The 128423-nt window shown below is 41.4% G+C and overlaps 4 protein-coding genes and 1 non-coding gene across 5 annotated transcripts; 1 reads left to right on the plus strand and 4 right to left on the minus strand.

The window, feature by feature from the left end:
- Positions 1–9811: 9811 nt before the first annotated feature.
- MXD1 (MAX dimerization protein 1) lies at positions 9812–36074 on the minus strand. The gene is made up of 6 exons (XM_049785109.1): positions 35824–36074; positions 35051–35150; positions 28911–28940; positions 16647–16761; positions 14812–14971; positions 9812–14591 (listed from the first exon to the last, which is right to left on the minus strand). The coding sequence occupies exons 1-6, from the start codon at positions 35894–35896 to the stop codon at positions 14404–14406; spliced, it is 666 nt and encodes a 221-aa protein (XP_049641066.1). The 5' UTR covers positions 35897–36074; the 3' UTR covers positions 9812–14403.
- Positions 36075–45872: 9798 nt separating this feature from the next.
- On the plus strand, positions 45873–45978 carry LOC126025130 (U6 spliceosomal RNA). The gene has a single exon (XR_007501177.1). It is a non-coding gene; the product is annotated as a U6 spliceosomal RNA (small nuclear RNA).
- A 1342-nt stretch (positions 45979–47320) lies between these two features.
- Positions 47321–59282, minus strand: SNRNP27 (small nuclear ribonucleoprotein U4/U6.U5 subunit 27). Its single transcript, XM_049785122.1, has 6 exons — positions 59193–59282; positions 57214–57334; positions 54470–54582; positions 53831–53910; positions 50068–50132; positions 47321–47710 (listed from the first exon to the last, which is right to left on the minus strand). The coding sequence occupies exons 1-6, from the start codon at positions 59224–59226 to the stop codon at positions 47656–47658; spliced, it is 468 nt and encodes a 155-aa protein (XP_049641079.1). The 5' UTR covers positions 59227–59282; the 3' UTR covers positions 47321–47655.
- A 5446-nt stretch (positions 59283–64728) lies between these two features.
- On the minus strand, positions 64729–113553 carry GMCL1 (germ cell-less 1, spermatogenesis associated). Its single transcript, XM_049784574.1, has 14 exons — positions 113294–113553; positions 105897–106020; positions 102426–102522; positions 101577–101674; positions 93695–93807; positions 91981–92046; positions 88736–88820; positions 84879–84969; positions 80604–80741; positions 80176–80245; positions 74950–75025; positions 73970–74115; positions 69557–69644; positions 64729–66964 (listed from the first exon to the last, which is right to left on the minus strand). The coding sequence occupies exons 1-14, from the start codon at positions 113551–113553 to the stop codon at positions 66836–66838; spliced, it is 1581 nt and encodes a 526-aa protein (XP_049640531.1). The 3' UTR covers positions 64729–66835.
- Positions 95771–97504, minus strand: LOC126024619 (dnaJ homolog subfamily C member 2-like). Its single transcript, XM_049785054.1, has one exon. The coding sequence runs from the start codon at positions 97458–97460 to the stop codon at positions 95820–95822; it is 1641 nt and encodes a 546-aa protein (XP_049641011.1). The 5' UTR covers positions 97461–97504; the 3' UTR covers positions 95771–95819.
- Positions 113554–128423: the final 14870 nt, after the last annotated feature.

The raw sequence follows: 128423 nt of genomic DNA on the forward strand, positions 1-128423 counted from the left end.
CTTACACTTGCTAGCCTAGGATGGACCGCAGTTCAATCCCCCAGTGTCCCATATAGTGTCCCCCAAGCTAGGGCAATTTCTGAGCGCATACCCAGGAGTAATCCCTGAGTGTCACCAGGTGTGACCCAAAAACCAAAAAAAAAATAAAAAAATAAAAATAAATAAAATAACCAGAATTAAAATAGTTGGTGACAATATCATCTAGAAATCTAAAGCAGAGGCAACACTAATATTAGAGCAAAATCTTGAAAAGGCACAAAAGGATGACTATTACCTCCATGTTACTTCAAAATTCTAATTAAAAATTTTAGCATATGCTGCCTAGGCCCAAGCACATGCTGTTCTCATCTCCTCTCTTGAGATGTGAACTTTCCTACTTCCCTATTTTCATGCTGGTTGTGTACCAGGGCTCTCTCCATCTTTGGAGAAGCCCGTGTTCTCTCTCAAGTGCATGACTCTCTCCCTTTCTTATTCTTTTCCTGCCCTTCCTCAGTACCTTCAAATAAACCCTGCTTTTACTTCCAATTTTTTATTTTGTTTTGTTTTTTGGGCCACACCTGGTGACGCTCAGGGGTTACTCCTGGCTATGAGCTCAGAAATCGCTCCTGGCTAGGGGACCATATGGGACGCCGGGAGAATAGAACTGTGGTCCATCCTAGGTCAGAGGCCTGCAAGGTAAATGCTTTACCGCTGAGCCACTGCTCCGGCCCACCCTCAAATATTTTAAGTGGGAGGGTAGACAGATAGTTCAAAGGGCTGCATGCAGGAACCCCAGGTTTGATTCCCAAGTGACATGGTCTTCTGAGTATGAGCACCACACTCAGAGTGGATCCCCCAGACTACTGGGTATAGATCCCCCCTCCCAGTTAAGAAATTTTTTTTGTTTGTTTGTTTTTGTTTGTTTGTTTTTGGGCCACACCCAGCGGTACTCAGGGGTTACTCCTGGCTGCCTGCTCAGAAATAGCTCCTGGCAGGCACAGGGGACCATATGGGACACCGGGATTCGAACCAACCACCTTTGGTCCTGGATCGGCTGCTTTGCAAGGCAAACACCGCTGTGCTAACTCTCTGGGCCCCCAGTTAAGGAATTGAGGCAGGGACCAGAGAGATAGCATTGAAGGTAGGGCATTTGCCTTGCATGCAGAAGGGCGGTGGTTTGAATCCCGGCATTCCACATGGTCCCCCGAGCCTGCTGGGAGCGATTTCTGAGCATAGAGCATGGAGTAATCCCTGAGCGCTGCCGGGTGTGACCCAAAAACAAACAAACAAAAAAATTGAAGCAGAGTGGCTCAGTGGCTTGTCTGGCATATGTCACATGTGAATTTCTTTTTTTTTTTTTTTTTCTTTTTTTGTTTGTTTTTGGGTCACACCCGGCAGAGCTCAGGGGTTACTTCTGGCTCTGCGCTCACAAATCACTCCTGGTAGGCTCAGGGGACCATATGAGATGCCAGGATCCGAACCACTGTCCGTCTGTCCTGGATAGGCTTCGAGCAAGGAAAACGCCCTTCCGCTGTGCTATCTCTCCAGCCCCAACACATTGTGAATTTCAACCCCAGAGCTGACTCATGCTGAGTTGTTTTGGGCATGCTCGGTTATGTTCAGAGATTACTCCTGGTTCTGCACTTGGGTCATTCACTTCAGGCAGGCTCTAGGGACCATATGGGTTGCCGAGGATTGACTGCATGCAAGGGAAGCTCTTGACTTGCTGTACTATGGCTTGGGCCCAGTCTTACTGTCTGCTTCCAGATCAATGGGATCGGAAGAGGGAGAGAGTTCAGTAGGCTGGAATAGTTGCTTTGCATATTCGAGACCTGAGTTCAGTTCCCAGCTTGGAGGCTGGAAAGATATGTATAGCGAATAAAGCACTTGTCTTGAGCCCTGCTGATTGGGACTAAGCCCCAACACCTCCATAAGGTTCCCTGAATACCACCAGGAGTAATCCCTGAGTTCAGAGTCCATGTAATCCCTGAAAACCGCCTGCTGTGGCCCTACACCAAAAGCAATCCATGGGGCCGAAAAGATAGTACAGCAGGTAAGGTCCATGCCTGGCAAGTGGCTTAATTCCGTGCATCCCATATGGTCCCCAAAGGCCACCAGGAGTGATTCTTGAGCACTATTGAGTGGAGCCCCCACTCCAAAATAACAATACACACACACACACACACACACACACACACACACACACACACACACACACACACACACACACACACACACACACACACTCAATCCCCAGAGTGGCTACCAGCATTGCTGGATGTGGCTGAAACCCAAAGCCGGCAAGATGGCGCTTAGCACTTGTCTGGTAAACCCAATTCCCAAACTCCAAGCGCTCCGGTACGCCTGGGAGCACAAAGATGGTTTGTGGAGCACAAACCTGAAAGGCTCCTACAAGGAGCCTACAAGATGTTGCAGTGGCTCAGAGAGCACCTTAGGTTAGGGCAAGAGAGATTTGCGGGCTTAATGGGGCCGCCCAAGAGATCCTAATGTCCCAAAGGGGAAAAAAATTAAAAAAAAAAAGTTTTGTTTTGTTGTTTTCTTGGATCACACCAGTGGTGCTCAGGGAGGGATCGCTCCTGACGGACTTGGAGGCATAAGGGATATTGGAAACCCAACCCGGTTCCGACCGCACTGTGCAAGGCAAAACACCTTACCTAGACTGTACCGTGTCTCCAACCCCAATAAAACAATAAATTCTTATTGAATGCTGGAAGATGCATGGTAGTTGAAGTCTCTGCTCTGCCAGGACGAGGCCACGAGTTCAATCCCTGGTGCCCACCTTAGCCCTGCGGTGTTCTTGCAACACTGTTACCGCGTCCGCTGCCCAAAGCGTCCGCTGCCCAAGCGATCCCCGCTGCACTGCAGCGGTGGGCGCTAGGCCGGGGCTTAAAAGCGTGCGGTCCCCGGCGACACTCCTACCAATGCGATGCGCACATACATGTCCACCCACTTTTCCACGCCCCCCGCGCTCGGCCGTGCAAATGAAGTGTGCGACCCCAGCAGGCGCTCCGACGGGCGCGGGCAACCCCTGGCGGCCGCCCCTGAAGTAACCGGGCCTTGCATGCACCGCTGCAACCAAAGCAGCGCTAGTTTGATCCCTGGACCCCCTCTCCCTGGCCCTGCTGGGGTGACCCAGGTTAATGGCAGGGCCCGAGCAGCATCCCATCAAGCCGTGAAATAGCCGTAAATAAAAATTTTTTTTCTAATTACTGAAAAATAATGTGCTATGATTGTAGTTAGATTGACCGTGAATTGTCTTCAACCTCATTGTTTTTTTTTTATTTACTTATTCTTTATTTATTTATGGGCTGGGGCCACACCTGGCATTGTGCACGGTTTACCTCTGGCTCTGCAGAGATCACTCCTGGTGATTTGGGGGCCACAGGCAGTGTAGGGGATCAGATTCAGGTTCGCTGTAGGCAAGGCAAACGCCCTTACCTGCTATACCAGATCTCCAGCCCAAATATTGTTTTAAACTATGTATGTTTATGGGCATATATGTGTGTATGTATTTACACATATAGTATACAGTGTATGATATAATATAATAAATATAATATAATACATAGCCATAGGAGACCATATGGGATGCTGGGATTTGAACCACTACCCATCCTGGATTGGCTGCATGCAAAGCAAAGGCCCTGCCATGTGCTATCTCTCCAGCCCTGTAATATTATATATTAATGTATTAATAAATATTAGTGTATTTCCCATGTTTTCTTCTTTTGTGTTATGGCAATGACAAATGTTCATGATGATTTTGTAGCTGTGTGCTTTGTTAACAAAATACTAAAATCTCTACTTTATTTAAAAAAATACACCACAGGGGTTGAGAGATAGACAGTTGCAGTGGACTGGAGCACATGTTTTTCATGTGGTAACCCAGAGCTCCGTCCCCAAAACACATGGCCTCTGAGCACCAGCTGAGACAAAAGTAGCTCCTGAGCACTGGTGTGGCCTCCAAACAAAACAGAACTAACAATAGAGGAGATGGCAAGCTAGTTCTGTGAGCCAATGCAGATTCTTGAATTGGGGAACAAGGTGGTGTGTCAGCTTCTAAGAGGTGACTCAGATCCAAGTCAGTTGGTGCCCTGGCTTCTATTGAAAGCCCAGGAGAAGTGTGACTCCTCTGATAGTCAGACAGACAGATAGACAGACAGACAGACAGTCAGGAGTACCCTCAGCCCTGACTACAGCAGCCTCTGTTCTTCAGCAAAAGTCTTTCCATGTCTTAAATAAGTCACCTTCCCTCTGTACTTTCACTGGCCCAGTGACCCCACCTCACTTAGTCAACTCTACTTCCTTTTGCTTGTAGAAGAATAAATCAGAGCATGTTTTTATTGTCCTGGGTCATCTAGTGACTATTGGACGTCTAGAGACTGCATCCTTGTTCTCTACAAGAGAGATGAAATGGCTTCCAAAATCACCTTTACTATAGTCATTATTTGCTCTTGAGCCACACCCAATGATGCTCAGGGGCTAATTCAAGTTTTGAGTTTGGGGCTCTCTCCCTATGAGTCTTGGGGGACCATGGAATAGAGCTCAGTCCCCTGCTTGCAAAATACAAGCTCAGCTCAGCCTGTTGAGTTATCTCTGGCCTCCAAATACATTTTAAAAGGATTTCTTTTTTTTTTTAACCTCTTCCTTTTGCCTTTCCCTTCCCTTCCTTCCCCTTTCCTTCCCCTTTCTCCCCTCCCCTCCCTTTTTAGTAGTTGCAGGGATTAAACCCAAGGCTTCATGCATGCAATACAGGTGTTTAGCTGAGCTACATCCATGATGACAAAAAAAAAAAAAAAAAGAAGTAAATAAAAGTCAAGCTTTGCTCAGCCTTTGTCTGTTTGAACAGTTTGACTCAAAACATGGATATCAGACCAAAGGATACAAGTTATACCAACAATATGAACAACAAAATTAAAATATATGTTTTGGTACATGGTACTAAGTCTTTAAAGACCATGGAGATGAGGCACTGTCCTTGATTATATTTAAGGAACTTGACTCATCCACTAATGCTTTAAGGCAGATACAAGGATTTCCATTATGGCAAATGGGTGGAATCCAGCATGTAAAAGTGGATACTGATACAATATCAAAGATGTGTGGCACTTTTCCTTACAAAAGTAAAAAAACCCAAAAGTAAAAGTCCAAACCTGTGAAACAAGCTAAGACAACTGCAAACAAAAAGCCTGATTAGGGGCCAGAGCAGTGGTGCAAGCAGTAGGGTGTTTGCCTTGCATGTGCTAATCTAGGACGAACCTCAGTTCGGTCCCCTGGCATCCCATATGCTCCCCCAAGCAAGGAGCAATTTCTGAGTGCATAGCCAGGAGTAACCCCTGAGTGTCACCGGTGTGGCCCAAAACAAAACAAAACAAACAAACAAAAAAAGACTTATCAGGGACATCAAATTCACCAAATCTTTAGATCCCCACCATCTTCAAAACTATATTTTATTCCTTAATAATTTACCAGAAGAGACCAATGAGATGCTGTTTAGGAAGGTGGTTTGCTACCTGGGTGATATTACACTGCTTTTGCTGAATTTGAAAATCATCATTTTCTGGGACTGGCGATGTGGCGCTAGAGGTAAGGTAGACGTCTGCCTTGCAAGCGCTAGCCAAGGAAAGGACTACAGTTCGATCCCCCGGCGTCCCATATGGTCCCCCCAAGCCAGGGGCAATTTTTGTGCGCTTAGCCAGGAGTAACCCCTGAGCATCAAATGGGTGTGGCCCGAAAAAACAAAAACAAAAACAAAATCATCATTTTCAGGCTCAAACTACAGGATATGCCATCTAGGCATTTAGAATTATATTACCCCCTGCCATGAAGAGCACCTGTACCCAGAAATAACATTTGAGAGACTTCTCTTTAAAGGAATTGGTATTATTTAGATTGTTTGGATAACATTTGGTCTGTCTATTGTACAAGTTGTGCCCAGGATTCAGTCTAAGCGGTCTTGAGATCATATTGGGTGCAGGGGTTTGAATCTGTGTCAGCAGTGGGTAAAGCAAGAATTTATGCACATTCTACTATCAATCCAGTCCTGGAGGGTAAAGGAAAGAAAAATTTTGTGAAGAGTTAAAATGACCTAGTTATTTGAGCTTGAAAATGTAAGGTTTGAGTCTTATACAATAAGCCTTTATTTGTATTCTCTGCAGACTGTTTGCAATCCTTCTATCATGAGACACTTAGGCTACTTTAGAGTACATTGTAAGCTATGTGAAACTTTTAAAATAGTATTTGGGGGATGCTTTTCTAATAGCATTTTTGAGGGGCTGGAAAGATAGCATGGAGGCAAGGCAAATTTCTAATAGCATTTTTGAGTAGTTACTGAAATAGCTGTGGGCTATAATAGTGGGGGCTTCTGACTGCCCTCTGAGTGGTCTTGCATGCTTAGAGAAGTTTGAGGTTTGTTTTGACAACCTGAAGGACTCCTAGGTGAGGTACTCCTCCCCCACTATTGGTCACAATTTTGTCCCTGAGTCACCCTCTCTTCTACTCCCCCCTGGAAGTTTAACCACTTCCTGCCCACTATTTGTTGTCTAAATAGCACTGTCAGAATGACATGTTAGAACACTTCCCCACCCTCGAGTGTAATTTTCCCTTCTAGGCTGCTTTCAATTCTGTGTGTCATAATTGTGTCTTATGAAAAAATCTCAGGTATCTTTCCTGGTGGTATGTGAGTTTTTCTTCCTGGTGGGAAAACCCACTTGTTGCTTTGTATCTAGTGAAGCTTCCTGAAAGCCAGTCAGTGAGCCACACTCTCTCTGTGTCTTCCACTCAGCCCCACAGCTCTGAGAAGATTTTGCCATTGTCCTCAGTTTAAGGATCAGGAACTTAGAGTCTAGGACAGCGGCCCTCAGAGAACCATGGGTTGAGTGCCCAGAGTCAAATCACTGGACCCCCTCCAGGAACCCTCTCAGGGTCTGGGAAAGACTCTCCTCATGGATCTCACCTTCGACCAACTCAGTCCACTTGTGATAACGGCAACTTTTGGATAGGAAGAATGTCAACAGATGAATTTGTCAGGTTTGTTTGTAACTAAACCAATGTTCCCACAGTTGGTTGTGGGTCTCTCACCTCGAAGGGCACCTCTGTGGGGATTGAGGTTGCTTCTTGGGATTCCTAACCTGGCCATTTGAGTGGCCCTGAGGGATGGTTAGGTTGGAATGTCTCTCCCCTTATTCTGTCCACCAGACCTTTTGGGAGTTTCTCTCTCAGGCCCAAGGTGGGTTCTTGGAGATAGACACATTTCTGGCACAGTGCTGCCTTCTCTGTCATTGGTCCCTCCTCTTCAGGTGTGGCCATGATATAGGAGGTTTCACCCCACCCCCAGTCCTAGAGAACCTCCCAGGCAGTATCTCTAGTCCACCACCTTGTCTGGGCCTCAAGGACATGCTCTTTGCATCTGGTCTGCTCTGGCCTCAGTTATTCCTAAGAGACACTGGCTTCCTTCACTGGGCAGTTGCTTCCTGGGACTTCTCACACGGCCAAGTGTCTCTCTATCTCCTGAAAAGGGTCAGTCACTCTTTCCCAGTAGGCTCCTTTACCTCTGGGTGGGAAGCATATACAATCCCAGTTAGCAGTCAGCAACCCTATCTACCTTTTCCATTCTCCACCAGAACACCCCAGAATTGTGCTTGCAAGAAAGTGGGTTTGTTAGCTGATCCATACTGGGTGCACAGAAATTTTTGAGCAAAGTCTCTGTTGGATAGATCCTCAATCACTGAAAGCCATGGGCACCTAATTGTGTGATCCTAATGAGCAGTGCATACAAAGGGACCCTAGAGTATCTTGGCAGAGAACTTTGCTAGGTCTTTGCATCTAGGCGACAGAAACTTTCAGAGGTGAACCAAACTTTAGATTCTACTTCAAGGCCTAAGTGTGTTAAGTCAGCGGAGTGATAGAGTGGAGTGAGTTTACAGCCAGAGAGAGTTGGTAGAGACAGACTTCACCTTCCATGTAGGAGAGCAAGCTGGGCTAGAATCACAAATCTTCCCAGGAGTTGGGCTCCTTCACAATAGGTACATAGGAAGGGCAGTGACTTGGCAATGAATGGTAGCCACAGCTGTCTCATGAATTCCTGGTTTCTGCCCCAATGTAACCCAAGGCTCTGCATTCAAAGGTCGACCCACACAGACTTGGATTGAAGTGGCATGTAGCTCCTACAAAAACCAAAACCTGGGGAGCTCTGGCCTTGAGCTGACAGCTCTGTAGACCTGTGGGGAAATACTTCCCTTCTCTCCTTTCTTGTGGGAGGCCACAACTAGAGGTGCTGTGGAGGGTTGGCTGCTTCATTCCCGGTTAGTATGGGGGATCCTGCCATGTCAAGGATCCAGCTTGGAGTTCCTGCCTGCAAAATATGTGCTCCGGTGTTTTGTACCATACCCCCAACCCTGAAATACTTGGTGTCTTCCTTTTCACTGAAATGAGGAGGATAGTAGCTGGTGGGAGCTGAATTGGGCACTGCAGAGGTGTGTGTAGTATGTTGGAGTTGACCATGACACTGACGTGGGTCCTTACAGTTATAACAAAGGACCGTGTTCATGTGGACTACTGAGAGATGAGTCAGGGAACCTTGGAATTGAGGTTTGTCATCCTTTGGGGAAGCTATCTTTATGCGAGCACTATCTTTGTCATTCTCCATGCTTCAAAGCTTCTCTCCTTAGCCACAGTAAATAGAGATCCTGCTGCTGTGGTGAACGAGCTTTCTTTGAAGTTGCTAACAATTTGCTCTTTGGTGGGTTCTGTGTGGAGTTAGTTCACAGAGATGGAGCCTAGAATCACTTAGCCTATGAGGGCTTGCAGGCTGTTCCTTGCTTTCTGGAGAAAGCAGAGCTGGTTTCCCCTTCCCCATGTCTGGCAGGCTGTGAGCCATCATCATTAACTTCTAGGCTGCCACACACACCTTTCTAACTGCTCAGAGAGTTTTTTAGAACAGGAGATCACTAGTGATGAAGGACAAAGACATCCTTTCCTTCCTTGTGACTTTATATTGGTGTTTTCCTTGGGGCTGGAGTGGCTGGAATAGACAGGTCAGACTGTACTTTGGTTCAGCACATGCCATCCTGTAGGTCCATCACAAAAGAATGAAAATGGCAGCTCAGGGAGGACAGGATTTGGTTTGGTTCATGGGTGTATTTGTGGCTCTACAAAGCCTGGCCTGCAGCAGGTGCCCAATCTTGGTTAAGTGAATGAACAAAGGTAAATTAGCCAAGGGAGTTAATCATGCACTTCTCTCAGTAATTGTCTGATAGTTGCAAGAGGTACTTCTGCCAAGGGTCTATCCCAAGTGCCCCCAAGACCACACCCTAACCCTACTGAGCAATTTCCTGTCCTGAATGCTGTCTCATTGCCCTATCTGTCCTCTTTCCCCAGGCTCTAACCATCACCCTCTTTCTCCAGGGCCTGGCTCCATTTCTCATGTTTTCCTTATCCTCCTAACTCTCATTAAATCCTATAAGCATCTTTATTTTTCTCAATACACTCTGGACTGCTGGAAAGACAAGGAAGTCTCATGGGTTGTGCATTCCTAGTGGGCTGTCTGCATATCAGGGATATTGTAGGAAAGAGTGACCCCCAAGAGTAAGCAAGTGAGCAGGCAGGCAAACTGGGTAAGCAGACCAGCTTAGTTACTTCTTCTGATCAACAAATAGACTCAGCTGAAGCCATACAATTTACACTCTTATCACAGAATGCAAGGGAATTTGTTATAAATGGAAAAGAAACTTGATTAAGCTCTGTTCTGTAAGTGAATACCAGGAGAGACTGGGGGGGGGAGGGGTGGTACCAGGCAACAGGAAGACCAAAGTTTCTTTAATAATGAAATAATTTATTTATTTTTGTTAACGGTTGAACAATACAGAAGTTTACATATACACAGCAAAGATTCTCTAAAACATGTAGTAGTTCTAAAAATGCATGTGCTAACTGTAGTAAAAAGCACCATTCTCTATGTCTTGACACAAGATTTACATTGGCATTGTATTTACATAAAGAAATAAAGATCTGGAAACAATTTCATATGCTCTCACCTGCTGCTTCCTGTCTAGACTGTCTTTGTCATTAAGATTTTCCCAACATTGGTGGTTAACAGTAGCCCCCAGCACCAATTCTAGGGATGGGGTAAAAGGCAAGTTTGGTTCTCAGATAAAAGCTAAAATGAAGAATGCCCCCTCAACCTCCCACTCCATCCTAGAGAAAAGAAATAACTATTTTAAATCCTATTAAATCTAAAAATTGGGTCCCTTCCTAATTCTCATTTTATGATTTGAGAGAACACAAAGATACTCCATTTCTTTAGCTGTTCAATAGCTGAATCTAGCAGTGCCAGGAAATTATTTCTTCTTTCAGAAGACTAATACCTAAGAAAATCACCCTAAATATTAATGGAAAAATCATGATAATTCCTACCACAACCCTCTACCACCAGACATCTCTGGAAACAAAATATCCCACAGTCTGACCTTATAGAAAGAGAAAAACCACCTCATTAAAAGGGTTTTTTGGTCATCTTCTCCCAGGAAGGATTATTTAATCTGGAATAGACAACTATCTAAACATCCAAGAATTAATTATAGAAAAATAAGAGATTGACATGTAGGAAATTGCCTTGCAGTCTTTGATTTCCTGTTCAACATACAGAACAGGTAACATGGGGGAAAGCAGAGAAACTTGGGGGGAAATAGGAATGATCAAGATTTGGAGGACTAGAGAGATTATAAACACAATAAAAGTGGTATTCTGGCCAATACAGTAAGGTATAAAAACCTAAATAATGTGTGCATATATCTCATTACTTTTCAAAAATAAGATTCCTCTTTAAAGGCTGGTAGGGAGAGGCCAGAGGAGAAAAAGCCCATAAACCCATTAGTAAGCCCCAAGATATTGCTGGAGTTATTCTAAGCATTACTATTCTACCTAGTATACCTGCTACCCCATAACCCTAGAATTTTCTCTAAGTCACTTAGGGGGCAGAGAGGAGAGGCTCAAAGGAAACCCTTTCAGAACATCTATTTCTTGTGGAAAAAGTAAAAGTTAATTTAAAAAAATGCCCATCTCAAAAAACAAAAACAATAAAAACCTGCAGACCAGGCTAGTAGCCCACTTCCTGGTCAGGGCTTCCTTAGTACTCAATTCTGAATCAACACTGATTATTTTTAGCCTGGGATGAATAGGGAGCAGAATCAAAGTCCTGGTCCAAAAAGTGATGCTCTCTGAATCCCTAATTAGCATTAGATCTGTGACTAGATAAAGGAGCTGCAGTCTCTTATCAGCACCTTGAACTCAAGATCTTGAATTAGTCAAAGAAGCTCCAAACCAAGATACCTTGGGTGTTCAGCCTGCCATTCCAGGCCAACAAGGCTGGGAAAGCTGTTTTTGGGATGTTAACAGAAGCACACACATCTCTTCTCACAATATGAAACTGGGTTAGACTACACTCTCTCCTCCTTCCATATGCATCTCAATGTTACCAATAAGAGGGCAGTTTAGATTTCTTTTTAGTTTTTTAAAATCGACTTTCACATAAAAATATGCATGTGCCTATATTTATACACATCTATATTTACGTACAAATGTCAAAGTCTTAAAGGCTGGGGTTTATATCTTTGCCCATCCCCTCCCCCCAAACAACCCTAATAGAAAGGTTTTTCATTCTGCTTCAAAAATAAAAAAAAAACAAAACAAATAAACCAAACCAAAACAAAACAAAAAAACAACAACAAAACAACAACCCAAAAGACTGTACAGTTCTGGACAGTCAGGCTGGTGGCTCAGTGAATGAGAGAACTAACTGGCAAGTCGGGGCTGCTGAGATCAGCCACATGGGGGAAGGAGGTTAGCTGCCTTGGGCTGAGTTTGCTGGTCCTGAAGTTACAGTTTTGGTTCGAGGCCTGTCGAGCATGCTGATTCAGTCCACCTTGAGCTTTGAAAGAAAGATCTGATCCTGATGTCAGTTTATCACAAGTGCATTAAAAAATAGCTCTATCAAATCCCACATTTATATGCAATCAAATTGAAAAGGACCAGACAAACAGTGCAAAGGTCAAATAATTACTATTTTATATTGGGACAATACAGTTCATATTTCAACCAAAGACAAAAAAAAAAAAGCCATTTAACTCAAAGGCACAACAATTAAAACTAGAAAATAATGGCATCTCCCAGATACCTTGTTTCTAAATAAAAGGAAGCAAATACACAGATTTTGTCCCCCTCCCTCCCCCAATGCAAGCCCACAAGCTTTTCCCAAAGTCTTGAGTTCGTGATGCTATCCAGCATCCAGCATTGTGGACCCGTGAGGCGCTTGAGCGTAGCAATGAAACAAAATGCTTGTGAGGTCTAGAGAATGGCATACCAAGGGACCTCAAAGTGCAGATCCATCTTTGCAAACATGTTACAGGATGAGCTGGCTCTCGGAACACTATCATTCTGCTAAAATTCGGGAAGCAGGCTTTAAAAATGCAAAAGGCATCCTAGTTGTATTTCAGTGCAAATCTTCAGCTGGTAATTGGAAAAGATTCCAACAATAAAAAATCCTTTGTGTTGCCTGCTCTTCCCCACACCCAAAGTTGAAATGGAAAAAAAAAGTAAAAGAAAAAGAAAAAGAACTAAACAAAACCAGGGTTTACAGATGATTTTGGAATCATTTAGGAATCCACTAGTTCTGGTGAAAAATTGTAATTTGCTGAGAATTATTACATAGAAAAATCAGACTCAAAATAAATCTTGCTTTGTTTAGACTGCTCTTCAGGTAGAGAATGAGCTTCCAGTTAGAGGGTGTTTTGACTTTTACTCGGTTGTGTGGAAGAGAGAGGTGTTGGGGACGGTGGGCCGTGGGCGCACAGGCAGCTGCCTGCCATGGTTGAGCAGTCGAGCCCTTAGGTTAGTTACGGTGCATCTGTGGATTTAGGAATGCTCTCATCATTCTGTGACACACACTTTGATTCAGCGTCACTGATTTTTACAAATGGTTTGAATTCAATGAAAAAGATTCGCCTGAGGCCGAAAATATCAAGACCTCAGAACTAGGAATGCAAAAATATTAAGGGAAATGAACCAATTTTGTAGATTCCTACATACAAAGTTTCCAGAACATCTATAAAAGCACAAAGTCATAAGAATTAATTTTTTTCCATTACATTAGTTTATATAAAATGAATAAATAGTATTTATAGATTTAATGTGTCTTCTGTACATATGCATGTGCTCTGTTTGATAGCTTAAATAAAAATGCTACAAAGTGGGAAACCACTTAAAGGGGAAATCAAAAAGAAAAAAAGAAAAAAAATCAGCTTTTAAACTATCTATCCAAAGACTCCATTAAGAAGTTTTGGGGTTTGTCCAAAAATAAGAAGAGGAATTCTAGCAACACCGCACTAGCCTCTCCTGGTCACCTGCAACACAGAGAGTAGAAATGTGGACTTTTCCTTTCACTGATGGACACTAGCTCAGCTAGCTCCAAAGCTCAGTTATTGCTGAAAGTTAAATAGGAAAATAGATTAGCATTGGACCAAATGTCACTTATTTATGGGTGAGGGGAGAGAAGAAGAGGCATAATCACTTTGTGTTAAGTGGGAAATGGAGATCTCATTTATCTCTGAGGTAGGAAAAAAAATATTCCAGAGACAAGTAGCATCACAAACTGTGAGGGGGGAAATGGGTCCTGGGAGAGCGGAGGTAGCGCAGTCCCAGGACCATCGCACAGAAGAGAGATTGTACCGTTTGTTTGCGAAGACAAACAAGGCTGGAACTTTGATAAGCTGTGCAACCCCAAAGACATGCTATCGAGGTGTCCATTATCAAGTGAGAAACACTGCGCCCATCCCCACACAGGCCGGGGAGTTAGCACGGAAGTGTGCGAAGGGGTGTTTTCTGGAGGTATTCCTGACTCCTCACGGGGGTAAGGTCCATGGTTAAGTGCTCTTAAAAGCTGCTTTCAAAGCTGACTTTGGAGTTCTGAGAACAGGATCTCAGCTTGAAAAGTTTGTTTCCTTCCGTTTCCTAAGCACAAGACACATTCGGATATTTCTTCTAGGTCAGTCACAGAGGAAGCCAGAAAACTTTGAGAAGGGTCTCGTAGGCTAGACGGGGACAATAAAGGAGAAGGGGAGCTGCTGAGATGTGAAAGTTGCTTTTTCGGTCTAAGAATTCTTGGGTGCTTCAAATTGATTGGAATGTATGGTCTCTCGGAGACGAATTTCTATGCAAAGAGAGAAGCTAGCGGGTGCGGTCAGAGGCCCACCATCCTAAGCACTTCCTCACACTTTTACAAAGCTGATTTTGGTGAAGGTGGCACACTGACATCTACGTGCAAGGGAATTGTGGCAGGTCCAATACACTACCTAATCAGATCCAACAGGGAGAGCCAATCCAGGAGGCAGCGGAGACGACCATCTTCTCTTATAGGCCAAGACACTTCTGATGACTGTCTTGGAGCTTTATTCTCTTGATGCTGGAGCTGGAGTAGCCCTCGTCACTGCCCAGGCTCTGCATGCTTCCCCGCTCGTCAGAATCACTCACGCTGCTGCTGCTCCAGTCCAGATCCCCCGTGAGAGAGTCTGTGCTTTCAACATCCACATCGATTTCTTCTGTGGGGAGGACAAAAGACAGACAGACGTTGGAACAGATTCCATAGAACTCAGGCAAAACAAGGCAGCCCTGCCAAGGAGACTGATCTAAAGAAAGAGGGACTGGTGATTGAGGGTCTGCACAAAACCTGTCTCAGGTGAAACAGGTTCCAGAGCATTCTCATCTTCCCGGGAAGGCAGGCAGGGAAGGGGCCCAGCCGTGGATTGCAAGGGGCCTCACCCCTGTCGGAGTCGGAGCGCTCGGAAGAGACAGTGGAGCCAATGCTGTCCATCCGTATTCTCTCAATGCCCAGCTTCTCCAGCTGCCTCTTCAGGTGTCGCTGCTCTCGCTGAAGCTGGTCTATTTGGTGAATGGCTTTTCTGTCACAATCTTCAAGTTTCTGCAAATCAAAGGGGTAGTTGTTGGAGCCCACAGGCTGATTTCCAAATGGGCAGTGACCCTGCACCTTCCTCCCTGGCAATAAAATGTGCCAGTTCCCTGAAGAAGTCACCAAGTGTTACTTGACAAAGGACCTCAGAGACACAGGCAGAGGATAGATCAGTGGCTCCTGTCTTCATCTGTGACTGTTCACGATGGTTCAAGGGGTTCCAGATTGCAGTATCCCTCCACTCCCCCCCCACACCCACTTATTTAGCTTTCGGGTCACCTCCAGCTCTGCTCATCAATTACATCTGCCCAGAGGTTCTCAGGGCTTATTTCTGACTCTGCACTCAGGAACCACTCCTGGTGGGCTCAGGGATCATATCGGATGCCAGGGATTGAACCAAGGTGAGCCATATGCAAGGCAAACGTTTTACCCACTGTGTCTCTTTGACCTCAGAATATCCCTGTTTTAATCTTAAAAAGACTACAGGCAAGAACTCCCTGTAAGGAACTTCAACCTGACCTTCCTTGTCTGCAGCTCCACCCTAGACATGCATGTGCCCAGGGAACATGCCTGTGTCAGAAGCTGACACTTAAGTACATGAACATGTACACACATATCTACACACACACCTCCCAATCCACATCCTGACATGGTGACACTTTTTGGCCTTATACTAACTCAATAATTAACTCCTGTTTCTTGGCAAGAAATATCAGTCCCTTTTAAGTCCTAATTCCAAATTGTCCAACAAGAACACTTTGGAAACAAATTGCCATAGAACACTTGTTTTTTAAACTTTTAGCTATGTTCGTTAGCTCTTCATATCCAAATAGTTAAAGAAAAATGTATAATGTTTAATCCTGGTCATTTCTGTGATACAACAGAGGTTCCTCCCCCCCCACACACACCTAGAATTGTCATGCATTCAGAGTGCTATTCATAATTTAAGTGACACTTGTCCAGTCATGACTATGACTGGCAAAACAATGTAATAGTGATTCTGGTGGTAGCACCAGGGAGTTTGAATACTACTTCCTCATCCTTTGCTATTTAACCAACATACAGAGATCTGAGAATACCAGAAGCTCTGGGAAGACAAGGTGAGTTGTGAAGTCTAACCATGGAGAAGGGAGTTAACCAAACACACAAATAATCACTGATGTTAGCTGTGAAAAGGGGAGAGAGAAAGGAGAGAGAAAGCAAGAGCATGAGAGTGAGCGCATGCGAGAGAGAGCATATCTGTGACTGTGGCTTATCAGCAAAAGTAAAAACTTCAAACAGGGTGATGTGTTGAATTTGGGAGTATTATTCTTGGGAAGCATGAAGAAAAAGGTGTGTGTGTGTGTGTGTGTGTGTGTGTGTGTGTGTGTGTGTAACATAGAGAGTATTCTGAGGAGTTTATTGCAGTCATGACAGAGGTTCATGACAGAGGAAGTAGCCCAGGTTGCGAAATGTTTAGATCTTGGAGATGACGTGGATGTGTGTGTCTCAGGAGTAATAGCTATCAAGGATGACTCTGGATGCAGAAGGTGGACGTGCTGAGTTTGGGGTGCTATGACTCATCCACAAGGCAGGGTGGAGTTCAGAAGACGGCACGTCCAGATAAACATTGATTGTCCCACAACAGCAGACAAACAAGTCCACACGAAGAGGTGGAGCTAAGAGGAGTCCCACAGAATACACATACCTTTATGTGCAATTTGGCTTTTGTGAGCAAACTCAGCGTAGTGTGCCGACTGGACTCAGGTCCAAGCGGCACTAACCCCTTCAGTTTCTCTAGGCACAAGCGAAGATGGGCCCGTCTGCAAAAACAAAATGGCAGTGGCATTTGAGAATGTCAAAATCACTGGCCCAGTGATGGCAAATACTCCAAAGACCTTTTGCTGAACAAATATCTTTTGAAACCAGAGAACTCTGGTAAAAACTAAGGGGAAACAAAATCCAGGGTTTTCTAAAACTAAGTTACTTTTAAATAAGGAGTTGGGGAAGAGACTAGTATCTGCTATTAACACACTTATCAGTATTCTCCAGGTTTCTAGGTTCTGATATCACCAAAAGAGCATCATGTTCAGAAAATAATGACATCCGTGGGCTAGAATCCTTTTATTATCTTTTTGTTTTAGGACCACAGTCGGTACTGCTCAGTAGACCATATAAGGGACCAGGAGTCAACCCTGGGTCAGTCATGTGTAAGGAAAGTATTTTATCCACTGTATTCTCTCTATAGATAAAGGATTATTTTAAATCATACTTTTTCTCCTCTCAGAACACTAAGATCACTATAACTATGTCATATCCAGTATCTACACATGTAAATGGCACATGTATGTGCTTAGTCTCTATAGTTTTCTTGTAATAGCAAAGACTGAAATAACTCAATTGATTATCAGCAGAGAACTGTCAAAATAAATTACAGTATGTCCATGCAGTGCAGTACTATACAGCTAATAAATGCCTATTAGAAAAGAACTCAGATATATTAATTGAAGAAGAGTAAGATCAAGCATTACATATAACATAATGCTTTGGGTAAAAGTAGAGGAAGGGAAATATTTAATTCATCATTTTTATAATATAGATTATAAAGTCTGGTATCATAAAAACTAGTGGCAATAAGAAATATGGGAATAATCAAACATGAAAAAAGAAATATAAGAAATCCTTATTCAAGTTTTTATAATATTTTGTCTTTAGCTATGAACTATTATCATTTATAAAGTTATTCAGAAGACAATATATATTTATTTGGGGGGAAGAGTAGAGGTGGAGGGAGGACAACCCAGAGCTGCTCAGGGGTTATTCCTGGCTCTTCTGGCAATGCTCAGGGGACTGGCCGGATGCTGGGGATTGAAGCCAGATTGACTGTTTTTAAGGCAAGCATCATACCTATTTCTCTCTCTCTCTCTCTCTCTCTCTCTCTCTCTCTCTCTCTCTCTCTCAACCTTTGTTTTTAATAAGAATAAAGTACATTACTAGCATTTCTATATAGATAAACATGTTGAATAGCTGAAGGTAACTCTGAAGCCTGTAGGATGACACCATGGGACAGAGCAGAAGAGGAAGAAAGGGTGAATGAGATGGGAGCTGCAGTAACCCATGGAAAAGACAGCCAGTAGTCAAGGACTGGCCAGAAGCACATGAGTTCCTCCAATTTGGGAAACTGATCAACCCTTTATTAACACCTTGGTTTGGACTTTATTCTAGAATAGTGTTTTTTTTTAAACACCTTTACACCATGGGCTGATTATATGTGGGCAATATCAATATATAATATATGTTATATTTAAATATATATATATATATTTATGTATGACTGGCACCAGAAAATGAAAACCAATTTTTGGAATTTATCATATTCCAGGAATATGAAAAACAGCCAAGATTTGGACATTTTGTTTTATGGGGGAGGTGGAACCATATCTGGCAGTGCTCAGGTATGGTTGATGGTAACTCCAAGTGGTCCTGGGATTGAACCTGGGGCTCTCATATACAAAGAATGTGCACCAGCCCTTTGAATCATCTCTCCATCCCAAGATTCAGAATTTTAATTTCACTTCACAGGTCATTCCATCCCCCAAGAGATCCCTCCATATTTTCAATACTTACTTGTTTATACTATCTATTGACTAAAACACTGCCTGAACTGTTTGATTTTGTTACTTAACCATTTGTGGCCAACTCCTTAGAAAGTTGGAGCTACAGTTTAATTATTACTGTCTGGCCACAATTCTCCACATGCTTAATGTTTGCTGAATGGACTGTCATCTATTCAAGTAGACTTTCAGGTTCTTGAGGACAGAGTCCATCTAATGACATTTTTGCATGCTCAGCAGTGCTTGGGGACTTGGAGTTTTAGACACAGTCTACATATAGCCTTGGAGGCTATGCTCCAGTTGAATAGAGAGATAACCTAAATCTTGACCTGTCCCCTTTTCCTCCTGAAAATATTTTGCTATAGTAGCAAAAGGTGGGGATACAAAAGAAGAAAAGTGCTTCAGAAAACTTCCAGGCAGGTAAAATTGCATGAGGAGAGACACTGAGAAGTCAAGTCACATCCTAATCAAAAGAAAAGAAAAAGAAAAGAGAAAGGTCAGATCTAGGGGCCAGAGAGATAGCATGGAGGTAAGGTGTTTGCCGTGCATGCAGAAGGTTGGTGGTTCAAATCCTGGCATCCCATATGATCTCCCGAGCCTGCCAGGAGCGATTACTGAGCATAGAGCCAGAAGTAACCCCTGAGTATTGCTGGGTGTGATCAAAAACCAAAAAAAAAAAAAAAAAAGTCAAATCTAAATACTCAAGCCAAAGCCAACAACAATAGAATCAAGAGACTCAACCTACAACAAGCTAAACACAAAATGGACCTGTTTTACTGATAGTCCTGGTGGATAGGAATGGAGATATGTGGTAAACTATGGTGGAGGGAGGTCAACACTGGTGGTGAGAATGGCCCTAATTCACTGTCACTAAATACCTGAAATACAACAGTGAAAGACATGTAATTCACAATGATCTCAATAAAAAATTAAAACACACACACACACACACACACTTCGGTTGTTCCCACAAAGCAGATCTCGCAAATGGTGCACTGCACACCCTTCTGAGATGACTTAAGTCTGGCTTATGAAGGGAATGTTCCTAAACTCGCACAGGATCAGCCAGGCATGCAGGAAGTACCACATTCACTTCTGACCTAGGAGATTTGATGGCACCACTTGCTCCCAAAAATCTGTCCATGTGAAATGGCCCATAAGCAATGAGTACTATTAGAGATTTGCTCTCTATACTACTACATGGGGAAAGAAACAGAACTGAATGTAAAACATACTTGTTTACCCTGGACAATAATGTTGTTAAAAAAAAGAATGAAGTAAACAGATTATTTGAAAAACCCTGAGAAAGCATAATTAGTCACGCTTACAGTTTCCAACTTATTTCTCACTATCAAGCTAATCGTCTGATTGCCAAACCAGGAGAAGTTCAAAAGTTAAAATTAGCTTCAGACATTTTTCATCTTACTTGCTATTTGCAATGGCTGCATGATTCAGAACAATATCATATTGGTCCTTTCATAATGGGGGTTTATCGCATACAGATATGAGTATGTAAATTTTTAAGAAGTTTGTCTACTGATAAAAAATGTAATAAAGTCATCTTTCCATGCAGTGTCATGTCAAGTTAACATGGGAAGCTAAGGCCAGAAAGTACAAATTTCATTACATAAATGGGGGTGTCCAAGGAACATGTTTCGGATTCTGAGCTAGAAATAAAATCATTTGCCTAGCTGGAGCTATGGATAATACATGTTCATTAGATATTTTTTATGGCTTTGTTCTATGAAAATACAACCACAGCACACTTTGGATTTGTGGAAATGCAAAGCCAACTTCTCTCTCTCTCTGGCATTGCCCACTGAGGCTCTCCTCCAAGGTTTCACTGCTCCAGTTTGCCAATTGTCCTGCCCACTACCATTAACCTGTACATATGTCCCCAAGACCCGGCTGACCACAGCAGAGGGAAAAGCTAGAATAAGCTGGTTCAGTCCTATCATATAGTAGTGAAATTCATTCCAGAGCTAGATTAAAAAAAAAAAGACCAACAGATTCCTTTCATAGTTCCCAGTGAGGCCCCTCAATCCTGAGACATGTGAACCCCACCCTGGAACAAGAAGAAAACTTTCCAGCCAGCTCCAAGCACTTTTGGGGGACTAGACACACGTTTCTCAACACTCAACACCTGGATCTGACAAGGGATATGGTCTCCTAGCACACCACCTTCCAGTCCGGTTGCTGCTGCTGAGAACTACCACTTCACATTCCAGCAAAAAAGGATTGTACCAAGGCTGGGTTCCTTCTTGGCCCTATTGCCTTTTATTTTCCCAACTGCTTTGCATCAATGCTGTGAACTCTGACCAACTTCAAACCGCTGACTTTTCAGAAATATCACATTAATTATTCTGAATGGCTCCATACACCTTTGGTCTAACATAAGGAAACCAATCTTTGATCTGAGCTATAACTAGTAATGCTCAGAATGCTATGTGGCCTGTAGGGAGTGATCACTATGTCAAGCACCAACTATAACTTCTCTTCAGCATGTGTTTTTCTTCCCCCAAATAATCTCAATTTTTATTTATTTTAAATTATTTTTGTATTTGCTATTTGTTAGTCACCTTAAGACCAAAAGTTGGGATTAAGAGTAAAGATTAAGGAGCTTGTACATGCCACTTTTTTTCCTGTGTGACCTTCACCAAATGAATGAAATTCATGGAGCATCATAAAACTTATCATTAGAACTTAAAAGGTGAGCTCCAAAATGGTAGCAAGTTTGTTTTTTTTTCTTGTCCTAGTTTTCTCTGTTGACAGTGATTACCAGGAGGAGCAAGCAAAGATCACAATAGCACTATAATATTCTTTTAAAAATCAACAGGGCTTAGATGGGGCATAAAATTCAGTGGTAAAATTCATGCTTTGCATGTATGCAGCCCTGCATTCAATCCCCACACCAAAACAAATAAAATAAAATCAATATGGAATTCAAAGTGTTTCACTAGGGAGACAGAAGCTCTCTAGCAAAACCCCATTTTCTGACTTCTTCCCTTAAAAAATGGACATATTTTTGTGATTAGAAGATTTAATGGAAAATCTAGTCTAGTTTCTATGGAAACACAGATCTTGCATATATTAAAGATATTATTTTTCATATTAAAAAACAAGTGAGGGTTTTACACAAAAGGAAAGACTCCTTTCTGGCCACCCACAGCCCACAGAAGACCGAACAGAAACGACTCTGCCAATGGGCACCAAGCACCTGCCTGATTTCCACTTGCTCCAGGAGCCAGTGCACCTGGTCTCCCTCCCACACCTCCCCTGCAATGGCCAAAAGAAAATACAAACAAGGGTGGATACGAATTGACCTCAGAAACACAATCACATCTTTAATTGTGACATCCAAATGCAGAAGACCTAAAATATCTCATGTACTTAGGAAAAGGAAATACAGTATATTTGGGAACAAACTAGAAAGAATGTTTAGGAAAACCATACAATTTTGCTGTGAGATATTAGGAAAATCTTCCTGGAGAAATATAACACATTCTTATATCTGAATCCTCAGAATAAAAATGTCACTGCTACCTATAACTGTCTACAAATTTACATTATTTCAAGAAAAGAAATCTGAATAAAATTCTCTTAATGTTGGGAAATCAATCTTAACTTCACCGAGAAGAATAAAAATGTGAGAAACAACCAATAGTTTTGAAAAAGAAGACTAAGGAGGAATATGAGATACTTAATATTATGTATATTATGAAGCCCCAATAATTAAAAACAGTAAATACTAATATAGGAATAGACATACAAATCAAGTAGAGAATTTAAAAATTCCCTGATATAGGGACCGGAGAGATAGCATGGAGGGTAAGTCGTTTGCCTTTCATGCAGAAGGTCATCGGTTTGAATCCCGGTGTCACATATGGTCCCCCGAACCTGCCAGGAGCGATTTCTGAGCATAGAGCCAGGAGTAACCCCTGAGCGATGCTGGGTGTGACCCAAAAACCAAAACCAAAACCAAAACCAAAAAAAAAAAATCCCGGATATAGACCTAAGAGTAGGTGAGAACTTAAAATGAAGATAATATTCTAGTTTCTTGAGAGGTTTATCTCAAGCATTGATTACTCTGAAACTGAGAGGGAACTGGGGAGGGCAAGCTCAAAATAAAGCCAAATATATTAAATATTTAAATTTGGAAACCCTATTTGCATAAGACATAGTTCTATTGTTTTTTGTTCTTAAATCTTGTCCATCAAAAGTTAAGGAAAACTTGGGGTTGGAGAGAGAATACTAGTGGGGGAGATTCTACCTTGCAAGTGGCACTATCTACAGTCCTCTAAGTCCTACCTGGAGTGATCCCTAATCATAGAGCCAGGTATAAAGAACTGAGCACTGTGGGGTGTGGCCCAAGATCTCCTCCCTACCCTTCAAAGAAAGAATGAAGGAAAATTAATAATGCAAGTTGAGAAAAATCATTGAGAGGACTCTGGCTATCTGGGTCATGACCTCCTCTCAGAGCCTTGGCATAAACAGAAAGCACCTGGACTATGTGGTGTGCTATTAGACAATCCTGAATGCTGCTCTTTCTAGTTCTTCCTCTAGACTCAGATTTCTTTGATTTTGATCCATGTATGCCTCTCAGGCTGGCAGATTTTTAAGCTGGGAAGAGATACGACCAGAAGAGTAAGGTAGAGTATGCCTTCGGCAGTGCTAAATTTACATGCTCTTTGAAAAATGCTCCTCACTTGGATATAATCAGACCAGAAATGGTATTAAATCAGGTGAGCATTGTGCCTGTGTGTTTCTCTGTATGCCTGCATTTTGAGGGAGGAATTGTTAACTTTCCTTTTTTTAAAAAAAAAATAGTTTATTTTGGGACTACACCCGACTGGTTTCTGAAGGTATTCATGGCTTTGTACTCAGAGAGCACTCTTGATGGTGCTTGAGATTCCATATGTGATGGTGGTCATTAAACCTGGATTGTTATGTGTAAGGAAAGTGCCAAACTGTCTCTCCAGCATCCCGATTAAATTTTTCCCATTAAATTTTTAACCTATGTTTCTTCTTCACATTTTCTTCTAGATAACCACAAGAGATACCACAAGAAGTTCAGTTCAGAAAAGCTAGATTTTAGGGGTACAAAAATGAGGGCTTTCTATACCATCAACACTGATAATACGTGTGTGTATGTGAGTATTGTCCCTTTATAATAGCAACCAGGCTGTGGCTTAAGCCCTGTGTGGCAACAAAGCACAGTTACAACATCCTAGAGTGAAATCTGAATGTGGCCAAGGGACTTCAGAAGAAGTCAAAGTGGTGCAATGCACGACAAAAGTTAGGCCCCCTGACTTCTGATAAAAGGAGTTTGGCCATTTGAAAAGCCAAAAGTCAAATCTATAGAGCCCTCCATCTGTGAGTAGACTCTCCCTGAAGAGACAGACTTTGCTGGAAGGGTTTATCAGGCCAGGGCAGAGAATGACAGAGGGTTTGACCAAATGCAAACGATCAGGCTGCTGAGTTCTCCCCACAGAGCACACACAAAAATCTTTTGTCATTGGGTCAGAAGATTCTGGCAGAGATAATTGCTCTAGACCAGCTGCCTAATTCCAGCAAGCCCTGCATGTGACCATTCCAGAAAAATGAGTGCCTGCTATTAAAGGCGATGCCAGAGCCTTCTTTAGGGGAGCAGGGTGGGGGAGAGTGTTCTAGCACCTGACTCTGGCCCTACTAGCTGCGGTTATGCAATTATTCACTGAAAAACATTAAGATCAGAGGATTTCCCAGCTAGGAGATGGGAACAGTCATATTATCATCAACATAGTGTATATAACAAGAAAAAGATAAAAAATATTTTCTATATTCACTATAGTTGTAGTGACAATAGGAAACCACGAATACTTAAAATACATATAAAGTCAAGAATATATTTTACGATAACTGTATACTATAATCCTTTAGAAAGACGAAAAGACTTTTGAATACATGAAAGAACACCCCAAATAAGAGATAGAAAGATCAAATATGTCCCCTAAGCTTTCAAATGTATATTATAATTATTTGATTTCAATTTAAAAAATTTCCAACAAAGTTAGATGATGGTGAATTGCCACCCAAACTGTAACAGGATTGATATAAATTTTATTAAGAAAAGTAAGTGAAAATAGCTGAGAATGTGGTAAATCAAGGAGCAGAGCATGGAGAGTTGCTTTCCTAGATCCTGAAATACAAAAAAATCACCTCCAACATGAAAACAATGCATATGGCCTAGAAGAGCAGATGGATTGCTAAAATACTCTAGAACAGATTTTACCACAGATAAGCGCTTAGTATGTGACAGATTAGCAACTTCAAATAGCAAGAATCTATGAAGTGAGTTTGTAAAGGTGAATGATAAACTGGACAATTGTGTAATACACAAAAGGGTAATCTCATACTCAGAACCTTCATATTACTGAGTTTTTTCAAAATAAAATAAAATTAGGGTGAGAGATAGTACAATAAGTAGGGCACTTGCCTTGAACATGACTGACCTGGGTTCAGTCCCTGGCAACTCAAATGGTTCCCTGGGCCCACTAGGAGTGATTCCTGAATGCGGAAGCAGGAGTAAGCCTTAAGCACTATCAGGTGTGGCCCAAAAACCAATAAATAAATTAACAAATAAAACAAGTTTTCTGGTGTTTTTATTTTAAACTTATCAGATTCATAAAGGTCTTTATATATATCATCTTGGGAAGGCATATGGAGAATAATGATTATAATCTACCTGATGGCAATATAGTCAACATTAAAAACTGTAAGGGCACAGATACACCTTTAATTCCACAACTATAAATTTATTCTAAGGAAATAATTATGATGCTAGGCAGAGATGTAGCTACAAAAAAGTTTAAGGAGGCATTCACTGTTTCCATTAGCAAAACACTGGCAAGAACATAAAAAAGAAACCTGATCATGAATCAAGGCAGATCCACATGATGCGTTGTCAACTTGACAACTTGGCTGTAGTAACCAAGGCTTGATTGGGGCTGGAGTGAAAGAACAGTGGTAGGGTTTTTGCCTTGCATTCGGCCAACCCAGGAACAACCTGGGTTCGATCCCTGGCACTCCAAGGTGCCAGGAGTGATTTCTGAGCAGAGCCAGGAGTAACCCCTGAATGCTGCGGTGTGTGGCCGAAAACCAACCAACCAACCAACCAAAACTTGATTACATTTTTTTCATCCCCCCTATCATTTATAATGAGATGCTGTGATTTACTATTAATGATATTTTTCATGCATTGATTGTTCTAACACTTTACCACCAGGAGTGCCCTCTTCCCACCACCAAGACCCCAGGGCCTCCTCCCTCCCACACCCATTCCCATGCAGAAAAGCTCTGTTCTGTAGACAAAAGTCTCCAGTTCTGATACCTTTGGCTGTCTGCTGTTCCCTATGATGCTTTTTATATTCCACATATGAGAACAAGTTTGTGGAGGAGGTGATACCAGCACACACACAGATGAGTAAAGCTAAACTACTAAAATTCCACAAACTTGGGGCCAGAGCAGTGGCGCAAGTGGTAGGGTATTTGCCTTGTACGCACTAACCTAGGACACACCTTGGTTTGATCCCCACATCCCATATGGTCCCCCAAGCCAGGAGCAATTTCTGAGCACATAGCCAGGAATAACCCCAGAGTGTCACGGGGTGTGGCCCCTCCCTCCAAACTTGTAAATCAAGGATACATTTATTTTAAAAATTTTTAAATGGTATATCTTTTTAAAACAGGCATATAAATAAAAAATTAATAGTATAAATAATTATAAGCTAATATATTTTAAGATCTCCATGAAGTAAAGAAATCCTACAAATACATAATTTAGTAAGAACGAAGAAATTTCCAGCCTCCAAAATTCTCTTTCATGGTAAGGATCTCCATTTTCAAAGGGGGTTTGCATGAAAGAACTCCATATATTTATGGAACCATTTTATATAGCACCATCTTGGCTATGCAGGATACTGAGAAAAACTCAATCTGGATGGGTAGCCTCAATTTGGAACTGATAGGAACTGAGACCAGAGTAAGCTATTCAATGGTTCTTTCTCAGTTTGGCTTGCCCATGAGCATCACTTCAGAACATTAAAACAAAACAAAAAAAATTCCAGTGCAGAGGCTGGAGAAATAGTACAAGGAGTTAAAACATTTACCCGCATAACACTGCTGGGTGTGGTCATGGAGGCCCCTGACCACCTCTGGGTGGCCCAGTAATCCCTGGCATTATAGGACAGAGTAAGTAGTATTCCCACTCTCTGCAGGAAAGAGAGAGAGAGAGAGAAAAGGGAACAGAGGAGAGAGGAGGGGAGAGGGAGAGGGAGAGATTGAGATTATTCTGAATCTCAATCCAAATGAACTAAATAAGAATTGCAAGGAGTGAGGTTCAGGTGTTCAGTGCTCAGGGATCACTCCTGGCTTTGTGTTGTACAGAATCACTCCTGGCCTAGTGCTCAGAGATTTCTCCTGGAACTGTTCAAGGAAAGTGCTTTTAACTCTTGTACTAGTACTCTGGCCTTGTCTTTAAATACTTTATTAAGCCTTACAATGAATTACATTGGGGCCGGAGAGATAGCATGGAGGTAAGGCGTTTGCCTTTCATGCAGAAGGTCCGTGGTTCGAATCCCGGCGTCCCATATGGTCCCCCGTGCCTGCCAGGAGCGATTTCTGAGCATAAAGCCAGGAGTAACCCCTGAGCACTGCCGGGTGTGACCCAAAAACCAAAAAAAAACAAAAAACAAAAAACAAAAAAAAACCCAAAACAATGAATTACATTATGTTCCAGCATGATAAAAACAAGTGATTTTTCAAAAAGTCTTTATTAGAGATTGATTTTCCTAAAAAAACTTCATTGACAAAATATTGATAATTGTTGAATTTGGATAATGACTATGGGAGAGCCTAAATTGGTTTATTATTTATACCATTTCTGCATATTTGAAATATAATAATAATTATTATTAATTTTTGATTTTGGGGCCACACCCGGTGACAATCAGAGGTTACTCTTGGCTATGTTCTCAGAAATCACTCCTGGCTTGGGGGATCATTTGGGACGCCGTCCAGGGGATCGAACCGTCATCCGCCCTAGGTTAGTGCATGCAAGGCAAACATTCTACTGCTTGCGTCATTGCTCAAGCCCCAAAATATAATTATTTTATAAAAATCACCAGAAAAAATTATATTTTTTTCCCACAAAATATTTGTGTATAAGGTATTTTTTAAATTTAATTTTCAGGCTAGAGCAATGGCACAGTGGTAAGGTATTTGCCTTGCACGAAGCCAACACAGGACAGGACAGACCATGGTTCGAATCCCGGCATTCCATATGGTCCCCAGAGCCTGCCAGGAGTGATTTCTGAGCATAGAGTCAAGAGTAACCCCTGAGCGCCGCTGGGTGTGACCCAAAAACAAAAAAAAATTAATTTCCACTTAACTATGAAGGTCACACCTTGTGGTGTTCAGTGATCACTCCTGGCAGAGTTCTAGTAATCCTATGGGGTGCTAGGGATTGAACCTGGGTCAACCACATGCAAGAAAAGCACCCCTACCTGACATACTATCACTCTAGCCCTTAATGCAGAAATATTTTGGGGGGCAATATTTTAAAATATTTTTATGATAAACAAATAGCATTTCCTCAAAGAATATTTATATGAGGATAAATATGAGAAGCAAAGCCTGCTTACCTCCACCCACCTAAGAAATAAACTATTATAAAGCTTTGAAGGTTCTTGGTAGGGCAACTAGCCTTGTGAGGCCAGCTGGGCACTGCACAAAAGTGCCTGCCAAGGGGTAGGAGAAACCCTGGAGGAAGGGACTTTTTCTTTGGGCATAAAAGGATGATCTGTTATATGGACTAACGGGGCTGGTATTTCTTTTCTTTTTCTTCCTTTTTTAATAAAAACTTTTAAAGATTTTGCAAGTGACTCTAATGCAACCCAAATTGAGAATCACTAGGCTACATCACTAAAAGAGGATCAAAGTTGCTTTGAAAAAGCAAATTTATACACTTACTTCACTCCTGTGGGTATAGACAAGAGAGTACGGCCAAATATAGTTAATAATGTGCAATTAAAAAAAAAAACCCACTATTTGTGAAAACACTGCTCCTGGACTTAAATGATTTGGATTATGGGACAGTCATACAAGAGGAGAAGGCTGCAGGGGGTGAGGTCTTTGGAACTGGAGAGCTCTTCATCTGAGTGACTGCTGGGCAGTGCTGCTGAGAAAACCCTGAGAGAACTCTTAAATCATTTGGCACTATGTGTGGAAAGAGTCAAGAAAAGCAACCAACCCTCAATGCAATAAACATATTAAAGCATCAGAAACCTCCCCAGCCCGCCCTTCCAAACACGACAACTCACCGATTCTTTTCCATTTCATTATGAGTTGATCTGAAAGAGGGAATAAGAAAGAATAAGATTATTTTTGTCTTAGCTATTTTAATGCTAACAATTATTTTTAACTTCCTTTTCTCTAATGTTGGTAGGAGACAGAGAGAAAGGCACAACATATCAGTGAGTTCTATTGTATAAATTAGTCTATTTGGGAATTAGAGAAGTGTAAATATCTAAAGGTGTTCAAGGAAAGGTAATGCATTTTTAGAAAGAAAATAAAAAGAGAAAGTATAAAGAAAGTAAAACAGTCACACAATAGGATGTAAATTGGGTCCTATCATATCATAAAGCTCCCATGAAACCAAGAATAGAACATTTGAGTAGTGGTATCACCATAGCAGCCCGCTAGACTTTCAGTTTTGATATATACCAAAATGATATGCTAAATTGTTGACTCTAGGATATGGTGAGCTTTTTTGTTTGCTTTGGGGCCACACCCAACATCGGCACTCAGGGGTTACTCCTGGCTCTGCACTCAGAAATCACTCCTCGAAGGTTCAGGGGACCATATGGGATGCTAGGAATCGAATCCAGGTCCGTCCTGGATTGGCTGCATGCAAGGCAAATGCCCTACTGCTGTGCTATCTCTTCGGCCTGTAGGATATGGTGTTAAATGGTTAAAATAACTTCTTGTTTCCCTCAGTCTGCCTACTTCTTGAACTAAGCATTTAAAAAGTTTTATAATGAGGTAGTAATTTTATCATGCTAGTAATTAGATCCTGATAAATTTATTTCATTTACTCTTAAAAATGCAACTGTTGGGGCTGGAGATAGCCCAGAGGTGGGGCTCAGAATCCTGACATCTCATATGATCCCCCAGTCTGCCAGGAGCGATTTCTGAGCATAGAGCCAGGAGTCACCCCTGAGCACTGCTGGGTGCGACCCAAAAAAACAAACAAACAAAAAAATGCAACTGTTGGAAATTTACTAAATAAGTTTAGAAAGGACCATCCAAAACCTCAGTTTACCTTAAAGAAAGTACACTGGTAAAGAAGCAGGGTTAAATCTGAAGTTTAGCTTTGTCACTGACTGACTGGTACTCTAAAAAAAAAGTTCTTTTTTAACTATCCTGTCCTTGGCTAACTCCTCTGTAAAATGGGAATAAAATCACTGCTAATTACGTATGGAACAAGCATGATCAATGAGGAAGCATTGTGATTAGAGAGCTTTGGATGAAAGTTGTGGTAGATATGAAATCATATTATTAGTGTGTTTATAGTTGCCTTGAGTATAAGGTCTGGTTTAGGAATTTATGACCGGATTCTACAAAAGCCAGTTCATGTGGCCATATACTCCTTCCCAACAATTAAAAACTAAATTTGAGGAATCTTCGAACATAATAAAGAAGTTGACTCTTGACTTTTCCAGTGAAAATTCTCTAGAATCTAACCACTTCAGGGAATTATGCCCTAACTGAGACCATGACAGTGGGGCCAAAATCAAAACCTTACAGGGTCTAAGAAACAAATTTGCACAGTAATCATGAGGAACACGTGTGAATATACAATCATTCATTTACATTAGGGGCATCACTACTAAGTTCAATTGCACCAGAGACTGTGTGTGTTAGTGAGAGGAAGGGTGGAATTAAGGAGAAAAAGGAGAGGGAGAAGGGGAGAGGGAGAGAAGGGCAAGAAAGAATGAAAAGAAAGAAAGAAAAAAGAGAAAGAAAGGAATGAAGGAAGGAAGGAAAATAGGAAGGGAGAGAAAGAAAAAGAAAGGGGGAGAGAGAGAAAGGGAGAAAAAGAGAACAAATTGACAGTATTCTAAGTTTTAGAATATTTGTTTTCTATATATTAAAGATACATGGACTTTAAAGTTAGTTAACTTAAAGGCTTTAAAGGTGAATCATCCCTTGGTTGTCCTTCAGCATTTTTCAGTTACATTTTCTAGAGGTTTACTTCCTGCATTTGCCAGCAGGATATCACAGTTAACAAGAATTTTGTCTGTACTGCAAACCTTTGGCTTTAAAGCACGTGGCATTTTGGTTTTAACAGGGAATAACAAGTTCAAAGTCTGACAGATTTTTTAAATGGATGAAAGTATATGACAACAGCTGGTCAAGACTTTCCTATTTAATTGTAAATAAGAATGGCCCTCAGTAGGAGGTGGTGAAGAAAGTGGGCATTGGAAAAAAACATGGTCTCCAAATATGGAAAATATAGTAACATTCTGGATACTCTTAAAAGTTTCTGGATTCTTTAATGATACACATGAAGAATTTCTGAATACCCATGATAAAAATTGTTAATAAATTCCATAATAAGCATAGCTACTTTCAAATTTTGAACAAGCTTGAAAACAACTATTTTTTTTCTCTTTTTTTTTTTGGGGGGGGGGGTCACACCCGGCGGTGCTCAGGGTTACTCCTGGATCTGCGCTCAGAAATTGCTCCTGGCAGGCACGGGAACCATATGGGATGCTGGGATTCAAACCACCATTTGGCCGCTTGCGAGGCAAACGCCCTACTGCTGTGCTATCTCTCCAGCCCCCAAAACAACAAGTTTTATTTGATTGAATTAGGGAAAGGCACTAGGTTTACTGAAACACTTTATCTTTAATAAAAATTAAGCTTTAAAAGTGATCTGTTCAACAACTGCCTGCCAACTTTTGTATTTTAATTAAAGATTTATAATCATACATAGATATCTTATGATAAAATTACTTTCCATGTGATCGCTGAAATGAGTTGCAAACTCTGAAACTACTGATAAAAGTCAAATGCCACCACTTAAAAATATATATTCTAACAAAAAAATAATTAAGCCACACAACAGAGTGTTGAGAATGGGAAAAGTCCTTCAGTTCAAAGACTCCCAGTGTAAGATTGTTCTAGAACTTCTGTCCCATAAAAGTCCTGAACTTCCTTTTTCACACAAGGGCCAAGGCCTGTCCTACCAATTTAATATCATGTACTTTCAAAAGTTCTGGATTTCAATTCTGAATGTTTACTAAGTTATTTTAAAAATTAGAAGGGTAAGAGAAAATAAAATAAAAATGGAAAAAAAAAAAGAGAAAACAATTAGTAGGAAAGGAAGAGACCAACTCCCTGTACTGTAGACAATTCCACAACAATCTATATGCACAATTTCCTTTGTTTCTGTTGGTGTTATTTTTTTTTTACAAGTAACTAGAAAAAGTTAATCAATTCTACATTTTTAGTACTAAATTAGTTTGATGTTGGCTAAATGGGTTTTTTTCCTTTTTTCATTTAAATAGTCGAAGGAAAAGTAATTCCCAAGGCTCCACAAGCAAAGAACATACAGCATTTCAACCGGAATGAACAAGAATAAGTTGTTATCCAGTGATTACATAAACCAGCAGTAATCTCTCCCTAGACCTTAACTCAGTTCAAAATCCTGAGCAGACATGGCCTTGGATGAATGTCTAATTCAAATAAAGGGGTCAAACTGCATTCCCTAAGGAGATGTCTCCCTGTTCAGGTAAGGATTACTCTTAACAGGTTATGAGTAAGGTGATCACACTTAAACAATACAACCTACTCTTGCTTCATATGTTTTCTTGGTAAGGTTTAATCATGGTCTCTCTCAAAGATGCTTGCACCACTGATGATATTACACTCATTTCCTATTAGTCAAGGATATGGACAACTGACATGGCCTCCTTGACTCTCATCATGGAAAGCAAACCGAAAGCATTAACAGAGTTTTTCTGAATATCCAGAGTTGCAGTCATTTTTCAGGAATAATAATGGATATTAAAGAGAAGAGAAATAATCTGTTTGGCTTAAAATTCTCAACCATCATTATTTTTCTTTCCTAATCACCCCAGGGGTAGTGGCCATTTTGGAACTCAACCGTTTCTCTTTAACCTTTTTTGCTTTTCCTCTCCCCACCAATGAACATTTACACTCCAAACCCCAACACTCATGCAACTTTTTCCTGTGAAAGCTAAAATATTTAAAAAACAAAATGCTGAAGTATTAATGTGGTTAACTCCTTTCAAATAAGGATTGGGCAAGATTAAAAGCAGCAATTGGACAACACTTTAGGGGAAAAAAAAAAAAAGACAAAGTCCTCAGTGTTCTTTCAGACCAAATTTTAAAATATTAGCACTGTAACAAAATGCAGCACAGTTTAATTGTTTTATATTATTGCACAATACAAGGGAGTATTAACATCCTTCTTAAAAGGCACAAAACAATTGGCTACTACCTTCAGGTAATGGTAAAGCTAGGAGGGAAAGGAAAAATCATCGTAATTAAGGATCGGGTTCCTTCTTCACAAGCCTTCCAATTGAGAGACTCAGCACATGTGTATGGCTGCTCACCCATGGTTCTACTAAGCTTTTTTTTGTTTTTGTTTTTCGGGCCACACCTGTTTGATGCTCAGGGGTTACTCCTGGCTAAGCGCTCAGAAATTGCTCCCTGGCTTGGGGGGACCATATGGGATGCCGGGGGATCGAACCGTGGTCCTTCCTTGGCTAGCACTTGCAAGGCAGACACCTTACCTCTAGCGCCACGGTTCTACTAATCTCAAGGACAATGGGATGAATCAAATCCAAAGAAGACAGCAAGTACAAGAGTTTTGGTTTAAATGGGAACTTTTGGGCTTCCAGAAACTGCATTACTAATTGCAGGAAGTTCTTCATGACATTGGGCTGGAATAAGGATTCTAAATTAGTGAGGAAGATGTCAATAATTTTACTTTATTGCAGTGAAAGGTATAACTGAATGATATTAAGAAATATACTTCGGGGCTGAAGAGATAGCATAGAGGTAAGGCATTTGCCTTGCATGCAGAAGGATGGTGGTTTGAATCCCAGCATCCCACATGGTCCCCCGAGTCTGCCGGGAGTGATTTCTGAGCATAGGGCCAGGAGTAACCCCTGAGTGCTTCCGAGTGTGACCCAAAAACCAAAAAAAAAAAAAAAAAACCAAAAAACTTCGTAGCATTTTTTTTGAACCATATACAATGTTGTTCAGGGATTACTACCAGTTTAGTGTTTGGGGAAGGGACATGCTGTGGCAGGATTGAACCCAGGTCTCTCACATACAAAGCATGTGCTCAGACCTTTGAGTTTTCTGTCTGACACATTCTAGCTAACGTGTTCTTTTTTTTTTTTTTTTAATTGTTGCTTGCTTTTTGGACCACACCTGGCAGAGCTCAGGGGTTACTCCTGGCTCTGTGCTCAAAAATCGCTTCTGGCAGTCTCGGGACCATGTGGGATGCCGGGATTGAAGCCGAGCGTCTGTCCTGGGTCGGCCACGTGCGAGGCAAACGCCCTACTGCTGTGCTATCTCTCCGGCCCCTCGCTAACGTGTTTTAAGGGCAAAATTGGGGGAATAAACTACATTTACAGCATATTAATTTGTTTCAGGAACTATGTTCATAGGTTTAATATGTGATTTCACTGGCTTTTAAGCAAAACCTTCACAGTAGGAAAAAGACTTTAAGAGGCATAAGATTCCTCATTGTTAATATTATATATTTCTTCACCAAAAAGGTAGTTTTAAGCCACAGCACTCCTCTTTCGTATTATAAACAGATTATGACTAAATTAAATGATCAGAGAAGCCAGTGTATTTATTTTACATGTCAAATATTAAATCTTAGCACCAATGCCAAGTCACTACTTTAACAGGCCTATCAACTCTTCACCATGAAAAGTAAAAAAATATAGAACATGTTTTCAGTTTTTCATGGAAATATTTATAATAATATTGAGTTTTTGGAGACTAGCTTCACACCTCTAAATTTGTACATTTGTTCCATCTGACCATCAAGGTTCCAGTACATTCAATCTAAGGGCAATATATTTTCAGGGTTGCCAATTTTTACTGAGAGTTTCTATAGATCTTTTTTGTTCCAACGGGAAGAAAAGCAAAATGAAGATAAATTATGTTCATAAAGAAATGTGAGCCATTTCTAATTCTCTTTTCTAGTTACTCCCTCATCCCCTGGCAGAGTTCTCTCATGGCTTAGATGGAATAAATCTGTTCTTCTGAAGCAAAGACCACGAGGGCTTCCCGGATTGCGGCTTCATGTGGCCAGGGGAGGGTTCGAATCAAACCGGGCAACTTCCATTCTACAGTTTCAGTCAACGGCAGACTCATCTATCAGAAAGAGAAATAGTCACCCGATTACCTGCTATTGCTGTTAGTCTTCTTGGACTTGTTCCTCCTTTTTAAGGCATCTCTTTCCTTGTTATTGTACGGTAACATGGAGGCATAACCATGCTCAGCTTCTAAGAAAACCGGAGGATCCAGTTAATGAATGAGCCCAGAACATTCAATGCGCTTCTCCCCAACCCAACCCAACCCTTTGGACATCTTATATTTATTTATTTTTTTTCCTGAAAAAGGGGGCTGTGTTCATCCTGCAAGGAAGCAAGGTGGAAGCATTCTTAGAACTGTTTGCTTTCTTTTTAAAAAATTGTGTGGCTGCCTCCAGTTGGGAGCGGGTGTCGGGGAGCATGCCAGCTGCTCACTGTAGAGACAGCTCAAGTCGTGAGGCTCCTGGATGCTGGGGCCACCAGGAAGGTTCAAGCGGGTGGGCAAGTGGGGGTGCGTGGAAAAGGGGGCGAAGGTGAGGGGCAAACACCCGAGGGTATGTATATGTGTGTTTGGGGTGAGCCCCGAGCTGGGCTGACCCAGCGAGGGGCCAACCCAGGAGCATCATCATGATCGAGGGGGGCGCAGGGTACCCCTTGGCAACGGGGCAGCGGACGAGACCCCTTCGCACCCGATGCATGATGATGCATCGCCTTCGGGGAGCTGCGGACCTCCGCGCGTGGGGAAGGAGCGCTTGGAGGGGTTGGGGGGTGCTCGCGATCGCGCTCCCTGCGCCCCCCAACAACCGCTGGGCTGGGCAAGCCTGGGACCCCCCCTTTCATCTCGCAGCTCCCGGGCCCCGTGCACCTCTCTCCCGCCGCTCCAGGTAGTCGGCCGCCTCCAGCAGCATCTGGATGTTCATCCGAACCGCCGTCGCCATTCTGCACCGGGGGCCGGAGACGCGGGATCAACCCCCACCAGCACACGCACTCGCCGCCTCCGGTCGGTCGAGGACACCCGCGGCCCCGCGCTGGGCTCCGGGCTGTCAGAGCTGGGCTGGAGGGCAGCTACTCCGGCTCTCTCGCTCTCGTCTCTCTCGAGCGATCGCGCTCCCCAGCACCGTGGCCGAACCCGGAGAAGAGCAGCAGCCCCGCCGCCGCCGCCGAGTGTTTATCCCCGACTCACCCTCCCCCCGCCCCCAGCCCCTGCGCTTGACAGGCCCCGGCTCCGGCGCCGCTTCTCATTGGGCGGCCCCGCTAGGGCCCCGCCCCCGGACTCCTCCCATTGGAGGGCGCCCTCGAGGCCACGCCCCCTAGGGTCCGCTCCTCCCGCTGACTGGCCGCGCTTGACAAGGCCCGGGCTCCACCCCTTCCTCTCGATTGGCCGCAGGATTTGCAGCTCCGCCCCGCGCGCCCTCCCTGCTTCCTATTGGCTCAGAGAGGCGACCGAGCCCCCCTCTGGCTGCGCGGCTATTGGCCGATGGCTACAAAAGCGGCCCCCCCGCCGGCGCTCATTGGCTAACGGGCTCAAGGACCGCCTCCTCCGATGACGTCACCCGCTCCAGCCGGGCGGCTGAGCCCCGAGCGAGCGGCTGCTGGCTGGCTGGGTGGTCAGTGGCTAAAGTCCTCCCGCTCCTCCTCCGCCGCCTCCGCCGCACATCTGGCGCTGGCTGGCCCTGCGCAGGGCCCGGACCCGGCGCCCTGATTCACCCGGGCCGTCTCGAGACTGAGCTGGGCTCCACCCGGCCCCTCCCGGCGCCGCGTCACTCGGACCTGTTGCCGGGACCGGCCCGGCCCCGTGGGGAAAGTTCCGGGCACCTGTCACCCGTCTCCGCAGCGGGACGAGGGCACGGCTGGCTCGGCGTGGCACCCGATCGGATCGGGTCGGTCGCGTCTCGCCCGCCCGGGCCCGGCTCTCGGATCCGCGCCTCGCAAGCAAGCGCACCGCGCGGGGAGCCCCGGCTGCCAGAGCCCGGCACGGAGAGCCAGCGAAGGGGTGGCCCTGGGCCGTGGCTCCGCGCTCCCGACTTCGGGCGCCACGTGGCTGCGGTCCACGCTCAGCGTCCGCCGCACGATGCATGGATGACTGCTCCCCTTCCAGCTGCTCTCCCACAGCTCGCCCCAAGGCTCCCTTAAATGCTCAGAAACTTCCCGAACCTGCAGCATGACCTCGAATTTGAGATCCTTTGACCCAAGAACCTGTCACACACACACACGCAACCCCCGCCCCCACCAAGTTTTGCTCAGGGGTCTCAGGGCCACTCCCAGGGAAACTGCCCAGTGCTGCTCCAGCGTTTAACAGTCTCCCCAGTGGTGCTGGGAGGGATGGGGGAACCAAAGTTCTCTGTATGCCTGCCATACAAATGCTCCAGGCCCTTGAGCCATTTCTCCCTTTCTCGTATTTCCCATTGTAGAACAAACTTTAAAAAAAAAAAAAAAGAAAATAACATCCACCTTTTCTCCAAGACAGTGTGTATGAAGCCATATAAATGAATAGAGATTTAAAGTTTATTTGGGGATTATATTGAGCTTTCAGAGATAGAAACTTATTTTGAACCGTTACATTGTTAATAGGCTGACAGCTCCCATTTTGCGAAGTAGAAACGAAAATCTTGGTGATTTGAGTTTTGTACATAGAACTATGCAAAGCACGGACATATTCAATTGCAAGCTTTGGGAAAGTGTCTTTTAGAAGTTGGAGAGATGTACTGCAGGCATCTGACTTGCACAAAACCAATGAAATTTGTATTTTGTTTGTGAGAAAATTGGGGCCCTGGGAAGTGAAATGACTTCCTGCCCAGCTCCTTAGTCAGGGAAGGGAACAGGAGGAGGATCTGGTTGTAGATTTATAAATTGTGGATGTTATCATCACTGCTGTCCTTGCTCTGGATAACTTGTCTTAAGACAAGTTAAAGAATAAATTTACAAGCTAAAGACACAAAACACGGGGGGGGGGGGCAGGGGAAGATATATGAATACAATTATAACAAGAGCATTTAAACATCCTTTTTAGGGCCCGGAGAGATAGCACAGCGGCATTTGCCTTGCCAGCAGCTGATCCAGGACCAAAGGTGGTTGGTTCGAATCCCGGTGTCCCATATGGTCCCCCGTGGTCCCCCGTGCCTGCCAGGAGCTATTTCTGAGCACACAGCCAGGAGTAACCCCTGAGCACCGCCGGGTGTGGCCCCAAAACCAAAACCAACATTCTTTTTACTGAGTGAAAAAAACAGTAAATAGATTCAAGTACTGGCTCCCCTTCTTTCCACCACTAGAATTCCAGCCTCTCAGTGCTCTGGTATCTGTGATCCCAGGACTATAAGAAATTTCAGAGCCAGGAATGTGTGAGCAGACCACTGAAGAGGAGCAAACTGTGCTCCAAAACCATTAAGTGTGACTCCAGACAGAACCTTGTATGGTCAATGCAGTGACTTCTGGAGATTTACAACTAGAACATATCTGAGTGCTAAAAAATAGGACGCACTGTGCAAATAATTAAAGGAGTGCAGGCTTTGGCCTGCGAAAAGTGAAGCCTGAGCAATATGTGACACCCCACTCATCACAAACAATATAGGGAAGGAAAATATTTCAAAAATACTCAAGTTCCTAAGTAGAATAACATAATAAACAAGGCCTGACCAAACAGAGCCATTTTCTTGTTCTAATAGTGAATTACTGAATTTAAATCTATGCTTAAAAATTATTTTGGTTTTGCAGTGGCGCAGGGCGTAAGGTGTCTGCCTTGCGGGAGATAGCCTAGGAGAGATTTCTGAACGCTTAACCAAGAGTAACCCCTAAGTGTCACTGGGTGTGGCCAAAAAACAAAAATAAACAAAAAATTATTTTGGTTTTGAGATTTTGGGGCCATACCTGATGATATCCAGGGCTTGCTTACTTAGTCCTGGCTGTGCTCAGGAGTACTGACTCTTCATAAAATATTTATTATGCAAAGGTAAAGACTTTTAAGAACACAAAAAGTTAGAAATAAAGAATGTGATAAAACAAAAGTTTTTTTGTGTAAGTTTATTTTGATTCTGGGAAACATCAAACAGTGCTTCTAAGCTACACTGCTCTGTGCTGGGGGTTACTATGAAGTGTTCGAGGGAACATTCATTCAGTGGTGGGAAGGAATCTGGGCTCCAAAAAACAAAGTACGTGAGTAGTCTACCAAGCACCTTTTTGGCCCCACACAAGTATTTTAAAATTTCTATGTTTGGGATCCAGAGAGATAGCATGAAGGTAGGGTGTTTGCCTTGCATGCAGAAGAACGGTGGTTTGAATCCTGGCACCCCATATGGTCCCCCAAGCCTGCCAGGAGCGATTTTTGAGCGTAAGCCAGTAGGAACCCCTGAGCGCTGCCGAGTGTGACCCAACAACCAAAAAAACAAAACAAAACAAAACAAAAACAACAACAACAACAACAAAACCTATTTCTATGTCTGGCCATACCCAGTTGTGCTCAGGACTTACTCCTAGCTCTAAGCTTAGAGATCACTCCTGTCAGGGTTCAGGAACCATTCGGTCCTGCAGTCAATCTATGTTAGCTGAGAGCAAGGCAAGCTCCCTACCAGCCATACAAGTACTCCAGCTCCTTAAAGAGTATTTTAATTAGAATTTATTTGTAAAAACAAACCAAAAAACCCCCCTTAAAAATCATAAAGAAATGAATTCTGCTGAAGTACCAAATTATCTTAATTTTAGGTTTCTATGCTTTCCTATTTTTAATATTTCCCTTTCTCTTTTTTTTTGGGGGGGGGGGTTGGAAAGTCTATATCCATGGTGCTCAGGACTTACTCCTGGCAGAGCTCTTGGGATCATATGGTATGCTGGAGATCAAACCAAGTTTGGCTACATGCAAGGTAAGTGGTCTATTCACTGTACTATCTCTCCTGCCCTCTTTATTTTTAAACCCAGTCTTATAAAAGCATTTTGACTGAAAGTAAACCACCCTGATTTATTTTGTAGAAAATAAAAATATTATAAACAAAAGAAAAAATTGAACCCTGAATCAGAAGTATACGAACAATTACATATAAACAGGTCTACTCTAAAATTCAAATAAAACCACTAAGTTATATAACACTCAAAAAATTAGATAAAAGAATGGATTCTTTCTGTTTCCTGGCAGTGGCAGAAATGATCAACTAGCCAAGAGATTAGAAATTTAGTACCATAGTCAAAGAGTATTTGCTGCCACCTGCTGGATATCAAAGCAATAAGTTTAAGACAAGGTTTTGTTTTGTTTTACCTGAAATTATTTTTAAGTAACTTCATATAATGATGAGTTAAATAATCTAAAAGTACATTTTTGGGGGTTCATTCCATTTTGTAATTGCCAGCATCCCTCTTTCTTATGCTTTATTTCGTGAGGCTCTTTCCTCCCTCTGGAAGTCTGCATTCACTCTTTTTTTTTTTTGGTTTTGATGCTCAGGGGTTACTCCTGGCTAAGGGCTCAGAAATCGCCCCTGGCTTGGGGGAACCATATAGGACGCCGGGGTATCGAACCGTGACCGCGATCTTCCCTTGGCTAGCGCTTGCAAGGCAGACACCTTACCTCTGGCGCCACCTTGCCGGCCCCTGCATTCACTCTTTCCCTTTTAAATTTCATTACTTCAAAAAAGTAAGTAAAGCACAAGTTCTGAAGAGAACTAAAATTCTAAAACAAAGTGGAACCTTTGATTCCAGCAACAAGTGCCTCAAAGACATTAAGCACTAGTAGACAAATCCCCAAATTAGAAAATCTACAATGTTTGAACATGGATTTTATGACCAGAATTTAAAATTTAAAAATATGTAGATAGCATGAAAATGGACTGACAACATTCATATATTTGAGCAGAACATGAATTTTTTGTTTTCTGTTTCTTAGGGTCACACCCGGCAGCGCTCAGGGGTTACTTCTGGCTCTATGCTCAGAAATGGCTCCTGGCAAGCTTTGGGGACCATATGGGATGCTGGGATTCAAACCACTGTCCTTCTGCATGCAAAGTGCCTTACCTCCATGCTATCTCTATGGCCCCAGAATGAATTTTTATGATCAGAATTTTAAATGTTATATATGCATGAACAGCATGAAAATGGTTAACAATGATTCATATATTTAAGCACATTAAGACAAACTAACAGAACTGGAGGTTAAAAATGTTTAAAAATTAGAAAGGACCCAAAAGAGAGTGGTTACCTTTACTAGCCTTAATTGCAGCTGACTCTGGATTGGTCCCTGTCACTAAATAATGTCCCTTGTGCCCTGCCAGGAGTGATCCATGAGTGCAGTGCTAGGAGTAAGCACTAGGAGCACTAGTAAGCTAGGAGCACTGCCAAGTGAAGACCCAAAAGTTAAAAAAAAAAACAAAAAAACAAAACTAGAGGGGCCGGAGAGAAAGCACAGGGGTATTTGCCTTGCAAGCAACCGATCCAGGACCTGAGGGTGGTTGATTTGAATCCCGACATCCCATATGGTCCCCCGTGCCTGCCAGGAGCTATTTCTGAGCAGATAGCCAGGAGCAACACCTGAGCACCACCGGGTGTGGCCCCAAAACCAAAACCAAGCAAAACAAAAAAACCTAGAAAAAAAGCACAAAGGCCTAAGATATCAGATCATCTGTATTTCATCTTTTAGAAAGCTAAGACCCAATCCCCAGTCTCTTTTGAGAGCTCTGGGCTGGAGTGATAGCACAGTGGGTAGCACAATTGTCTTGCACGTGGACAACCTGGATTTGATCCCTGGCATTCTCCATATGGTATGCCAAGCCTACCAGGAGTAATTTCTGAGCACAGAGTGAGGAGTATTGGTGATTGTGTGGCTTGAAAAAAAACAAACACCAAACACTAGGTAAGCACTGAGCAGCATGTAATTTAATTTCTACTTCACTGAATACTATGTGTTCTGATATATCAGATATGCTTCTTTAGGAGTATCTAAAAATGGCTGGGAAGAAAATTTCTATAATCTTCACATGTTCAAATCTTAAAAATTTCAAAATTCAAATTAAAACAGTACTTGTAAATGAAGCCTGATACTTCCTAACTACAGATATTATAATGAATTAATTATCTTAAGGACTAGTTATAGCTCAGTGGTAGATCACTTGCCTTCCACATGTCCGTCCCTGGGTTAGATTACTGGTACCATATAAACAGGAAATAAAAAAACAACAAAAACCATGTAATTGTATGCTTTCACTTTTGATTTTGTTCTTTTTAATGTAAAATTCAGCATAAGAGGGGCCGGAGAGATAGCATGGAGGTAGGGTGTTTGCCTTGCATGCAGAAGGACAGTGGTTCAAATCCCTGAATCCCATATGGTCCCTCAAGCCTGCCATACATATATATATATATTCAGCATAGGAAGCTTTACTTCAATAGTATCAATCCCTTCTTGATGGCTATTATGGAGATTCTAACATGGTGATCATGGAAGTTTTTAAAAAACCTTTGTAGCTACTCCACGGTATTTTCCGGCGTATAAGACGACTTTTGAAACAAAAAAAAGTCAACCGAAAATCTGGGGTCGTCTTATACGCCGAGTATATCCCGAAAAATGTTTCAATATGCTGCTAAATGAAAATTGTCTGAATATTGCCACAAAACGAATTTTCCAGCTGGATCCTGCACCAATCACTGCAAGGCTGCTCTGACCGCCTCTCTAACTCAGCCAATCCAAGCAGGCTTTTGATGCATGCAAATTAGACAATGTTCTGGACCCGAATCTACACTATAAAAAGCCTGCTCAGATTGGCCAGAGTCAGAGAGAAAGTCCATTACAATAGAACCTTTGAACCTTTGCTTGTTGTGATTGGCTTACTGTGGTACATGAGCACAGGAACACATGCAGCACAGGAACGTTCTATCTGATACAACAAATATAGGCCTAAACTTATGTTTTAACTGCAAAATTAGGGGGTCGTCTTATACGCCGGAAAATACGGTAATTTAATTTGAAAACTCATGGTAGTTACAAATATTGGTATAGAAATATCTCCAAGACAATAGGGAGTAAGTAAAGTCAAAAAAATTATCTGTGTTAAAAAAAAAAAAAAGGAAAGCACAAACGATTTCCCATATTTCAAACACTAAATCTACTAGATAAGCAGCGGACAAATGCTTGCAAGAATGTACTGCATATACTGCTAAGAGCTGAGTAAACAGGCTAGATATAGCACAGCATGTAGAACTTTTATTTGAATAACAAGATGTATACATACATGTGTGTATTTCATGTGGAATATATCTGAAAAATATACAGTACATTATTGATTATTCTTGGTGTTGAACTTATTCTAGGTATTTTTTTTTGTTTTGTTTTTGGTGTGGGATTAAACCCTGTTGGTCATAATCAAGACAAACACTCTATTTGTTATGCTGTCTCTCCAGCTGCAATAACTGCTTTTAAAATATATTTTATTTCTTAGGAAAGATTAACTTTGTTTTTTGGGCCTACACCTGGTGGCGCTCAGGGGTTACTCCTGGCTCCATGCTCAGAAATCGCTCCTGGCAGGCATGGGGGGCCTTAGGGGACGCCGGGATTCAAACCACTGTCAGTCCTGAATCTGCTGCATGCAAGGCAAATATCCTAATGCCGCACTATCTCTCCAGTCCCTTTTCTAGGTATTTGTATCCAAAAAATAATTAAAAAAAAAATACATGTCACCCAGCTACAAATACAAAATGGAATAGTAAATTTAATAAGAAATAGGACAAGAACTGCTTATAACTTTCACTATAAAAGCCATTTTTGGGACTGGATAATAGTACAGTGGGTAGGGTGCTTGCTTTACACATGTTTGATCCCCAACATTCCATATGGATCCCAAGTCCTCTTAGAGTTATCCTTGAGCAGAGCCAGGAGTAATCTCTGAACATCACTGGTGTGGCCCCCGCAAAAACAAGAACAACGAAAACAAAAACCTGCCTTCAGTAAGATAAAGCTTACAAAAAGACAAATGCACCAAAGATTTAGAATTAATATTTCGCAACAGACAAATGTTTAACATCCCTTTAAAATGTTAATTTGGGGTCCAGAGGTAGCACAGTGGTAGGGCATTTGCCTTGCAATCAGCTAACCCCGGATGAACCCGGGTTTGATTCCCAGCATCCCATATGATCCCCTGAACCTGCCAGGAATGATTTCTGAACAGAGCCAGGAGTAACCCCTGAGCACCACTGGGTGTGGCCCTAAAACCAAGACCAAAAAAAAAAAAAAGACCAAAACACCACACTTAATCTTTCCTTAGAAATAAAAAATATTGGGGCTGAAGAGATAGCTCAGCAGTAGGACGTTTGCCTTACAAGCAGCTGATTTGAACAGTTTGAATCCCGACATCCCACGCCTGCCAAGGGCAACTTGAGTGTAGAGCCAAGAGTAACCCCTGAGTGCCACCGGGTGTGACCCAAAAACCAAAGGAAAAAAAAAAGAAATAAAAAATATTTTAGATGCATTTATTGCAGCTAGAGATATACCATAACAGGTAGAGTGCTTGGTTTGTTTATGGCCAACCAGGGTTCAATCTGGTTGATCTATGTATGTTTTCTGAGCCCCACGAGAGCAGAATCAGGAGTAAGCCCTGAGCACAGGAGGTATGAACACAAAACAAACAAAAGGCCATTACTTTGGGGCTGCAGGAATGGCACAAGCGGTAAGGTATTTGTCTTGCAAGTGCTAGCCTAGGATGGACCGCAGTTTGATCCCCTGGTGTCCCATATGCTTCCCCCAAGCCAGGGGCGATTTCTGAGTGCATAGCCAGGAGAAACCCCTGAGCATCAAATGAGTGTGGCCCAAAAAACCAAATCAAAAAAAAAAAAGACCATTATTTTAAGTACAATAGATACTTAAAAAAAATTACCAGACTCAGTCAGTACTAGTATACAGTATAAAATAGTATTGCTCATACCATATTTGCCGGCATATAAGACAATCCCCTAATTTTGCAGTTAAAACAGGTTTAGGCCTATATTCGCTGTATCAGACAGACCGTTCCTGTGCTGCATGTGCTGCATGTGTTCCTGTGCTCATGTACCACTGTGAGCCAATCACATCAAGCAAAGGTTCAAAGGTTCTACTGTAATAGACTTCCTCTCTGACTCTGGCCAATCTGAGCAGGCTTTTTACAGCGTAGGTTCGGTACAGAACATTGTCTAATTTGTATGCATCAAAAGCCTGCTTGGATTGACTGAGTTAGAGAGGAGGTCCGAACAGCCTTGCAGTGATTGGTGCAGGATTGAGTTGGAAAATTCGTTTTGTGGCAATATTCAGACAATTTTCCTTTAGCGGCATATTGAAACATTTTTCGGGATATACTCGGTGTGTAAGACAACCCCCGATTTTCGGTTGACTTTTCTTTGTTTCAAAAGTCGTCTTATACGCTGGAAAATACGGTACTTTACTGCTAAGAGAGCTGGTTGTGATATTTCTAACTATATAAGTATATAAGCCTTAAGACCTGCACATACTTGTTTTTTTGGTTTTTGGATCACACCTGGCAGTGCTCGGGGGTTACTCCTGGCTCTAGGCTCAGAAATCAATTCTGGCAGGCTTGGGGCACCAGATGGGACACTGGGATTCTAACCACCGTCCTTCTGCATGAAAGGCAAACACCTTACCTCCATGCTATCTTTCCGGCCCAGCACATACATTTCTTTATCTCACCCAAACAAGGTACCTCTAAGAACCAAAACGAAGAAATAATGAAACAAGGACAAAAATATATATGCATGTACCAGGTACTACTGTATTATAATAGCAAGTTATGGGAGAGGTCAAAGTTCACCAATAAAGGATAGTTAATAAATTACAGTACAAACAAAAACCTTAATTTCTAAAATATATTTAAGGATATTAAAAACAATTTCATAGTAAAAGAAAAATAATTACAAGAGAGAACAGCATTCTGATTTCGTGAGTGGGATAAGAACTGTATGCCAGTGCTCGCTTCGGCAGCACATATACTAAAATTGGAATGATACAGAGAAGATTAGCATGCCCCTGTGCAAGGATGACACGCAAATTTGTGAAATGTTCCATATTAAAAAAAAAAAGAGTATTAAAAAAAAAAAGGGAGAGAGAACTGTATGCCAAAGGGGAAAAAAAAAACAAGTAAAAAAATAAAAGAAAAAAAAGAACTCTATGCCAGTAATAGCCTGAAAAAGACACCAAATATTCAAATATTAACATTGTTTCTGGCTGTAGTCAGGAAGTTTTCTTTTGCCTTTTATTTTCTTGATTTTGGTCCACACCCAGCATTGTTCAGGCATTACTCTTGGCTATGCATTCAGAAACCACTGATGGCAGGCTCAGGGAATATATGGGATGCTGGGGATTAAACCTGAGTCAGCAGCATGCAAGGCAAATGCCTACTTCCTGGGCTATCGCTCTGGCCTTTACTTTTCATTTTATTCTTTTGTTTCTCTCAAAAAAATTTTTTCCCTAGTAATTATGTATTACTTTTAAATTGAGGGGGAATCAATAGTACTAGCAGGGGAAAAAAATCACAAATGCTATAAAAATTCAGTTATTCCACCATCCTGACTTCAATGTAGGATATACAGATTCCAGGACCTTCGATACAGAAACGTGAGATCAACAACAGAGACTGTGAAAAATATAACTGTATGGGCACTACAGACAATGACCGGGATTGGACAAACTAGTTTGCCTGGAGCCTAGAAATGGTCTTATGTCAGGAAACTTCAGGGGTAGGGTCTCCTTGTACTTAGGTCAAAGTTTTTCCTTTCCATGACCCCCATACTTTGGTGGGCCCATGCAAACAATAATTGCCACACTAACATTGTTTTTACAGTGCTCCTTTGACTCCAAACCTTTAAGAAACCACTAGTAAAAATATCTGGAACTGCAAAAAAAAAAAAAAGGTTAACATATATGCTTTTTTTTTTTTTTTTGGTTTTTGGGCCACACCCGGCAGTGCTCAGGGGTTACTCCTGGCTGTCTGCTCAGAAATAGCTCCTCGCAGGCACGAGGGACCATATGGGATGCCGGGATTCGAACCAACCACCTTTGGTCCTGGATCGGCTGCTTGCAAGGCAAATGCCGCTGTGCTATCTCTCCGGGCCCAACATATATGCTTTTAGTTACACTAGCATTCTGGGGGATAAAGGAGGGAGATAAGGGATATATGCTTAGGAACAGGCATAAAGGGAGGACAACACTGCTGGTGGAAAGGCCCTCATTTATTGTTACTGTGTACCTTAAATATCACTGTGCAAGATTTGTAATTCACTTTGGCCACAATAAAAAAAAATCCAGTTATTCTTCCCGTTTTCAAACTATTAAGAATAATGATATCTAAACCTGATTCGATAAATGCAGGGAGATTCTTTTATTCAGTAATAAAAATATTCATCAAATACAAAAGGGTAGAAATATTGTTTTATTTGAGAAACTTACATCCAAATCACTTTTGTTTTAAAAAGTCCTAATGAGCATCCATTAAGAAAAACATGTATAGCTTCCACAGGAATAAGGACAAAACAAGGGGGCTGAGACTACCCCAATGGTATTTCCTAAAAGAAAAAATGATTATTTAACCTTTCTTCTCTTGAGGCGAGTAAAGTGAACTACACACTTCATAAATAAAGTTTTCTTACTTTACAAGGCAGAAGGACTGGGATCCTGCTTTGATGTCTATCAAATATAAATACAAAATCCACTCTTCTGAGGAAGGTGAGGGGGAGAAATCTTTAATAATTCTCATGCAATGAAATCCAAAGGTCTGTTGAATCCGCCTTTTCGATTCATGTACTGCCTGTGGGAAAAGGGAAAATTTATTATTTTACAAGTTTCAATCAGCAAAACTCAAGTTTCTAGTCCTGTCGTGAAGTATACGCACTGGCAGCCTACCTTCAACTTTCCACTAGCAAAGTCCAGAGGATCTGGCATGTTCTTCAAGCACATGTTCTCTCTTGAACACGTGTCTCACTTGCTTATCTCTGTTTCTTTCTTTGCCTATTTCCATTCTGGAGAAGCCTGTGTTCTCTCTAAAACATTTATTTCTCTCTCCCCTCACATCTTTCTGAGTAGGTTTCAACAAGAACGTTCTTGGTTCACAGCAATAAAAAGCTTAGAGTATTTAAGAAGCATTTGAATTTATTCAGGGCACAGTAAGAGTCTTTCACTTTCATTGTGAGGAGCCAGGGCCTCTTATGTGGGAAGTGCAGATTCTATTAGACTACATCCCAGTCACTTTAAACAATAAACTGAGAACTGTTATTTATTTTATGAAATACCAAACACCTATTTTAAGGAAATATTTTCAAAATAATCAAATAGCAAGTATATCCCCTAGGGTGAGGTGGCAGGACTCAAACCAGGGTTGCAGTGGCCCTGGTCAAAGCCACAAGCAAAGTAATTGCCTTAACCTTCATACTATCTTTGTTTCTTTGTACTTTTTCTTTTCTTTTCTTTTTTTTTTTTTGGTTTTTGGGCCACACCCAGCGGTGCTCAGGGGTTACTCCTGGCTGTCTGCTCAGAAATAGCTCCTGGCAGGCACAGGGGACCATATGGGACACCGGGATTCGAACCAACCACCTTTGGTCCTGGATCGGCTGCTTGCAAGGCAAACACCACTGTGCTATCTCTCCGGGCCCTTCTTTGTACTTCTTAATGCTTTGTATTATCTCTGTACTCTATCTCTGTACTATGTATCTGTACCTATCTATCTATCTCTTTGTAATATTTTTCTGTTCTCCATCTTTACATCTGTCTCTTTATTAGATTTCTAGGGCCCAATTCACAGCATTTCCAACATTTCCAAATAAAGATACTAACTAAAATAAAGAGAAAGACATGCTTAAAGATTAAGACTGTGCTTAGGGGCCAGAGAGATAGCATGGAGGTAGGGCATTTGCCTTGAATGCAAAAGGACAGTGGTTTGAATTGTTGCATCCCATATGGTCCCCCGAGCCTGCCAGGAGCGATTTCTGAGTATAGAGCCAGGAGTAACCTTTGAATACTGCCAGGTGTGACCCCTCAAATGAAACCAAACAAAAATGACTGTGCTTAATGCTTGACCAATTTTTTATTTATTAGGAATTCAATACATTTTTTTTTTTCATTTTCTGAGGGGTGTCCAGTGAGCTGAAAACCCAGGGAACATTCCTGGCAATATGTTGCTAAGCAATGTGGCCCTGGGTTCCTCCAGACCCTCTAAAATACATTTTAAGCCTCTAGTTATAAATACATCTAAGCTGCTAATTATAATGACACCAAATCCTAAAGACTAGAAAGTCTGCTGTTTTGTGGAGTAAAAGTAGCAACACCAAGGTCTCAACTATCACAGAATGTGCTCTATTAGAATTACATCCCCTGCTACCATTGATTCACCCTTCTCACAAGCTCACGTTAATGGGAAATTATTTTAACACACTAGAATATAAAAAAAGAAAGATTAAAATAAGGAATAAAGTCTGAAGATATGTGATTCAATGGTAGTATGAATGCCTTGGTAGTATGAATGGATCTCTGGAACTGCATTAACAAAAAAAAAAAAAAAACTACATTCTTGGGGCTGGAGAGATAGCACAGCAATGGGAGATTTGTCTTGCACATGGCCAAACCAGGAGACGGTGGTTCAATTTCCGGCATCCCATATGGTCCCCTGAGCCTGCCAGGGGTGATTTCTGTGCGCAGAGCCAAGAGTAACCTCTGAGTGCTGCCCCATATGACCAAAACCAAACCAAACAAAAGCTACAGTCTTTTTTGTTTGTTTGTTTTGGGCCACACCTGTTTGATACTCAGGGGTTACTCCTGGCTATGTACTCAGAAATCGATCCTGCTATGCGCTCAGAAATCACTCCTGGCTTGGGAGGACCATATGGGATGCCAGGAGATCGAACTGCTGTCTGTCCTAGGCTAGCGCTTGCTACATTCTTAAACATACAATTATCTCAAAAATAATTTCTTTCTTTTGCCAGGTTTCTCCTGGCAGGTTTGAGAGACTATATAAGATGCCGGCGACTGAACTCGGGTTGGTCCTGGGTTGGCCATGTGCAAAGCAAACGCCCTACCATTGGGCTATCACTCTGGCTTCAACTAAAATAATTTCTTTCCCAACCATATGATAATTAGAATCAGTTCCAATCTCTCAGTGTGGGTCATGCATACCTGTACTTCCTCTTCTGGGACACATTGATGGCATAGGCATTTACAGATCCATCTACCTTTTTTCCCTGTGGAAAAGCAGTAAACACATTTAAAAACCAAGAATAAAATACTAAATGCATCAACATATTGGTTTTTTTTTTTTTGTTTTTTTTTTTTTTTTTTGGTTTTTGGGCCACACCTGGCATTGCTCAGGGGTTACTCCTGGCTGTCTGCTCAGAAATAGCTCCTGGCAGGCACGGGGTACCATATGGGACGCCAGGATTCGAACCAACCACCTTAGGTCCTGGATAGGCTGCGTGCAAGGCAAATGCCCTAACCTACCTATCTCTCCGGCCCCCAAGAAATTATTATTTTTTATAAAAGAAATAAAGGCAATGTTTTTATATGATAATAAACAAAGTTATAAATATTTCTTAATGAGATGTACTATTTAATAAAAAGCTAATTCAGATTAAAAATATTTAATTAAGGGCCCGGACAGATAGCACAGTGGTGTTTGCCTTGCAAGCAGCTGATCCAGGACCTAAGGTGGTTGGTTAGAATCCCTGTGTCATATGGTCCTCCGTGCCTGCCAGGAGCTATTTCTGAGCAGACAGCCAGGAGTAACCCCTGAGCACCGCCGGGTGTGGCCCAAAAACAAAACAAAACAAAAAAAGAAAACAATTCTATTAAGAACCCTGCTTTTTTAAAAAAAACTTTTACACATTTTACTTTATTGTATACAAATTAAGTACACAGTTCAAAAGAATAAAAACTCATGTTCTACAATGAGACATCAATAAATGAGACTGTTAGTGCCATTATACAAAAAAGAATGAACATGGCTTTGTGATTTTTGTTTTGTTTTGTTTTTGGGTCACACCCAGTGGTGCTCAGGGGTTACTTTTGGCTTTGCACTCAGAAATCACTCCTGGTAGACTCGAGGGACCATATGGAATGCTGGAAATCAAACCATAGTCTGTCCCTGGATCAGCCTTATGCAAGGCAAATGCCCTACCACTGTGCTATCTCTCCAGCCCCATGGTTTTGTGATTGTTAAAAGCATCTTACATGGTAAAGTCTCATTATTGAGTTGCTTTACTTTTGCTTTGTTTTTGACACACCTAGTGGTGCTCAGGTATTATGCGCATAGGTCCCATATATGACTCTAGAAATCAAAAGAGGGTCAGGAGCATGCAAGGCAAACTCTGTACTATCTCTTCAGTTCAACTGTTACTTTAGTTTGAAGTTAATTTTATTTATACACACACACACACATATTTTTTGTTTTTGTTTTTGGGCCATACCTGGCAGTACTCAGAGGTACACCTGGTAGTGCTCAGAAGGCCTTATGGAGTACTGAAAAACTGAACCCAGGTCAGCCGCATGCAAGGCAAACACCCTACATGCTATAATATTGCTCTACCCTCCCCAGTACATATATTAATAATTCCATTTAAAAAATAATCTTTTCTTTGGGGGGGACACACCCAGTTTCGTTCAGGGGTTACTCCTGGCTCAGAAATCGCTCCTGGCTTGGGGGACCATATGGGACGCCAGGGGATGGAACCCCAGTCCATTCTAGGTTAGTGTGCACAAGGCAGATGCCCTACCACTTGCACCACTGCAGAAAATGTTCTTTGAAAAAGCAAGAATTATGTTCAAGACAGAAAACTGATAGAAATTGCATAAATTGGGGCCCGGGCGGTGGCGCTAGAGGTAAGGTGCCTGCCTTGCCTGCGCTAGCCTTGGACGGACCGCGGTTCGATCCCCTGGCGTCCCATATGGTCCCCCAAGCCAGGAGCGACTTCTGAGCGCATAGCCAGGAGTAACCCCTGAACGTCACTGGGTGTGGCCCAAAAACCAAAAAAAAAAAAAAAAAAAAAAAAAAAAGAAATTGCATAAATTACAAAATGATGCTTACACATTTGTGAGAATAAGCATTCTTAATTTTCTCAACTCAAATCATTTAAAAGAGCAGTAACCCATGAAAAAGACATCTTATTGAAAATTTTCTTTGGGGCTAGAGAGATAGCACAGCAGTAGGGCATTTGCCTTGCCCTACCCAGGAGGGACCTGGTTCGATTCCTGACATCCTATATGGCCCCCCAGCATGCCAGGGGTAATTTCTGAGTACAGAGCCAAGAGTAACCCCTGAGCACCACTGGGTGTGGCCAAAAAACCAATCAATCAAACAATTAAAATAAAAGAAAAATTTCTTCATAGAGTACTAAAGTGGTCCAATTCACTGTGTATAGCTAGAAGGGGATTCCAGATTCTCTGAGCACCTTTAGAGAGACTCCCCCACACCAAAGAAAAGAAAACTTCATAACAAGAGTACTGAATTAAATCATAATATAAACAATAAATAGATTAAAAAAAAAACACCTCAGGGCCAGAAAGATAGCATGGAGGTAAGGTGTTTGCCTTGCACGCAGGATGGTGGTTCGAATCCCGGCATTCCATATGGTCCCCAGAGCGTGCCAGGAGCAATTTCTGAGCGTAACACCAGGAGGAACCCCTGAGCGCTGCCGGGTGTGACCCAAAAACAAAAAACAAACAAACAAAAAAACTAAAAACAAAACAAAACAAAAAAAAAACAAACCTCAAAGCCCCTCAAAACAAACATGAGTCCCTACACAATCTCATAGTAAATCTTTATTTTAATTTATTCCAATTCCCATGAATTCAATGGGCTAAAAAAATTAGAACCAAGTTTTTCTCTTTCAATGATTTTTCTCAAAAATTTTAATCCCCACTTACAAAAATAAGTGGATTTATTAAATTCAACAAAAAAAAGTTTTGGAATTTTTGTTTTCTTTGTTTGTTTGCTTTTTTGGTTTTTGGGTCTCCGGCCCATGTTGTTATTTTTGGGCCATTCGTAGTGGTGTTCTGGGCTTACTACAGGCTCTGCACTCAGGAATCACTTCTGGTGATTCCTGGGGAACCATAGGGGGATGATTCCAGGTCAGCCAGCTGCAAGACAAGCCTTCTCCACATTGTACTAATTTCTTTAGCCCAAACAAAACAAAGCTAAAAACTTTTTCCTGTGGAGTCAAAGATATTGCTGTAGGTTCAGTCCCCTGGGAGCCTGCCAGAAGTGATTCCTGAGTACAAAACCAGGAGTAATCCCATAGCACCAGTGGGTGTGACATACACCTGCCCAAAAAACCCATTAGTTCCTCTCTTTGTACATAATGAATTGATTATGTATTAATCAAAAGATCTCTCTGGGACTAGGCAGATAAATCAAAAAACTGGAGTGCATGCTTCATATGCCTAACACCCAATCCCTAACACCACGTGGTCTCCTAAAGAACACTGAAAGAGTGAAGTATACTCCAAACACTTATAACAGGTATGGCTCAAAGAACATCTAATTCTGCTTCTAGCTTCATAGTTACTACTATTTCATAAGCTTTTTGTCAATCATTAAATTTAAAGTGCCCCCCATTGTTCTATGATGCCTACATGGCATTTTCATGGCCTCTTCCTTTTCAATCAAGACCATACTCCTTGTACTGTTCTGATTATCTTTACTGACCTTTTAAGAGTTCCCAAACATCACCCAGGCAAATAGTTTCTGAATTACAATAGTAGTTCACTGCTTCCTTTTCTGTGCTCTTGAAGCCCTTCACACAAATATGTGTGCCATTATCTTTTAAACAAATAAATCAGTATTAAAAGGAATCACTGGTGGAAGTAATAAACTATACCAAAATGGGACAGTTGTAATGGAGTTATTCAAATCCTAACCTTAACTGGCTATGTGTGTTTTACTTACTTTTGTGGAATCAAAGGAGGCAAATCCCATCAACTTCATCATTTCTATTTCTTCTTCAGTTTTACCCTCTAAGTCTTCCTCTGTAAAATTAAGTGATAATTTAAAAAATTCCTGTAATTTCAAACACACACACACACACACACACACACACACACACACACACACACACACACACACACACACACACACACGTGACTAGAGATGTTATTCCATTTCATCAACAGAAACTACACAAGATAATTAGCTAAGGCCTCAAAATTAATAAAAATATCCTTCAATTTGGACATTAAAACTAAAGTACACAAAATATAATCTACAACCTCCTTCCCAACAAAGGATTGCCTGAAACATTGTGCTTGGTGAGCCTTTAAGAAGCATCTTTATTTGTTATCATGACACTAGTTTTAAAGATAATTCCCAAATATTTTCCAGTTTTCAAATGTTCCTGCTATTATCAAGAACACTGTTGATAAATATACAACTCACCACGGTACAGTTAAAATGAAATTTCAACCATACACAATCCATACACAATGAAACAGTGAAAAACAATATTAACGTATCTAAAATTTAAAAAATTTTAACCTGACTGAACTTATCTAAACACCTTTCCTTCAGCTGTTTGTCAAATGACATTACCAGTAATCTGCCGTTCTTTGTTCTTTGCTTCTTTTGTTTCTTTCTTTTCCTCATCTCTTCTTTCTTTCAGTCGGGAAGGGGAAGGAGATGTAGATCTATGTCGTCTTGGGGATCTAATATTTAAAAAGCAAAGATGTTAGAAAGGAACATTCTTGGCATTGTGTCAATTAACAGACACATGTTAGTACCTGACATTGTTAACCTTGACCCTTAGCTAAGATCCTGGTTGTGTTCAGATCTTGGTGGTGCTCAGGGGATCATAGCAGTGCTCGGGATTGAGCCTGGATCACATGCAAGGCAAGTGCCTTACCCTCTATACCCCGATTGATACTAGAGTGGGCTAGAGAAATAATCAAAGGCTAGAACACATGACAAACGTGAGGTGGCCCATGGTTTAATTCTTGGCACTAAATAGTCCCCCAAGGGTCACATGGATGGTCTTGGGACCTCTAGCATCACTGGGCAAAAAGTATCACCAAGCATGTTTCCTTGGGCCCCTGCTTAAGAACCCCCAGAAGAAAAAAAAGCAATTTTATTTCTAATGTTCTTTCAAAAGCTTACATTCTTGGGCTAAAGAGAGATTCTATGGTTCATGTGAATGATCTATAACTATATTCAGGAGACCATGATTCAGTCCTGGGCACTACAGAGTCCCAGGAGCACAAAGTCAGAAATAGTTCCTGAGTGCCACTCAAGAACTTCAAAAGCCAAACATTGGGGTGGGAGAGATCGTCCAGCAGGTAGGACACTTGCCTTGCACTTAGTGTAACCTAGGTTCAATCCCCAACATCCCATATGGTCCCAAGTCTGGCATGAGTAACTCATGAGTGCAGAGCCAGGAGTAACCAATTGTGATCCAGAAACTAAAAACACACACTCAAACCCAAAACTCAAAGCAAAACACAGGACCTTGATTATATATTTGAACAGTTTTCACTGGTAAACAGTACAGTAGTTTTGAGCAGAGCATGTTAAACTTTTTTCCACTCAAGACCTTTTTTTCACAGAAGAATCGCAACACAGGTCAGCATTGCCAGAAATGCCTTGGATATAGCTATAGATGATTCTAAATCAATTTCTGATGGCTGAAAATCCCAAAACCGAATTTTTCTAGTATCAGTTATGCATTGGGTTGTATTCCAGAGACCTGAGGGCTTAGTGCATCCACCCTGTATGAGTATTGCCATAAGTTCAAATTCCCTGTGTCCCTATAAGAATCATCAAGCATGATTCTGCCCACCCTGATAGATGTTTGAGCCTCTTAGTCCTGCTATGTGCCACTCCTGGGCACAGCAGGCAATTTCCAGCTGCACCACCACCAAGAATGTATAAACACCACAAAAAAGGAGTCTGAACATTGACATAAAGACCTGGCACAGGCCTCAGAAGAATGGGCATTCTCCATTCACCCCTGATCTAGGGAAGACATCTACGAAACATCCAAGGTTGTCTATAACATCACCTGGAGGTAATCCTCTACCAGGGAAGACCCTACCGCTGCTCTGACACCAACCTACAAAGGAGACTTCCCTTAACACTGAGAGATTTAACAACAATGACCTGCTTACTGGACAGGGCTTTCTGTATTGCCCCTTAATTGTGAGGTGAAACTAGAGGATACTCCACACCAGCCTGACTTCAATGTAGGATGTGCAGATTCCAGGATCTTTAATACAGAAACCTGATGCCAACAATAGAGACTGCGTGAAAAATAAAACTGTATTGGCACTACAGACAATGACTTGGATTGAATAAACTAGTTTGCCTGGAGCCTAGAGTTGGTCTTATGCCAGAAAACTTCAGGGGTAGGGTCTCCTTGTATTTAGACCAAGGCTTTTCCTTTCCATGTCCCCCATAATTTGGTGGGCCTATGCAAACAATATTTGTCACTTTAACACCATTTTTACTGTGCTCTTTTGACTAACCCTTAAAAAAAAACCTCTTAAACTTTTGATGTTAACTTAAACTAATATGCATGTGCCTGAAAATATAAAAAAAATACTATGCCTTCAATGTTTAAGAAGTCACATAAATCTCATGGCTTTAGATTGCTTTGTGTACTGCTAAGAAATGTTATAATGTACTACAATCTGGGGACTTGTGAACAAAGTAATTGTACATGGGTTCTGCCTTATTTTTCTTAATGTTCTTTGACTGTAAGTTCAATATTTAGGCGTCAGCAAGGGGATTGCTTCTGAGAACTCTGTTTATGGGCGATTGTCCTTTCACTGTAACTTTACCTTGTCCTCTTTGCATCATTGTTCTCATAATTAAAAATAAAAAATCAATTAAAAAAAAAAAAAAAAAGGAGTCTGATTTCTTAGAAGTACCACAGTGAAAAGAAGTGTGAGAGGTTGGAGAGGTAATATAGTGGACAAGGCACTTGCTCTGCATGCTCACCCAAGTAGAATCCCTAGCACTCAACATAGTTCCCTGAACCTAATTAGAACAAAATTGTGTGAGTTCTTTGGCCAGGATATGTGATCAGTCCACATGTAAATACTGGAGCAATCATCAGCAAGCACCCCGAATTGTAACTGGTGAGTCTCAACAGAGTTGTTAGTACTGGAGAGCATGTGTGCACAGCCACAACCCAAGGAGTGCAAACGTGTGTATGTTGATCAAAACCAAAGCAAAATACAACACACTTTTTCTTACTGTTGTTAAGCCCCACACATTTTTCATGGGCAACCCAATAGTTTCTCCGGGTTATACAATCAAACCCGCTCATTTTCAGTATTTACCTGGAGCGTCTTCTGTGTGGAGATCGAGAGCGGCTCCTTCTCCGGTCCCTCTCCCTGGACCGGGACCTATCTCGGCGTCGGCGGTCTCTCTCCCTGGAAGTGGACCGGGACCGCCTACGCTCTAAAAAGCCAAGGCACAAAATTGCAGAGCTGAAAATTACCTTAAACAAGTACAGCAGTGCTGCCCACTAGGAGGAAAACCATGTTAGAGGCACTTTTGTTGTTGTTGCAGTTGTTGGTTTATGGGTCACACCCTGTGGCACTCAGGGATTACTCCTGGCTCTGCGCTCAGAAATCGCTTCTGGCAGGCTCGGGGGACCATATGGGATGCCGGGATTCCTCCGCCCTGGATTGGCTACATGCAAAGCAAACGCCCTATCGCTGTGCTATCTCTCCGGCCCCAAAGCCATATTTTTAAAAAGTTAAAACAAACGGAAAAAACCCCAAGAACAATTAATTACGAACATATACTTGACCCAATATATTCAAACTACTCTAGCTCAACAAAGTACTCCATTAAAAAAAAAAAGAAAAAAAAAAAAAACCTCCTTCATTCTAATTCAGCAAAACCCAGTGTTCATTATACATTAAAACAGTACTTCACAATTCAACCAAGACTATATTATCTGCTCAATAGCTCTATGTGGCTCGTATAGACCTCCCTCTCGATTTTTATTCTGGTGATGGGCTGTCTTTGGGTCACAGCCCGCAGAGCTTGGCGGACTTCAGCGGTGCCCGGGGATATATGGAACTCAGGTTGGTCACAAGCAAAAAAAATCAAGCCCTGCCGGTTATGCTTTATCGCACCTGTTAACTTGTAAGAAGAAATGAAATCTTAACTTGTAGGTGACTATACAAACCAAAAAATACCCACTTAAGGAGATCTAGAGGGCTGATACCTTTTTTTTTTTTTTTTTTTTTTGGTTTTTCGGGCCACACCTGTTAGATGCTCAGGGGCTACTCCTGGCTACGCGCTCAGAAATTGCCCCTGGCTTGGGGGGACCATATGGGACGCCGGGGGATCGAACCGTGGTCCTTTCCTTGGCTAGCGCTTGCAAGGCAGACACCTTACCTCTAGCGCCACCTCGCCGGCCCCTGATACCTTTTTTTTTTTTTTTTTTTTTTTTTGTTACAAAAACGATCTTCCCCCTGATGGAAAATCCGAGATCTTTCCGGTCTCCTTTGATTATAGGAAGATCTCCTCCCCAAGAACCAAACTGGAAACTTCGAGCCTCTGGTCCAGACAGAGCTGACCACGAGGCTGCATTCCAAGCCAAGGGACGTGCCAAGATGCCCACCTACATCCCCATAGGTAGGAGAGAAGATCCTAAAACGTCTCTTAACGGGAATAGAGACTCAGAAAGGAGGGGACTGGCGGAGAGCTAGCATGGAGGTAGAGCGTTTGCCTTGCATGCAGAAGGACGGTGGTTCGAATCCCGGCATCCCATATGGTCCCCCGAGAGTGCCAGGAGCGATTTCTGAGCATAGAGCCAGGCAGGAGTAACCCCTGAGCGCTGCCGGGTGTGACCCCCTCAAAAAAAAAAAACTCAAGAAAGGGGCAACCCTACAAGGGGTAGGATGCTTGCCTTGCACACAGCTAACAATTGCTTGATCCTAGGCAACCCGTAATGATGGTCCCAGGAGCCCCATCTCCCAGGAGTGATTTCTGAGCACAGACGAACCCCTGAGCACCGCCGGGTGTGACCCAAAACAAAGCAAACAAAAAAGGGCGGGGTGCACAAGCTTGCACCAGGCTACTGAAGGGCGGAGATCGCACAATCCCTGCAGGACCAAGCCACGAAGCCTTGCTTTGGCGCCAAGCTGCAGCTCTGCAAGCGAGCGGGGACCAGGTTCGGCACCCCACTCTCTCCCAGGTTCCCGCCCTGCTCTTTTCCCTTCCGGCGACTCTCGGCGTCCGTGAGGAAGCAAAGTGAAATGCTCGCGACCCACAAAGAGCCCCCTCGGGCTTCTGGACTCACCCCTCCGCGGGGAGCGGCTGCGGCTGCGACCCATCCGCTCCCTTCCAGCTCCAAGCCCCGGCCTGAAAGTTGCTTGCGATCACTTCCGGGTTACTTGCGATTACTTCCGGGGCACAAGCCCGTTGCTCCCGCTTCCGAACAGAAACCGTGAGCCAATTCTTCAGGGTTCCGGCCTCTGAGGTTGCCCTCCCAGAAGTCCTCCCACCCACCCCTCCAGCCCTGTTTTGTTGGTGACTTCATCTTCCTTGCCTACGTGGGCTGGTTCAAAGGCGCTACTGGATGGAGGAATGGCTGAAAGCCATTTGCCCATCACCCTGGCACAGTGCGCATCCTCCCCGCCCAATTGCCGCGCATGCGTAAAAAGGCGTCTCGGTGCAACTAGGCCACACACGGGGTCCGTAGCATCGTCGGGTACCAGGAGCAGTGGGCAAGCCAAAGCTTGGGTGGGTTTCACTGGCTTTAGAGAAGTGAACTAGAGACAAGGTTTAAAAGGCAGGTTTAAAATTGGCCACTTGAGATGAGTGCACGGGCCGTGGGCCTGGAAGTTTAGGGTTTTGGGGGTACCAGGCAGTGGAGGATGGGGATGACAGGGATTTTTCCCCCTAGTTTGTTGCAAGTTTGGTGAGAGGTATTTATTGACTTCCATTGGCTGGTTTGCATAGGAAAAGCACATTCCGAACGAATGGGAGTCGTTAGGAATCAAGGTGGATCAGTCAGCTAGATGCCAGATATCAAAATATTAAGGGGATTGGGGTTGGAGATATTGTTATCATTAGGAGAGGAGAGAGAGGGGAGAGGGAGAAAAATCATTTGTGCTCATGGCTTACTCCAGATTCTGAGGTCATTGCCAAAGCTCCAAGACCCTAGAGATCAGAGATCACTCCCACTTGTGGACCATACCTGGTGCCCATATCCAAATGAATTGAATACACTCGTTATTGGATGTATTTCACATTTCTGTGACTTGTCAGGATTAATCAGGAATAAAAAAGATGGGTCAGTTGAATAGCTGCAGTGCAATGAGAGATGCAAATAAGGAAACTGTGAAAGTACATTGATAGGAAAATAAGATATGAAGCCACCCAGCCAGTTTTGTGAAAAATGTACTTACAAGTTACCTATGTATGTATAAATAGGGCCTCAATGATGAGTAGAAATTAGAAATTAAAATGTGGTCGTTTGTGGTGGGAAATGGTAGAAGGTAGTAGCCGGGTAGGAGACTCAATGTAGGCAAGGGAGTAGATGAGGTTTTTTTTTTTTTAAAGGGGTGGGGGGGGCCTGGAGAAATCTCAGTAGGTAGTGTGATTGCCTTGCATACAACCTCTCGGGGCTCAAATCCCAGCACCCTCTATGGTCCCCCAAGCTCGCCAGGAGTGATCCTTGAGCACAGAGCCAAGAGTAAGTCTCATGTCCCAACACATACACGATTTGGACCTGCTTATCTGAGATGCCACTTTGAACCCCTCAGAGAAGAATCTAACTAGTGTTGGAGCCTAAACCCCTAAGCTCTAACTTGTCTGAAGTTGTTGAAAGTTTCCCAGACCTTGAAGCTATAATAAGCATCAAGCCTGAAGCAGCTTATTCACCCCTTTCCCCTCTCTTCTCAGATATTGCTCCCTTTTGTATTCCCATGCCAGCCAAGGCCTCCTGTTATGAAGGCTACTCTGTTTTTCAGCTCAAACGGTATCACACCAGATAAAGAGGGGAGGGCAGGAGTTAGGTCATCTGTGAGACTTGAGACACCTGTGTAAGGGATGGATGCAGGGAATGAAAATGAAAATTGAATCCATCATGTATACTGTGGAAGTTAAATCGTAATAACCAATGAAATACTTAGCTTGCTGAATAACCTGCATGTTCATTTCATACAGGGCCTTTGTTTCATGACAGTGCCCCGGGTAGCTGGAATAAACTCCTTTTTGCATTTTACATTATCAGAAGTGGTCTTTGACTCTAAGCGCTGGTTAGATTATCTGCTCGGACCCTAACACTAGAGAAATATTTGAATCTCAGGAGAGGAAATAATCAGTACAGATTTTACTTTAAGGACGAGTACATGGAATTACCTGGTACAGGAAATAAAAGGGCTTGTAAACAGTGAGAGGGAAGAAGTCTAAAAGGAATGACTACTGATAAGAAAAACTAGGTGTTATGTCAAATATGCTTTTTCGGAAATTAAGCTCCTTCTAAAGATTAATTTTAAATGTCATAAAAATGAAAAAAATTTTTTTCTCCTGACAAAGAACAACTTTTGCAATGTCACTGCAACTTTATAATTTAAGGAAATATCTAATTCCTATTAAGTCCTTTGAAGGAAATTTATTTTATTTTTTAAATAATATCTTTATTTAAACACCTTGATTACAAACATAATTGTGATTAGGTTTCAGTCATGTAAAGAACACCCCCCTTCACCAGTGCAACATTCCCACCACCAATGTCCCAAATCTCCCTCCACCTCACCCCACCTCCACCTGTACTCTAGACAGGCTTTCCACTTCCCTCATTCATTCATACGGTTATGATAGTTCTCAGTGTAGTTATGTTGATTCAGGAAATTCTAGTAGTTATTGGCATTTGAAGTGGAAAATATTGGAAAATCCTTTTGAGAAATTTGACTTGATATGGAACAACATGGCAGTGGGTAGAGATAAATGTGGACCTGAAGGTTTTTCAAAGATGGCAGAAACCTCAACACATTTAATCCTACAGGGCATTTTGATTAAACAGAAGTGGAATACCATAAACATTTGTGATCATACGACACAGAAGTCCTCTTCCCTCAAAAAAAATGAATGAGTGAATGCTAGTACTATTTCATATAAAAATCACCAGTCTCGGGGCAGGAGTGATGGCGCAAGCAGTAGTGCACGTGCTAATCTAGGATGGATGGACCACGGTTCGATCTCCTGGTGTCCCATATGGTCCCCCTAGCCAGGAGCGATTTCTGAGCACATAGTCAGGAGTAACCCCTGAGCGTCACTGGATGTGGCCAAAACACCAAAAACAAACAAACAAACAAACAAACAAACCACACCATACTTGAGGGGACAGAGGTAGCATAGCAGTAGGGTGTTTGCCTTGCAAACACACCCAGGTTTGATTCCAGGCATCCCATCTGGTCCCCTGAGCCTGCCAGGAGCAATTTCTGAGCGCAAAGCCAGGAGTAACCCCTGAGCACCGACAGGTGTGGCTCATAAACCAAAGAAAAAGGGGCCGAAGAGATAGCATGGAGGTAATGCATTTGCCTTTCATGCAGGACGGTGGTTCGAATCCCGGCATCCCATATGGTCCCCCGTGCCTGGCAGGGGCGATTTCTGAGCATAGAGCCAGGAGTAACCCCTGAGCACTGCTGGGTGTAACCCCAACCCCCCCCCAAATACCAGACTTGGAAAACTCTGGAATCTTCTTGGAGGGGGGGGGTGGGCAGCTTTCCTCCATCTTCATACTTCCAAGAAGCCCCAGCAGCCACACCCACATCCCATGCTTTGTAAACTAATCACATAAACTCCTGTAGTGACATTCCTCAAAATGGGCAATTCATTTTAGGCACAAAATGGCCACACCAAATTGGACAAAGAAGAAGCATAGAAGCTAACCAATCTCACTAAACAAAAACAACATAGAAAGCTCTAGCAAACAGGTTAGAATCCTATATGGTCCCCTGAGCAATGCCAGGAGTGATTCCTGAGAGCAATTACAAGTAATCCCTAAGCATCTCCAGGTGTGGTCCAAAACAACAGAAAAATGGAGGAACTAGAGCAATGGTACAGTCAATAAGGCATTTGTCTTTCATGCAGTCAATCCATTGTATAACGATTTTCACAAATTTTCTTTTACTGAAGTGTTTTTTGATAATGACATTAGCCTTTTAGTTCTAACAAGCAGTATAAATTACTTTGTGCCTGCCAAGGGGCACAACTTTTGGGAGAGGCTTGTGGGAAACTGGGGGACAGTGTTGGAGGGAAGGTCATGCTGGTAGTGGGATTGGTATTGAAACATCGCATGCCAGAAACAACTATGATAAACAACTATGTAAACCATGTGTTTGAATAAATTTAAAAATTCCTAGCCTGGGGCTGGAGTGATAGTGCAGTAGGTAGCGTGCTTGTCTTACATATGGTTTATCTGGACACAATTCCAGGCCCCTCATAGGACCCTGGATTTCTGGCAAGAGTAACCCTTGAATACAGAGCCAGTTGTAGGTCCCAAGTACTATGTAGTATGACCCTACTCCCATCCCCAAAGACATCCACCAATCTTTAAGAAAGTATCCTATTTCATTGTTAGATATAGACAAATTGTTGAGCCAATAATTTGTCCTCTATCAAGATGTGTTCAGACCAAGTAATTGGGGTATTTGCAGTTCTGTTTTTATGTTCCTTTATCTTGAATTTGGAAACATTTACACTTCCTGGATGGAAAAAAATTGTACTATATTTTGTTGTTCAATGAAGTCAAGTGCTTGAAATTATAAACATCATTTCAGGTGTTTAATAAGGTATCATTTTGCATCCATGGTTGTATTATCTTTTCTATTCTTTACACAAATTCATATTTAAGGGAATTTGATTGGATGGAGTAGAGTTGGTTTATGGTTCAATTTTAACATTCTATACCAATTTGGTGGTACAATTATTGAGATACTCTATTTGCATGGTATCAGTATGGTGGCCACTCATAACATGTGGTTATAGACCTGGTAAAAGAATTAAATTCAAGGGCTGCAGCAATAACACAGTGGTTAGGGAGTTTTCCTTGCATGAGGCTGATCTAAGTTCAATACCTGGCATTTTAAATGGTTGCCCAAGCACAAGAGTGAGTCCTAAATGCAGAGCCAGGAGTAAATCCTGAGTACTGCAAAGTGTGGCCCCCCAAAACTGTGAAAAGGTAATTAAATTCAATTTAAAAATTAACTCAATTTTTTGCCCTATTTTAGTTATTTTTTGCAGGGGCATACCCAGCAGTGTTCAACAGTGACCCCTGATACATGTTGCTTTGACAATTATATGTGATGTCAGATTTGAACCAGGGTTGACAGGATGCAATACAAGCACTTTAACTCATTTTCAATTTGGTATTGAAAATAATTCATACAGGATATAACCCTATTGAAGGATATGAAATGTGATCAAATGTTGAGTGTTAAACACAGGGCTTTTTTTGTTTTTGGTGGTGGTCGTGGTCGTGGTAGGGTTTGAGCCATACCCCAGTGGTGATTAGTGTTTATTCTTGGCTTTGTACTTAGAAATTACTCCAGGTGGAGGACTTGGGGGATCATATGGGATTCTGTACTATCTCTCTCTGGTCCTGCTTGTGTATTTTAAGGTGAAGATACAAATATATATATACATATACATATAAATATATATCCATATAAACATATATCCCTCTTTAATCACAGCATGATAAAATACAAAGGGCCTCTATTGACAGCCAACCAAAAAATAACTGAATATTAAAAGCTTAAAAAAAGTACTTGGCAACTGTAAGGCAAATGCTGACAAAAATGTTCATAAAAACAGTTTATAGATAGTCCAGGTGAAACCTTTTAATCCTTTATTGAAATCATTTCTATTGAAAAGAACAAAACTTAAAGTATTTGGTTAGAAAAAAAGCAGATCTTCACTACTAATTGAAGAATTACCAATTTGTCAAGAACATGGAAGACATATTATTTGTAGATAACATGCAATTTGGTCAAGAAAGAATCAATAAATAGGAACCATATGTAATTCCAATTTGGTTCATTTATATAAAGTAAAATGAAATATCTTTTTACTCACAAATATATTCAAACCTTAATAATTACTCCCAATGTTTGTAAAAATTGAAGAAATTCATCATTTCTAATTACATATGCCTCTGTGTATATATATATATATATATACATACATATACATATACCTAACTACAGTTTTCCACATATAAAGGGTAAAGAACCTTTGATACTATAAGTATCTGTTTAAAGTCTTACAATCAGGGATCTGGAGCAATAATGCACTTGCCTTATTCAATTTCTGACATCACATACAGTCCTCCAAGTCCCAAGAATGATCCCTGAGGGTAGAGCCAGAAGTAAGCCCTGAGCATGGTTGGGTGTGGCCCTCCATATAAACAAATAAAAAAGGAGACAATTACAGCCAATTATAAAAAGAAATGAAATCTCTTGATACAGTTAAATTATTATATTCAGAACATCGAAACTATAGTTTAGGGACTAGAAGAGGGAGATGCAACTAAAAGTTTGCCCAGAGGATAAATTTTGAAAGGACAACTGATGACCTTCTGGACATATTCCAGAGAAGAAAAAGCACTAATAAATTCCAAGAGTTAAATGTCACTAGAAAAAAGTAACTAGATAGAAAAAAATCTGCTATCAACTGAGATTCTTTTTCACTTTATATAAGAATTTATTATTTTCCAAATGGGTATTTGTACAGACACACAAAAATGATTCCCATCTTTAAAAAACATACTAAAAAATGTACATTAACCACACAGAACTTACTATGACTGAAAATAATGATGAGCACTACTATTTTCATAGTAGCAATAAACATAAGCAGTCAACATATATAAATCATGACAAACGTACACCTCAATTTTGAAAAAAATAAGTTCTATTTTTACCGTAATGCTTATTGTCAGCTTTTAAATGAGCTCCTTCAACCTTATTTACATTGACTATGAAATTTTTATTATGTGTAACTCAAAGGCACTCAATTCAGAGGTTATAAAGTCCTGAGTTTAAGTAGGGGTTAAGATTGCTAATTAAAATCTGAACATAAATAATTCTAAAGATCCTAGAATATGAAAGTTTTTAAAGTATAATATTTGGTACAAAAATAAACCAATATAAGGAAGTTTCACAGAATGTCAAAGAAAAGATCAAGTAAGGCAAAGGAATATCCTCAGAATTAAACCTTTTTTCTCCCACATTCAAGTTCACTTGAAATTCTGAAGCCGATTTTTTTTTGTTGTTAAATTCTTTAGAAAGTTAAACTAAAATCAAAATTAAAAAGAAAAATTGAATTAAAGTTTCTCATCGAATTCTCCAAAACAATGTAGAAATTAGCAACTTTTTAAAGTAAAACTATTATTTTTAAATATTAGAATAGAGGATATTAGATAGTAGAATAGAGGAAGAATCAAAGAAAAGCTAAAAAAAAGTTAAAGGATAGTTTTTAACTGCACCAACTGAAAGAAGATTTATAATTGGTCACTTGAATTATTCCTTCAGCTTCTTACAGCTAAAACAAATTCACAGATATGTATCTGAGGTTTACTAATACTAGGTAGAATGATCGAAGTTTGAGCTAAAAAGTAAATCTATATTTGGTTCCATAGAAATAAGAAATTTATCTACGGCAATTTTTCTACTGACACTAAATTAAAAAACACAAGTTGACATCGTTATAAAGAAAAATGATTTCACCAATATTTTCTTGGCTTTAAAATGTTTTTTTTCCATATATGCATAGAAATATAATGAGAATAACAATAGTCTCTGTATTATCTGTAGAGTTCATAAGGCCTTTGTCATCGTTAGTCACCTTGAATGTGAACATCAGTAGGGTCATTAAATGGAAGCTGCAACCAAAATCATTTCAAAGTGCTACTATTTCCCATGGATGAGAACCTCAATTTTCTGGATTTTCAGGATGTTGGTTATTTTCAGTTCTTTTCTCTGGTGATATATATAAGAAGTTACAGCAGATATATAAAGGGAAGATCAGAAGCCTGCTGTCCACGTTCATCACTACTTGTTCCTATAAAAGAAAGGTACAGCTTTAATAATAAGCAGAGAGTAGTCCTAAACACATCACAGGAAATCCAGACTACTGAATATACACTGAATAGGAGACAGTATGGTGGCACTTGAGTTCTGAGTGACCACTCAAATCTTAAAACTACCAATGACCAGGGCCCGGAGAGATAGCACAGCGGTGTTTGCCTTGCAAGCAGCCGATCCAAGACCAAAGGTGGTTGGTTCGAATCCCGGTGTCCCATATGGTCCCCCGTGCCTGCCAGGAGCTATTTCTGAGCAGACAGCCAGGAGTAACCCCTGAGCACCGCTGGGTGTGGCCCAAAAACCAAAAAAAAAAAAAAAAAAAAAAAAAACTACCAATGACCAGCAAGTGAGACCCTGAACAATTTACTGATCTTGTTGACTACAGCTTCCCCACTGTGGAATGGGAGACAGTAAGAGTATTCCATCTCACTGTATTTCACTGAGAATTAAACAAGACATGAAAATAAAGGGCTCAAGAAGCTAGCCATATATGAAGTATACAGCAATAATGTAGTTTTTGATTATAGAAAAAGTTTTACTCAAGTTTTCTACTTTTGTTTTTGGGCCACATCTGTTGATGCTCAGGGGTTACTCCTGGCTATGAGCTCAGAAATCACTCCTGGCTTGGGGGGACCATATGGGACGCTGGGAAAACGAACCACGTTCGTCCTTGGCTCGTGCTTGCAAGGCAGTCACCTTACCTCTAGCACCACCACTCCAGCCCCAAGTTTTCTACTTATTTTTGCAACAATTTAGTACTGAAATATAAAGGCTTCTCAATTGGCTTCAATTTCTCAGCTTTTGTGTTGGGGAAATATCAAGTCCCCTAAATGTATCCAACAATTATCCAAATGTACAAAACAGGCTAAGAATTTGGATAAAGGTAGAAATTTGAATTTGGTGGGGGTTTTTTTGTTTGTTTGCTTGTTTTTGTGGTTTTTGGGTCACACCCGGCGGTGCTCAGGGGTTATTCCTGGCTCCGTGCTCAGAAATTGCTCCTGGCAGGCAAGGGGGACCATATGGGACGCTGGGATTCATACCGATGACCTTCTGCATGAAAGGCAAACACCTTACCTCAATAGTATCTCTCCGGCCCCAAATTTGGTGTTTTGTATTGGGGGGGAAAAGTCGTTAGTGAGCAAGATGGTGACCAGAAGGCTGATGGTGCTCAGGTTAACAGAGAGAAATGATCTCAAAGCATGTTTGGTCTTTAGATAATAATGCAACTGTCACCTAGTCTAAAGTTTTTAGTCAAGGCACATTTACTAAGCTTGTTGAGAACATAGCTTTGATAGTGTATGTGTGTGTTTGTGTATCTGATGATAAAACCAAAATTGAGTATTATAATAAAACAGACTCAGAGGAAGATTACTACTGTTTTTTGAAAATACTTAAAGTTGGCAAGGTCTATTAGTTGAACTAATTCTTGATTATTAAATTGTATTAACTCCCACTCCCAAAGTATACAGATACAACTCTAATTCATTATTATTTTTTTAAGATTTTGGGTCACACTCAATTGTGTTCAGGACTTACTCTTGGCGCTGAGCTCAGGAATGACTCATGGCAGATTGGGTGAGCATATGTGAGTCAGCCACATGCAAAAGTAAGTGCCCTCCTGCTATACTATAGCTCCGGCTCTTCATCAAACTTTTAAACTCTATAGGGCAATTTACATCTTATTTACATGAAAGAACCAAGTTTCATTTCCCTTTTCCCACAAATGACTTGAAAGCTAAAAATCCCACACACATCAGAGCAGTGGCATGACCCAAGGTTTCAACCCTACTTTTTTGGGCCATACCCCACAATGTTCATGACTTATTCCTGACTCTGCATTCAGACATACACTTCAGGAGGGGCTTGAAGGTTCATATATATGATGCCAGAAGGGTCATATGGGATTCCAGGGATCAAACCCAGGTCAGCCACATGCAAGGCAAGCACTCCATCAGCTGAAATATCTCTATGGTTCATCAACCCTACTTTCAACTATTATTCTCCTAACTTATTCCCCTAAGTCACTGCTGCCTCTTCAAGGCTCATGTCACTTATCCTGTACTATACCTTTTTAATTCCTCAAAGTCTATCATATAGCATTTTAAGATCCATAAAAATCAACTGCCTACTGGAATTTTTTATTAATAAAAATTAATATTTTATTAAAATAACAACAACAACAAAAATAACAACAAAAGGTGGGCCAGAGCAATAATACAACTACAGTAGGTAATGAGTTTGCTTTCAATGCTGCTGACCTAGGTTCTTTCCTTAGTACTACATATGGTCCTGCCAGAAATGATTCCTGAATGCAGAACCAGGAGTAAACTCAAAGCATCATTGAATGGGTATGTTCCCTCCACCGCCCTAGAAAAACAACTCAAACCCAAATCTGCAATGGGTTACTCTCCTTTCTAAGTCATCTTACATTTCCATTCTAGTAAAACAGTTTCATCTTTACTTTGTGAATCTTTCAAACCAATCTATAAATCAAACACTGGTACTAATTCCATTAAAGAGTATTCAAGATTATTCAAATTACATACATGAAACAGAAAAATAAACATACCTGATCCTTTTCAAGTGTAAGTATTTGATAGCCAGTTGTTCTACTACATATTAGTTTTCCACAACTATCAAAAGAGGCCAACCGTAATCTAAAAGTAAGAAGATAATAAACATTTATTTTGTTTGCTTTTGGGCCACACCCAGTGGCACTCATAAGTTACTGCTGGCTCTGTGCTCAGAAATCATTCCTGGCAGGCTTGGGGAACCATATGGGATCCAGGGGATCAAACCTGGGTCCATTCTGGGTTGGCTGTGTGCAAGGCAAACACCCTAACTCTGTGCTATCACTTGAGCCCCCTTATTTATTTTTGGATAAACATTTTTTAAACCACAAAATAAGTAACTCCTCTTATTTCAATGCCTTTTTTCTTCAATATTGTTTTTTAGTCTCCTTACACAACATAAAGCAATTCCCTTCAGATTTATAAATCAAGGTATATATACTTAAGTTTAAAAAAGTTTATAGGGGTTGGAGCGATAGCACAGCAGTAGAGTGTTTGCCTTGCACGCGGCAGATCCAGGATGGACCTGGTTTGATCTCCAGCACCTCATATGGTCCCCGAGCCAGGAGGGATTTCTGAGCGCATAGCCAAGAATAAACCCTGAGCATCACTGGGTTTGGCCCAATAAACAAACAAAAAGTTCATAAATAAGACTTATTAGAAAATATACATCAAATTTACCATTTTAATAATTTAAAAATATGTAACTATGGAAATTAGATAATTTCCCGTATCAACACCATCCACCTCCAAATCTTCCTTTTCTTCAACTACGTTCTATATTAACTAAACCCCTATTTGCCCTGACCCCTGTCCCTGACAACCACCACTTACTTTTTTCTTGAGGAACCTCAAATTAGGATTTAGTATGTCCTTCATGGTTTATGTCACTTAAAATAGTATCTTCAAGGGGCAACGCTCATGTTACAGTATGTATCAAGATTTCTTTTAAGATTGAGTAATATCCTATTGTAGGTATATACCATATTTTACCATGTTTGTTTTGAGTTTGGTATGTGGGTCAGACATGGCAGTACTCAGGGATCACTGCTGGCAGAATTTGGGGGACAAATGGGTACTGGAGGTCAGGCAAGAATAGCAGTTCTTCTCACCAGTTTCACAATTCATCTATTGATAGACACTTGAGGAAATTCCACTTTTTGCCTATTGTGAATAATGCAGATGTGAAAATGAATGTATACATATCTTTTTGAATTCCTGCTTACAACTCTTCTAAATATTTTCCTGCTTTCAATATTTTTTTTTGGGTGACTACCCAGAAGAATGATTAGATCCTATGGTAATTCTATGTTTAAATTTGTTCCTTAATTGTAGCTTACCACTATTTGCATCTTTGGCTTTATCCAATGCATCTGTAACTTTTTCCTTAAACAGAATTATTCCTGCTTTTGCTCTTCTGGCAATGTTTCCATTTTATTTCACCATGATTTGGCAAGAGGATATACAAATTTTCTCTATAGGTCTGGTCATCTAAATCTCCTAAAAAGTTCAATTAGTATCCAATCTTTTCTTCTAGAGATTTCATCTCAGTATTTTCTGCTAACTTATGTTTTTCTTCTTGCTCAGAATTTGGCTTCTGTTGGCTTCTACTTTATTTTTCTTTCTCTGCATTTTTTTTGGGGGGCACAAAATCATCTTCCTTGAAAAGTATTAGTAGGTCTGTATCTTTGTACTTCTGAAGGCCAGGCATCTCAACAAACTTCTCGGCAGATTCAATGGTATCAAACACAGTGAATACTGATCCCATTAATGCTTTGTGCAATGTTCTTCTCATTTGAATATTTAGTACTTGGCCTTTTTTTTTAAGTTAAAGTTATTTTATTTTTTTTGTTTGTTTGTTTTTTGGGTCACATCCGGCAGTACTTAGGGATTACTCCTGGCTCTACACTCAGTAATCGCTACTGGCAGACTCGGGGGATGACATGGGATGCTGAGATTTGAACCACCGTCCTTCTGCATGCAAGGCAAATGTCCTACCTCCATGCTATCTCTCCGGCCCCCGCCTTTATTTTCTAACCATGTTTTTATGTCTTCATGGGTTGCATCAGTTGAAAAATCTTTAATGTAAACAGGCCTGTGTTTTACATCTATTCATCAGTTACTTCAGGAAAGGGTTTGTTTGGAGATCTTCAGATTTTAGTTTTGTCTTCACTTACATCGATGAGTTCTTAGATTTGATCAATGCTTTAATTATTACATTAAAATCTGTTGTTAAATGATTTAACTGGTTGAATTTTATTATCTCCAAAGTCACTCAGCCTTTGTCTAATTTGATTTGTTCCTTTAAATATTTGTACCAAATCAAACTGAAGTCACCAAAATCCAAAATAGTCAATCTGATAAAAGATTTTGGCTTCCAGGTCAGCAATTTTTTCATTATCAGCATTTTCAACCATTACAGCTATCTTCAGGGTCCCAGTTCCATGGGAAAGTCAAGTGACAGCCTCTATATCGTGTTAACTCCTTATCAGATTCATAGCTACAGATGTTTGCTCATATTCCATGGTGTATCTTTTCAATCTATTGAAAAAGTATCTTTTGATAAAAGACTTAATTTTTGGTTAAACATAATCTATTAGTTTTCTTTTGCCGCGTATACTTTGATGTCACATTGGAGAAATCAGAGTCAAATCCATTTCATATTGGGGTTTTTTGTTTTGTTTTTTGGGTCACACCCAGCAGTGCTCAGGGGTTACTCCTGGCTCTACGCTCAGAAATTGCTCCTGGCGGGCTCAGGGACCATATAGGATGCCGGGATTCGAATCGAACCACATCCTTCTGCATGCAAGGCAAACGCCCTACTTTCATGCTATCTCTCCGGCCCCTGTCAAAAGTGTTTTTATTATTTGTTTTTCTGGGGAAAGGATTGGGAAGGGCCCACCCCCAGCAGTTCTCAAGAATTACTTCTAGGGGCCAAAGAGATAGCACAACAGTAGGGCATTTGCCTTGCATTCATTCAGCTGACCTAGGACTGATGGTGGTTCAACTCCCGGCATCCCATATTGTCCCCCTAAGCCTGCCAGGAGCGATTTCTGAGTGCAGAGCCAGGAGAAATCCGAATGCTGCCAGGTGTGACCCAAAAACCAAAAAATAAAGAGTTACTTCTGGCCATCCTTGGCGGAACCATATATGGTACCGGGGAATCAAAATGAGGCTGGTCACATGCAAGGCACTGACTTAATGTCTGCAGTTTTTCTCAAAATGGTAAAAAAAAAAAAAAAGATTTTTTTTCCCTTTGGTAAAAAAGTTTTTACCCTCTGTTTTATTCCAAGATTATTTCATAATTTTGGCTTTATTCTTGGGTTTTGGTAAACTGAGTTTAATTTTTATATATGGTTATTTGTATAAATTTTAATAGAAATCTTTCTAACTTATTGGGGTGTTAAGGTCATATTCAGCAGTACTCATAGTTTATTTTCTGCTTTTGTTTTGGGGCCAGGCCTGAATGTGCTCAGGGGTTGCTCCTAGCTTAGCAAGTTCAGGGGACCATATAGGATGCCAGGGATTGAATCTGGACTGACTGCTTGAAAGCCAAACTCTTTACCTACTGTATTATTGCTACCTCAGGGTTTACTCTCAGCTCTGTACTGGAATCTGTCCTGGTGGATCTTGGAGAACCATTTCCAGAACTAGGGATCAAACTGGAGTCAGCCACATGCTGGGCAAACACCCTGAACTTTTTCTCCACCCTATAAATTTACTTTTAAACAATCTGTTCATTTTAAACTGTTTTTTCTTTTGTTTTGTTTTGTTTTGTTTTGGTTTTGGTTTTTTGGTTTTTTGGGCCAGACCTGGAGGCGCTCAGGGGTTACTCCTGGCTATCTGCTCAGAAATAGCTCCTGGCAGGCACGGGGGACCATATGGGACTCCAGGATTCGAACCACCCACCTTAGGTCCTGAGTCGGCTGCTTGCAAGGCAAACACCACTGTGCTATCTCTCCAGCCCCTTAAACTATTTTTCAATTTGTTAAAATTATCTCCAGAAAAAAAGACTATCAGCTTAACGACCAGTCACAATTGAAATATCAAATCCTATAGGAAGTTAAGGATAACACTAAACTTTTTCCTGGAAAATGTATCTTGCTTTAGATAGACCTTAGACATTTTATTTACTCGACACAACAATAAAGACAACTGCTTCAAGAGCGGTATCAATTCTATACCATTACCAGTCCAAGTAGTTTTCTAATATTTAATTTTTTAAATTTCTAAATGTCTAATATACTAGTTCTTATGATTTTGATTTTTAATACATTACATGAATAGAGCCTTATTAGTTCTGTTTACTTTCATATAAATCATATCTGACCGAAGCACTACCATTGCTAGAATAAATGATCAAGGTTTCATTTCATTTACTTTTCTTCTGCAGTGGGGAAATCCCCTCCTACCTAAATGCTATGCTCCTTCGAGGTTGTAAACTGACAGATCCACTACAAGGCTGATTCAGTGTGTTGCGTTTGAAAATGATGTACCGATTGGTGTAAGTGACAAGCAGGTCAAAGCCGAAGTTAAAACCTGTCCACCGCCAACAGTACTGAGAAATACAAAAAAGAGACTTATTTCAGTTTATCATATTAGTATATCAAAAAATAAAAGTCCCAAATATCTTTCCTTACTGCAAATATTTTTTCTTTAATGGGTGCCAATTTTCTGCAAGTGCCTTTCACTTAAGGCTTATCATACAAAATAAATGTATGAATATATATGAATTTATATGATATAAATGTATGAATACTCATCTATCTTACAAAATAATAAATACCAAAGCCAGATTATATCAGGTCCCAATTGCTTCTTGATCAGCTACCTTTTCTCTCCAACTACATAAGTAACATGACTTTTCTCTGCAACTTTAGGTATAAATTTTAGGGAACAAGGAGTCTAGATATAGGCACTAAGAACCCATTCATTATCTACTCATGCTTAACAATATTCTACCTTAACTAACCAACTTATGAACAGCTGAGTTATTTTCAATACCATCACAAGGGCTATGTAATTTGTTTATTATAGCATCTAACAGTCAATGAGAGACAGATCATGATATATGGTAAGGTGGTATGGTATAGTAAAATAAAGTGGGATTCAAGTTTGGATAATGCCCTGATTATAACATTAGTTCAATATTTGTCACAGTCATGGCCTAGAATTGGCATTTCTGACGTAAGACAAAGAGAAGAGTGAGTACAAAGCTATGGAGGTATAAACAACACAAGCAGGTAATGGGATCCTTCTCCAAGGAGAATATAGTCCAGAAATTATATGAAGGAAAGCTTTTCTGAGGCATCATATTTGCTGCTGTATATTGCCCTAATAGAACAACAACTTGTTTGAAAATATTGAGTCACAACCCACAGCCTGTACTTACTTCACCATCTTTGGCAAGCTTTCTACCACACCGCATGCTGTTTCCCTCTAGTTCTTCTTTATTGATTTCTTGAGGCCTAGAAAGAAAAATAAGAAATGAAATTTCACATAAAATAGGCAGTTAGTAGTAAAAAAAAACTGAGTTAAGCAGAAACAAAACCAACTGTTATTAGAGTTAAAAATGAAATTTTGAGATAGCATGGAGGTAGAGCATTTGCCTTGCATGCAGGATGGTGGTTCGAATCCTGATATCCCATATGGTTCCCCTGAACCTGCCAGGAGCGATTTCTGAGTGTAGAACCAGGAGTAACCCCTGAGCGCTGCTGAGTGTGACCCCCCCCCAAAAAAAAGAAATTTTGTGATAAAGATCCCCAGCACTCTGTGATCTCTGAGCACCAAGCAAGAAGTAGTCTTTGCACACTACTGGGTGTGGCCCCCAAACTAAAGATGTATGTGCTAATTCATTCCAGTCCATTGCCTCTGCTAAATAAAAGTGATTCTTGTGTGCATGATGATAGTTTTTTTTTTTTTTTACTGAAATTTATTTAGCAAGAGGTGAGGGAAGTAAAAAGAGAAGTGCATGTTTGAGAGCGAATACAGGTTTCTCCAGTGTGGAAATAAGCAAGTGAAGAAACAGATACAAGAAAGATCCATGTTCAAGAGAGAACATGGGTTTGAAGAGCAAACCTAAAGAGATATGATTTAAAATTATTCAAGTTTCACTTATTGGCCTGACTTTTAGACTACTTTTACTATGATTCAGCCAAACCTGAAGGGAGAGGAAGAAATCTGAAAAATTTTGCCCACACACAAAAAAAATTTTTTTAAATAAATTAAGGGATAGGGCCAGAGAGATAGCACAATGGGTAGTGTGCTTGCCTAGTGTACTGGGTTTGATGCCTGAGTACAGTGTCAGGAGTAAGCCCTACTCACTGCTGGGAGTGCCCCCCCCAAAAAAAAAACAAAATACAAACACATACTAAATAAATTAAGATCTGTTAGTTGATATGTTGCTATTGTAACAAGGAATTGGTAAATTGTATCAAAGAATACCATTTGATATTCCTATTTCACATGCAAGCCATTTATTTTTATAGTATAATCATACTAATTCAATTGTGTAGTTGAAAACATATAACTTATTTTATAGACTCTTATTTACTTTGTATCCTACTTTAGAAACCTAAGTTAAGAGAAAAATTTACTTCAACTGGTAATTGCAAATGCCTCCATCCTTTTTTTTGGGGGGGTGGGCGGCACACCTGGTGATGCTCAGGGGCTACTACTGGCTTTGCACACAAGAATTACTCCTAGCAGTGCTCAGGTATATGGGATGCTGGGGATTGACCCCAGGCCAGCACCCTATCCATTGTACTACTGCTCTAGCCCCATATACAGTATTTTTTAAGTATTGAGATACTAAGCATATCAATGTTATCATATAATAAAGACACTAAAACAATAATATATAGTTTTTTTTGTTTGTTTTTGTTTTGGGGTCACACCTGGCGGTGCTCAGGGGTTACTCCTGGCAGGCATGGGGGACCATATGGGACACTGGGATTCGAACCAACCACCTTTGGTCCTGGATCGGCTGCTTGCAAGGCAAACACCGCTGTGCTATCTCTCCAGGCCCCAATAATATACAGTTTTTAAGAAAGCGTAAACAGGGACCAGAGAGATAGCACAGCGGTGTTTGCCTTGCAAACACCTGTTTATGTTTATGCTTTCTTAAAAACTGTATATTATTGGGGCTCAGAGAGATAGCACAGCAGCGTTTGCCTTGCAAGCAGCCTATCCAGGACCTAAGGTGGTTGGTTCGAATCCCAGGAGTCCCATATGGTCCCCAGTGCCTACCAGGAGCTATTTCTGAGCAGATAACCAGGAGTAATCCCTGAGCACTGCCGGGTGTGACCCAAAAACAAAAAGCAAACAAACAAACGAAAAAAAGAAAGTATAAACAGAATAAAACATGTCCTCAATATTCAAGAGTTCAGTTTATTTATAAAACAAGTAATATTAATAAAATGTATAAATAAAAATAGGAACACAGATGATAATGGCACAGATTTTCTCTTCAGGACAAATGGAGGATCATCACAGGGTTAGTATTATTTGAATCTAAGTGGGAACATATTGAAGTGGAGGTTAGGGAGTGAATGAAAGTTCGGGGGACCATATGGGATGCTGAGTATCGAACCCGGGTCAGCTGCACGCAAGGTAAATGTCCTACCTGCTGTGCTATTTCTCCAGACTCCCACTTGGACATTTTTGATATCATAATTGGATGTCATACAATCTATGTAGACAGATGACAACCACTTGAAGCATGTTTGCTGATTTTGTGGCTGCAACACAGCGTGCAGACTATTCCCAAACCCTGATCTAAAGTGATCTTAGCATACTTAAGGCTCAAAGTTTGGTCCCTGAAGCAGTTGGAGTGGTCCCAGGCTTTCTAATATAAATAGGTTCTGTTGTTTGCTCATTTTTGTGCCAGACCTGGCAACAATACTCAAGGATCACTCTTAGTGGTACTGGGGAGAGAACCAGTGTGCAAGGCAAGCACCTACCTGCTGTACTATTGCTCCAGCCCTAAGCAGTTTTTCCCCCATTTTTTGTAGAGGTGCAAGAAAACCCAGATCTCATAGATGCAAGGCATGGACTTGACTGCAGTGCCACATCCTAGGCCCTAGAGTCTAGGCATTTGTTATTAGACAATTTTTATCATAAAAATTTTCAAACTAAAGTGTAAGAAATTAGGAGTCAGGAATGTGGTTCAGTAGTAAAGTGCATGTTTCACAGGCAGGAGACCTAGATCCCTGCTACTGCAAACAGAAAAAGAAAGTAATAAAAAACTAAACTGTTCTCGTCTAGCTTCAATAACTTAGCTTAAAATCTACTTTCCACACATCCCTCCTGAATGACTATTTTGAAGCAAATTCTCCTCTATATAGTTTATCTTCCCATACAATTTTTTAGGGCCATACCCTGATGGACGTAGAATAAAACCTGCCCGATTTTATTATTGGCAACAAAATGGGGAAGTGAAATAATTGCCTCAGTTGGTGTTAACATAGAATTGCTTCCAGACTAACCCTAACAGATGCCAAGTGAAAGCGTTGTGTACACATTACTATATGTCATGACTGAAAAATGCAACACATTTGGCACTTTCCAGAAACCAAACAGGTAATTTACTTTCTTTTAAAAATCAAGTGCCAAACATATTTTCTTAGGTGTGCTGTAACTCCATGATGGTAATTTCATTTTAGACTCAATGATCTCTAAAGAAACCTACTAATCAGAATTTGATAATGCTACAATATAAAAGTCAGCTTTAATGACACAAGGCATTCTTTATAAAAGCAGTATTTCAGATAATATTTAAATAAAAAGGTGAGAGGTGAATGAAAGCACACCAGCAGAGTGTTTGCCTTGCACTTGGCCACCCAGGACAAACTTGGGTTTGATTCCCAGCATCCCATATGGTCCCCCAAATCTGCTAGGAGCAATTTCTGAGTGCAGAGCCAGGAATAACCTGAGCATAGCTGGGTATGCCCCCAAAACAAACAAAATAAACAAAAGGGACAAAGAAACACAGCAGAGTAACAGTAGTTTCCTTTGGACAAAGGATTTGCCTTGCATGTGGCTGATCCTAGTTTGATCCTGGACACTGCATATGATCCCATGTCCTTGTCAGGAGTGATCCTTGAGCATAGAACCAAGAGTAAACTTTGAGAACTGCCAGGCAGTACCCCCAAAAACAAAACAAATACATACAAAAATAATATACATATTGTGTATGTACAGATATGTATACATAGGTAGTCATAACTAAGTGATAAAAAGTGAAACTACCCACTTTACCAATATAGCAGTAAATAACAATTCAAACATTGCTATATAATAGGTTGACCAGAAAAAAAATTATAAAACTGGTAACATAATAGAGATGTAAGATATTGTAGGAGTATTAACAGTGGTAGGGCATTTGCCTTACAAGCAGCCGACCCAGGACGAACCTGGGTTCAATTCCTGGCATTCCACATGGTCCCCTGAGCCTGCTAGAAGTGATTTCTGAGAACAGAGGCAGGAGTAACCCCTGAGCACTGCTAGGTGTGGCCCAAAAACCAAAAAAAAAAAAAAAAAAAAAAAAACCCAAAAACCTCAGATATAGTAAACTCAATCTTTTTTCTATTTCAATAGCTATTTGCACACATGTGTGTGTGTGTGTGTGTGTGTGTGTGTGTGTGTACACTGTTTTTTCACTATCATAAATACACTAAAATCGTTTATGGCAGGTTCTGAAGGAACAGCTCGGGAGCTCTGAATATCTCCCTTCCAGATTTTTTGAGTTTCATTCTGAGAACTGTCACAGGTGCCAAACAAGATCCTGGCAGCTCTATTCCATGTCTGCAGCTCCTCTAGTAACTGCTGGCTGCACATGAAGGCAAGTGTGTGCTAAGTACTACAATGAAGTGGCGTGAACCCTGGTGAGCAGAGTCAAAAACCACAAGCAAATACATGGCCAGGATGTGGAACTACAGACACACACACACACACACACACACACACACACACACACACACACAGTAATAACTCTCAGAACACAATCAAAACGTGCACAAGCACCACAAAAAGCACCACTAAAGAGTACAGCCCCTTATGAGGACGTGTGCAAGCAGTGCAGCCTCAGTGAGCCCTGTGGCTGTGCAAATGAGCCAGAGAACTAAATGTGCAAGCACCACCACAAGTCATGTGTGAAACCCCAGGTCACTGAGACAACAAATAAGGAAAAGGGGTAAATAAAAATACAAACAAATAATTCACCATATAATCTGGAGAGAGGAGGGAGAGTCAGGAGTTGGTAGTGCCGGGTAAGGGGGGGGGGGGGGAGTTCAATGTTTGGGGATTATCCTGGTGGCGTACAGGAGGCCAATGTGCTATCTGGGATCAAACCTGGGTCTTTGGCATGCAAAGCCAAAGTTTAATCCACTGAGCCATGGTTTAATCCACTGAGTAATCTCTCTTTTGTTTTTGATTTTGGGCCACACCCGGCAACAGGAAGCTCAGGGGTTATTCCTGGCTATGCACTCAGGAAATCACTCCTGAACTGTGGTCTGTCCTAGGCTAGTGTGGGTAAGGCAAATGCCTTACCACTTGCGCCACTGCTCCAGCCCCTATAGTAGAACTTTTAATAAATAACGGTATGATATGATATACTTACCCCACCTCACTGTCTTGTTCTGCCCGGAGCATAGCAAGCCACTGCTGTTTATACACAGAAGACAGCCATTCTAAAAGCAAAAACAGAAAAAAGAGAAGAAATATGGAAGAACTGGGGCCAGAGTGATAGCACAGCAGTAGGGCGTTAGCCTTGCACATGACCGACTCAGAACAGACCAAGGTTCAATTCTCAGCATCCTATATTTCTCCAAGCCTGCCAGGAGTGACTTCTGAGCACAGAGCCAGGAGTAACCCGAGTGCTGCCAGGAGTGGCCCAAAACAAACAAAAAAGAAATATGGAAGAATAAAAAAAAAAAAGATTTCCATGTGACATAGACAGATCATAAAAATACTGCTAAACAAACAAGCAAAAAAAGATACTGCTAAACACAAAGGCATTGTTTTTATCACTTAATCATGTTCTCTTACCTGAAGGTACCAGAGAATCCTGCTCAATAATTTTTGCAGAAGCCAAATCACTGATGATGTACTGTAACCTTAAATGTTTGAATACTGACACAAATGGTTTTCCTTGCTCAGTTTCAAGAAAGGTCAGACCTTCAAGATCTATTAAAAGAAAAGATTAGGATTAGTTATTTTTTTTCAAATTTACTAATCTCTAGACATTATGTGCAAGAATACGCATGACATATATGCCCTCTATCTAAATACAGGATGAAGCTTTAAAGTTCTCGAGGATTTCACATTCCTCACATGTGCAGATAATTGAGCTAGAAATTCAGTTTCAAACCTTTCTTGAATGGTGAATGGTGCAGCAAGATAGAAATGGCAGGCTCAAGAATGGGAGTCTGGGTTATGAGACCTCTCCAGAATTCTCCCAGGGACGAAACATTCCAGTGAAACTTTGGGAACCCAAATGTCTGCCTTTCTCAGGGATCTTTGTAAGTTCATTATAAGATACATGACCATCAGAATGATTCTAACTTATGTGTCTACTACGATGAACTACACTAGTCAATATATTCTCCTTTAAGATGTAAAATAAGATAGAGGCACATGTGTTACATTATAGTCATGGATATGTAACACATAGATAGTATGCACAAAAATAACTGAAGTCTTAGGAATTCCCTTTTAGGAAGATGTTAAAGTTATTTTCCTGAAAACAATTACTTTCCATTGCATCCCAATGTATTTTCCTGAGAGGGAAGGCAAGGTCTTGCTAGAAAACAGGGTCCTGTGCATAAGCCCTAGACTATGTCCTATTAAACAAAATACACCAATAGAATTGTACTCATTCCTATACCTTGTAAAGATAGCAGGAAAAGTGCTAAGAGATGCTACTGAAAAATAGTCCCAAACTCTACTTTACATGGAAAACAGTTTGCTGTAGACCAGAAAGAAAACTGTTGTCAACTCAATTATTTTTCCTGGAAATTGCAAAACAGACAAAACTCACAATTTTCAAATTTTTATCCTATACATTATGGTATTCCTTTGGTGCCTGTGTAGAGTCAAGCAAAACACAAGAAAGCAGTAAACTCAATTAAAAATAGTACTTTGGGAGCCGGAGAGATAGTACAGCAGTAAGGCATTTGCCTTGCATGCAGAAGGACGGTGGTTTGAATCTTGGTGTCCCATGTGGTCCCCGAGTCAGCCGGGGACAATTTCTGAGCACAGAGCCAGGAGTAGCCCCTGAGCGCTGCCAGGTGTGACCCAAAAACCAGAAACCAAAAAAAAAATTAAAAAAAAATATAGTACTTTGCTTGTTTATAAGCAAAAGGCAGGTTAACTATGATTTATATCTTCTTTTTCTTTAATAACATTAGTTCTGGTAGGTCATAGGTTGTACTAGTGTGTTAATTTTACTAAGTATACTGAGAATACTATTATGTTCTTACAAGCACTCCATGACATAAATTATAGGAATCTAATTCTGGGGCTGGAGAGATAACACAGCTGTAAGGCTTTTGCCTTAGATGCAGAAGGACGGTGGTTCAAACCCCAGCATCCCATATGGTCCCCCGAGCCTGCCAGGAGCAATTTCTGAGCATAGAGCTAGGAATAACCCCCTGAGCGCTGCTGGGTGTGACCCACCCCCAAAAAAAGATCTAATTCTATAGTGTCTCAGAAACTTGAACATTATCCCATGAAGCCTTTCATCAAGGAAATTAAAGAGATTGGATCATTTACTTTTTTAAGGATTCACAGAATAGGGGCCGGAGAGAAAGCATGGAGGTAAGACATTTGCCTTGCATGCAGAAGGACAGTGGTTCAAATCCCAGCATCCCATATGGCCCCCGAGCCTGCCAGGAGCGATTTCTGAGCATAGAGCCAGGAGTAACCCGAGCGCTGCCAGGTGTGACCCAAAAATCAAAAAAATAAAATAAAATAAAAAAGAATTCACAGAATAGGGGCCCAAACAGTGGCGCAGCCGTAAGACATTTGCCTTGCAAGGCACCTGACCTAGGACAGACCACGGTTCTATCCCCCAGCATTCCATATGGTCCCCCTAGCCAGGAGCAATTTCTGAGTGCAAAGCCAGGAACAATCCCTGAGCTGGTCACCAGGTGTGACCCAAAAACAAAACAAAACAAAAAAGAAAATCAAGTTATAGTTTATTGCTATGGTCCTTTACATATTTTTGGTCTAAGAGTTTGCTAGAGAAATAATTTATCTGAATCTTGAGCTAGGAAATCACCTAACAAGTCCTTAAAACTTATTGAGAACAACACAACACTTTTTTTTTGTTTGCCAGGATTCGAACCACCATCCTTCTGCATGCAAGGCAAATGCCCTACCTCTGTGCCATCTCTCTGGCCCCCCAACACAATACTTTTTATAATCAGGAAAGTAAAACCATTTATAGAAGAGAAAAATATGTGGAAAGTACACAGATTATGAGCAGTTTAAATTGCTGTCATTTTTAAGGAAATAAAATCAAGATCACAGTATGAAAATTCAGTAACTAATAAAATACTATTTTGTTAATTTTGCTAATTCATGCAATCTCACAGGAATGTATGGTAGATATTTCTCCCCAACTCTTCATTCAATGGTGAGGTTGGCAGCCTGAAATCAGTCATACTGGATTAAAGACTTGGATATCAGACCCGAAATCATAAGGTATGCTGAACAACACGTAGGTAAAACACTCCAGGACATTAAGACTAAAGGCATCTTCAAGGCAGAAACTGCACTCTCCAAACAAGTGGAAACAGATAAACAGATGGGACTATATTAAGCTGAGAAGCTTCTTCACTTCAAAAGAAATAGTGCCTAGGATACAAAAGCCACCCACAGACTAGGAGGAACTATTCACCCAGTACCTGTCAGAAAAGGGGCTAATATCTAAGATATACAAGTTAGTGATAGAACTTAACAAGAAAAAAATATAACCCCATCAAAAAATGGGGGGAGAAGACATGAACAGGCAATTTCTCAAAGAAGATACCAATGGCCAAAAGGCACATGAAAAATATGCTCCACATCACTAATCATCGGGGAGATGCAAATCAAAACAACAATGAGATACCATCTCACCCCAGAGACTGGAACACATCACAAAGACCAAGAACAATCAGTGCTGGAAGGGATGTGGGGAGAAAGGAACTCTCATTCCCTGCTGGTGGGAAAACTACCTAGTCCAGCCCTTATAGAAAACAATATGAAGATATCTCAAAAAACTCGAAATTGAGCTCCCATATGATCCAGCTATTCCATTCCTAGGGATGTACCCTAGGAACACAAAAACGAAATACAAAAATCCCTTCCTCACACCTATATTCATCGCAGCACTAATTACAATAGCCAGACTCTGGAAACAACCAAATGCCTTTCAAGAGATGAATGGCTAAAGAAACTGTGGTACATATACACAATGGAATATTATGCAGCCATCAGGAGAGATGAAGGCATGAAATTTTCTTATACATGGATGGGCACTGAAACTATTATGCTGAGTAAAATAAGTCAGAGGGAGAGAGACACACACACACACAGAATAGTCTCACTTATCTATGGGTTTTAAGAAAAATAAAGACATTATTGTTATAATGCCTACAGATGAGGGCCAGAAGTACTGGCTCACGATATGAAGCTCACCTCAAGGAGGGGTGAGTGCAGTTACAACACTAACAACTACCATGACAATGTTAATGAGTGAGAGAAGTAGAATGCCTGTTTCGAATACAGGCAGGGGTGTGGGTGGAGGGATATGGAGTGAATTGGTGATGGGAATGTTGCAATGGTGAAGGGGGTTATTTTTTTTGTGACTAAAACCCAACTACAGTCAGGTCTGTAATAATTTTTTTTTTTGGTCACCTGGTGACGCTCAGAGGCCACTCCCAGTTATGTGCTCAGAAATTGCTCCTGGCTTGGGGGACTATATGGGACGCCAGGGGATCAAACTGTGGTTGGTTCTAGGCTAGCACTCGCAAGGCAACTAGCTGCCTTACACCCTGCGCCACTGCTCTGGCCCCACAATGAACATTTTAAACATAGAATATGCTGGTTCTTGTACAAGATAAGCTTATGGTCCCTCCACCAAATCTCAAGGACCAGACTGTTCAAATACAGAACACGATCTGCATGCAGGAGGTCCGATTCAGTCCTGAGCACCCTATGGTTTCTCAAATACTGCAGGAGCAACCCCTGCCCTAGACCAAAAAAGCCCCTCATTATCACTGGGTGTGATTTCAACATATATTTTTATAAGCATATATATTTAAATGTTAGGCATACCTTTTCTCCTCTTAGAAAACCAAACATCTGTTTCAGTTAAAAGCTGTTTTAAAGATCCATTCCAAGAAGGCACAAGTTGAAGGAACATCCACTGAAGTTTAAAGAAATGGTAGATTTCATTATTTTCTAATTATTTTCCAAAATCTTCCACCTTAAATATAGATTCTAAAACTTTAATTTTTTTCATATGCAGCTGCAAGAACTATTCCATAATGTTTATAAAGGTCCAATAATAAAAACTACATGTGTGTGATAAGGAATGAGTCAAACCTTGAGGAATAGATTGTTCAATAGGCTGGTGCATGTCCCTTGCATGCACCTCAAGAACCACCTGGATTTGTTGAGCATACCAGAAGCACCCCCAGGCACTGGAGTTAGGAGCAGCCCCTGAGTAACACAAGGCATAGACAATAAATAAATAAATAAATAAATAAATAAATAAATAAATAAATAAATAAATAAATAAATAAATAAATAAATAAATATGGGACCGGAGAGATAGCATGGAGGTAAAGTGTTTGCCTTGCATGCAGAAGGTCGGTGGTTCGAATCCAGCCCGGCATCCCATATGGTCCCGAGCCTGCCAGGAGCAACTTCTGACCATAGAGCTAGGAGTAACCCCTGAGCGCTGCCAGGTGTGACCCAAAAAACAAAAACAAAAAAATATTGGGAATTATCTATGGTCTCAAATACTGTAGATGCAGGATAAATCATTTTCCCTTAGTAAAGTTAATATACCATATATACTCGAGTGTAAGCTGAATTTTTTGGCACCAAATTTGTGCCGGGAAACCCAAGCTTGGCTTATACTCGGGTCATACAGGTTATTTCATTCTGTGCACTAGAACCGAATCAAATGTACGTAGTCTCTAGGTCTCAGTTGTCTTCTGCCATCTGTTGGAGGGGGCAGTGCTTCAGCTCAGTCCACAAGTGGCGGCTGAGCTGAAGAGGTAGGCGGCTGAACTGAAGTGGATTCCACTGAACAATTTTTCTTTTTTTTTTTGGTTTTTGGGTCACACCCGGCAGCGCTCAGGGGTTACTCCTGGCTCTATGCTCAGAAATTGCTCCTGGCAGGGTCGGGGGACCATATGGGATGCCGGGATTCAAACCACCAACTTTCTGCATGCAAGGCAAGCGCCTTACCTCCATGCTATCTCTCCAGCCCCAAGCCACTGAACAATTTAACCCACAATATTTCTTGCTTTGTATCAGACTGACAGCAGTGATGATGATATCTGCAAACTCAGTGATGATGACAATGTCTATGCTGATAACTTCACATCAGATATAGCTGGAGCTCTGGACATACAGATGAGGAGGAGGAATTCAGTTTTGAAGGATTTTAACCTTTGTGATTTAGCTTGATTACCTGTTAAACTACGGTTTTCTGAACTTTAAAGTTTTAAAGTATTGTTGCTAGTTTACAGGTTTTTTTTTTTAATTTTTTTGTTTTGTTTTGGTTTTGGGGCCACATCCAGTAACGCTCAGGGGTTACTCCTGGCTAAGCGCTCAGAAATCGCTCCTGACTCGGGAGGACCAATGGGACACTGGGGGATCGAAGGGCACATGCAAGGCCACCGCTCTAACCCCTAGTTTACATTTTTCTTTAGCAATATATATTGAAAAACATTTAATCTACTGATTCCTCAATTATTGTAATTGTTTTGGGCATATATTTTTACTTTGAAAATTTACCAGTGGCTGCTGCATCTTCCACCTTGGCTTATACTCGAGTCACTACGTTTTCCCAGTTTTTAGGGTAAAATGGGGGGGGGGGGTCAGCTTATACTTGAGTATATAGGGACTACTTTTTTAAGTTTATATACTTATTTTTTTAAGTTTATAAAAGTAAAGTAAGTTCAGTTTAAATACTTTTTTTGGGGGGGGGGACCACACCTGGTGATGCTCAGTGGTTACTCCTGGCTATGCGCTCAGAAATCGCTCCTGGCTTGGGGGAACTGTATGGAGTGCTAGGGAATCAAACCGCGGTAACCCCTGAGTACAGGCTCAGACATTGCTCCTGGGAAACACAGGGGACCATATGGGATGCTGGGATTTGAACTACCATTGGTCCTAGATCGGCCGCATGCAAGGCAAATGCCCTACCACTGTGCAATCTCTCTGGCCCCTGACTAGAACTCTTTTTTTTTGGGGGGGGGGGTCACACCCAGCGGTGCTCAGGGGTTACTCCTGGCTGTCTGCTCAGAAATAGTTCCTGGCAGGCACGGGGGACCATATGGGACACCGGGATTCGAACCAACCACCTTTGGTCCTGGATTGGCTGCTTGCAAGGCAAACGCCGCTGTGCTATCTCTCCAGGCCCCTGACTAGAACTCTTAAGAGTAGGATTTTGCCTCAAGTTTGTCACAGTAACCTCAGAAAATTACTTACATCCTTGGAACAAGAATAATAGTCTTTTCAGAAAGTTATAAAGTAGAATTACATTTAAAATGTTGAAATTTGGCCAGAGAAAGAGAATAAAGATAGTACTGAGGTTATTAAAGTGCCTCCTTTGCATGTGGCTGAATCTAATCCTGGAATGATATATCCAGAGGATTGCCAGGAGTGACCCTTGAGCACAGACCATAGAGTAAGCCCTGAGCACGGAGAGATGTGGCCTCAAAACAAAACAAAAAACCCAAAAAAACCCCAAAAAGTTAAAACCTTACTAAAGGATGAAGCAGAACATATGCCAAGTACAAATAAGGCACTTTAAAAGAATCTCAACAATTTCTAGAAAATCTGTGTAAAAATATCATGAGACATCAATTCAACCAAATCTAAAGTCTGAAAAGGATCTCTGTTTTAGAGCTATTTCTAGCCTGGTATTCAGAAGGTCACTCTGGCAGTGCCTAGGAGACTAGTGGTTCTAGAGATTGAACTTGGGCCTCCTTCCTTCAAAGCCTATATTCCAGTCCACTGATCTACCTCTCTAAAAACCATTAAAAGGGGTGTAAATAATGCACTAAGGTAAGTTTTGCCTTACATGTGCCAACCTGGATTAGATTCCTGGCATTCCATATGGTTCCACAAGCCCACCAGGAGTGATCCTGAGTATCGAACCAGGAATTACCCCTGTGCATAGCCAGGTATGACCAAGAACCAAAAATAAAATAAAATAAAACCCATTAAAAACCGCAATAACATTTCAATTATTTAAATAACATCTTTGCTTTTGAAGAAAGAAATATAAATTCCTAAAACAAAAAATATAAAGGGCAAAATGAAAATCATTCATGATACCAAACCTGTACACATAGCAACTTTTAATATGTTATATTAAAATTATTAAATTATTAAAATATATTAAAATATATTTAATGTTATATTAATATTATATGTTAATATTTTCCCTATTTTTCTTATATTCATAGCTGTACCTTTATTACTAAGAAATTAGCCTGGGCCAGATGACAGCAAAGCAGGTAAGGCAGACCCTGATTTAATCCCCAACACCACATATGGTACCCCAAGTTCTATCAGGAATGACCCTTGAGCCCAGAGCCAACCAGGAGTTAGCCCTGAGGACCACCAGATATGGCCCCAAAAAAGCAAAAACAACCATCAAAAAAACAGCTGTTCATGGGGGCTGGAGAGATAGCATAGAGGTAGGGTGTTTGCCTTGCATGCAAAAGAAAGGTAGTTGGAATCCCAGCATCCCATATGGTCCCCCGAGTCTGCCAGGAGCGATTCTGAGCGTAGAGCCAGGAGTGGCCCCTGAGCACTACCAGTGTGACCCAAAAACCAAAAAGACAAAAAAATAAAACAAAAAACAAAAAAACAACTAAAACAGCTGTTCAACTTTTTCACTATTAAAAACAGTGAAGTGAAAGCCTCACAGCATACAGCGCTCATACCTTTTTAAGAACTGTATATACATCCATCTCCACTTGCATCACAAATAAGTTAGAAGATCCAATGAGCTGCTTCATGACATTTATACTAGAAAGGATGAAACACAAGCAGCTTATTTTCATGTACATGTTAATTTGGAAAAGCAGAAAACTTGTATCTTTTTTCTATTCAAAAGAAAAGGTGAAATAAAAAATTACATTACTCTTTTAATCCAAGACAAAGAATCTTAGACAAAATATATATTGAACTCAAAGACACTTCTTAATTCAGAGAACACATATTTGAAGTATTTATGAAATGCATAAAACATAGTGTAAAGCAGAATCACTTCAGTAAAAAACTAAAATTAGAAAGCCAGAGAGACAGCACAGTGGTAGGGCATTTGCCTTGCACTAAGATGATTTGAAACAAACAGTGGTTCGATTCCCAGCATCCCATATGGTCCCCTGAACCTGCCTGCCAGAGCCAGAAGTAACCCCTGAGCGCTGCTGTGACCCAAAAACAAACAAACAAATAGAAGTAAAATTAAATGTATTCAGGCTGGAGAGAGTTCAGTGGGTAGGGTACGAGTGGGGCATGTGGCTGACCTGGGTTTGATCTCTGGTAATCCATGGTTCCCTGAGCCCTGCCAGAAATGATCCCTGGGTGCAGATCTAGGAGTAAGCCCTATGCACTGCCAGGAGGGGCTCAAAACCCAAAATAAATAAATGTTAGCTTTAAATTAGAGTAGAAATATCACTACCAGTTTTTTTCTTTTCCTTTATATTTCTTTAAAGTCATAAAAAAAAAAAAAAGCCAGAAAAGCATCTGTGAGTATTTATTCCGGATGGGGATTCCAAGCAGTGTTCAGAAATGGTCTCTTTTGGCTTGGCCAACTGGGTAGGTGGTTCAATGCTAAGGCTCTAGTCTAGGATGTGCCACTGCCTAGGCTCTGTGGTCCCAGGGATGGAATCAGGGTCAGGTACTTCTAGGCATGCCACCTAACTGCTATACTTTCTCCTTCCCTCTAATGACTTTCATAAACCAAAAACATTGCAGCAAACACTGCTTATGCTATGACACCATTAAGTGATGGTATTATGTACAATAACCTAACCACTGTAGTACCTCTGACCCTCTAATGATTTTTAAAACCAAACAAACTGCAGAGAGCTCTGTTCCTGCTTTAACATCTATAAATAATGATTTTATGAAGAAAATGCTTCAGTTTTTTAAGAGGAAATAAAGAATTTAGGAATCTAGGAGTTGGGTTAGTTATAAAATCAAAGTTTTTATTAATTCCTGTGTTTCAACTTGAAACTTTGGTGTTATTGCTGCTATTACTTGTTTTTTTCTTCTTTTGTTTTTGGACCATACCTGGTGATTCTACAGGGTACTCCTCCTGGCTCTATCAGGAATTACTCCTAAGGGCTGGTGCAATAGCACATTGGCGAGGGCATTTGCCTTGCACGCGGTCAACCTGGGTTTGATGCCTGGCATCCCATATAGCCCACCAAGCCTCCAAGAAGTGATTTTTGAACACAGAAACAAGAGTAGCCCTGAGCGTCACAGGTGTGGCAAAAAAACAAAGGAATTACTCCTGGTATGCTCAGGAAATGATATGGGATGCTAGGGATCAAACTCGGTCGGCTGCGTGCAAGGCAAATGCCCTAATCACTGCACTACCACTCAGGCCCCTCTAAAGGTTTTAAGAAATGAGATTTTTCTCAAGTGCATAGTGTGTTTAAGCATAAAAAGTGTTGACTTTTACCTCTTCCCCACTTCCACCCCTCACCAAATCAGCAAAACCAACATTCTAGAAAGCCAACAAAGTGCTTTGGTCTTAGCTTTCTGCTAGAAAGCACACAGGACACTCAGATCCCTGCCCCAGAAGTGACCACCATCGAGGAAGGGAAAGTCCCAAAAATAATCATAACACCTACTCACTGGCTTCTCAAAGTTCACTGTTACTCTGGATGTTTTACCCAACACAGATATCTTGACTCTGTTATAACAAATAAGCTCCTTGAACTAAAATCATCTCCTATCAAAAGATCTTCCACAAAATGAACATTTAACAGTATTAGCTGCAGAATGAATGATGATCAACAAAATTAAATGATCAACTAAATATAATTTATGTTCATGGAGCTGGAGAAAATAACAATTTTAAAATTATATTTTTAGAATCTGTGAGCTCTTTTCCCTGACTATATAGCAACTATTCTACTGAAATGTATATGAACAGAAAGCATCATTAAATGACTCATAAAAAAATGAAATTTGTGTAACATTTCTTCTGTTCATAAATGTAATTAAGATACCTTGTGGTTTGGACAACCTAGTATGCTTGGAGCCCAGAGTCGGTCTTACGCCAGAGCTTCAGGAATAAGATCTCTTTGTATTTAGGACAAGGCTTTTTTTCCATTTTATTCATGTTTTGCTGGGCCTATGCAAACAACAATTGCCACTCTCACACCATTATTGCTGTACTTTTTTTTAACTCATCCTTTTTTTTGTTTTTTTGGGTCACACCAGCCGCACTCAAGGGTTACTCCTGGCTCTACGCTCAGAAATTACTCCTGGCAGGCTCAAGGGACCATCTGGGATGCTGGGATTTGAGCCACAGTCCTTCTGCGTCTAATTTGGCAAATGCCTTACGCTGTGCTATCTCTCCAGCCCCTAACTCTTATCCTTTAAAAAAAAAAAAGTTTACTAAACTTTCTGCTGGTGCTTCAATGAATTCATTGTGAGTCAATGGTTTTCAAAAATATTCTTTCTTTTCTGTTCCATCTCTTTAGTTTTTCTTTCAATTTTCTTTTTTTTTTTTTAAAAAAAATGTTGCTTTTGGTCTTCCTAAAAAAATGTATTATCATCAGTTATGTCAACTATGTAATGCTTTTTCTTTTAATAAATTAATTTTAAAAAAAATACCTTGTGTTAAATAGTTTACTTTTTTGGAACTGGTATATTTTAATACAAAACAACCTAGATCGATGGATTTGATAGTACAGTGGGTAAGTAGAGTGCTTGCCATGCATGCAGCTAAGCTGTGTTCAACCCCCAGCACCCCCATTATGCTCAGGGGTATGAGCACAAGCACTCTATAGGTGTATATCTGTGTGCAGTCAGGAGTAACTACTAAGGATCATTGGGTGTGGCCCAAAACACCAAAATCACAACAAAAACATCCCCAAACCTAGCCTACTTTAATAAATTAAAAACAGTATTTTATGATTAGTTATAAAGTTACCTAAAATTCAAATACCTGAGTTCTTTAAAAAGTTCAACATTTTGGTGTGTCATCAAATTGTTTAATAGCCATTCAAGACACCTAAAAGCAAACCATAACAATGATTAATTTATGGCTTTCTGAGTAGGACTTACATTTAAAATAAAAATAGATGGGGCCAGAAAATAGCACAGTGGTGGGGTGTTTTTGCCTTGGATGCGGCTGACCCGAGATGAACCCAGGTTCAATTACTGGCATCCTATATGGTCCCCGAGCCTGCCAGCAGCAATTTCTGAGCACAGAGCCAGAAGTAAGCCCTGAGCACCACCAGATGTGGCCCCAAAGGCTAAAAATAAAATAAAAATAGATCAATAGCCTTGCTAGGGCATGCTTAAAAATTTTAACAATGAAACAATGCTGACTTCTAGCAGTTATTAAGCAAATATTTCCTTTTTATTAATAAGAGTGTTTTTTTGGTTTTTTTTGGGTCACACCCAGCAGTGCTCAGGGGTTACTCCTGGCTCTAAGCTCAGAAATTGCTCCTGGCAGACTCAGGGAACCATATGGGATACTGGGATTCGAACCACCATCCTTCTAGATGCAAAGCAAACACCCTACCTCCATGTTATCTCTCCAGTCCCTAATAAGAGTGTTTATGGGGCCCAGAGAGATAGCACAGCGGTGTTTGCCTTGCAAGCAGCCGATCCAGGACCAAAGGTGGTTGGTTCGAATCCCGGTGTCCCATATGGTCCCTTGTGCCTGCCAGGAGCTATTTCTGAGCAGACAGCCAGGAGTAACCCCTGAACACTGCCGGGTGTGGCCCAAAAACAAAAGCAAAACAAAAAAAAAAAAGAGTGTTCTATAAGAAAACCTCATTTTAAGCTTCTTTAAAATCTGAAAATGGGGCAGGACAATAACACAGTGCATTTGCCTTGCATGCAGCTGACCCAGATTCAATCCCCAATATCCCATATCATTCCCCAAGCCTGCCAGGAGTGATTTCTGAGCTCAGTCAGGAGTAACCCAAGTGCTGCTGGGTATGGACCCAAAACCAAAATAAATAAATAAATAAATAAATAAATAAAGCCTGAAAATGATTACTACAAGTCTTAAAAGAATGCTGCCAGTAATTGTTCAAATACTATGATCACTCCTTAAAATTTCATAGAAAAGAGTATAGAAAATGATCCCATTTTTTATAGGCATGTATATAATGCAACCTGAGTCACTTACAATGACAATTTTTTGAGGAATTTTATAATTAATCCAACATAAAAGCAAGTTGTTGTTGTTGTTGTTTTGAGCCACACCTGGCCATACTCAGGGATTACTCTTTTTTTGGGGAGGGGGGTGGTCACACCTGGCAGCGCCCAGGGACTACTCTTGGCTCTATGCTCAGAAATCTCTCCTGGCAGGCTCGGGGAACCATATGGGATGTCGAGATTCGAACCACTGTCCTTCTGCATGTATAGCAAATGCCCTACCACTATGCTATCTCTCCGGCCCCTATTCTTGGCTCTGCGCTCAGAAACTGCTGCTGGCAGGCTCAGGGGATCATATGGATTCTGGGAATCAAATCCAGGTCAGCCACATGCAAGACAAATGCCCTACCTGAAAAACAACTTTTTAACAAAATTTAACTCTTTTCTCCCCTTTCACTCCCTTTATATAACTATACATTCTCTTACAAAACCAAAGCAGCCCAATTCCCAAAAGTGGAATACGAGGAGAAACAAGAAGGGTGACTCACTTTTTCTTTACAGATTCTAATCCATAGGTCCCTGCTGACGTGTAATAGCTACATACAGTCTTCACACTGATGGTTTCCTTCATCGTCTCGCCACACTGCTGAATTAGACCATCCTACAAATACAAATTAGCACTGGAAAGGTCCATTGCATGTGGGAAAACTGTGCGCTGAGCATGTGTTTTTACAAGTGGAACCAAAAAACGGGAAGACAGAAAGCAAGTCTAACATGGTCAAGGTAGCAAGTCTAAGCCGTTAGTGAGTCCATTAAAAATACCAACCCCCCTCAGCTGGAGAGATAGCATGGAGGTAAGGTGTTTGCCTTTCATGCAGGAGGTCATTGGTTCGAATCCCGGCATCCCATATGGTTCCCGTGCCTGCCAGGAGCAATTTCTGAGCATGGAGCCAGGAGTAATCCCTGAGCACTGCCGGGTGTGACCCAAAAACCAAAAAAAAAAAAAAAAAAAAAAAAAAAAACCAACCCCCCCAAAACAAACTCTCCAGTAAATATTAAACCAAATTCTTGGAGGAGGTAAAAGCAGTTGGACATGATGAATACTGTTAAGTTTTTTTTCTTTTGTATTATGCAGCATACTGTCTGTTTTGCCTTTTCTTTTCTAATTAAAATTCCTTTATATGGGGCAAAAGAGGTTAAGAGGTAAGCTACTGGCCCTACCCAGTGCTGCCAGTCTTGATCCCCAGCACCACAGGAGACAACCCACATCCCTTAGCACAGAACTGGGTGGGGGTTTTTGGTCACAAAGTGATGGGACTCTTAGCACCACGGGTGTAGTCCAATCTGCTCCCTCCACCCCAAACGCAAAAAACCTTTAGAGTCAGTTTGGGGGTCAGAGAGATAGTATAGAGGTGGGGCTTTTGCTTTAAACAGGGTCGACCAGGGACAAACCCAGATTCGATTTCCAGGATCTCATATGGTCCCCGAGCCTGCAAGGAGTGATTTCTGAGCACAGAGCCAGAAATAACCCCTAAACGCCACTAAGTGTGGCCCAAAAACCAACCAATCAATCAATCAAGTCAAGACCTAGGAAAATAAATAATATGAATCATCATATCTAAGATGTGTACCTAAAGCATAGTTTTTAATTCACAATTAAAAAGTAAATGTTCATATAGAATATTTTAAAACAATTTTAACTTCTTACTGAAAATTTTAAACCAGAAGAAAAATTGTGGGGCTGGAGAGACAGTACAGGGGGGTAGGAAAACTGCCTTGCATGCAGTGGATCTGTGTTCAATTTCTGGTACTACAAATGGACCCGAGTCCTTCCACCCCACCCCACTCCACGTAAGCCTGAACACCGCCAGATATGTTCCCAGAACAAACACAGTATGATCAAATACATGGAATACATTAGTGTTCAAATGCTACATAAAAGAAAATTTTCTATTATAATGCTGAATGAATTAAGAAGTCATTCTACTGGAAAGCCTGTCTGGAGTACAGGTGGGGGTGGGGTGGGATGGAGGGAGATTGGGGATATTGGTGGTGGGAATGTTGCACTGGTGAAGGGGGTGTTCTTTACATGACTGAAACCTAATCACAATCATTTATGTAATCAAGATGTTCAAATAAAGAAGAAAAAAAAAAGAAGTCATTCTAGACCCCTCCCCCTTTCCTCTTACATACCCCACTCACCATCAAATTATCCATATACATCTACATCTATACACTAAGCCCCTCTCTTTCATTTCTTCCTTCAAAGCCAGTATATGCTTGTTGAGTTTTAGCCTGGATGAACTAGCAAGAGGTGACAGAGAGGTGCTGAAGTTGCTAACTATTGTTAGGTTGCTACTGATGTCTTTCTTCAAGTCTGAGTTGTTTTTTGTTTTGTTTTCAGTTTTTGGGTCACACCCTGCGGTGCTCAGGGGTTACTCCTGGCTCTACACTCAGAATTCGCCCCTGGCAGGCTTGAGGGACCATATGGAATGCTGGGATTCAAATCACCATCCAACCTGTATTGGCTACATGCAAATGTCCTACCACTGTGCTATTTCTTCAGTCCCTGCTTTAAATCTTTTTTTTTTTTTTTTTTTTTTTGTTGAAGAATGAAACTTGCATGGTATTTTCAGTTTTATTATAAAAATGTACACACAAAGATTGTCATAGTCATTTCTTGGCTCTACTTGCATTCAGTACTTGCTCTTGAGCAGCCTTCTTTGCTTTTACCATCTCAACAAGTTCCTTGTATCGTTTCATGCAGTCCTTCTTTGTTCGGCCAGGCACTGCTTCTGCTATTTTTTCCCATCTTTCAGGTGTATTTACTGGGTATGTTTTCAAAGCTTGTTCCAAAAGTTTCTGTTCTTCTGTTGTCCAAGGGGTGAAATCTGTGCAAGGGCCTTCAAATCTTTCTGAAGGTGCTGCATTGTCTGCTTGAGGCACCACTCCATGTTCTTTCTTAAATTTATCAAACGCCTTTTTGTTTATGTCATCTTTTTGATGAGGGTCAAGTTTTTGAAGACTCTTTGCTTTGCTAATAACATCTTTGGCAGTTCTTTTGACTCCAGAAGAAGAATGTATGTTCATGTAATTAGCGATTACTTCCCATCTTGAATTTGTTCCAGCAGGGAAGAGATTCACAGCTTTAATTAGTAATTGCAGATCATCCTCTGACCAGTTTTTATTGCCAATTCCACCACCACCAGTTGATTTCTCTGCATTTTTAGATGCTTGACGCATACGAGCCTCAGCTTCCTCTTTTTCTTTTCTAATTTCCTCATTGATTTCTTCTATCTGTTTTTCCAAAGCAGCCTTTCCTACTTCTTTTGTACAGGATGTGAGTGTTTCATTCAAGCACTGTAAACTTGCTAATTCTAGTCGATCACATAGTTTTTCCACTTCTTCCATCATTTTAACCCGTTCTGCTTCATTGTCAGAAAAGTGATTCCAAGTCTTACATGAGTTCCGAAGTTTTTGTCTTTCCTTTTTAATGGCTTTTTTCTGAATATCTTTTTCTTTTTTTGCCAGTAAGGCTTGTTGTCTAACTTCCTCTTCTTCTTTTTCCTTAGCTAATCGAGCCGCTTCTAATTCAGCTTGTCTTTGTTTTTCTTTAGCTTCCTGCTCCTTCCGTTTTGCATCTGCTTTTGCTTTCTTTTCTGCCTCCTTCTTGGCTTTTTCTTCTTTAAATTTCTTTATCCTTGGATCACAGCTATATGCATTATCAACTAATGTTCTTATTCTGTTCATTTCGTCTTTCTTTCTTTGTGCCCTTGTTGCTCTGTTCTGTTTTTCAATCCATCTCCGCTCATCACGACATTCTGCTTTTTCTTTTTCTTCTTCATCTAAATAAGAAAATTCTCTCCAAGAATCAAAATTATACCAGAAAGAATAAAATGCATCTACATCTTCAAATGATGAATTCATATCACCAAGTTTAGGCACATTTTTTTTATTTGACCATCTGGAATTTCTTTCAAACACCGAGGAAAACACTTCAAAGAAATTGTCCTTCGCTTCACTTTTAGATGGAACGGAGTTATCAAAGGTAGGGTCTACACTATTGAATGCGCGTCTTTTCACTGGATCTGATAACATTTCATAAGCTTTTGTTATGCAAGTAAAATAGTCATTATCACCTTCTTTAATTGGTTCACCAGCTGCTTTCCTTTTGTCTGGATGATGTTTTAAAACCATTGCTTTATGGGCAGCTTTGATTTGTCTCTGTGTAGCTTTGTATCGTACGTGGCCAAGTCCAAGTACTGCATAATGATCCTGATTCTTCCAGTCTTTGGGATCAAGTGTTTTCAGCATGGGAAATTCTTCTAACTGCAATTCTTCATCTTCTGATTCCTCTGACAACTCTTAATGATGTATCTTTATGTATAATTTCCCTTTTTAGTCTTGCTACTTTCAGTATTCTATCTCTGGTTTTCATCATTGTGAGAGGAATTTCATCATTGTTTCTTGGAATGCAAGAAACTATTCATTCAATATCCATCTGACATGGGCTACTATATAAGATATATATTGCACTGGTAGAACTCAACAAGGAACCATCTAACCCCATCAGAAAATGGGTGGAAGAGATGAACAAACACTTCCTCAAAAGAGAAATAGAGATGGTCAAAAGGCACATGAAAAGTGTCCACATTATTATCAGGAAGATGCAAATCAAAACAATGTGATATTATCTCACACCAGAGACTGTACACATCGAAAATAACAAGAATAATTAGTGCTGGCATGGATGTGGGGAGAAAGAAACTTTCATTCACTGTTGGTAGGAATGTCAACTGGGTCAGACTTTTGGGAAAACAGTATGGATATTCCTCAAAAAGAACTAGAAATTGAGTTCTCTTATGACCCAGCTATATGGCTTCTAGGAATACCGTGTTTTCCGGTGTATAAGACGACTTTAGAAACAAAAAAGTCAACCGAAAATCGGGGGTCGTCTTATACGCCGAGTATATCCCAAAAAATGTTTCAAGATGCCGCTAAATAAAAATTGTCTGAATATTGCCACAAAACGAATTTTCCAACTCAATCCTGCACCAATCACTGCAAGGCTGATCGAACCGCCTCTCTAACTCAGCCAATCCAAGCAGGCTTTTGATGCATGCAAATTAGACAATGTTCTGGACCCGAATCTACACTGTCAAAAGCCTGCTCAGATTGGCCAGAGTCAGAAAGGAAGTCTATTACAGTAGAATCTTTGAACCTTTGCTTGTTGTGATTGGCTCACTGTGGTACATACAGTTGCATACATACAGGAATGTTCTGTTTGATACAGTGAATATAGGCCTAAACCTATGTTTTAACTGCAAGATTCGGGGGTCGTCTTATACGCCAGCAAATACAGTATATAGTAGGGATCCAAAAACACAATGCAGAAAAGGTATCTGCACTCCTATGTTCACAGTAGCAGTATTCACAGTAGCCAGAATCTGTAAACAACCTAAGTGTCCAAGAACAGATGACCAGCACAGTGGAATACTATACAAATGTTAAGAAGAAAAAAGACATGAAATTTATTTATATATAAATAAATATGGAGAGTATTATGCTGAGTGAAATATGTCAGAGGAAGAGGGATATAAAATAAAGCAAGACAGTATGGGAATTATATCATAATATCTAAAGACAATAGAAACAAGGGTCAAGAGGACCAGTCCATGGCAGCAAGCTTGCCACAAAGAGTCGAGTAGTACAGTTGGGGCAGAGAAGGGACCAATGCCAAAGGTGGTTGGAAATGATCATTCTGGATAAGAACTTGTGTTGAAAGGTAAAGTGATACGCATGATACTCCTTCTACTACATTATTAAAAACCACAGGGTCTAAAAGGAAAAAAGGGAGAGAAGAAAAATGTCTGCCAAACAGTCATGCTGTTTTTGTTTTTGGTACAGGAGAGGGCAATGGAGAAGACAGGAGGAAAGCAAGACTTTGGTGGTGGGAAATGTGCATTGGTGAAATCAGGATCAACTTTGTTAACTGTGTATCTCAGTGATTCAATTTAAAAAAAAGATTAAAAACCACACAAGATAGTTAAATAGTAATTGTGTAAATCTTTTTGTTGTTGTTGTTTTGTTTTGGGTCATACCTAGCAGTGCTCAGAGGTTACTTACTCCTGGCTCTGCACTCAGATATCGCTCCTGGTAGGCTCAGGGTCCATATGGGATGCTGAGAAATGAACCAGGGTCCTTCCTGTGTTGGCTGCATACAAGGAAAATGCTCTCCTGCTGTGCTATCACTCTGGCCCCTAATTGTGTAAATCTTTTTCTTTTTTTAGTTTTTTGGGTCATACCCGGCAGCACTCAGGGGTTACTCCTGGCTCTATGCACAGAAATTGCTCCTGGCAGGCTCGGGGGACCATATGGGATGCTGAGATTTGAACCACCGTCCTTCTGTGTCTAAGGCAAATGCCCTAAAACTGTGCTATCTCTCCGGCCCCATAAATCTTAAAAAAATTATCAAAATTCAAAAAATTGTGTTTCCTCAGGAAGGCACGTTGCAAGAGGGCATCATTGTTTTTTTCCCCTTTTCTCATGACTTTGATGCCTATGAAAAGCATAAAAATTACAACTAGAGAGTAAAAGTTTAATAAAGATACTACTCAGGGGCCAGAGCAGTAACTCAGCAGGTAGGATGTTTGCCTTGCATGTGGCCAACAAGGGTTCTATCCCCGACAAACCATATGGACCCCAAGTCTGCTAGAAGTAATTTCTGAGTGCAGAAGCAGGAGTAGCCCAAGTACTGCCGGGTGTGGCCCCCAAAACAAATCATAATAATTCAAAATAGTACTCAGTACTTTCTACTTCTTCATTAAAAGTACACTAACTTTAATACTTCTAAAAATTTTATATATTTACTCTTTGAATGAATGGATCATGGGCCAGAGTGATAGCACACGGCCAACACAGGACGGAACCCGGTTCGAATCCCAGCATCTCATGTGGTCCCCTGAGCCTCCTAGGAGCGACTTCTGAGCACAGAGCCACGAGTAACTCCTGAGCATTGCCAGGTGTAAACCCCCCCCCCCAAAAAAAAAGAAAAAAAAAGAATGGATCATAAATTAATAAATATCAAGCAAAATTTCATCTTCAATATCATTAAAGCACTTTATTGTAGTAATATAAGACAATGTTCTACTAAAGAATGCATCAGATTGTGTTTTGGTTTTGTCTAATTAATTATAGAAATAGAAGGGCAAACAAAAACTTGGTTTGGTTCTGAGTTTTTGGTATGTATCTCAGTAGTTTATCTGTCTTATTTGTACAAATACCCATTTTATTTTCCCATAAAGCTGGCATCTTAAAAAAAATAGGGTATTATATCTTAATTTACCTATAGATCTACATTAGTCTGACGTACTACTGAAAAGGTTTCAACTGAGAAGGAAAATTTGTCATTCTACCAAAACTTAAAATACTTTTATGTGGTTTACACATTAGAGGAAAATTTGCAGAGTAAGTCCTCAAACTGTTTTAGACCCCCAAAACTAAATGAGTTACTGATAAACTCCCTGCTTGATAAGTACAGACATTATGTGATTCTGTAAATATACTTAGACAGGTTTTATTTATAATCCTACTAAAATATATGGAAAGAAGTAACTTCCAATTACACAGCTAATTACATGAGCCTTTCAGTCATAGATGCAGTTTTGAACTAAATATTTTATTTATTTATTTATTTATTTTTTTTGGTTTTTGGGCCACACCCGGTAACGCTCAGGGGTTACTCCTGGCTATGCGCTCAGAAGTCACTCCTGGCTTGGGGGACCATATGGGACGCCGGGGATCGAACCGCGGTCCGTCTCCTAGGCTAGCGCAGGTAAGGCAGGCACCTTACCTCCAGCGCCACCGCCCGGCCCCAATATTTTATTTTTTTAAACTTTATTGATTGATTGATTGGTTTTTGGGCCACACCCAGCAGTGCTCAGAGATTACTCCTGGCTCTGCACTCAGAAATCACCCCTAGCAGGCTGGGGGACTATATGGAATACCGGGAATCATACTGGGTCCCTCCCAGGTCGCTGCATGCAAGGTAAACACCCTACTGCTGTGCTATCTTTCTCTGGCCCCAGTATTTTTTTGTTTGTTTGTTTTGTTTTGTTTTTGGGCCACACCCAGCGGTGCTCAGGGGTTACTCCTGGCTATCTGCTCAGAAATAGCTCCTGGCAGGCACAGGGGACCATATGGGACACCCGGATTCGAACCAACCACCTTAGGTCCTGGATAGGCTGCTTGCAAGGCAAACGCTGCTGTGCTCTCTCTTCGACCCCTGGCCCAGTATTTTAAATGACAATTTACATGTTTGGTTTTTATTTTAAAGATTTAAAGAGCTAAGCTCTATTTCTCTTTGTGGAATAGACTCTCTGAGACAAAGATACAACTATGATTCTTTCTGTAATTAAGATGAATACTTACCAACTGCAGCATAGAAGCTGCTGCCAAAATGGCAACAACACGACTGGGCTTTATTAAGACATCATCTCGATACAATGAACCAAATGCAACCTGCAAGGCTGAAAGAGAAATAGATTTACAGATATGTAGTAACAGTTATACTACAGAAACATTTTGAGAAATCAAATGACAATCTTCACACATTTTTCTAAATTTAGTTGTGTACATAAAAGACAAAAATATGGGTAACAGTACTGGTTGGTGATATTTAATAACAATGTGATAGATTTCTATTCAGTCTACCAAACAGAGCTAGGCTGACTACATCCAATCTTTTTGTTTTGTTTTGTTTTGGCTCACACCCAGCGGTGCTCAGGGGTTACTCCTGGTTCTGTGCTCAGATTGGTCCTGGCAGGCACAGGAGACCCATATGGGATGCCGGGATTCAAACCACAGTCATCTTGGAATGGTTGTGTGCAAGACAAAAGTCCCACAGCTGTGCTATCTCTCTGGCCCCCTCTACATCCAATCTTGACATAAATGATCAGAATTATGATACATTTGGGAAAGGTTTCTTTTTCATTTTTGTTTTTGGGTCACACCGGCAGCGCTCAGGGGTTACTTCTAGCTCTATGCTCAGAAACTGCTCTTAAAAGGCTTGGGGACCATATGAGATGCTGGGAACTGAATCTGGGTCCGTCCCGGGTCAGCCATGTGCAAGAAGGCACACATCCTACAGCAGTGCTATTACTCTGGCCTGGGAAAAGTTTCTAAAGATCTCCCCAAATAATCATTAAATACAAATACAATGACATCTTAGTGCTTTCAATAATTTATTAGTGTGGAGTAGATAACAATTATGTTAGTTACCTTCTATATCTATATTCTGGTCAGGAATCTCCAGTTCAATAATATTCATGCTAGATTCTTTCCATGAACCACTGAACATACTAGAAAAGTAGCCAGACTTAAAAAAAAGAGAGAGAAAACGGTTACTGAATACTTTGTTTTCTAAATTATTTTCCAATTTCTAGCTTTCAGTAACTTAATAAAGTAATCATTATTTCACATGATAAAAAATAAAGGTAAAATACATCTAATAAAAGAAAAGAAATTAAAAACATTTAGGTATATCAAAATACTTTTGGTTCTTGAGTTACAGTTGGCAGTGCTCTGGGACCACAAGGTGCCAGGAAATGAACCTGAAACTCCTGCCTGCAAAGCATACACTCCAGCCCCAGCCCAATACTTTTGTTTAGTACTAATTTAATAAAAACTAAACTAAGTTCTCATATTACTATCTAAGTTTAATGTCTATTTGAACCTCATGGCTTTTTACTTAGTTAAAATAATTTGGGAGCCAGAGAGCTCAGATAGCTGCAAAGCTCAACAAGCTTTGCAAGTGGGAGATCTAGGTTTGATCCCAAACACCACATGTTCCCCCTCCCCATCACCACTTGCAGTGACCCCTGAATACTGACAGATGTGGCCCCAAAACAAAGCAAAAAAATGAGTATATTGCATGCTTTCCTCTCAGGGACACTCTAAATTCAAACTTAGGAACCGAGTCCGATATTTATTTCTCATAAACAATAACATATATGGTAGATATATAAACTAAGGAGGCAAAATGACCATTAGTCCTTGTTTTGTTGAGTCCTTACTATACCTCAGTGGCATGATTCAGGAAGTGTTAACAGGATAATTGCAAAGAAATCAAGGAAAACCCAATATTTAGCTCCAACTTGAAAGAAAAAAAATGGCCCCTGAGGCCAGAGTGATAGTACAGTGGCTAGGGAGCCTGCCTTACATTCAGTTGACTGAAGTTTGATCCCTGGCATTCCAAAAGGTCCAGAGCACCACCAGGAGTGACCCTGAGTGCAAAACCAGGAGTAGGGGCCAGAGCGGTGGTGCGAGCCATAAGGCTTCTGCCTTGCCTGTGCTAGCCTAGTATGGACCATGGTTTGATCCTGGTCCCATATGGTCCCCAAGTCAGGAGCAATTTCAGTAACTCCTGCGTATTATTGGGTGTGGCCCAAAAACCAAAAAAAAAAAAAAAAAAAAGAACCAGAAGTAAGCCCTGACCATTGCCAGATGTGGCCCCTCCCCTCAAAAAAGTTCGAATACATGGAATTTCTTGGGCAGGTACCAGAATGGACATGTTACCTTCTAGAAAGTATCTTTCATAATTATAATTATTTTAGAATGGGTTCAGTATTAACCAGTTGGAGTGTAGGACTGGCTTGGTGTCTAAAGTGTGTTTCAGATATTTATTTAAAAATCTTATCTTGGGGCCAGTGAGATGGCACAGCACTTAGTAAGTTTGCCTTGCATGCTGCTGAACCAGGACGGATGGCAGTTCAATCCCCCAGTGTCCCATATGGTTCCCCAAGCCAGGGGTGATTTCTGAGCGCATAGCCAGGAGTAAGCCCTGAGCATCACTGGGTGTAGCCCAAAAACAAAACAAAACAAAATCTTATCTTAGGGACCAGAGAAATAGCACAGTGGTAGGGCTTTTGCCTTGCACACGGCTGACTGGGACGAACCCGACCTCTACCACATATGTGGCCCCCAAAATAAAAAAAAAAATCTTATCTTGGAAGCAGAGATAGGACAGCATTTAAGATGCTTTTGTCTTTTGATTCTAGGAACCATATACAGTTCTCTGAGCACCAACCAAGAGAAATTTCTATGTAACGGAACCAGCCCATCTCCCTACACACCCGGTAGTGCTCAGAGTTTACTTTCGACTCTGCTGCTCTGGGATCAATCCTGATGGAGCTGGGGGAACATGTGGTGTGCAGGAATCAAATCCAGTTCAGCTACATGCAAGGCAAGCACCGTACTCAATATACTATTTCTCGGGCCCCTTCACTCCCAAAATCTTATCTCAAAACTGGGGGTGTGGTCAGAAATAGAGCACATGCCTTGCACATGTGTGAGGGTGCAATGGGCTTGAACCTTTAGCACTACAATATATACTTACTGTCAAAGAAATTACTGTGAAAGGGGAAAATGGGAAAATAGGAAAATGTAAGCGCCATAGGATAAGAACCAAACTGCTTATTCCCATTGCTTAGAACAATTCTTAGCACCTATAACAAGCTAATACTGCAGCCATTAGAGCAACATTTGCTTCCATTTTGAGCATTACGAATCTTTTAAATGAAATGGGAGAGCGCGATATTTATTTATGGGTGGTAGGGGAAACACACTGGCTGTACTCATTGATTCCTCTTGGCTCTGCATTCAGGAATCAACTCCTGGTGGGTTCAGAAGACCATAAGGGACACTGAGGATTGACCCAGGGTCAGCCACACGCAAGGCAAGTGGCCTATCTCGCTCTGGCCCTGAGGGCAATATTTTTAGCATAGAATTAAATAGGTATATTAGCTAAATTATTTAAATCTGTATAGTTTTAGTCTTGTCTTTTACTGCATTTTTCAGGACAGAATAAAGTCAAGAAGTTCCTATTCATAGTCAACTTTAACTACATTTATCAACATGTCAAATGAATCTATTCAATTTGAACAATGATATTTATAACAAATGTACAGGTCTGGAGAAATAGCATAACTTGGTAGGATGCTTGCTTTGTATATGCATCCGACCCAGATTCAATTCCTAATACGCCATATGGTCCCCTGAACTCACAAAGTCTAGGAGTAAGCCATGAGCAACTCTGGGTATAGACTCCCAATTTTTTTAAAATGCTTTTGGTCCAAAAATATAGCAGGCAGGTAAGGCACTTGCTTTGCATGCATCTAACTCAGATGCATGCAACTCCGCAACACCCAATATGGTCCCCTGTGGCTACCAGGAGTGATCCTTGAGTATAGAGCCAAGTCCTGGGCACTGGAAGTGTGGGTAAAAAAAAAATGTTAGAGATTTTCATTTTAAGGCTCAACTTTCCCCCTAATCTTTTCAATAAAATGATTCAAAATATGACCATTATTGTTTGTCTGCTTTTGGGGTTCTTGATTACACTCTGTTGTGCTCAGAGATCACTCCTGGGTGCTACTCAGGAAATCATATCTGGTGCTAGGGATGGAACCCAGATTGCTCACAGGCAAAACCAGTGCCCTAACCATTGTATTATGGCTCTAGCCTATGCTCTTTATTGAAATTATGATCAAGGTAATTCTAGACTAATATAATGAAAAAACTAAGTTTTTACTAAGGAAATTACCATAATTCTGATAAATTACACTGTGCCAGAGAACTTAAACAAGAATGTTCATGCAGAAGATTACTAAGAAATGCACTGAAAGAGAGTATGGTTTAAAAGAGTTTTTAAAAGTGACTACTTCTGTTATTCAAATAGAAAAACAAAATACTTACTTGACATAAATATATTTTGTGTAAACTCCATTCTTCTCCTAGAGCACATATCTTAATATCACTATTTTCTCCATTCAAAAATAATGTCTGATAAATATATTTGGATGTACTCTTTAATTTTTTCCTGTTAAAAGAAATATAAATGTTACTTATGTATAAAATAGAATGACTTCATATGTTATTCAAAATATTCCTTTTACAGACAAAATGATCTTTCTTATGCAGGGAATGTAAAAAAACAGTCAGGAAATAACAAATGCCACTGGCAATACAAACAGAGATCAAGAGAACTTGTTTAGGGGTAGGGAAAGTGGCGCTAGAGGTAAGGTGTCTGCCTTGCAAGCGCTAGCATAGGACGGACCGAAGTTCGATCCCCAGTTCGATCCCCCGGCGTCCCATATGGTCCCCCCAAGTCAGGGGCGATTTCTGAGCGCATAGCCAGGAGTAACCCCTGAGTGTCAAACGGGTGTGGCCCAAAAACAAAAACAAACAAAAAAAGGAAATGGCCCTAGGTGTAGAATGAAAGAAGAAAAAAAATACTTAAAATTTTTTTTGTTTTGATTCTGGGGGTCACACCTGGCAGTGTTCAGGGGTTACTCCTAGCTTTGCACTCAGAGAAATCACTCTGGGCAAGCTTGGGGGACCACATGGAATGCTGGGTATCAAACCAGGTCAGCCATATGCAAGGCAAATGCCCCATCCACCTGTACTATAGCTGTAATAACTTAAAAATTTGGGGGGGGGGTCACATCCGGCAGCACTCAGGGGTTACTCCTGGTTCTATGCTCAGAAATCGTCCCTGGCAGGCACAGGGGACCATATGGGATGCCGGGATTCGAACCACCATCCTTCTGCATGAAAGGATAACACCTTACCTCCATGCTATCTCTCCGGCCCCGACACTTAAATTTTTTAAATTAAAAAGTCAGCTGAGAGGCCGGAGAGAGATAGCACAGCGGTAGGGCATTTGCCTTGCATATGACCAACCTGGGACGGACCTGGGTTTAATTCCTGGCATCCCATATGGTCCCCCAAGCCTGCCAGGAGCGATTTCTGAGCGTAGAGCCAGGAGTAACCTTGAGTGCTGCCGGGTGTGATCCAAAAAGAAAGAAACAAACAAAATGCCTATCAAGGATGCAGGCTGGAGGATGGCAGGGAACCTGAGGACACTGGGATAAGGAAGCTGACAGCAGTGATGGGATCAAAGTATGTGGGAACATTATGCCTAAAACTCAACTATGAGTAACTTGTAAATCATGGTTTTTCATGGATGAAACTGGAAGATATAATGTTAAAGTTAGAAGAGAAGGATAAATATCACTTATATGTGGTATTTAGAATAACTACATGAAGAAATGCAATGGTTTAAAGGGGGGTGTTGAGAATACAGTAAGCCCCAGAGTAGTGAGAAAGTAAGAAACTGTGTGGAGGAGAAATACAAATATAAAATGATGGGGGACATGGGCTAAGGACTCTCAGGTGCATTGGTGGCGTTAAAAATAAACAAAACTAAATATCCAAGCTAAAGTCAACAACTATGAAATCATGAGACCCAAACTTTAGCAATAAAATTAAAAACAGGCCTGCTATGCTGGCAGGTTGGGAAAGGGGGTAGTGTCACGGGATGGACTCTGGGAACACTGGTGGTGGGAATTGGTCCTGAAGCATTGCATGTCTAAAACCCAACTATAAATAACTTTGTAAATCACAAGGTTTAAATTTTAAAAAATGTAAGGGGCCAGAGCGATAGCATAATGGTAGGGTGTTTGTCTTGCTTGCACACAGCCAACCCAGGACAGATCTAGGTTTGATTCCTGGCATCCCATATGATCCCCAGAGCTTGCCAGGAGCGATTGTGAGCGCAGAGCCAGAAGTAACCCGAGCACCACAGGATAAGGCCCAAAAACAAATTTAAGATTTAAGATTTAAAAAAAAAATGATCCAATTCAATATAACTAGAGATAGAACAGGGGTTAAGGTGCCTGCCCTGTGTGTAGTCACACAGAATTAAATGACCCAGATTCAATGGCCAACACAACATTAGAGTCCCTGCCAGCACTGGGAAGAGTGAACCCTGATCAGTGAGCCAGGGGTAAGCCTGGGGTAAGTTACTGGGGATGGCTCCAAAACAAACACACAAAACAAAATCACTCAGGAATTTTCTAGTTAAATTCCAAATCACTGAAGACTTGGAAAATCTCCCAAAAATTCCAGAAGGGAGATGAGCCGGAGATTAGCACATTTCTCATCAACAATGCTGTCTGGAAGTATCAAAGACATGAAAATATTTTGAAAATTAGATTTCCAAAGTTCAACGCTGAATCAAGTAGCTCTACACTTAATGACCGTTTTTCATACTTTCTTAGGAAAATACTTGATAATGTATCTTGAGAAAACAAGATAGGAAGATAGGCTGCTGACAATAATAGATTCCATCTTAAGGATGTGGTAAAGTTTCAGGCTAAATACAGACATCAAGAGAACAATGGGTTTAGGCAGAAGTACCCAGGGTGGTTTAGATTTTGTAGAGGAGGATGAGTCTTAAGTGTGTGTGTGGAGAATCCTGAAGATAAGTTAAATGTTACTCTTTTGCTAACTGCCAATAGTGGGATAAAGATGAAAGATTAGAAAATGTAGAAAAAGAAAAGCATAAATACTGGCCAGAGAAATAGTACAGGAAGAAGGCACTTGTCTTGCACAAGGCCAACAAGAGTTTGACCTCCAGAACCAAAAATGGTCCCCCAACATGAGCCAAGTGTAAGCGCTGAGCACGTCATGTGTGACTCAAAACAGAGAGAACCAATGATGTCCCTCCCCTCCCAATAACAAACCCACAGATTTTGGGGCTTGTTTTTCTGGTTTTGGTCACATCTGTGAGATTCACTCTTGAAGGGGCTCATGGGGCCATTCAGTATGCTGGAGGATTGAATTAGGGTTGGCCATCTACACTGTACTATCTCTCCAGCACCACTCCCCCCAAGTGAATGCAAGAGATTTTAAGTATGTGAAAAACAAGCTTGGGGGGGGGATCTATTTAACTATGCTATTAGAAAATTTCTTCCAGCTGCTGCTGATATCTGTTTGAGAGGTTTTCCATTGAGATTTTCATTTCATCTACTAAATTTTTCAGTCCTGTTATTTCAGTTTTGAGTTTTCTGATTTCTACTTTCAATCCCTCTTGTTTTTTTTTTTGTTTTGTTTTGTTTTTTGCTTTTTAGGCCACAGCCGGTGATGCTCAGGGGTTACTCCTGGCTATGCACTCAGAAATGGCTCCTGGTTTGGGGGACCATATGGGATGTCTGTCCCAGGTTAGCACGCGCAAGGCAAACGCCCTACCGCTTGCACCATTGCTCTGGCCCCATCCTCTAGATTCTTATTTGTGGTCCGTTCAACTCTATGGTTTCTTTGAGTTCTATGAAAATCCTTCATATTTTTTCTTTAAACTCCTTATCTTAGAGGCTAACCAGGTGGTTGGTAGTTTTGGGTCATCAGAGCTGCCATCTTCATTTTCTATGCCTGGTGTTGGCCTGCGTTGTTTCCTCATTGTCACACTTTTAGTGTGTTTTTTTTCCTACGTGTTATGGTGGGGTTCATTGGCTAGCAGATGTGGGTGGCCACAAAGTGGAGCGGTGGCACTCCTCTCAGGAAATTTCTTCCAAGATAAAAATAGGAGGATGTAACAATGAACCCATAAAGTATGATTTATACATCCTTGTTTGGGAATCAGGCATCTCTCACTAATCTAAACCAACTAAAATCTGGTATTTCTTTTATTTCTGTGATGGACATTCTGTATATATTATCAATGCTAATGATAAGATTCAGGAATATTTCATTTAATCACCATTAATTTCACAATCCAGCTATTGATGTGATAAACATTTTCTAGTAAAGCTTTGCTTTATATAAGACTTTCCATTCTGGTCAATACAGGTGGTTCCAGGGTTGTGTTGGTAAAGCTTCTGTAAAAGTCTAGTCTAGACTGAATGTTTTCAGTTTTGTAGGCCAAGGGCTCTAAGCTAGTTTTGTTGATATCCTAGCGAGTAGATTCCTGCAACATCAGTGCAACCTTCATCCTGTGAGTTCCAGACATCCCTCCATCAACAAATAAATGTTTGGGAGAACTATTTCAAATATACTCCTTCTTTAGGTATTCTGTATCAGCTTTACTTGTAGTATTGCTCCCATAGCCTCTATTTCTTTTTTGTTTGTTTTGTTTTGGGGCCATACCTGGCAGCGTTCGGGGTTTACTCCTGGCTCTCATCACAGAAACTGCTCCTGGCAGGCACGGGGGACCATATGGAATGCCGGGATTTGAACCACAGTTGGTTCTGGGTCGGCCACTTGCAAGGCAAATGCACTGCCGCTGTGCTATCTCTCGGCCCCCATAGCCTCATTTCTATCTTTTTGTTTTGAGGCCACACATGGCTGTTCTCAAAGCTTATTCCTGGCTCTACACTCAGGAATTACTACTCCTGGTACACTCAGAGGACTATTTGGGATGCTGGGCATCTATTTGGGACTATTTGGGAACTTAGGCCAGCTGCATGCAGCTTACCAGACCACTCCAGCCTTATTTCTGTAACTTGAAGGAAGTTCTCTTTACCTTAGTCAACTTTAGCATGTGGAAGTTACCTACTGATTCCTAGTTTATAATGATCCCATTGAATTTAGACTACACCTAAACTGTGTGGATTCTCTTTCAAATGTACCCAGACACACAATTTCAACAAATACATTAAATGTAAGTGGTCTAAAAACAAATTAAAAGGCAGAGATTAATCTATTACATTAAACAAAAATCAAGGGGATGGAGAGATAGTACAGCAGGCAAGGTGCTTGACTTGCACACAGCTGACCTAGGTTCAATCCCTAACATGCTAAGCTCACTAGGAGTGATTACTGAGCAGAGCCAGGAGTAATATGAGCATCTTCAGGTATTGGTCCCAAAACCTTAAAAAAAAAAAAAAAGATCGGGGGCCGGAGAGATAAAGCATGGATGTAAGGCGTTTGCCTTGCATGCAGAAGGATGGTGGTTCGAATCCCAGCATCCCATCTGGTCCCAGGAGCCTGCCAGGAGCGATTTCTGAGCATAGAGCCAAGAGTAACCCGAGGGGCCGGAGAGATAGCATGGAGGCAAGGCGTTTGCCTTTCATGCAGGAAGTCATCGGTTTGAATCCCATATGGTTCCCCGTGCCTGCCAGGAGCAATTTCTGAGCGTGGAGCCAGGAATAACCCCTGAGCACTGCCGGGTGTGATCCAAAAACCACACACACAAAAAAAGAGTAACCCCTGAGTGGCGCTGGGTGTGACCCAAAAACAAAACAAAACAAAAAATCAAGACCCAACTAAAAGATGTTTTAAGATGCCTATTTTAAATGCAAATATACACGTAAGAGTGCTTGCCTTACTTGTGTGAGGCCAGTGATACCAGCAGCAAAGACTAAAAAGCAACCCCTACCCAACCAAAAGAACATTATGTAAAAAAAAAAAAAAAGAAAGAAAAATATAATAATCCATTTAAGCACAACACAGAAAGTGGTTTTAGCTGTATTAGTAGAGCTAGAGAGAGATCTATTTTGTTTTGGTTTTGGGGGCACACCTGGCAGCACTCGGGTTACTCCTGGCAGGCTCGAAGATCATACCGGATAATGGGGACTAAACTCTGGTCAGTCTCCGTGCAAGGTAGATGCCCTACCTGCTGTGCTATATTGCTCTGGCCCTGAGACATCTGTATTGACAAAGAGAGCCAATTCATCAAGGAACATTATTTGCTCAGGGGTAGGACAACTAACTCCAGGTGGTGTACCAGGGCTCCAGGATTAAAAGGGAGTTGGGAGTGGGGCAGGTCTTTCCTTCCACACAGCTCAAATTGCTATATTTACTGTGTACACCAAGCACCTTGAATTGTATACATACACTCACTGTGCATTATGCATTTTCCCATATGAAAGAATAATTATTGTCTCCAGCTTATTGAGGAAAAATAAGGGCGAGGTGGTATAAACAAACGAGAATTCATAAACTGAGTTCTTAAATTAGACTACACCTACTGTCCTAAAAAGGTAACCCAACAATTTACTCCAGCATAAGGCTGAGGTTTTATTTTATTTTGGTTTGGGGGGGCCACACCCAGCAGCTGTCACAGGGTTTACTCCTGGCTCCATGCTCAGAAATCGTTTCTGGCAAGCTGGGGAGTGTTGGGGGGAAACCACATGAAATGCCAACAATTGAACCCAGGTCTGTGTCCATCCTGGATCGGCTGTGTGCAAAGCAAATAAATGCCCTATTGCTGTTGTGCCATCGCTCCACTCTCAAAACTGAGAATTTTATAAATGAAGCTATTGACAGGGTTATTTAACGATGCATTTGTTTAAAAATTCTGTAGCACTTGTCTTGCCCAACTAGGAATCATTCTTAAGGTTTAGTTGTGGGGGCGGAGAGATAGCATGGAGGTAGGGCATTTGCCTTGCATGGACAGTGTTTCAAATCCTGGTTATCCCATATGGTCGAGCCTTCCAGGAGTGACTCCTAAGCCTAGAGCGAGGAGTAACCCCCTGAGCACTGCCAGGTGTGACCAAAAAAAAAAACCAAAACAAAGCAAAAAGCAAGAAAGAAAGGAAGAGGGGCCAGAGATAGCATGGAGTTAGGGCGTTTGCTCTGCATGCAGAAGAATGGTGGTTGGAATCCCAGCATCCTATATGGTCCCCCTCCCCCCCAGGAGCCTGCCAGGAGCAATTTCTGAGCGTAGAGCCAGGAGTAACCTCCTGAGCAATGACAGGTGTGACCCCCCCCCAAAAAAAAAGGTTTAGTTGTTTTTCTTCTTTTTAAAAGTCCACCTAGAAGCAACTCCAAAAGCTCACCTTTCCCACCAAACCAAAAGTCACCTTCACCTTTCTTGGGTGCTTGGATAAAAACACATTCTTTATAGGCCACATTCACTCCCTTCAACATCTTGTTTGTTTTTTGTTTTTGTTTGGGGGGGGGGGTCTCACCCCGGGGTTCCTCCTGGCTCTACGCTCAGAAATTACTCCTGCGAGGCTCGGGGGAGCAAATGGGACGCCGGGATTCGAACCACCATCCTTCTGCGTGCAAGGCAAAAGCCCCACCTCTATGTAATCTCTCCGGCCCCACTCGGTTCGCTTCCAACTTTGCGAAGGGAAAGAGAGGCAGAGGATAGACGAGCGAGCCACGGTCCCCCCAGGTGCTCGACCTCCTCCTGCATGCAGCTGCAGGTGGAGGTTCTGCTTTGCACTCGGGAGAAACCCGGGGGTGAGAAAGGGGCGCCCCGTATCCCTTTCCCCTGAGGGCCCGGGCACATCGGGGGACGAGCCTCGACCCGGGCAGCCCCGCAGCCCGAGGGAGCGAGCGGGCGGGCGGGCGGGCGGGCGACCGACCTCCTGGGGGTGTTGAGCAGCCGCTGCTGCTCGTCGCCCTCGTCGCCGGCGTCGTCGTCGTCGCTGTCCGAGTCGGGGTGGCAGTAGCAGAAGCCGCCGCCGCTCCGCGAGCGCTTGCGGCTGCCCGGGCAGTAGCACAAGCCCGGCCCGGCCGAGTCCCCGCCGCCGCCGCCGCCCGCTTCGGCTCTCCGGCCCGACGCCGCCTCCGCCGCCGCCGCCGCCCGCGCCCGCCCGGGGTGGTGGCTGCTCAGCGAGCCCATCGCCCTCCCAGGCCGCCTCAGGCCTCCGCCATGGCCCGCTCCCCGCCGCTGCCTACGCGGCCGCCCGCCCTCGCGCGGCCCCGGCCGTTGCGGCCGACAGCGCCGCCGCCACCATCCTGCGCTCCGCCCCCGGCGCCGCCCGCGAGCTCCGGCCCGGCCCCCCGAGACCCAGACCCAGACCCAGACCGAGACCTCGCCCGACCCCGCCCCGCTGGCGCAAGAACGCTAGCGCCGCACCGCGCAGGCGCAAGTCGGCCGAGCCCCCGGAAGGGGCGGGGCCGCGCCTGCGCGATGAGCGATTGTTGCGCGTGGCGGGTGGGAGGGGGAGGTGGGCAGAGCGTGTGTGTGTTTCATCGCGGGGAGTCCCTGGGGACTTGTGTCTGTTTGCACGGCCAGTGGGGCGGCGTGTGTGTGTTTGTCTGTGTGTGTGTGTGTGTGTGTTTGCTTTCAGGGATAGTGGTGCGCTGGATGTGTTGGCATGGGGTGTGGAGCGTTTTGTCTGTGTTTGCTCGGAGTTGGGGCCTTGTGTCTGTCTGCACGGCCAGTGGGGCTATGTGTGCGTGTGTGTGTGTGTGTGTGTGTGTGTGTGTGTGTGGCGGGTGGTGTGTTGTGTATGTGTGTTTTGCATGGCAAATGGAGTGTTTTGTGTTGCAATGTGAGAGGAGTGTTGTGTCTTTGCTTGCAAGGATAGTGGTGTGCTGGATGTGTCAGCGCGAGGAGTGGACTGTTTTGTGTATGTTGGCGTGGGGAGTGAAGTGTTGAATGTGTTTGGATGTGTGCATTTGTTTTGCAAGGATACTGGGGCGTTTGTGCCGGTGTTTGTGTGGCGAATGGAGTGTTTGTGTGTTTGAGGAATGACGTGGTGCGTTTGTATGTGGGGTGTTGTATGTGTGTTTGCATGATGAATGTAGCATTTTGTGTGTTTGCTTCTCTTTCTTACCCCCTCTTTTCCCCTCTCTCCCTCCGTCCTTCTCAAACAGCTTTGAGGTTTAAATGTTATGGAAATGGGAAGAAGCTTTTAAAGGAGGGGAACCTAGAATGTGTTTTGCTGAGCCAGTTGTCTTACACATCAACCCACGAGCCTTTCAGGTGGATTGTAGTGAAGGTTTTTGAGCTCCTTTCCTCCCTTTTGCCACCCAGTACCCAGATTGTTGAAGTTTAAACTGTCTTGAGACTTGGGCTACCAAACTACATGTGTCTGGTTACAAACTACATGGTACAAACCACATGTGTCTGTCTGCCCTTGCTATGGACTCTCAGTGTCTTTTTCTGATTTCGTTTTTCTTTTGGGTATGAGGAATCAAACCCAGGGGCTCACACTCGAGAAAGTGCTCTGCCACTGAGCTACATCTCTGGCCCCGTCTGCTACTGTAAAGTAAAATCTGTATTGGGAGGGAGTGATAATGCAGTGGGTTTGGCATTTGACATGCATGTTGCCAACCAGGGTTCAATCAATCTCAGTCACTATATGGTCATCCAAGTCTTGCCCAGTAATGATTCCTGAGTTCAGAGTGAGGAGTAAGCCTATCACTGGGTCTGCCAAACCCCAAAACGAAACAAAATTTGTATAGTAAAATATTTTAAAGGAAATATATAATGAGTTGTTCAACTAGAGTAATGCAATAAAACCACCACAAGCTTGATGCATCCGTAGCTATCCTACTTGCTTTGATTCATTCTTGGAAAACAAATGATTTAAGGCAGAAATCCTATGCATCTTGGCCTATGTTATTTGCCAGAGTCAGCCCCAGGTAAACGGGCCTGAAGCAGTGGCACTGAGAGGATTAAGAAAACAAGACAGGGGCCAGAGAGGTGGCTCAGTGGTAGGACATTTGCCTTGCACATGACCTAGGACAGACTGTGTTTGATCCACTCCGATTCCCATAGGTCCCCCAAGCCAGGAGAAATCTCTGAGCACAGCCAGGAGTAACCCCTGAGCATCACCGGGTGTGCCCCCCCCCAAAAAAAAAACAAGACAGACATAACTTGTGTTCTGAGGGTTCCGACTGTCCTCCATATAGGACATTATTGTTCAGGAATAATCAGTCATAGGAAGATGGGAGGGTACCAAGTTCCTAACTAATGCTAACTAAGCTAAGAGGGCTTTTACATTTTATAAGGGAATGTGAAGAAAGAGAAAGCTAAGGTAAAATCTGAAGATTATCTTCCTCTGGGAGGTGGGGAGGGATGGCAGATAAAAGTCTATACAGAACTCCCCCCCACACCAGGGTGTTCAGGTAATTTAGCCCTCAGATCTTTCTCTGTGCCTCCCCTCACACTATCAACTACATCAACTATAAACTAGCTAATCTTTGTTTAATTCTTGGATGTCTTCATATCTGACTTAATGTCCCTTCTTTTATATTCTTCAGGGGCGAGTAATTTTGCAATGCTTGACATCTCAGTCTTGTCTGCTTGAACTCTGCAGTGGCTCCTCAAGACGACACATAACAGTAAAGATAGAATGATTAAGATAAAAAGAACAACTACTAAAATCACAAAATGGGAAAAAAAATTTTGGGGGGGTGGGTTTGGGTTTTTGGGCCACACCCAGTGGTGCTCAGGGGTTACTCCTGGCTGTCTGCTCAGAAATAGCTCCTGGCAGGCACTGGAGACCATATGGGACACCGGGATTCGAACCAACCACTTTAGGTCCTGGATCGGCTGCTTGCAAGGCAGACGCTGCTGTGCTATCTCTCCGGGCCCAAAATGGGAAAATTTTAATGGATCAGCAATACCATCCATCATGCTTCCAAGTAGATCGCTGCTAGAGAGGACTTTTACTTTGAGAGAAAGTATCAAATATTTCTTGTTGCAAAAGCTGTATATCATGAGAACTATTTCCTTGACTAAGCAAGTATTTTTTTAATTAGCTCCCAAGAATGCTGTTTCATTATAAATTTTGGGAGTTACACAAAATTGGGTAAAGTTCCATTCACATTTTAGATGCACTTTGGGTTGTAAGTTTTTTTTTAATCTCATCCCCTAGAAAAACCACGGTTTGCTACAAATTTGAGTAATGGTTTTAGCACCAAATTGTTGTTACTGAAGCCATAATAAACTCGCATTTTAATGCCAATTTTCTACAAAATGGATGATTGGATACCCTTGTGGAGCGCAGTTCCAGTGAGAGTTGCAGCAGCAGTTAAATGCTACTAATTTCTTGAGTCCCCAAAATAGCATTGATATAAAACTTCTGACATTTTTTTTTTCAGTATCTTAAGCTTTCCAAAGTATACATCCATGGGGAATCCTTCCAAGCCCTGGGAAGTTTAACTAGTATCCAAAAAGCTCCTCGGGCTTTAAGTAAGCAAAGAGCCAGCTTTAAATAATATGCCCGTATGTAGCTTTAAATGATATGCCTGAATTCAAGGAAGTGAATAGTTTGCAAGAGGCACAAACCAAAGTTTCTTTCTCCTTATCAACTTTCCTATGAAGGTAAAATGAAATTTTTTTTAAACTTTATCCATTGATTGGTTGATTGGTTCTTTGGCCACACCCAGAGGTATTCAGGGGCCACTCCTGACTCTGCATTCAGAAATCGCCCCTGGCAGGCTGGGGGACCATATGGGATGCCAGAAACCAAACCAGATCCTTCCGGGGTTGGCAGCATGCAAGGCAAATGCCCTACCGCTGAGTTATCTCTCCGGCCCAACATAAGTTTTTGTTGTTGTTGTTTTTGTTGTTTTGGGGTCACACCCAGCCGCGCTCAGGGGTTACTCCTGGCTCTACGCTCAGAAAATCGCCCCTGGCAGGCACGGGGAACCATTTGGGATGCCGGGATTCGAACCACCGTCCTTCTGCATGAAAGGCAAACGCCTTACCTCTATGCTATCTCTCTGGCCCCAACATAAGGTATTTTTACACAAATTTATATGAAATGTACTTTGATTATTTTAGTGAAAGAAACCACATTCAATTTCTTCAATAGGTTTATGCCCACAAGTCATCAAAAAATCTAGCCAAAATGTATTTAACAATCCAGGCCATTTAAAGGAGAGCCTAACAGCTCTAAGGCTTAATTTTTATTTGTAGTGTTAATGAGGCTTGAGATCAAATATGACCTTCAATTTTGCAATAATGCTTTTCTTCGGCTTTATTGATTGTAAATCCAAAAGTGTAAATAAATTGAGACACATTCAATTTCTAAATAATTTTTTTCTGGGCCTCTAGAGCCACACGTATTGAACATTCAATTTAATATTAATTCATTAGAATTCATTAGAATGCCAAAGTGGTATATTCCACTACCTGCATTAGCTCACCTGCATAACTTACCAACATATTCAAAATGACAATCACAGCTAGAAAAATAGTGATTGATGGTTTACTAGTATTAGTTTAGATCAATACTATTTCTGTCTCCTAGACCAATTTCTTCAATCGTCCCCTAGTGAGCAGTGATGCTGGATGGGTCTTTTCCATCACTTTCTTGAATCTTTTTTTTTTTTTATTTATTTATTTATTTATTTATTTATTTATTTATTTATTTATCTATTTATTTTGGTTTTTAGGTCACACCTGGCAGCACTCAGGGGTAAGTTACTCCTGGCTCAACGCTCAGAAATCACTCCTGGTAGGCTCGGGGGACCATATGGGGTGATCGGATGCCAGGATTTGAACCACCATTCTTCTGCAGGCAAGGCAAATGCCCTACCTCCATGCCCACTTCCTTGAATCTTATGGGTCAGGTTGGTCATCTTTTCCTGTAAAAATATAAGCACAGGGGCCAGAGAGATAGCACAGTGGTAGGGTGTTTGCCTTGCACGCAGCCAATCCAGGACCAACAGTGATTTGATTCCCGGCATACCATTAGATCCACCGTGCCTTCCAGGAGCAATTTCTGAGCACAGGAGTAACCCCTGAGTGCTAATGGGTGTAACCCAAAAAAAAAAAAAAAATACACGCATACCTTCTTCCCCAAACTACACCCATTCTTTTTTCCACTTTTATTTTTCTTCATACATAAACCAAATAGGTTGATTAATTTGGATTTTATTACTAGCCTTTGCTAGTTTTTTTCTTTTCCTCTAAGAACAAAATAATTTAAATTATAAAGGTTTTATAGGGGCCAGAGTAATAATTTGCCTTGCATGCAGCAGAAGAGCATCCCAGATGGTCCCCCAAGTCTGCTGTAACCTCTCCCCCAACTTCTCTCTCCTGGAGAGGGAGACTCTTCCATATCTGGGTGGGGTCTATGGAAGGTAACAAAGGGGTTTCCTCAGGGGCAAAGGGAGATTCAGAGAGATTCAGCAAGAGAGGCAGCAAGAAGCCTAAAGAGAATAAAGTAGAATGAGGAGATGAGAGATGGTTGGATGCAGAGAGGCTGCTTAGCTTAGGAGCCACACATGGTGGCTAGGGCCTTAATAATAAAGCTACTTGTCTCCTGGGGCCAGCGAGGTGACGTTAGAGGTAAGCTGTGTGCCTTGAAAGTGCTAGCTTTTGATCCCCCATGGTTTGATCCCCCGGTACCCCATAGGTCCCCCCAAGCCAGGGGCAATTTCTGAGTGCTTAGCCAGGAGTAACCCCTGAGCATCAAACAAGTGTTGCCTGAAAAACCAAAAAAAAAAAAAAAGCTGCTTGTCTCCTAACTTCTACTGACTGCTTGTGGATCATTTCCTTGCCAATATCCTGAACCCTTAGACTAGCTGGAAGGAAGGGGGTACATGCGCTGGACAGGCCAAGAAAGGCCTCATCCTTCATCCACCATCACCCACCTCCATCAAGGATTCTTACTGGGGCCAGAGAGATAGAACAGCAGGTAGGGCATGCCTTGCATGTGCTCGACCTGAGTTCGGTCAACGGCATCCCACATGGCCCCTGTGCATGCCAGGAAGGCGTCCTGAGCAAAGCTAGGAATAGCCCCTGAGCATAGCCGGGTGTGGTTGAAAAAAAAAAAAAGGACTCTTACTAATTTAATTCATACTTCAGTCTGCCAGGAGTAATTTCTGAATGCAGAGCCAGGAGGAACCCCTGAGTGCTGGGTGTGGCCCAAAATCCAAAACCCAAAAAAGGCTATATATTTGTTGCTTCTAGAATTCCTGTTCTCCCCTTTTATTTTTTGTAATGGAGCTTTTAGTGAAGCTTTGGCTCTTTCTACATAGCTTTATAAGGGATGCCAATAGATGTTTTAAGTTTTTCAGACACATATGCTAGACCATTGTCTTTAAACTTTTAGGGACACCAATAACCGTAAAACAGGAACATATAAAGTCAATGACATATTTTGCTTGTTCTCTAAATAAAGATTGATCCTATAAAAAAATCTTGAACAGTCTGTTGCCAAAAGATAAGACACAAGTGACATCTATCATTACCATTTTTACTTTGGGGATTAATCCAGGGGTCATTGGAGGACAAACCATAGAAGCCCAAGTTGGGCAAAGGCAACAAATTTTCTTGCTTGTGCTTTGGTAACTGCAAATCAACGACAGTGAATTTTTTTTTTTTTTTTTGGTTTTTGGGCCACACCCATTTGACGCTCAGGGGTTACTCCTGGCTATGCGCTCAGAAATCGCCCCTGGCTTGGGGGGACCATATGGGACGCCGGGGGATCGAACCGCGGTCCTTCCTTGGCTAGCGCTTGCAAGGCAGACACCTTACCTCCAGCGCCACCTACCCGGCCCCTATGACAGTGAATTTTACTATTGCTATGAGTTAGTTGGTGCCACGCTAAACTAGCCTTTTGAACATTATCAATTATAATTGGTCTATTACAGCATTTCCTTTGATAGTTTTTCCTGGTAAGAAAGAATGAGCACATATAAATACTTATGAGCATAATAAATACTTTAGCTTCATTCCTTAGATGCATTGTGGCTGTATAAAAGTTCATTAAAAGTTCGTCTATCGGGGCCGGGAAGGTGGCGCTAGAGGTAAGGTGTCTGCCTTGCAAGCACTAGTGTAGGATGGACCGCGGTTCGATCCCCCGGCATCCCATATGGTCCCCCCAAGCCAAGGGCGATTTCTGAATGCATAGCCAGGAGTAACCCCTGAGTGTCAAATGGGTGTGGCCCAAAAACCAAAAAAAAAAAAAAAAAAGTTTGTCTATTTAGAGGTCAGAACTGTGGCGCAAGTGGTAGGGCATTTGCCTTGCCCGCGCTAACCTAGGACAAACAGATGTTCGATCCCCCAGTGTCCCATATGGTCCCCCCAAGCCAGGAACAATTTCTGAGCACATAGCCAGGAGTAACCCCTTAATGTCACCGGTTGTGGCTCAAACACCAAAATAAAAATTTTTTTTTCGTCTACTTCAAAAAAAAGTTTGTCTATTCTCTCCAATATTTAGCTCACTCTATACATCCTTCAATAATTGAGTCTGCTTCTACTTCCACTCTCTGGACAGAGAAATATGGTGTCTGCCACACTTTTATAGTGGGCCCCAGTAGCCCACTTTACAATTATTATTCCCATCATAAAGTAGGTTGGACCCATTGGTTAAAATTTTTCCAATTTTATCTAAAAAAGTCTCTGTTCTCTTTTGTTGCATATGAGGCAAAAATATCCATTTTCCACTATTCATTCTTGTTGATTCAAAACTCCTGTGGGAGAATTCTTAGATGGAAAAACTAGAGGACTTATTTCCTTATCAGGAGACACATGTTCTAATTAAACCTTATGAATTCTAGCTTATACCCATTCTAATTTTAATTTAGCAGCTGTGGTCAGGTGAAGAGAGCTATGCAAACTGGATCACCTTAAAAAACATTAAATAATTTACTTAATCCATATAAGGGAATGCTCAAAGTAGGTCAGACAAAGCTTTGTCTCCTGAAAACAGTTTAGTGTACTTAGTTAAAATCAATCCTGAGCTGTATTGTTTTACAGTTTACATACATCCTTATTCATTAAATGGTCAAGGTATTAAATTGAATATCTTCTGAATTTTATCAGGAGTATGCTAAGTCCTGCCTGAGTCAGTTGTTCTAACATTGGAATAACAGCTTGAAGCTGATCAGTAATGATCACAAACTAAACACAAGCTCAAGGGTGCTTTATTTAGCAGAGCTAAGGCCAACAAAAAATTAAAAATAGGGCTATTCCTTGAGCCAGCATTCTTGCTAGGCACCAGGCTGTTGGCCCTTAAAATTTTTACTAATGATAAAAGAAAGCATTGTTAACACCTATAGAGGTCATCATACAATTTAAACTATATCATGATTGATTGATTCTTTTAGTTTAATGTTGAGAGCTTTGATTTCCTGTAATTAAACTGATCAATTTTTCTAGGAGTGCTACAATTTTGTTCTTAGTTCCATAACAAGCCTATATTCTAGAATGTCTAAGACAGTTTTTCACAAATGTTATCAAAACATAAATATTAAAACAACTCTGCAGATACAATAGTTTTGTTGTTGCTGCTGCTGCTGTTGTTGTTTTGAGTTTGGGGCCATACCAAACAGTGCTCAGGGGTTACTTTTGGCTCTAGACTCAGAAATTACTCCTGGCAGGCTGGGGACACGCTGAGGATAGAACCCAGGTGAGCGGTGTGCAAGGCAAACGCCCTACTCGCTGTGCTAATTCTCTGGCCCTATAATACAGTTTAATGATCTCCTTATAAGAATTCAGTTTGAGGGCTTGTTCAGTGGGGCAAGTGGTAGGGCGTTTGCCTTGCACATGCTAACATAAGAATGACTTCGGTTCAATCCCAGCGTCCCATATGGTCCCCCAAGCCAGGAGTGATTTTTTTTTTTTGGTTTTTGGTTTTAGGGTCACACCCGGCAGTACTCAGGGGTTACTCCTGGCTCTACGCTCAGAAGTCAATCCCGGCAGGCTCGGGGGACCATATGGGATGCCAGGATTCAAACCACCATCCATCTGCATGCAAGGCAAATGCCCTATCGCTGTGCTATCTCTACAGCTACAGGAGTGATTTCTGAGCATATAGCCAGGAGTAAGTAACCCCTGAGCATCACTGAGTGTAACCCAAAATCCAAAAAAAAAAAAAGAATTCAGTTTGACTATGGTATTTTTTCTTAAAGTATAATGCTCAGACCTTCTATTCATTCCTTTATGTTCATTTTGTACTATAGCTTTTTTCAAAATCAATCATTTTCACTTTAAAGCAACATTTTCAAATATCTCTACTCATAATCTCTCTTGCTGAAAATTCACTTCTGTAGCCTTTATATAATCACATTTAATAGATTTAATTCTTTTCTTTTTGGTTTAATTTTTATTTGGTTTAATTTCGGTTTAATTCTTTGTCCTATTAAAGTTAATATAGCTTGATTTCCCATGAAATTTAATAACAAGTTACTAATAATTTTTTAATGAAAACCCAACCCTTTATTTTGGAAATAAATGAAAATTAAAGTAAGGTGAAGTTTCCTAGCATGATCAAACTGACCTTTCTCATTCCCCACAATTTCTGTGTTTTTTGTTTCTTTGTTTGTTTTGCTTTGACTAAAATAGGTGACTGGCTTATCTAGAATTTGTTTTAATCCAGTCCACCGAGAATCATTAAAAATCCAAATTGCTGGGCCCGGAGAGATAGCATGGAGGTAAGGTGTTTGCCTTTCATGCAGGAGGTCATCAGTTCGAATCCCGGTGTCCCATATGGTCCCCCGTGCCTGCCAGGAGCAATTTCTGAGCATGGAGCCAGGAATAACCCCTGAGCGCTGCCGGGTGTGACCCAAAAACCACACACACACACACACACACACACACAAAAATCCAAATTGCCAAAAACTTTAGAGACCAAATATCTGTTGATATTTAACATCTTTGTTTATTATATTAGTAAAAGTTTCTAAATAATTTGGAATCAAATATTTTAATAATTTTATGTATGAGCGAAGAAATGTCTATATTTAAACACGGAAGTTTTCTTTTTCTTGTCTGTTTTTTTGTTTTTTTGGGTCACACCCGGCGATGCTCAGGGGTTACCCCTTCTATGCTCAGAAACTGCTCCTGGCAGGCTCAGGGGACCATATGGGATGCCAGGACTTGAACCACCGTCCTTCTGCATAGAAGGCAAACACCCTACCTCTATGCTATCTATCCAGCCCCTAGACACAGAAGTTTTCTGTTGGTACTAAAATTCACTGACAGTTATGATTCTCATTCAACATGAAAATAGTGCCTATCCTTGTTCTCATGCATGTTTTTATATATATACCAGAAAGCAAAAGCTTTTTCTTTGTACAGTAGGATATGCAATTTAAATGAATAAAATGAACCTATCATTCTGCTCCTCCTATCTCAAAATTATACTGAAATTTACTCGACTGAGAAATCTCTAATTTTTATTGCTGATTGTGTGCCTGCTTGATCCATATATAATTATCCTATTCCTTACTAAGAGAGTGAGATTATTTCTACTTTAATATTTTTATGGAAGAGCAATACACTCCATGTTTCAGAGATATACCAAAGAGACAAACACCCCCTCCCCAGATTGGATTGCTGATAACTTTTCAACTTTAGCTAGTGCCAAATAATTTGCCCATTTTATACTCCCATCAGCAGTATATGTTGTCTGGGGAAGGGTCCCAGAATAAGGGAATGTATTTGAGTCACACCTAGAAAATCTGAACCTAGAAGTGGCTGATTAATTTGATAGGGGATGAAAAGGGGTCACAGGGAGGACTCAAGAATGAGGGCTATAGGAAACTCAGGCTATGTGCCCATAATTGGGGAGTAAAAGATTGTATAATTATTCCTGTCAAACAAGTGTGGGCTAACATAGGGCAATGAAGCAAATGATCATCTTAAATTCTGTCCAAGAGGCCTCGGTGGAAGAACAGACTTCAGCAGAGAACCTGAGGTATCATTGAATCTAGAGACAGAAAAAACGGAAAACTGCATTTGCTTTGCCAAGGAAAAAAAAAGACTCCTGGTGAGGAAGCTGTTAAAGGGACCCTTGAGAATGCCCACAACAATCAGCTTTAAAATACCTGCCAAAGTCAAACAGAGCTGGTCCTTGACCACCAATGCAATAACCTGTTGCTCCTTTTTTGTTGTTGTTGCTCCACACCCTGTGACGCTCAGGGGTTACTCCTGCTATGTGCTCAGAAATTGCTCCTGGTTTGGGGGACCATATGGGATGCTGGGGATCGAACCGTGGTCTGTCCTAGGTTAGCACATGCAAGGCAGACTCCTTACTGCTTGCACCACCGCTCCAGCCCCACCTGTTTCTCTTTATTCTGATCCTTCCTCTTCCTTCTATTGTCCTAGCTAGGTTGGGTGTGGCAAAGGGTGTGGAAGACAATCCAGGAGCACAATAAAGAGAAGGCCACCATTTCCCCCTGTCCCCAAAGTCAACTTCCTGCTGGCAGAAAGACTGAGTTAATGAGGGGGAAAGACTCAAACTAAAATCAAGTTTGAAATTTTGACTGGATGCACCTGTTACTGACATGATACTATTTTTATGACCTTAAAGCACTTCACAGCCAGACTTTTTAATTATTAATTTCTAAAATTAAAATCTTTTTAATACTAAGGCACCATGATTTATATAGTTATTAATAGTTGTTTCAGGTGTGCAATGTTCCAACACCAATCCTACCACCAGTGTCTACTTCTCTCCCATCCCTTAGCCTATCTCCTTGACAGACATATTTTTTAAAATTTTGTTTGGGTTTCTGATTTACAATATTGCTGACTCTTTGGTATATATATACACACACCATATATATTTATAATATAAATTATTTATAATATTATAAATATATATTTGGTATCTATACAAACACACACATATATACCACATCTCTATGTTTGTTTGTTTGTTTGGGGGACACACCCTGTGATGCTCAGGGGTTACTCCTGGCTATGTGCTCAGAAATCACTCCTGGCTTGGGGGACCATATAGACCATATGGGGGAATCGAACCAAGAGGTTCGTCCTAGGCTAGTGTGGGCAAGGCATACACCTTACAGCTTGTGCCACTGCTCCAACCCATATACCACATCTTTGTGCTAGTTATATGTCTAAGTCTCTGCTCCCTATCACTACCTCCTATCCATCTCTTGGCTCTGTGCATAAATCGCTCCTGGTAGGCTCAGGGGACCACATAGGATGCCAGGGATTAAACCCGGATCTGTCCTGGGTTGTCTACATGCAAGGCAAATGCCCTATCGCTGTTCTATTGCTCTGGCCCCTGTCTTTTTTATTTTATTTACTTGTTTTTGGTTTTGGGGTCACACCTGGTAATGCTCAGGAGTTACTCCTGGCTCTGTGCACAGAAATCACTCCTAGCAGGCTCAGGGAACCATATGGAATGCTGGGAATTGAATCCGGGTCCATCCAGGGTTGGCCACATGCAAGACACATGCCCAACTACTGTGTTCCAGTTTCTGATGGTCTTTTTTCTTTTAATAACTTTTTTTGATTAAAGCATGATGATTTACTGTAAGATGACACTCAGCTATTAATCCAAAACAAAGGCATTCCCTCAACTTCCTCTTTCCTTAAACTTCTGCCTTTGATATGTAAGAGCCCACCTAAATAAGGTACTTTTGTCTCTTAGACCTTCCCCCTCTTGGTGAATTGGTATTGATTTAATTAAAAAAAAAAAAGATCATATTTTGGCTTGGTGCTTTCAGAAAGGCCACAAGGCAAGAAGCAAACTGACTTCTTGACTTTCTTCTGAATGGCTAGGTTTATTAATTTTTTCACACTAATCTTTTGCTGCTTCTTCGGACTCATTTGCGTGGAGGTTAGAAATACAGTGCCGGGGGTGATCTCACAGCTTGTGGATCTTATTTTACAATTTGCAATATTGTTAGTGATGGTTCTTCCTGTACCTAATTCCAACACCACAGCCATCACCAGTGTACCTCCCTCCCTCCCCAAGGAACCCAGTGTTTCTCCCTATTTAGCTCCCTACCCACAAAACCAGATTTGTATATCCATTCTCCCTGTTGTGTGCCTTTGGTCCTTTGTTGCTACCTTGCTGTATATCTTTCACTCCTGCACATAAGTGAGATTATTCTGTATCTAACCCTTTCCTCCTGATTGTCTTTACTTAGCATGATACACTCTAGTTTCATCCATGCCAGGGCAAATCACATGCTTTTTTTTTTTTCTTAGAGCTGCACAGTAACTGTGTGGACCACAGCTTTTAGATTCATTTGTCATGTGGACTGTTTCCACATTTTGGTTATTGTACTAAGTAAAACTAGACTTTTAAGTGTTTTAATTTGGGAGGAGAATTTTTAATAGGTGCTCAGAGATCACTTCTGGTGAGTTCAGAGGACCATATGGGGTTCTGAAGATGAATCTAGACCAACTCCATGCAAAGCAAATACCCTACCTGCTGTACTATTGCTCTGACCCCAGCCAGGATTTTTAAAACCTAGAATTGATGGACAAGTCAAACCTCTATTCTATCTGAATTTTCATAAGAAGGACCATTGGATAAAAATAAATGGACAGTGTGAGAAAAAAAAAAGAAAAGAAAAGCTGCTTCACAATAATATTTCAAAAGCTTTTGTCCATCCTAATATCTGTTCCTCCAGGGTGGCATTATCCTGACTCTAGCATACAAGTCATTAGGGACTTGGGTATGTGGTCACTAAGAGAGCACCAGGCCTTTAGGTATGAATCCCAGATGAACATCCGACACCTCCTCAGAGACACAAAAGTGTGTCCAGGAGCACTGAAACTAAGATGTAAGGTCCTGAGCAGTGACAATATAAAAGGGAAAATAAATTGTTTTGGTTGTTTATATATATACATATATATGTACATATATATTTGAGGAAAATATGTACCGTATTTTCCGGCGTGTAAGACAACTTTTGAAACAAACAAAAGTCAACCAAAAATCGTGGGTCGTCTTATATGCCGAGTATATCCCGAAAAATGTTTCAATATGCCACAAGAGAAAAAAAATCAGGCCACAGAGTTTCCAAATCTCTTTCTTGGGGGCTCCTCAACATTACTCAGGAGATCTGGGGCCACTTCTGGCAAAACCCAGCTGACCGTGTTGGTGTTTCAATGCTAGGGTCCGAGGATGGGGTGTTGTTTGGTTCATGTAGTGGGGGAGATTAACTGACGCCACCAGGGAATTGCCAGAAAAGGTGCCTATGATAAGGGACCAATCACTGCAAGGCTGTTCAGACCGCCTCTCTAACTCAGCCAATCCAAGCAGGCTTTTGATGCATGCAAATTAAACAATGTTCTGGACCCAAATCTACACTGTAAAAAGCCTGCTCAGATCGGCCAGAGTCAGAGAGGAAGTCTATGACAGTCTAACCTTTGAACCTTTGCTTGTTGTGATTGGCTCACTGTTGTACATACAGTTGCAGCACAGGAACGTTCTGTCTGACACAGCAAATATAGGCCTAAACCTATGTTCTAACCGCAAAATTAGGGGTCGTCTTATACGCCCAATCGTCTTATACGCTGGAAAATACGGTATTTGCCATAAATCTAAAGCTTCCAATCCCAAAACACTGACTAGAAGACTCCATGCTCTCCTGAGAACAGGTACTGAAGCAGTCAGTAGTACTGTTGCCTATAATTACTGGAGTGACTAAGAATTCATGAAATAGCTTTCATCAAGGGCTCAAGCACTTTTAATAGGCAAATGAAAACATATTTGAAAACCAAATCTATGTATTTCATCTGTTAAATACAACAGAACAAATGAAGGTGACATATTTTAAAATAATTTTTATGATGGGGAGGTTTGGCCACACTTCCGGACATTGCTCAGGAGCTTCTGTCCCCACTGGGGACACTTCTGGCAATGCTCAAACATGTAGTGTCGGGGCTTGAGCCTGCATGCAAAGCCTCTAACCTCTACTCTCTTTTAACTCAGTAAACATTCTTTTTTTTAATACTTAAATGTTATACTTAGCATCATTCAAAGCATAAATACATTATTTTATATCATTTAGTAGTGTTTGGTATATACAAAC

This window comes from Suncus etruscus, chromosome 12, assembly GCF_024139225.1.
Source record: "Suncus etruscus isolate mSunEtr1 chromosome 12, mSunEtr1.pri.cur, whole genome shotgun sequence".
NCBI classification, from domain to species: Eukaryota; Metazoa; Chordata; class Mammalia; order Eulipotyphla; family Soricidae; genus Suncus; species Suncus etruscus.

Excerpts from the sequence above, each read along its gene's own strand:
- MXD1 (XM_049785109.1), bottom strand. The coding sequence starts at position 35,896 with ATGGCGACGGCGGTTCGGATGAACATCCAGATGCTGCTGGAGGCGGCC. Across the intron at positions 35,151-35,823 it reads CCTGGAGCGGCGGGAGAGAG|AAGCTGAGCATGGTTATGCC; the intron begins GTGCACGGGGCC and ends CGGTTTTCTTAG. Across the intron at positions 16,762-28,910 it reads AATGAAATGGAAAAGAATCG|ACGGGCCCATCTTCGCTTGT; the intron begins GTGAGTTGTCGT and ends TTGTTTTTGCAG.
- SNRNP27 (XM_049785122.1), bottom strand. The coding sequence starts at position 59,226 with ATGGGTCGCAGCCGCAGCCGCTCCCCGCGGAGGG. Across the intron at positions 50,133-53,830 it reads CCTCCTTTGATTCCACAAAA|GGAAAAAAGGTAGATGGATC; the intron begins GTAAGTAAAACA and ends GCTTTTCCACAG. Across the intron at positions 47,711-50,067 it reads TCCCAGAAGAGGAAGTACAG|GCAGTACATGAATCGAAAAG; the intron begins GTATGCATGACC and ends CTTTTCCCACAG.
- LOC126024619 (XM_049785054.1), bottom strand. The coding sequence starts at position 97,460 with ATGCTGAAAACACTTGATCCCAAAGACTGGAAGAATCAGGATCATTAT.
- GMCL1 (XM_049784574.1), bottom strand. The coding sequence starts at position 113,553 with ATGGGCTCGCTGAGCAGCCACCACCCCGGGCGGGCGCGGGCGGCGGCG. Across the intron at positions 88,821-91,980 it reads GAACTTTTTAAAGAACTCAG|TATAAATGTCATGAAGCAGC; the intron begins GTATTTGAATTT and ends CATCCTTTCTAG. Across the intron at positions 80,246-80,603 it reads GGATTCTCTGGTACCTTCAG|AATGGCTGTCTTCTGTGTAT; the intron begins GTAAGAGAACAT and ends TTTTGCTTTTAG.